Source organism: Pristiophorus japonicus, chromosome 11, assembly GCF_044704955.1.
Source record: "Pristiophorus japonicus isolate sPriJap1 chromosome 11, sPriJap1.hap1, whole genome shotgun sequence".
Taxonomy (NCBI): Eukaryota; Metazoa; Chordata; class Chondrichthyes; family Pristiophoridae; genus Pristiophorus; species Pristiophorus japonicus.
Window position 1 is genome coordinate 95349407 of NC_091987.1, and position 144179 is coordinate 95493585.

Consider the following 144179-nt stretch of genomic DNA (forward strand, 5'->3'; position numbering starts at 1 on the left):
CTCTTGGATAGACTTTTCTGCCCACTCAGGAATATCCTCCACCGTCAATAAGTACCATAGTTTAGATAGCAGGAAAGCTGCCACCACTGTCGCTCTTCCTTGCACTTTCAACTATCATTGTTCCCATCTTCACAAAATTTTTTACATTTTCATAATCTTCGGTTCCCAATTTAGTTGATCCACTTCATCCCTATCCTTCTTGCACCCCATAAGCACCCCTGGAACTTCTAAAACCTCCACCACCTTAAAAGGGCTTTCCTCCAACCACTCCTCCCTACTCCTTCCCACAACCAGGCCTTGGGACTTACTATCATTTACTCTGGCTCCTGAAACTCTACAATACTCCTCCACTACTCCCATAGCTTTCCTCACTGACTCCCCATCTCTCTATGTTGAGGTTGTGTCATGTGCATATTAGTGTATCACCGACACCTGCCCGGAACTGCAGGTTCCCCTTGTTCCTTTCGCATCATGTAACCTAATGGTTCTGCTACCAATGTGTACAACAACTGATCTCTGTATTGGAAAGTACTTGGATAAAAAAACATTACATTTAACACAGCTAAATGTGTTGGAATTAAAAAATCCTTATCCACTCAATGAAATTTTTCCCCAAACCAAATGCTTCCAAAACCATCAATAAAAACTCATGAGAGACTCTATCAAAGGCTTTCTCTTGATCCATCTTTAGCACATAAGCTTCCCTCCCACTTTCTTCCATGAGTTCTATCGCAAATCGGATTGAGACCACAGAGTCAGCAATGTCCCGACCTATGACTCCATAGGACTGAGAGGGCAAAACTATCTGTGGCATCACCTCCTTCATACGATTTGCCATAACCTTCGCCAAGATCTTATAATCCACATTTAATAATGTGATGGGCCTCCAATTCTTCAGATCCCTTCTATCCCCTTTATTTTTAAAAGCTAAGCTTATGATAACTCTCCCCATAGATGGAGGTCAAGCTTCCCCCAGTTTTAATCACCTTAAAAACCTTCAAGACCAATGGACTTAAAATCTCTAAAAATTCTTTATAAAATTCTGCACTTAGTCCATCAGACTTTCACCCCCCCGACCCCCCTTCATTCCACTTATTACTAATTTTATTTCCGCTAATCCTATTTCTTTGTCACATATGCTTCTCTCATCCTCTTTTAAACCCTCTTCAATAAAAACACTAACCTTCTCCATCGCAAATTTGGAAATGTCTTGTTATGTATGTAACTCTTGATAAAATTTACTAGCCGCCTCCATAATCTCCCCACTTTAATGATCTTTTCCCCAACCTTCAACTCTCCAATTAATGATAACCTTTGTCGCAACTTCTCTTGCTCTAGAAAATATCTAGTTCATCTTTCTCCCTCCAATGCATCTTTAGCCTTTGCGTGGAGAATGGCCCCCTTGCATTTTTCAGCTTGCAATAATTCCCACTCTTCCTTTAAAACCTTCCACTTAGTCGCTGCTCCCTTATCTCCTCCGTCAACTGCTTTACAGATGCCTGTAAACCTTCTGTTTATATTCTCTTCTTGACGCCGGTTAGCTGTTGCTCTTTCTTTCCCAAACGTACCGAAAAAACTTTGACCTCATATTTGAAATTGTCCCACCAAACTCTTTTTTCTTTCAGAAATAAAGGTTCCTTCTGAACATTTTTTATTATATTTTAAATCCCTTCTTTAAAAGCAATTTCTTTCAGGTACTGATTGTTTAAAATTCACACCCCTGACTCTTCTGTTCCTAATATTAAGAACCAAAGCCGAGTGGTCACTAAAAAATACTTTCTTATAATAAATCTCCATCACCTCAAAACTTAATCCTTCCCGTATTAACACAAAATCTATTTGGCTCTGTTTTAAAACATCACTCACACAACCTCTTCTGGAGAACTCCCTTTTTATGGGGTTCCAATCCCTCCATAAGTCTCTCAAATTTAAATTTGTCTTCATTTTTGCATTCATCTCTCCGGAGTTATCATCCTTAAAAGTCATCTGGGCTGAAATGTCCATCTGAGATAAAAAAAATACATTAAAATCCCCCACTTTACAAGGGTTTTCCGTCTTTGACACTTCTGTGAATAACCACCGAAAAAACTCACGACGCTTGCAATGGTCATTTGGTGCATAGATATTAAAGAGATCACAATTCAATTCATCCATTTGTACCTTTAGCTGTAAAAATCTCCCCTCGGTGTTCTTGTCCACCAATGCAACATTCTCTTTTATAGACAAACTCACCAAAACAGCCACCCCTCTACGATTATTATTTGCGCAACTTGCAAACACTTCTTCCTTCCAAACCTTCCAAACTCTTTCTAGGATATCCTCATCCCTAAAGATTTCTTGCAGACACAACAGGTCCATGCCTTTAAAACACTGAAACAACTGCTGCAATTTCTTCTCCCCTTCAGTCCGTTCACATTAACCGAGACCAATGTAATCATTGCCCCTATAAAAGAAGTGTGTCTGATAATCCCCCCATCATCATTTAATCTCTGGCCCTTCCCACCTCCCATGCTCCTTCCCAACTTTTGGGCAGCTGTTGCTTTCTCCTGCAGCCTCCGGCTCTTTTTCACCTCCTGTTTGAACTTTCTCTGCAGTTTCAGCGGCTTCCTTGCATTAAATGTAGGCCGTGGAACTGCTCCTTCTCCCTCCTTCTGCCCCTCACTATCCACATGATGCCCCCCCCCACCCCCCAATTACATATCTCCATCCTCCTCTGACTCCTCACTCTCGAGCTCTTCTGTAATCTCCCACTAAACCACAGCAGACATTGAGAGGGAGGAGAATGTCACTGCTTCTGGTCTCAGCACTTGCATCAGCGGTTTTCCGGGGGAGCTGAAGGGGGTAATGATTTTTTTTTTTATGTGAAATTCGGCACAGTGCCTGATTTCAATCCATTATCCTTCAATCATTTGCACTTGTTGACACATAGACCATTAAAATAAAATAAAAACCTGTCTCCCTCTTTAGCAATGCTGGATCTGGAACACAACAGCATTCCTAAACCCAGCACTGTTGAGGTGCTAATGAAGGAAAACACATGGGCTGACATATTTCCTTCATTTGAATTCACCAATATGAGCGGACATATTCAGCGCCTGCTGTCAATTCTAGTGGAAAATTCCAGAAGTGGCGGGGACCATGGTTCCTTGGTCAATTTTCTCTGCTTCGCTTCCCCGCCACTCCCCAACGATACCACCCGAAAACAGCTTGCCCAAAATCTTTTTTACCACATCGTCAAATTAATGAGATATTTACAAAAGCAAAATACTACGGATGCTGGAATCTGGAATAAAAACAGAAAATGCTGGAAATCTCAGCAGGTCAGGAAGCATCTGTGGAGAGAAAAACAGAGTTAATGTTTCGGGTCGACGACCCTTCATCAGAACTGGCGAATGTTCGGAAAGAACAGATTCTTAACCAGCACTGAAAGGAGGAGGGGAAGAAAGAACAAAAGGGAAGGTCTGTGATAGGGTGGAAGATAGGAGAGATTGGAGAAACAAAAGGGATGATGGCACAAATTTAAATGGTAATGCCAAGAGTTAGAAAAACATTAAATCAAGGTAGGGTGTGAATTGTGGGATAATGACCAATTGCCATTATAGACAAGGAGAAAAAAAAAAGAAGCAGGCTCTGGGGGGTAGGGTTTGGGTGGGGGGTGTAAGGGAGCCAAAATTGTTGAACTCAATGTTGAGTCCAGAAGGCTGTAAAGTGCCTAAACGAAAGATGAGGTGCTGTTCCTTGAGCTTGTGTTGAGCTTCGTTGGAACAGCGTAGGATTCCGAGGATGGAGAGGTCAGAGTGGGAATGGAATGGAGAATTAAAGTGACAGGCGACCGGAAGCTCAGGGTCACACTTGCAGACTGAATGGAGGTTTCTGCAAAGCGGTCACCCATTCTACGCTTGGTCTCCCCAATGTAGAGGAGAGCACATCATGAGCAGCGAATACAGTATACTAAATTAAAAGAAGTACAAGTAAATCGCTGTTTCACCTGGAAGGAGTATTTGGGGCCCTGGATAGTGGGGAGGAGGTAAAAAGGCAGGTATTGCATCTCCTATGCTTGCACGGATAGGTGCTGTGGGAAGGGGAGGGGTTGCTCTGGGTGACTGCGGAATGGACCAGGGTGTCGCAGAGCGAGCGGTTGATCCGTTGAACATGGGGGCTGGTGGGGTGAAAGGTGAAGACAAGGGGCACCCTATCATGGTTTTGAGAGGGAGGGGAAGGGGTGAGAGCAGAAGTGCGGGAAATAGAGTGGACACGGTCGAGGGCCATGTTAACCACGGCAGATAGGAATCCTGTTGAGGAAAAAGGAAGGCATGTCAGAGGCACTAGTGTGGAAGGTGGTGCCATCAGAGCAGATGTGACGGAGACGGAGAAACTGGGAGAATGGAATGTAGTCCTTACAGGATGTGGAGTGGGAGGAAGTGTAGTCCAGGTAGCTGTGGGAATCAGTGGGCTTACAGTGGTTACTGATCAAAAGCCTAGGGAATAGTCGGAGATGGTGAGGGAAGGGTGGAAATTAAAGGTGTTGCTATGGGAACCCACATAGGTCCTAGCTATTCTTGCCTTTTCATGGGATATGTGGAACTTTCTTTGTTCCAGTCCTACTCGAGTCCCCTCCCTCACCTCTTTTTCCGGTACATTGATGACTGTATCGGTGCCATTTCCTGCTCTCGCCCTGAACTTGAAAATTTAATTCACTTTGCATCCAATTTCCAATCGTTCATCTCCGACTCTTCCCTTCCCTTCCTCGACTTCTCCGTCTCCATCTCAGGAGATAGGAAGATACTGGTCAAAAAACTTTTTTCCTCAACAGAGGATTCCCCTCCGCTGTGGTTAACATGACCCTTTTGTTCTTTCTTCCCCTCCCCCTTTCAGTGCTGGTTAAGAATCTGTTCTTTCCGACACTCTCCAGTTCTGACAAATGGTCATCGACCCGAAACGTTAACTCTGTTTTTCTCTCCACAGACACTGCCTGACCCGCTGAGATTTCCAGCATTTTCTGTTTTTATTAATGAGATATTTAGCCACATTTTCCATATTTTATATATGAAAGAAAACATATCACTTATTCCAAGTTATTTTTAATGACATTAGGAAATATGAGACAATTTTCTGTCATTTTAATCTGGCAAACAATCGGACAATAACTGAATACGCAGCGTTGGTGCTATTTTGTGTCACACAACGGCTTGTCAACATATTTAAATTGGTGCAAACCCATTTACAACTGGAGTACAATATGCAGAAAATAGTGTCTCACAAGAGATGTGCGAGATTGGTTGACTTCTTGGGGCCCAATTTGGTCAAGGCCTCCGCCCAGCCAAGTGTCACCCAAAGTGCCGCTGAGGTACCGGACAGTACTTTTGGCGGGGTTTTCATCGGCGAGGTCCCTCGAAGGTCGGCGGGCGGCAAATCCACAACGTATACCACCAATCTGGGCGGGAGGTCTCATTCTCGGCGGCAGAGGTGCTTGCCGTCCAAGTGCCGTAGATGACGGAGTCGGGCTCACGGAGGGTCGAAGAGCTGAAAATAAAAATCAACAACAAAAAAAAAGAGACAACCTTCAGGGGACCCCATCCAGGTAAATACCTGTAAAGAAATAATTTTAAAACATTCCACTAACCTTTTTTACAGGATCTTCACACTAACCGTTGAGCACAGAGCAGCCTCCACGCAGTGGTCCACCGCCCGCACCAATCTGGCATCGCGGTGGGTGGGAGTCTACTCACGCTGACGTCAGCGGGCGGTTCCTGGCAGCTCTCCCCTCTCACCCGCTCCAGACCAAATCGAAAGTGGCACTGGGTGGTTCGACCAGAGGAATGTCGGCGGCAGTGGGCAGTAAGTTGATCAATTTCGGCCGCTTGGTGTTTTACATAAGACACCGGTTTACAAGAGTAAATAAATAAAAAGAAACCATAAATTCTGGGAACTGCCTAGAGTCCACACCCGAGACTATAACCTGCCTTTTCCCATTACAAATGCTGATGAGCCTGCTGTGAATTACTGCAGGAGTCTGACACTTTTTTCAGGGTGAGAAGTGATTAGGGATTTGAGTCACATTGTAATGCCAGATTTAAAGGTGCAGATTCTTTAGAATTTGTTTTGCTTGCACATCATAAATACTTGCTTACAGAGCAACCATTTGGATTATCAGATGTTGTGGCTAGAATGTCAGTGTATATTTATCCCAATTACATTTTTCACAAATACATTTTTTCAAGAGCTTCAAATGTGCATCGTCAGATTATAGCAAATTAACACGAGTCGGCAATCTGAGTCACAGGTCACTATTCTTGGGGAAAAGAAGAACTACCCAACACCCAACCTGGTTCTGCCCTTTTATAACTTGTAAGCCTGACCCCTAGTCCTCCCTATTCAGTTGAAATTCCCTGGATTCTGGAGAGGTCCCAGCGGATTGGAAAACCGCAAATGTAATGCCCCTATTTAAGAAAGGAGGGAGACAGAAAGCAGGAAACTATAGACCAGTTAACCTAACCATCATCATCATAGGCAGTCCCTCGGAATCGAGGCAGACTTGCTTCCACTCCTAAAGTGAGTTCTTTGGTGGTTGAATAGTCCAACACGAGAGCCACAGACCCTGTCACAGGTGGGACAGACATTTGTCGGGGGAAGGAGGGGGAAGGATTTACCACACGCTCCTTCCGCTGCCTGTGCCTGACCTCTTCACACTCGCAGCGTTGAGATTCAAAGAGCTCATGCCCTCCCGGATGCACTTTCTCCACCTAGGGCGGTCTTTGGCCAGGGACTCGCAGGTGTCAGTGGGGATGTCACACTTCACCAGGGAGGCTTTGAGTGTGTCCTTGTAACGTTTCCGCTGCCCACCTTTGGCTCGTTTGCCATGAAGGAGCTCCGTATAGGGAGTCTCGTGCCTGGCATGCGAACATCTGTCATTGGGAAAATGCTGGAGCACATTATTAAGAAAGTAGTAGCAGGACATTTAGAAAATCAAAATACAGTCAAGCAGAGTCAGCAAGGTTTTATGAAAGGCAAATCATGTTTGACAAATTTGCTGGAGTTCTTTGAGGATGCAATGAGCAAGGTGGATGAAGGGGAACTTGTAGATGTCGTGTATTTGGATTTCCAGAAGGCATTTGACAAGGTGCCACATAAAAAGTTGCTGCACAAGATAAGAGCTCACGGGTTGGGGGTAATATATTAGCATGGATAGAGGATTGGCTAACTAACAGAAAATGGAGAGTCGGGATAAATGGATCATTTTCAAGTTGGTAAACTGTAACTAGTGTGGTGCCACAGGGATCAGTGCTGGGGCTTCAACAATTTACAATCTATATTAATGACTTGGATGAAGGGACAGAGTGTAGTGTAGCCAAATTTGCTCATGATACAAAGATAGGTGAGAAAGCAAGTTGTGAGGAGGACGCCTAGAATCTGCAAAGGGATATAAATGTGCTGTAAATTTCGATGTTTCTATATAGATAGGCTAACATAATGGGCAAAAATTTGGCAGATGGAGTATAATGTGGGCAAATGTAAGGTTATCCATTTTGGTAGGAAAAATAAAAAAACAAATTATTATATAAATGGGGAGAGATTACAAAATGCTGCAGTACAGAGGGATCTGGGGGTCCTTGTATATCAAACACAAAAAGTTAGTATGCAGGTAGAGCAAGTAATCAGGAAGGCAAATGGAATGTTGGCCTTTATTGCAAAGGGGATAGAGTATGAAAGCAGAGAAGTCCTGCTACAACTGTACAGGGCATTGGTGAGATCAGACCTGGGGGCCAAAATTGGTGAAGGCCAAGGGCCGCCCAAAGGAGCGCCGATGACTGCCGAGATACCTGACGGTACTTTAAAGGGCGTGAGTTTCGGCAAAAAAGTCCTTTGAAAGGGTGCCCGGTGGCAAAAGAGGGACTTACGCCATCAATCTGGGAGGCAGCGGGCGGGAACTCTCAATCTCGGCGGCAAAGGCACTTGCCACCCAAATGCTGCCGAGGATAGAGTCGGCCCCAGGGAGTGTCGGACAGCTGGAAATAACAATCATCAAAAAAAAACATCAGAACACCTTCAGGGGACCCCATACAGATAAGTCGCTGTAAAGAAATTTTAAAAATGTTTACTAACCTTTATTGCACGTCTTCATGCCTACCATCTGGGATTGACCAACTCCTCGCAGCGGTCCTTCCCCATCCTGGCGCCGACTCCCGCCTGCACCAATCTGGCATATCGATGGGCGGGAGGTCACTTGCGCCACTTGGCCTTCCGCTGACGTCAGTGGGTGGTTCCCAGTGGTTCTTCCCTCCCGCCCACTCCAGACCAAATGGAAACTCGCACAGGGCAGAACCCGAGGAGGAATGTTGGCGGATCTCGGCGGCAGTGGGTGGTAAGGCCATCAATTTCAGCCCCTGGAGTACTGCATACAGTTTTTGTCTCCTTATTTAAGGAGGGATATACTTGCATTGGAGGCAGTTCACAAGGTTGATTTTTGAGACAAAGGGGTTGTCTTATGACGAAAAGTTGAGCAGGTTGGGCCTAAACTCATTGGCGTTTAGAAGAATGAAAGGTGATCTGATTAAAATGTATAAGATTCTGAAGGGGCTTGACAGAGTAGATGCAGACAGGATGTTTCCCCTTGTGGGGGAATCTAGAACTAGGGGGCATAGTTTCAGAATAAAGGGTCACCCATTTAAAACGGAGATGAGGAGGAATTCTCTACCCCAGAGAGCTGTAGAGGCTGGGTCATTGAATATATTTAAGGAGGAGATAACAACAGGTTTTTGAATGATAAGAGAGTCAAGGGTATGGGGAGCGGGCAGGGAAGTGGTCTTATTGGGTGATATGGCAGGCTTAGGGGGCCAGATGTCCAACTCCTGCTCCTATTTCTTATGTTCTTATGTTCAATTGAAACAATTGGTCCACATGAACACAATTTAGTTCCCTTATTATTTTATGTCTTGATCATTTTACCCTTAAGTCCATGATTCACTGAAGTATAGAGACCCAGATTGTTGAGCCTATCTGGGCTGCTGAGTTGATTTATAGAATCATAGAAAATTACGACACAGGAGACCATTCGGCCCATTGTGTCCGTGTCGGTGCACAAGATTTAAACTGGGAATTATTCTTGTGGCCTTCCTTTCAAAAACCTCAATGTCCCCCATCGTATAATGTCACCAAAACTGGGTGCAGTATTCTAATTGAGGCTTAACCAAGAACTTGTACAAGGTCAAAATGGTATGCTTTGTTTTATAGTGGATTATGCTTTGAATTCCCCAAGAATCCTGTTTGCTTTAGCTGTAGCTGCATGGCATTGGTCATGCACCTTTAAAGACTGATGAACAATAATGCTCTCTTTGACCACTGGCTTTATTTATTTTCCCTGTAGGGTATACGTATGTTTAGCATTTGATCTGCTCATGTGCATGGCATGTTATTTGTCCAAGTTAAACATCAATTGCCTAACATAGGCCCAAACCCTCAGCACATCTAGATCTGCTGGCAGTAATTGAGCATTCTCTACAGTCCTAACTCTCGCACATATCTTGGTATTATCCACAAACATGTGGATCAATCCCTCAGTATGTACAGCTAGATCATTGATGAAAATAATAAATAACAAAGGCCCTAGCACCGATCTCTGCGGGGATACCACTGGTAACTCCACGCAGACCCAGATCAATTGACAATCACTTTCTGCCTGTGGGCATTCAGCCAATTCTCAATTCACCACAGTGGATTGCCACAAGTCCCACAAGATTCTATCTTGTAGAGAAGCCTTTTGTGAGGTACCTTATCAAAATCTTTCTGAAACCCCTAGTAAACAACATCTATCGGGTTACCCTCATCCACTAACTCGGTGTCATATTAGACCCTGAGATGAGCTCCCGATTTTAATGGCTCCACCATTCAGCTGCCTAGGCCCCATGCTTTGGAATTCCCTCCCTGAACCACTTCACCTCACTACTTCTTTTTCCTCCTTTAAAAATGCTTCCCGAAACCTACTTCTTTGATTAAACTTTTGGTTATTTGTTCTAATATCTCCTTATGTGGCTTGGTGTCAAATTCTATTTGAAAATCGCGCCTTGGGATGTTTTACAATGTTAAAGGTACTATATAAATGAAAATTGTTGTTAGCCTGCTTGGAGTGTTGTGGAAGCAGCAATGCTGAATTATATTTATATATTCCACTTGCCAATGTCCAACAGAAACAGATACTTTTTGATATGTGAACAGCTGATGGAAAAATCGTCATTTTCTAACATAAAAAAAAATTAAAAGTGAATGTTTTCCGTATACTTCACAGCAGTTTGGTTATACTGCAGCTGGTGCAAAACCAAAGCGGTGTCAATCAACCCCCTTAGGGGGCCGCACGCTGCTTGTCAAAATTCAATGTACAGTCAGCTCAATGACTTTACACCCTCATCATACTGAAGGCTTTAAATTGCTGCGATATAATTCTTATGTTGCATCTGTGCAAACACCGCAATGTTACCAGTCCATTGAAATTCACCTTGCAAGTTATTCCAGAAAGCAATTCGCATTAAACAGAATTGAATTTAGGTGACTTTCTCTTCTGCGGGAGAATAAATATTTTCACTTTTAGCCTGCTCACTTCAAGGGAAATAAAAATCAGGAGAGATGTAAAATCGGTTGCCGATTCACTATCCCTCGTTTTACTCTGGCGCACAAAGTCAAGATCTATCCCAGTCTCTCTCTCTCTCTCTCTCTCTCGAGCACGGTAGCGCAGTGGTTATGTTACTGGACTAGTAATCCAAAGGCCTGGACTAATGATCCGGAGACTGCAAATCCCACCATAGCAGCTGGGAAATTTTAAATCAGTTAATTTAAATTAATCTGGAATAAAAAGCTAGTATCAGTAATGGCGACTACCATGAAACTACCGGATTGCTTAAAATCCCATTTGGTTCACTAATATCTGCCACCCTTACCCGGGTCTGGCCTATATGTGACTCCAGACCCACAGCAAAGTGGTTCACTCTTAACTGCTCTCAGAAATGGCCTAGCAAGCCATCAGTTGCATCAAAGGGCAATTAGGGACAGGCAATAAATACTTGCTTACAGTTACGCCCACATCCCGTGATGAATATTTTAAAAACGCAGAGAGATTGCTTGGAGCCAAGGATTGGTGATGCCCGGTATAAACAGCTGATTTTGTCTGAACCAATAGAACAAACAGCAAATTCTAATAAGGGCAACCCAAGAGGAGCAGCACTGGCTCAAACAAACTGTGGCAAATGAGGCAGGATCTCCTGCAAGATGCATTAGAAAAAAAAACATGTCTTGTCTGATTCAGATTAGAGTTTTTTATCCCCCTTAGTTCAATATTGTAGCTTGGAGACGTTTGTTAATTAAATCCTTAGACCAGTAAATGGACTGGCTCCTCGCTGAAATACTATTGATAAACAATGCAAGTCTGCCAGGCTGTATGTAGATTACTGTATCATGTCTTGCATTGTATACAACACTGTAAAGAATGTTTGATGAAAAGAAAAACAAGTGCTGGAAATTTTAAATAAAAACAGAATATTCTGGAGGCACACAGCAGATCCATCAGCAAAGAAAGATTTGCATTTATGTAGTGCCTTTCACGACCATCGGACGTCTCAAAGCGCTTTACAGCCAATAAAGCAATCAAAAAGAGCATGACAGGTTAATGTTGCAGGCTTAGTTCTTTTGCCAGAAGGGAACTTTGGACCTGGCTTGCTGCCACAAAGATCATGCCCCCAACATTCAATGGGTTCTTTTGATGTGCTGCAGTAACATTGGTGGAAATTTGGTAGAAATCACAGAGAAACAGTATAAATGGGCATTTTTAGTACTGTGCACAGTTTTAGGCTTCAAATGATAGGAATAATATTGAGACAATGGAGAGGGTACAGCACAGATTCACGAGGATGTTGCCTGATATGAGGTAATACAAATACCCTGTACAATGTAAAACTTGAAACAAAATGGGGCTGTTTCAGTAGAATGCAGGAGATTATAGGATGATTTGATAATGAGGTTTAAAATGATGAAGGAATAGGACAAGGTAGTTAGAAACAGATTGGTTCCAGTAGTTGAGGGGTCTAGAACTGGAGAATTATAGATATAAGATTAGAGATTTGGGACAGAGAGCAGGAGAGCTTTTTTAACACTGAAGTTGGTGAGGGAGTGGACTGCACGACTGGAGTTAATGATTGAAACAGAGACCATAGCCAATTTGAACTTGGAGCGGGACTGAAGCAGGTGGGGGCCAACGCAGGTGACAAACCATCATAACCTCAATAATGTGAGGCCCAGGAAGGGACAGCTGGCTGACAAGCAGGAGCACAATGTCGAGCGGCAGGAAGCTTTTGCCAGGGACAGAAGGAACTGTTCCTGACACTCAGGAATTTCATGGGGAGTGGATTTTGGGAGGGCTTAGTGATTGGCGGGGGAGTAGCCGGAGGCAGAGGAGACCTAAACTTGCATTGTGGGGCCCTCCTGCTCTTCCAGCCCTACAAAGGAGAGTAAAAAACACTTCAAAAACTTACCTCTTTGGACCTCTTCGGCCTCTGATTCCTCTTCCCACTAAGTTGGCCAGGTGGAGGGAAAGCCTCAACCGTTTCCCCACTTAAACCCATGGTTAAAATAGCAGTCGGGCCCTGACGAGGTCATCAGAGGCCAATCTGCATATTTAAATATGGGTCGAATAGCCGGTTCCTAGCAGGTGTCCTTATCGCCTGCTCAGACGAGCCTGTTAAAATTGTAGCCTGCAGGATCGGCCCGGGACATTGGATGGTGATTCCCACAGGAAATTTTAACTTCCCGGCTTCCACCAGGCAGGGTTAAAATTGCTCCTCCAAGTCAACATACAAGAGTAGGTGAGATAGGTGGTGGTGGGGATATGTGAACAGGACTACTGTTCATGCGGAGGATAAACACCAATAGGGACTGGTTGGATTGACCAGTCTGTCTCCATATTGTCATTTTTATGAATATCTTGCACGACTTGGACTTGGCACTGGGTAGGGTATAACTCCAATCCAGGGTGAAGTTTGGGTCAAATAGTGATCACAGTGTATTGGAGCCCTGAGCACTTCACATACTTGCTGCAGAATCCTTCAAATGTAATGAGGAATTGGGTGCTCACAGCTTCCCTTGTTAAGTACTGATTTATGTATGTTAATAGGCATGAACGTGCAGGATTCTCTCCTGGTGGGCGGAGTGCAATCTGTAGCCAAGCGCAACTTGCGATATAGTTTGGCTGTAGTCAGCTACCCTTCACACACTACAGCTGGGACCTGTCTCAGACAACTAGTACAGTATAACTGCAGCTCTAGTTGAATAAACACAATCTACTAAGCTTTAGAACGTACTGTGTAAAATTCCATTATACAAGAAAAAATGAAACTTCGTAAATATTGAGATCCTTTGATTTTTTTTTTAGTAAAATGTGCTGTATGTTATCGGAGATCTTTTGAAACAATATACTGAATGCAAAATCAGTTTAAATCAAGCACAGTTTTATATAAAAAAATTATTTATAAACAACATTAGCATTAAATAGTATATGACAGTTTCTCAGAGTGTTTGACCAGAATTTGATAATCTCTTCGATTTTTTTGTTAAATCTCTCACCTTCTAACTAAAGATTCACTAAAATACACAATTGCTTGAGAAGAATGCAGACAATTCGACATCAGTAAGAGAATACGTACCATATATATGAGTAAAGCATTAAATACAGGTGCAATATAACCCTTTGATGAATGGTTGTGTGGTATGTAAAATACTTCAGCATGAATGAAAAAGTTCACAATCGCCGAATGAAATGGTTCCACAAACAAAGCTCCTTCAGTGATGGTTTCCCTGCTCTTTTTAATGTTTGACTGTGCAAGATTATTGTACACCGGATGGTTCAACTTTGTGTTACTTTAAATTACACTGCCGCATGGCCAAATTCTTGGCCTTGGGACATAAAGATCCAAATTAGCTTAGCATTCTAAAATTAGGTTAAATACTTTCTACACTTTGTTCCTGAGAGACTTTGTGAAAAAATATAATTGAAAAAAAATATATAGTGTATTGAATGAGTAATTTCACAAACTTAGTGTGTGTGTCCCAGAGAGCTAAATTACATCTAAGTCTAGTTGTGGCTCAGTAGTGAAGTCAGCATTGGGGTTGCAGACTTCCAGCAGTACACAGTATCTTCTGTATAATATTAGGTTTGGGTAACTCAGGGCCACTCACTTCTATGGACCTATCCGGCCTTAATTGTAACGTTTGGTTCCGTTTTCTTAACATCTGTCCAATGCCCATCATCGGGAACTTGCCCCTGCTTTTAACCAGGTAAGGATTGCCCAGTTCACTGGATCTTGTATTATTGGAAACAGACGAAACATGGGATACCATCGGGGGTCTTATAAGATCCTTCTTTTCTTCATACACCGGCACGGTGTGAACGGGATGACTCGGGAGTTTCATGGGTCTTAAGCACTCGTGCTGCTGAACTGAAGCTGCAGTCTGTTCGTTGGATGCATAAGAGATAATCACAGCTGGTCCCATGCCTTTATGCTGAGGAATTAGTTCAATTCGATCTTGCCCCATACAAGGAGGATATCCACTGCTCACAATGGGATATATATCTTTTGTTCCTCGTTTTGAGCTCGCAATGTCCAGTGGCTGAGAGTCGTGCTGTTTGATAGACACAGGGGTCCTGGGGAGAGGGCGTTGCATTTCCAAGTACTCCAAGGAATGTGAATTGACACAGCCATTCTTGCTGGCTGTAGCTCCAGCAGTTGGGACAGGTACAACAGGAAGACAAGGTTCCAGCGTCAGTGCTGCAGAGAGGTAGTGAAAACAGAGTTTGACACTTCAGAGTTCCTGACAACAGTGACACTTTTAAATGACTTATTTCTCGCAATCATTTTGTAACCACAATAGAGTATACAATAGAATTTCAGATATTATGCAATGTCAAAATCTGTCTCACATTTCAAAAATGTGTGCATGGAAATGACACTATATGGCATTAAGAACATAAGAAATAGGAGCAGGAGTCGGCCATTCGGCCCCTCGAGCCAGCTCTGAAAAATTATTATAATGTATTATTATATGAATGTGTTATCTTTGTATTAAATTCCTTTGTCTGCTGTTTTAATTGAGACATTAACGTGTTTATTTAAACCCTTCATTAAAATAGCAGACAATAAAAAGGGTTACATATGAAAGGGTTATGTATTTGTATAATATTAATTGCACAATGTTATATCCAGGTTATATTTCATAGTCAGTATAGAATCATAAAATAGTACAACACAGAAGGAGGCTACTCAGCCTATCGAGTCTGTGCTGGCTCTTTCGAAGAGTAATGTTTCGGCGCATGCAAAAAATTGGCTATAGCGCTCTAGGAAGGAAGTGGAGCATTAAATCAAGCTTTCCACTTCCTTCTTGGAGCGCTAAAGGACTCGGGCGGGGAAGAAACTTCAGCAATGCTGCACACTGGACCGTGCAGCGTACAAATGGCCCTTCCCTTCCTTAAAAGGAAGGGTCATCGCTGCGGGCTCTACAAATAAAAACAGATCTACTTGGAACAACAAGAGAGCGGCAAACCTGCGCGATTAGCCTGGCACTCAAGCAGAGCGCCAGGCAGAACAATCGCAGGCAGGAACCCGAGAAATAAACAGCATCAATAAAGTTAAGTTTTTTTCTTAATTACCTCAGCCACCTCGCCTTTAATCATTGCCCCAGTAGCGGCCGGCCGCCCGATCAATGCAGGGGGCGAAAGTGAATTTCGGCCTCGGACACTAACGGGGTGATGCGCACAGTGATGACTTCACGATCTCCAGGCGCAGGAGATCGGGACACAATGCCGTAGCGCCACCGCTAAACTGTCGCCATTATGGTGGGAGTCGATGTCAGCGCTGCACCCGGTCGCAAAGGCATTTGCTCTCTATTAGCACCCCATGAGAGGTGCATATGCACCCATTTTCTAGCCCTATGCCTCTATTTGTGAAGTCCAGGATCCCATATGCATTATTAACTGCTTTGTTAACCTTGTCCTGTCACCTTCAAAGATTTGTGTACAAGCATCCCCCAGGTCTCTCTCTTCTTGCACTCCCTTTAAAATTGTACCATTTTGCATGTATTTTCTCTCCTCATTCTTCCTACCAAAATGTATCACCTCATTTTTTTGTGTTGAACTTCATCTGCCATATGTCTGCCCTTTCCACCAGCCTGTCTATGTCCTCTTGAAGTCGATTACGATCTTCCTCAGTGCTTATTACACTTCCATGTTTTGTGTCATCTGCAAATTTCAAAATTGTGCCCTGTACCCCCAAGTCCAAGTCATTAATGAATATCAAAAACAGCAGTGGTCCATGTATTGAACCTTGGGGAACTCCACTGTAGACTTCCCTCCAGTCCGAAAAACAGCCATTCACCACAACTGTTTTCTCTCCCTTAGCCAATTTCTATCCATGCAGCTCCTGCCCCTTTTATCCCATGGGCTTCAATTTTGCTAATGAGCTTAATATGTGGTACTTTATCAAATGCCTTTTGAAAGTCCATATAGACAACTGTACTGCCCTCATCCACCCTCTCTGTTACATCATCAAAAATTCTATCAAGTTAGTCAAACATGATTTTCCCTTAACAAATCTATGCTGGCTCTCCTTTATTAGTCCATGCTTGTCCAAGTGGCTGTTAATTTTCTCCCGGGTTATTGTTCCTAAAAGTTTCCCCACAACTGACGTTAAACTGACTGGGACTGGCCTGTAATTGCCAGGTTTATCCTTTTCCCCTTTTTTGAACAGGGCTGTAACATTTTCAATCCTCCAGTCCTTTGTCACCACCCCTGTATCTAAGGAGGATTGGAAGATTGTGGCCAGCACCTCTACAATTTCTACCCTTACTTCCCTCAGCAACCTAGGATGCATCCCATCCAGACTGGGTGACTTATCCACTTTAAGTACTGTTAGCCTTTCTAGTACCATCACTTTATCTATTTTTATCTCATCCAGTATCCCGGCAACCTCCTTGTTTACCATAGCTTTGGCAAAGTCCTCTTCCTTGGTAAACACAGGTGTAAAATACTCATTTCGTACCTCAGCAATGTTTTCTGCTTCCACAACTAGATCTCCACTTTGGTCCCTAATCAGCCCTGCTGCTCCTGTGACAACCCTCTTACTGTTAATATGCCCGTAGAAGATCTTTGGATTCCCCGTTATGTTAGCTGTCAATCTATTCTCATACTGTCTCTTTGACTCTCATTTATTTTTCCACTTGTCCTCTGTACTTTTTATATTCAGCCTGATTCCCCCTTGTATTGTCATACACCCTATTCACTAACTCATCGACTCATCATCCAGGGAGCTCTGGCTTTGGTTGCCCTCCCTTTCCCTCCTGTGGGAATGTACCTAGTAATTGTAAGTAGTTTGTTTAATTATTTGAAAGGATTTTATAATAATTTTCAAGCAAATTCTCCATCTTTGCAGAGGACAACTATGAAATAGAACACAGTAACAAACATACTGATTTCTGACTGTGAAATGATTTGTAAAATGTGGAATACCGAAGAACATAAGAAATAGGAGCAGGAATAGGCCATTTGACCCCTCAAGCCTGCTCCACCATTTAATAAGATCATGGCTGATCTGATCATGGACTCAGCTCCACTTCCCTGCCCGCAACCCATAATCCTTTATTCCCTTATTGCTCAAAATTCTGTCTATCTCTGCATTAAATATATTCAATGACCCAGCCTCCACAGCTCTCTGGGGCAGAGAATTCCATACATTTACAACCCTCAGAGAGAAGAAATTCCTCCTCATCTCAGTTTTAAATGGACGGCCCCTTATTCTGAGACTATGTCCCCTAATTTTAGTTTCCACTATGAGTAGAAATATCCTCTCTGCATCTACCTTGTCGCCACCCTCCCTCATTATCTTATACGTTTCGATAAGGTATACAGGACTTAAGTACAAGATCCTACAAATTCCCTGGGAGGACAGATGCACCAACTTTAGCGTCCTCGCCGCCGCCCTAAGCGAGACCCGGCGGGCAGGGGAAGGCCTGCTCAAGGAACAAGGTGGAGGTTACATCTTTTTCTGAAAAGGAAAACCAGACGCAGAACGCTGCCTTCACAGAGTCGGCATTGCCATCAAAAACGAGCTGGTCGACCGCCTCAAAGACTCCCCCTGCGGGGTTAACGAACTCCTCATGACTCTACGACTCATCCTATCCCGCAACCAATGCGCCACAATCATCAGTGCGTACGCCCCAACACGCGATGCAATGAATGAGACCAAAGAGGGTTTTTATTCCAACCTCGAAACATCCCTGTCCCGTGTCCCCACGGGCGACAAACTGATCCTCCTAGGTGACATCAACACCAGGGTCGGCTAAGACACAGCCCTCTGGGGAGGTGTGATTGGCAGAGAGGGGGTAGGGAAAGCCAACTCCAGCAGTACCCTACTCCTGATAAAATGTCTAGAACATGAACTTCTCATCACCAACACCCTATTCCACCTGAGGGACAAATACAAGGCATTGTGGCAACAGCCTCGCTCCAAACACTGACACCTGCTCGACTATGTCATTGACCGAGCCAGGGATCACAAAGATGTGCGCATCACCCGCGCCATGACAGGAGCTGATGACTGCTGGACGGACTACCGCCTAATCTGATCCACCATCGAAATTAACATAGCCCTAAAGTGGAGGGGGCAGCAGAAGCAGTGCCGCAAAAAAGTTAATGCCGGGACACTTAAAGACCCAGCTAAGAGAGCCCTATACAGCCAGCGCCTCACAGCTAACCTGGCGTGCCTTGATGATCCTGAAATGCTGAATGCCCACAGCGCTTGGTCTGCCCTCCAGGCCTCCATAACCAGTGCCTGCGAAGAGACACTTGGTCACTCAACCAGAAAACACCAGGACTGGTTTGATGAAAATGATCAGGAGATCCAAGAACTAATAGATCGCAAGTGCAGAGCATTTCTGAGCCTCAAGCAACAACCCAACTCGGGAGCAGCAAAGCAACATTACAGGTGGCTCAAGGCTGAGGTCCAACAAAAAACCTGGGACCTAAAGAATAGGTGGTGGATGGAGAAAGCACAGGAGATACAACAACTGGCCGACAGCCATGATGTTCGAGGATTCTTCATCGCAGTCAAGGCCACCTACAGTCTAAACTCCCAAGGCCCCACCCCACTGCTGGCCAAGAATGGGGAAACACTCATCAAGGACAACGAAGCAGTCAGGGCCCGCTGGAAGGAGCACTTCAAAGATCTCCTCAATCGAGACTCTGCCTTTGACTCGACTGTTCTCGACTCCATCCCGCAGCATGTGACCCGCCACCACCTCAGTGAAACTCCAACGTTGCACGAGGGAGAAAAAGCCATAAGACAGCTCAAGAATAGCAAGGCTGCGGGAGCGGATGGAATCCCTGCTGAGGCGCTAAAGTATGGCAGAGAGGCGCTGTTGGCGCGGATACATGACCTCATCTCTCTCATCTGGAGGGAGGGGAGCATGCCGGGAGATCTCAGAGATGCAGTGATCGTGACCATCTTTAAAAAAGGGGACGTCCGACTATGGCAATTACACGGGAATCTCCCTGCTATCAGCCACTGGGAAAGTTGTCGCTAGAGTCCTCCTCAACCGTCTCCTCCCTGTGGCCGAGGAGCTCCTCCTGGAATCACAGTGCAGATTTCGTCCCTACGGGGCACAATGGACATGATCTTTGCAGCACGACAGCTGCAGGAAAAATGGCAGCGCCAACCCTTATATATGGCCTTTTAAGACCTTAAAAAGGTCTTTGACACTGTCGACCACGAAGGTCTATGTAGCGTCCTCCTCAGTTTTGGATACCCCTAAAAGTTTATCACCATCCTTCGCCTGCTCCACGACGACATGCAGGCTGTGATCCTTACCAATGGATCCATTACAGACCCAATTCACGTCCAGACCGGGGTCAAACAGGGCTGCGTCATTGCTCCAACCCTCTTTCCAATCTTCCTCGCTGCCATGCTCCACCTCATAGTCAACAAGCTAAACTACAGAACCAGTGGGAAGCTGATCAACCTTCGCCACCTCCAGGCAAGGTCCAAGATCACCCCAACCTGTGTCGTCGAGCTAAAGTACGCGGACGACGCCTGCATCTGCGCACATTCTGAGGCTGAACTCCAGGATATAGTCAATGTATTTACTGAGGCTTACGAAAGCATGGGCCTTACGCTAAACATCCATAAGACAAAGGTCCCCCACCAGCCTGTCCTCGCCACACAGCATTGCCCCCCGGTCATCAAGATCCACGGCACAGCCCTCGACAACATGGACCATTTCGCATACCTCGGGAGCCTCTTATCAACAAAAGCAGACATTGATGAGGAGATTCAACACTGCCTCCAGTGCAGCCTTCGGCCGCCTGAGGAAAAGAATGTTCAAAGACTAGGCCCTCAAATCTACCACCAAACTTATGGTCTACAGGGCTGTAGTAATACCCGCCCTCCTGTATGGCTTAGAGGCATGGACCAGGTACAGTAGACACCTCAAGTCGCTGGAGATATATCACCAATGATGTCTCCGCAAGATCCTACAAATCCCCAAGGAGGATAGGCGCACCAACATCAGCGTCCTTGTCCAGGCTAACATCCCCAGCATTGAAGCACTGACCACAGTCGATCAGCTCCGCTGGGCAGGCCACATGGTTCACATTCCAGACACGAGACTCCCAAAGCAAGTGCTCTATGCGGAGCTCCTTCACGGCAAACGAGCCAAAGGTGGGCAGCGGAAACGTTACAAGGACACCCTCAAAGCCTCCCTGATAAAGTGCAACATCCCCACTGACACCTGGGAGTCCCTGGCCAAAGACCGGCCTAAGTGGAGAAAGTGCATCCGGGAGGGCGCTGAGCACCTCGAGTCTCAATGCCAAGAGCGTGCAGAAATCAAGCGCAGGCAGCGGAAAGAGCGTGCGGCAAACCTGACCCACCCACCTTTTCCCTCAGCGACTATCTGTCCCACCTGTGACAGAAACTGTGGTTCTCGTATTGGACTGTACAGCCACCAAAGAACTCATGTTAAGAGTGGCAGCAAGTCTTCCTTGATTCCGAAGGACTGCCTATGATGATGATGATGATGATAAAGTGATTGAATGCAACTGGGCAGGCTGATTACACCTTCTAGACAGAGGAAGGTCTGTCATCAATTCATCGCTGCAATTGTCCAGCAACTGATTTAAGGCAAAAAGTTTGTCTGCCGAGCTTAGAACAAACACGCAACAAAAAGTTTAAATTGACAATAAAAGCAATCTCCAAATTTTGGAAATCTGAAATAAAAACAGAAAAGGCTGGAACTACATATCAGGTCTGTTGGCATCTGTAAACGTAGGTTACCATTTTGGGAATAAAGCCTTCATCAGTTCTGCGGAAACATCAACACCAGACAGATTAACCTGATTTCTCTCTTTCCAGAGGCTGATGGACCTGCTTTGTATATCCCGCACTGTGTCCTTTCACTCGACAAAAATACTTCAACATTGTAAGAAAGGCGTTTAAATAACGTAGCCAAAATTGAAACATGAATCAACATTGATGTTCTGATGAAAGGTCATCGACCTGAAATACTACCCGTATCTCTCTCCACAGATGCTGCCTGACCTGCTGAGTGTTTCCAACATTTTCTGTCATTATCTCTGTATTAGACTTACCTCTCTCTGCCTTGGAAACCTTTCTCTCCTTCTGCACAGCTTTGCTGGGGTTTAAAGCAGCAACAAAACATGGGGACTGTTTGGAACCACCAAAACCTTTCTCTGCTTTTCTCATGAAAGGTTTCTGCATAAGCTCCACTCTTTTCTCCGGATCCTTGGCCTTCTTTTCCTGTGGAGACGAAAGTTGTAAATGAAGCAAGATTGTGCAAAGAAATTATACAATAATAAAAGGCACTGCCTTTTATTCCTCACCTCCTTAACCTTGAACGTTAATTCAAGGGCTCAGGACAGAGCAACGACCATGGGTTTCCGTGGATCAAAATAGATTTTATTTTGTCCGGGACTCAACAGTGGCAGTCCAGTGGTTGATGTTACCATGGTGATGTTATTCTGGGATATGACAGTATGGCAGCAGTGCTTCTAACTGACTGGGCATTGCTTCTTTCTCTGGAGGTATTCCTGAATTATTTTCCGGTTAACAAATTATGCATGAAAGGAATACCCAAGATTGCCCAGAGGATTGATAAGGGGCCAGAAATAGCAAAGAAACAGAAAAGAGGTAAAAAAAAGCAGAGGAAGAAACACAAATGTAGAACTATTATAGTGTAACATTAGATTTTAAACAATTATGAATACAAGTGAAATTACATCAAGTATGGAGGTAGGTTTATTTGATAATTGTGCATTTGAATGTAGCAAAATATACAGAAAAATGGAAAACACAAGAAAAAGGAATGTAATGTCCAGGGTCTGATTATGGTGCACGGATGATGAAGTAGAGGCTACAGTCTGTACCACATGCAGCATCAGAGGGGAAGCACTGCAGGGAAAGTGGTGGCCAAGGGTAAAAGGTCCACATATTTGGCAGCTCTCCTGAGATAACAGTGGGATAGAGGAGACAAATGCAAGAGTCTCCGACACAGAACAGGACTGATGCCAGTCCAGTTCCCAAGGGCACTGCAGGTACTTTTTAAAAATATAACTGTACATTTTTAATCATTGGAGCACTTCCATAAAGCTTTGATCTGCTACTACTGAAAAAGAGCTGCATCTCCATCAACACAAATCAAGTGTGAAAATAAAGCCAATTAGTGGTAAGTCGATATACATAGGAATCAAAGAATCATAGAAATTTACAGTACAGAAGGAGGCCATTCGGCCCATCGTGTTCTTGCTGGCCGACAAAGAGCTAGCCATCCTAATCCCACTTTCCAGCTATTGGTCCGTAGCCTTGTAGTGCATATCTAAGTACTTTTTAAATGCTATGAGGGTTTCTGCCTGTACCACCCTTTCAGGCAGTGAGTTCCAGACCCCACCACTCTCTGGGTGAAAGAAATTCTCCTCAAAACCCCTCTAAATTCTCTCCTACCAATTACTTTAAATTTATGCCCACTGGTTATTGACCCTCTGCTAAGGGAAAGAAGTCCTTCCTATCCACTCTATCTAGGCTCCTCATAATTTTATAGACCTCAATTAGGTCTCCCCTCAGCCTCCTTTGTTCCAAAGGAAACAACTCCAGCCTATCTAATCTTTCCTCATAGCTAAAATTCTCCAGTCCAATGGTGGAATCACTGTCCAATTATGTTATCACATAGTTTATAGGTAAATCAACAGAAATATTTACAAAATAGTTTTATTTAACTAACATTTGGGAGAATGGATTTGGGGATATAGTCTGAAATGCAAGAGCTTTCCAGACTTTTTCGATAATGAGCTGTTTTGGGTAGCGTTATTCATGACTACTTATTTCTGACTAATTATTCCCGACTAGTTATTCCCGACTACTTCCGGTTGTTCCACGCATTCCGTAAATTGCAACGACAGACTGAAGAAACACAAACTCATTCATAAGATCCGGCAGAGGCCCGTAACCTTATAATTAACTTGTATTTTTACCACAGAAACGGACAGGGTGGGAAGCACCCACCAGAAATAGGTGAGAGCGTGATTGTAAGGTTAAAATTAAAGGGTGGAAGATGTCTGTGTGTGAGTTTTTTTAACGTGGGTTTGTCGTTGCACACCGGCTACAACACGAGCTTAGCAGAGCAAGGTCTTGGTCCTGCGACACGGCCTTGGACAACGTGGACCATTTTCCATACCTCGGGAGCCTACTATCAGCAAGGGCAGACATCGATGACGAGGTCCAACACCGCCTCCAGTGTGCCAGTGCAGCCTTCGGTCGCCTGAGGAAGAGTGTGTTTGAAGACCAGGATCTCAAAGCTGGCACCAAGCTTATGGTCTACAGGGCAGTAGTGATACCCGCCCTCCTATATGACTCAGGAGACATGGACCATATACAATAGACACCTCAAACCGCTGGAGAAGTACTCCCACCAGCGCTGCCTCCGCAGGATCCTGCAAATCCCTTGGGAGGATAAACGCACTAACGTCCGTGTTCTCACTCAGGCCAACATCTCCAAGCATTGACCACATTTGACCAGCTCTGTTGGGCAGGCCACATCGTCCGCATGCCTGACACGAGACTCCCAAAGCAAGCGCTCTACTAGGAACTCCTATACGGCAAACGAGGTGGGCAGAAGAAATGTTTCAAGGACATCCTCAAAGTCTCCTTGATAAAGTGCAATATCCCCACTGACACCTGAGAATCCCTGGCCCAAGGCTGCCCTAAGTGGAGAAAGAGCATCCGGGAGGGCGCTGAGCACCTCGAGTCTCGTCGCTGAGAGCATGCAGAAACCAAATGCAGTCAGCGGAAGGAGCGTGCGGCAAACCAGACTCCCCACCCACCCTTTCCTTCATCCACTGTCTGCCCCACCTGTGACAGAGACTGTAATTCCTGTATTGGACTGTTCAGTCACCTGAGAACTCACTTTTAGAGTGGAAGCAAGTCTTCCTCGATTTCGAGGGACTGCCTATGAATGTTAAAACTATGCAGGATGATGTTATTTCATAGAATGATACAGTACAAAAGGTGACCATTGGCCCATCGTGTCTGTGCTGCATCTTTTGATAGAGCTATCCAATTAGTCCCATTCCCCTGCCCTTTTCCCACAGCCCTGTCAATTTTCTCCTCCAAATATTTATCCAATTCCCTTTTGAAAGCTATTATTGAATCTGCTTCCACCATCCTTTCAGCCAGCGCATATCATAGCAACTTGCGTCAAAAAAATTCTCCTCATCTCGGCTCTGGTTCTTTTGCCAATCACCTTAGTTCATGCTCTTTATGGCCACATAAACTGGACGTGCAAGGTTGCCATGCGCTGAGCTGTATACTGAAGTAAATTTAAAGAGTTCAATAAAAAGATTCACTAAGCAGCTTTCAACAGATTGTAATTATTTTTCTGCTGACACTTGGGGCTGAACTTTAATGGAGAGGGCAGGTTGCGGGGGGGGGGGGGGTGGGAGATGCTTGGAATCATCAGGAAACCTGGGAGAACGGGTTTCCTGCAGGCCCTGCTAAATTTGATGGTAGGGTGTGATGTGCATGAGAAACCTGTTTCCCACATGCAGCAAGCCAGATTGAGAGGCTGGCTGGCTCTGGGCAGGTAGGCCTGTGGCACTAGGCAGAAGAGAGGAGGGATCGGCAGAGGAGCGTGAGATGAGCCAGGAGTCAGAGGATCGGGGGGGGCGGGGACCAGCAGTTTGGGGGAGGGTTTTTTTGTGTGAAGATAGTGGGCCGGGATCAGCATGGGGTGGGGTGAAGAGTCGGGTGAGGATCGGTGGGGGAGTCTGAAGGGGGAGGGGAGAGATTGGAAGCCATGTGGCGGGGGGGGGGGGAATCGGAAGCCTCATGGGGGGGGGGGGGTCTCCAATTGCGCAGGGGGTGGAGTGGAGGTGTTAGGTAGGACCCTGGACCCATGAGGTAAATGTAACGGCATTTAGCTCCTGGATCCAGCAATTCTCGCCTTGCATTAACTGACGGACTTCGCGAGTCCTGCAAAATCCGACTAGCTAACGTTAAATTCAAAATGGAGGTTAAAGCAGAGGCTTCCAACCTCATTATAATATATATAGATGACTGGCCTCCTGGGAGCTGATTGGTTGCCTGCCCCCATTAATACTAGGAGTGGGTGGGTTGGAGGTCGGGATTCAGATTTTTAACACTTTGGCTTCTAACCCAACACAAAACACACCCATTGTTTTTAGGTTAAAATTCCCCCCTTAGATTTTGCTCTGATGCCCTACAGTCACATTACTGCCACATTGGGGTTCCTAACAGGAATCCTCATATACCTGAGGTTTTTGGGGAGAGAAAATGAGGACCAACAGAGGAATGCCACACAGGTCAGGCAGTACCAGAGGTATTCTGTACCCATCCACTGGTACCATCATGTATGGACAGAGGTGCACATACTTTTTTTTGATAGAAAAGTCGTGCATAGGCTCCCATTCCCAATGCAGCTGAGCCAATGGCCCAAATATGATATATGAAGGCCTGTAAACTTAAAATGTGATGGGTCTTCAAAAGCACTCAAATCTCAGTATTTTGTGATGCTGCATGAAAAAAGGCATTCCATGATTGTAATGTATGCACCTGTGATTATGCTCATGTTTGTAGAGCTGTTGCATTGTGAGTGGCTCAGTCAGTCACGTGATGTTCACAAGACTCAATAAAACCCCAGTCAGTTGTGTTTAGAGGATCCACCATGAGGCACGCGGTTGTGAGCCCAGTGGATGAACTGGTGATGTGTAGTGTGATTGTTAAACCTTTGTTAATAAATCAACTAGTTCTTAATAGCAATGTGTTGCTATGAATTCTTAAGCAAAGAACCTATGAAGCAAATACATCAGGTGGCCACACCTGCTGAGATTCCATCAAGCATATTTTCAGGCCCACTCGTACCTGCAATGGTAAACCGTCTTCACAGACCTTGGACTAGCGAGTCATATGCAGAACTGTGCCATCTGCTGTAGAGATGCCTGCAGCCAACATGCAGCATAGGACTGGCACTACCATTGACATCAATAGTCATCTGCAGCCTGTAGCCTGCCTCCACCGACTTCCAGGCATGCTGCATTGCTGAATTGTGGGGATAATGCCCCAGAATGGCAAAAAAAGCCAGCGTCCTCACAACCACGCCATCCAAACCATCTCCACTTCAGCAGCCATTAAACAGGGGGTTGCGCATTGCGCTACTTTGTTATGTCTGGTGGGGGGTTCGGGGTGGGGGAGAGATCATAATGAACTGCTCAGGGGTAATACCAGCATAAACTGAGGGCGTACAAGCTTGAGCTGGGTTGGAGGGGAGAGATAAGTAGTGTGATGAATTGACGGTGGATGAGAGAGAGGACTGCCATTTTAATCTGGGAGGGCTAGAGAAGGAGAGAGAGTTTAGGAACAGGTAGGGAGTTGGGTGGGGTATAGTGTCTCTGTGGACTGGGGCCAGACTGGTAGAATGTCTCTCTGAACTGGGGGTTAATGTGTTAATGAATGTTTCATTTTGAGGAAATACTGGTTTGGCTATCTATTGAAAATTCAAATATCATTTTGTTATTCCTTTTTTTAAAGATTGAAAATCTATCAATTGTAAAATATAAAATTGACTAGAATGCATCATTTCTAATGTAAAAATTCAACATTTTCCTTGGACCTCCTTCAACTTTTGCAGCTCCCCTTCACGGTTTAATTTACTTTTTTTCCCCCTCTGTACAAGTGAAGGAATGTTAGACACACCCAGAGCTTAGGTTACAAACCCAAGTAACTACTTGTTTTGAAATGTCATAGGCTTGTAATCAGAGCCATTCTTGATTTGTCAGCTTTTTGGGGCCTATGTCAGCTTTTCTTTTAAAGCTGTGGGCCAGCTTGTACGAGTTATCTAGATCGGCACGTGTGTTAGCAATTACATCAGTCTCAGTACAACACCCAGTTGGGCCTGATTGTACGATGGGATTTAGCAAGTGGGAAAGGCCTGGGTTGCTTTCAGAGCCTCCAGACAATCCAGCTGGTGAGATGAAACAGTCCGTTCATCAGGAGGTTTGTCTCAAGGAATTGAACATGAAAATTTAAAGCATAGAAACATGAAACTAAAGCACAGCTGCTCTTTATAGGAATCTCATAAACATTTGAGACGACTTTGAGCAAAAGAAAGAGTTGACTCTTCAGGCCAAATCCTTAAAAACAGAAATTATCTGGACTAAAGAGCACATGGCAGCTGCAAACATTTGTCAAACTGCTTCAGGCAAACTTGATGGTGACTGGACAATGGGGTCAGTCTATTCAGCGAAGCAAGTAAAAGACAGCTTTCTGGTAGTGCCCAGGACCCTATGTAAGCCGATCATGGGCACAGTTAACATCACAACAGATGGAGTCATCTGTACTGCAAAAACAATAAGATATGAATTGTTTTCAAAAATAACAAATAAACATTAATTATGTGATGTGCAAGAGATGTTAAACAGAGGCCCTGTCTGCTCTCTCTGGTGGACGTAAAAAATCCCATGGCACTATTTTGAAGAAGAGCAGTGGAGTTATCCCCAGTGTCCCGCCCAATATTTATCCCTCAACCAACATAACAAAAACAGATTATCATTTCATTATCACATTTCTATTTGTGGGAGCTTGCTGTGTGCAAATTGGCTGCGGTGTATCCCACTTACACCAGTGACAACACTTTAAAAAGTACTTAAATAGCTGTAAAGCACTTTGAGACATCCGGAGGTTGTGAAAGGCGTTATAGAAATGCAAGTCTTTCTTTTTTCTTTATGCCCCGATAATTGCAGCTATACATTTATGCCCTGTTCTTGCTTAATTCCTGTCCGCTGCAATTTTGGTCGATGCCTCCACAATGGGCAACCCAAGTGCCAGAAGGGAACTAGGGTTGCTAACCCTCCAGGGTTGTTCTGGTGTCTCCGTGAACTAAAGGTTAATCTCCAGGACACTACGCCCGAGCAGCCCAGGAGAAAAATCAAAGGAGCATTAAAAATAGTGTGTTTTTTTTTCCATTTTCTTTGAACACTTTCATTTATTGGTTAATAAAAAAATTGGAGATGAGAGAAAAAGGCTGCTTGACTGAAGAATCATCCAATTGGGTAATGAAGAGTCCGTTTGCATTCTAATTGGCCCTGCAACAATGGACATGCTGGGTGACCAATGGCAGGGGCATGGGGGCAGGCCAGTTGGAGGTCATGTGATGAAACCTCCAGGAATATGTCCAGGCAGAGTTGCAAACTCTGGGGAGAGCCTATCTGTAATATACTACACAGGACCCCGACACAATTGTGAGGTACCAGTGGTCACAGAGTAATACTGGACATGCTCTGCTCATTAGTACCTGATACTAGGCAGCCTAACCAGTGGTTCCTAAAATAGGTCTTCCAAATGAAGCCAAAAATAATCAATTCTGATCAAACTGTTGGGGCACAAGTGCATTTTGAAACCTTGTGTTCTGAAAAATGCGTGAATTTTAGAAAGCAGAGTCTTAGACATGCAGCATTAGAACATAAGAAATAGGAGCAGGAGTAGGCCACCTAGCTCCTCGAGCCTGCTCTGTCATTTAATATGACGACTGATCTGATCATGGGCTCAGCTCCACTTCCCTGCTCGTCCCCATAACCCTTTGTTTCCTTATTGCTCAAAAATCTGACTATCTCCACCTTAAATATATTCAATGACCCAGCCTCCACAGCTCTCTGGGGCAGAGAATTCCATAAACCCGCAGAGAAGAAATTCCTCCACATCTCAGTTTTAAATGGGCAGCCCCTTATTTTGAGACTATGTCCCCTAGTTTTAGTTTCCCCTATGAGTGGAAATATCCTCTCTGCATCCACCTTGGCGTGCCCCAATAAAATCAGTCCTATTAAGTCACACTGGAGATTTGTACATTAGTTCTGATCAACAACAACATATTATATTTATATAGCGCCTTTAATCTAGTGAAATGTCAAGACATTTCACAGGAATAGTATGAGATACAAAATTTGACACTGAGATGCATAAGAAATTAGTGCAGATGACCAAAAGTTTGGTCAAAAGGTATGTTTTAAAGAGCGTCTTAAAGGAGGAAAGAGAGGTAGAGAGGCGGAGAGGTTTAGGCAGGGAGTTCCAGAGCTTGGGGCCGAGGCAACAGAAAGCACGGCCACCAATGGTTGAGCGATTATAATCAGGGATGCTCAAGAGGGCAGAATTAGAGGAGTGCAGACATCTTGGGGGGGTTGAGGGGCTGAAGGAGATTACACACATAGGGAGGGGCGAGGCCAGGGAGGGATTTGAAAATACGGATGAGAATTTTGAAATTGAGACATTACTTAACCGGAAGCCAATGTTGGTCAGCGAGCACAGGGGTGATGGGTGAGTGGGACTTGGTGCGAGTTAGGATACGGGCAGCCAAGTTTTGAGCCACCGCTAGTTTACGTAGGGTAGATTGTGGGAGACTAGCCAGGAGTGCGTTGGAATAGTCAAGTCCAGAGGTAACAAAAGCACGGATGAGGGTTTCAGCAGTGGATGAGCTGAGGCAAGAGTGCAAACGGGCGATGTTACGGAGGTGGAAATAGGCAGTCTTAGTTATGCTGCGGATATGTGGCCGAAAGCTCACTTCAGTGTCAAATATGACACCGAGATTGCGAACAGTCTAGTTCAGCCTCAGACAGGAGTTGGGAAGAGGGATGGATTCAGTAGCGAGTGAACTCTTTCCTCCTTTAAGACACTCCTTAAAACATATCTTTTTGACCAAGCTTTTGATTACCTGGGCTAATTTCTACTTATGCAGCTCAGTGTTAAATTTTTTAAATCACATAATACTCATGCAAAGTGCCTTGGCATGTATCACGACGTTAAAGGTGCGATATATTGTGTTTGTAGCATTGAGTCGCTTCAGGTGGAAACCCAACCCAGTCAGCCCTGGATGCTAAAGGCCGTCCTTTTCTCTGGCTCCGTGCGGGCTGAGTATTCAATGTTCCGAATCTACCCTGCATCATTTCAGAGCACTGGCAGCCTCAACAGACCCACTTCAAGTAGAAGAGGTTTTCCAATATAAAATAAAGCATTAAGCTTCCCAAAACTGAAAACAGAAACAGATTTCTGCTGTTCAGAGAGGATTAGCCCAGAATAACACCTTTAGTCAGAAGTAACAATCTCATTGACATTAGTAATAGAATGTAATATAAATCAGATAAAACTGTAGACACTGTACCTCCTGTATTTCCTTAAGCCTGTATTTATCAAACTGATGCAGCAGATTCTTATAGCAAATACCATCTACAAAGTCCGGTTTCTACAAAAGAGGAAAAACAGAGTTAATATGAGAACACTGGGGGGGCGATTTCCTCTGTGTGCTTGGTGTAGTGACATGGTAAACACGTTTGGAAAGAAAGCACAGACAGTTTTTCTAACATAGAGGAAATCTTTCTCAGCTATCTGTTAGCTTCAAAATTTACAAAACAACGGTGATCTTCCTGGGTCTGTGTCAAGGTGCACAGATCGCCTGGGCACAGACCCAGAAAAATATCCACATACATTCTTACAAATGGTTGTAAATTATTTTTTTATTGAATTAATATTGCTTTCAAAAGGGTTCTTGTTTTAAAATACTCCGTGTTTAAGGTCAACAAAGTAATTGTGTGCTATTAAATAGTAAACATTGTAATGAGATAATGTGTAGCGCCTTCAGTTCGCCAGACAAACATCCCAATCGCAAATGAAGTATTTAAACCAAGAATCATACATGACGTCATCGTCAACAAAGAAAGGAACCATGGCAACTAAGCACACTACTACAACAAAGGTGTTGCAGCACTTCCTACACTGCAGGAAGGAGAAACAGGAGAGACTGAAACAAACGCGAAACAGCAAGGTGTGGAAAAAAGCTCAGGTTCAGAAACAAGTCGGCATTTGTTCATATCAGGTCATTACAGAAGATGGCCGTGAGTATCGCAGAAATAGGACACATCTGAAAAAGAGCGCTGAGACATTCATCGAAACTCCAGCGATCTCAGTGACACCCACAGATGATCCGTTGCCAACTAACACGTGAAACAGCACTTCAACGACGACGCATGAAAACAGGGATATGTTGCCTGATATTTCCCCTCAGAGCACTGATAAAGGAACTAAAGCGATCAGTGCATAGAACACCACTGAAATCATCAGTTTGAGGCGAAACAAACAACAAAATACCTGGAGCACTATGTACAGAAATAAGAAATCATGGACACTGGACACTTGGATAAAGAATTAATAAGACAAGAGTTTTATTGTTGTTTGTTAAACTTATAGTTGTATTCATAAGAAGTTAACTACCCGTTTATATTGAAGCTAACTTGAATTCATTTTTGTTTCTTATGAAAGGAAAGGTGTAACGAGATCATGTATAATGCCCTCTAGCTAGGAAATAGCGATATACTGTACAGCGCCCTCTAGCTCGGAGGTATCGATATACTGTATGGCGCCCTCTAGCTAGGAGGTCTAGGGAGCAGTATGGATAAAGTCTGTTATGGAATGCCATCTTAAAGCTCCACATGGCTGTCTGAGATCTCCCAAATAAATAGAGTTAAGTTGAACTAAGGGTGTTCAAAGAGTATTCAAGAGACTATAAAATACAAACGGCAGTCTCAGTATCCCGTGAGTCCTGAGAGAGCAATTGGGGGAGACAGAGAGATTAAAAAAAACAGAAACTGAGGGAGGGAGAGAGATACTGAAACTGAGGGAGAGAGAGAGAGAAATGCAAACTGGAGGGAGAAAGAGAGAGAAAAATAGATACTGGGGGAGGGAGGGAGAGATCAAAAAAATGTTGCAAAGAACTTAGAATGATTTCAACAGTTTTCTTTATTCTGTCCTTCTGTTGATGGGCAGAAAAGTGACAAAAAGAATTCAATCCGGAAAAGTGGGAGGTAATGCATTTGGGGAGGTGCAACAAGGCAAGGGAATACACAATAATTGTGAGGATACGGAGAGGTGTGGAGGAACGGAGGGATCTTGGAGTGTATGTCCTCAGATCCTTAAAGGTAGCAGGACAGGTTGATAAGGTAGTTAAAAAGACATACGGACTGTTTTCCTTTATTAGCCGAAGCATAGAATATGAGTGCAGGGAAGTTATGCTAGAACTATATACAACACTTGTTAGGCCACAGCTTGAGTATTGCGTACAATTCTGGTCACCACTTTACAGGAAGGATGTGATTGCACTAGAAAGGGTGCAGAGGAGATTTACGAGGATGTTGCCGGGACTGGAAAGATTGGATAGGCGGGGGTTGTTTTCCTTGGATCAGGAGGCTGAGGGGAGATTTAATTGAGGTGTATAAAATTATGAGGAGCCTAGATAGAGTGGATAGGAAGGACCTATTTTCCTTAGCAGAGGGATCAATAATCAACGGGCATAGATTTAAAGTAGTCGGTAGAAGGATCAGAGGGGAGAGGAGGAAAAATGTTTTCATACAGAGGGCGGTGGGAGTCTTGAACTCACTGCCTGAAAGGGTGGTAGAGGCAGAAACCCTCATCACATTTAAAAAGTAGTTGGATGTGTGCTTAAAGAGCCGTAATCTACAGGGAGCTAGTGCTGGAAGGTGGGATTAGGCTGGGTAGCTCTTTTTCGACCGGCACAGACATGATGGGCCAAATGGCCTCTTTCTGTGTCGTAATTTTTCTCTGATTTTGTTTCGTTTAAACAGTGATTGCCAACAGTAGAGGAACTGGATTGGAGGAGTCACTGAACTCAGTGGTATGAGGAGTGATGCAATTATTTACAGAGTTAATATGAGCACCTCTGCAATCTTTTGTAATGTCAGGCTTAGTGTGTCAGTGGTTCTTCCCAGCTAGTTCTCTCAAAGGTGTGGTCACCACTTGTTCTTTGAACAAGGATTTATAGAGCTCCAGTGTTGAGAATCCGGAAGCCTCAGGACCGAGGTCGCTCCAGATTCTGTGTATTTCCGGACTTCGGAACATCTTTCCGACGTCCTGAGCCCGGAAACGCCTGGGCCAAGGTAGGTAGGTAGAGGAGGGGTGGGGGTCGAGCGGCAGCTGGGGCAAGGTCAGCCCGAGGCGGGGGAGAGGTCGGCCCGAAGCGGGGGAGAGGTCGGCCCGAGGCGGGGGGAGAGGTCGGCCCGAGGCGGGGGGAGAGGTCGGCCCGAGGCGAGGGCGAGGTCGGCCCGAGGCAGGGGAGAGGTCAGCCCGAGGCAGGGGAGAGGTCGGCGGCGGCCCGAGGTGGGGGTCTGGATTCCGGAACATTTTCCGGATTCCGGACGACCCCGCCATGCATTGTTCCGGTGTCCAGATTCCGGAACAGTGCAGATTCCAGAATTCCGGATTCTCGATGCTGTACCTGTATAAAAAGAAAAGACTTGCCTTTATATAGCACCTTTCACGACCACCGGACGTCCCAAAGCACATTACAGCCAATGAAGTACTTTGTTGGAAGTGTAGTCACTGTTGTAATGTGGGAAACGCGGCAGTGAATATGGGCACAGGAAGCTCCCATAAACAGCAATGTGACAATGACCAGAAAATCTGTTTATGATGTTGATTGAGTGCTAAATATTGGCCAGGACACCGGGATAACTCCCCTGCTCTTCTTTGAAATAGTGCCATGGGATCTTTACGTCCACCGGAGAAAGCAGACGGGGCCTCGGTTTAACTTCTCATCCGAAAGACATAGACTTATATCACAGTCTCATGGTCACTAACGTCACTTTACCTTACCTAACAGTTCACTAATATAACATCAAAGTATAGTGCATTGCAAAACTATTATGAGGAAAAACATGGCTATGAAAAGAAGCAACTCCGAATCAGTCTGAAAACAGACTGAACATATTGACATTAATAACTGGAAGTGGATAAGCACAAGCAGGTTTCCACAGATGACTCCGTTGAAGTACGATGCTTGACTCAACAAATGAAACACTAACAGGGCTCCGCAGAGGATCCAACAAACTGATATTATTTTAACATAAACTTTACCGGAGGGGAAGATATAAAAATCACATGGCGACTGGTAAGTGGGTAACATTTATAGTATTGACCCCCAAAGTTTTCTTTTTTGTTAAGTGAATTTAATGAAAAATCCAATAGAAATGTCACACACTAGAATGATTATCTGAGTAAATACAAAGTATTGGATTCGCTGGCCAAGAGCCAATGGAATGTAAATACCCTTCCAGCAGAAATAGAAATTACATTCAAAATAAAGAACTTGCAAATCATCTACAAAATACATCTGCTCTTCATTTATGTATTCTTCTATTTTCTCTCTGCCATTTTCTACTGGTTTTCTTCTCCTCTCTTACTCCACAGGCACTCAGCACCTTTTAGTACCACACATTAGTCTCTCTCCAGATACTTGAGCGCAAAAATCTAGGCTGACACTCAAGTGCATTACAGAGGGAGTGCTGCACTGCCAGAGGCAATGCTCCCGGTAAGCTGGAGGTCCCATGCATGCTGTTTGCCGGTTTCCCAGTGGCATGCACGGAAATTTGAATGGGTCACGCACATAAAAAAAACATTAGAGGGAACATTGGTCAGAAGTGCCGTCTTTTGGATGAGACGGCTGCCCTATTAGGTGGGCATAAAAGATCCCATGGCATTATTTTGGAGAAGAGCATGTGACGTTCCTCCAATGTCCTGGCCAATATTTATCCCTCAGCCAATATCTCTGAAACAGATAATTTTGTCATTATCATGTTGCTGTTTGTGGGAGCTTGCTGTGCGTAATTTGGCTGCTGCATTTCCTACATTACAACAATAACTACGCTTCAAAAAGTACCTGATTAGCTGTAAAGCACTTTGGGATGTTCTGAGGACATGAAAGGCGCTATATAAATGCAAGTATTTCTTTCTATCGTCCGCTTGAGCCTAGAGAACAAGTATTGCTGAGGTATCATAACCCAACTTTATCTACCCAGCATCTGACCACTTGCACTTCCAGAAGGGGTCAATGATCAAGACCAGGAACTCTGGCTGTTTTTCCCTTCATCAATGCTGGATTTCTACGGCTAACTGCAATGCCCCATCTGAAATCGGCTGACTCAGCACAGACTGAAGTTCAAAATTGGGACTTTTGTGGTCTCTATGATTCAGCTACTTATTGCCTTAACTAGCTACACTAGTTCTTACACTACAATAATTGACAGATATTTCTCGCTAGTTTACATTTCTTAGCTCAAACATTCTTTCTAAAAACATCACTGCTCAGACCATTACTTACCGCAATGCTTTTAAAATAATGGTCCAATTTCCTGTTTAGCAGAAAGTAGATGGAAAGAGTGTGAGAGGCTCGGTTTGACAGCACCGTGTTTACCACCTCAGTATGTTTATATCCCAGCTTCTCAGTCATGTGAAGCAGCACACTCCGATTCAAGTCCTCTGGATGAAGCCTGGATAAGTAAAAATCATCGGGCGTTTACCAACTATCTTTGCAACATATCAGAAGGGGAGAGTAAACACATTTTAGAACTAATTGCTGAATGCTTTTGACTAACATTTGCAGCAATGGTAAACAATGTCATTAATGATCAACATTTTAGATAGACATCTATGGCTAAGAATTAATCATTGCCACAACATATCATTCCTACAGGGTAACATGTTAGCAGCAGGCTGTGCCAACAATGTGTTCCTATGTTATCTAATTGTCATATAATTGAATGGTCTACTCATTGCAGTAGGATTGAGAAGATTGGAATCTGATCTTTAGAATTTGATTTCTACCTCAATATTTTCGGCTCTCTGAAACCAATTTCAGATTTAAATGATTTTACTTTTCTATTTGAACTGTTTCAGCTTATTAAAAATTTATTAGTGGATCTCCCATGGCATTGCTCACAGGCCACAAGCTGAAGCCACGGTTGTGATATGTAACTGCTCACCTGGCCTGTGCTTTTAAGGCCACTGCTGTAAATAGGCGAATCCAGGAATTGCAGCTACTTATAAACTGCTGAGGTGAGAGGGGCAGTTGTAACTCTAGATATCAGGCTCCATGCCAAGGCTGATTTTGTTTCCCTTTGTTTGAAGATTGTTTTGCATCTGTAATGAAATGTGATGGACGGATATACGGCCAAACAGCAGACTTTATCGGGCAAATTCTACAAGTCAGCATTCACAACAGAGAATTTTGCTTGAGGGAAGAACAGATCAGATAGCTGGGCACAAAATATTATCAGAGCCACAAATTGAGCATGCTGATCTCCGTTCTCGAGTGCTAACTTGTAAATGTACACACGTATTAGTTCATCTCCAATGGCATTGGGCACAAGGAGTCAAGCCCTCGGGTGGTCTTCAGGTTTCTGACTGGAGGATATTGAACCATGGTACGCACACAACATGCAGACCCTATTTTAACATCATACATTCTGTTCCTTACTTTTATACTCTACTTTGATTTTATTTTATTTTGTACCGCAACTTAGTGCACTTTGGAAAGCAGAGCAGATGGTTGGGGAGTTTCTCTGCCGCACAGGTGTGCGACTGGAAGATGCAAATCTGAAGCACTACAGCACCACCACTGCTGAGAGGGTGTAATTGTAAGGCAACGGTTAAATGTTTTATATTGGCCCAGAACTTGCAGTCCTGATGACGGCAAACTGGTAATGTTCACCGCCATTTTGCCTTGGAAACATATCGCAACATCAGGATTTAGCGCATGCGCAGCCTAACACGGAAATCCTGAAGTTGCGATCTGTCGTTCACTGCTCCTCCACCGGCTGTGCTGTCCATCGGAGCTGGTCGAGCGTGGTCAATGCCTCAATGCTGGGGATGTTGGCCTGAGCGAGAACACTGACGTTGGGCCTATTTTGTCAATGAATTTGCAAGATTTTGCGGAGGCAGCATTGGTAGTACTTCTCCAGTGCTTTGACTGTCTACTCTACATAGTCCATGTCTCTGAAGCATATAGGAGGGCTGTAGGAAAATCGCTGTTAGAAACCCCTTAAAAAGTTATATCTATTCAAATGAGGCGTAACTGGGTTTTTAATGGTGATCTGAGTAATAACTAGTGATAACGGTTCTGGCCCTGAAAAACTAATTTTAGATTGGTGCAGCATCAAATTTCTCCATTAAGTAAAACATTTTTTTTAATTCATTTTTAAATGTTAATGATATTTCAGCTTCTACCTCAACCCAATGTATGTAAAAAATCTTTATTTTGCTCTCTGTAAATTTCTTTAAGTGATTTATCATTAGTACTTTCTATTTTCTGGAACTCAGTCTGTGTGAATTCTGCATTGTGATTGGTTGCTTAGACTGCTTGTTTACGTCACTGCAGCATGCACTATGGGATTCCCACTAAACTACGTTGATTTCAGCCGGACTTCGGAAAAGCCGAACTTCTCGTCACAAAGATTGCGGGATCTTTGTGGGAAGCTTACTGCAGGGCCAGTGGAGAATGTCTATGATTCACCGCTGGCCGCAAATTACTGACCATTAATTTTAGCTTTTAAGCGAGTTTCAATATTAGTTTCAATTCTAGCGAAATGTTCAACAGGAATGCTGCCAGACAGAGACTTTAGCTGATAAATCTTTAGCTACAAGCTTTCTTTGTCCCCGCCTCAGACATTTCAGCTGTCCTCCTGGGGATTAACTCCTCCAAGGACACCACGGTTGAGAGTGGGCGGTGATTTCTGTTAAAACTGGAGTTATGGCATTAGGTAATACTTTGAAACATGCAGATTCTCACGTAGCCAAAGTCCAAGAAAGGTATAAAAAGAGCGGTGTTAGAATAGATACTTCAGAATTCCAAAAGGTTTGGCCAGCCAATCTCCTCTAGCTCGAAACCTGTGATGCGTTGAATTCTGCGGTACCATGTATCATAAGTGTGACCCTGCGTACGTGTAATTATCATTGTCTGTGTGTAATTGTTGGTAATAATAGTTATCATTGTACACTTAATTCCTATGAAAGACACTAAATGCCTTTGAACCCTATTTATCTTGTGGAATACCATATAAATGTATAAGTAAAAACACCCATTCCCTAACAATAATTACCACGTGACAAGTTTACACCAGCAGTTTTCATTATAAATGTGGACATAGAGGTTTATGATGGAAAAGTTGACACAAAAATGTGACAAAAACATGATGACGGGGCGAAGATTTTGTAAACAGAAAGTATGCATAGACAGACCGAAGGGATCTCAGTTCAAAAAACATCAATGCGGAGCACCCAAATACAAATAATATGGAAAAGAATGAAGCAGGAATAAACTGAATCATTTTCATTTGAGAAGGTCTTCAACATTGACCCTTATATTTCACACCTTTCTCCCCGATACCCCAGTATATTTGTTGTTACTCTCTCCCTGAATTCCCAACTGAGTGTGTAGATTTCTGCCCTTCGTGCTCATGAGCTGGACACTAGGTGATGTAAGGCAGTGGGGAGGTTTGATTCAGCTCCTCTCCGCTGTTTGTTTCCCTTCCCCAGGAATTCCAGTAGAAACCTGAATCTGACTGTGTTAACAGTACAAGTTGAAAACCTGAACCCGTGCCATTCCACAAGACAAGTGGGTTAGGGCGGCAAAGTATTGAACAACCAGACTGTTAATGAGTGAATTAATTGCATAAGAACATAAGAAACAGGAACAGAGGTAGGCCTTTTGGCCACTCAAGCCTGCTCTGCCATTCAATAAGCTCATGGCTGATCTGATCTAGGCCTCAACTCCACTTCCCTGCCCGCTCCCCATAACCTTTAACTCCCTTATCGCTAAAGAATCTGTATATCTCCACCTTAAATATATTCAATGACCCAGCCTCCACTGCTCTCTGGGGAAGAGAATTTCAAAGATTCACGACCCTCAGAGAAGAAATTCCTCCTCATTTCCGTTTTAAATGGGCGACCCCTTATTCTGAATTATTGGGCTTGTCGACAGACATTCTCAATACTAAAGCAAATCCTGGGAAAGAAACAGCGTGTTACACAGTTTGCTACCTGGGTATGACAATTTTGCATCAAAAAAATCCAGAGGCTGCAAACATTCTACCAGATCTGATCAATAGCAAATTACTTTGCCACAAGAAACCACTTGTCCTCCTCATTAGTAAAAAAATGTATATTAAAGTTAATATATCTATAATAACTGGGATTTAGATTATAACATGTATGCCACAATGCTCTGTTTCATCAGGTCAGAATTTATTCTTGGCTCTTCATTCTTGTATCACATTGTAACATGCATTAATCCAATTGTTTTAAATTGGTTAATATCTCTGATAGACACCGTCAGATGAACACATTAAACATGCATCCAACAACAAGAACAGCTTGTATTTATATAGCGCCTTTAAAATAGTAAGACGTCCCATGGTGCTTCACAAAAATATTATCAAATAAAATGTGACACCGAGCCATGTAAAGGGAATATTAGGGCAGATGACCAAAAGCTTGGCCAATGAGATAGGTTTTAAGGAGGGTCCTCAAGGAGAAAAAAAAAGAGGTTGAAAGGGAGCTTAGGGCCCTGGCAGCTGATGGCACGGCTGCCAATGGTGCAGCAATTAAAATCGAGGATGCTCAGGAGGCACGAATTGAAGGAGCACAGATATTTCGGAAGGTTAAAGATTACAGAGATAGGGATTGGCGAGGCCATGGAGAGATTTGAATACAAGGAGGAGAATGTCAAACTCGAGGCATTGCTTAACAGGGAGGCAATGTAGGTCAACGAGCACAGGGGTGATGTGTGAACGGGGCTTGGTGACAGTTAGGACACGGGCATCATAGTTTTGGATGACTTCAAGTTTACGGAGGGTAGAACGTGGGAGGCTGGCCAGGAGTGCATTGGAATAGTCACGTCCACAAGTAAGAAAGGCATGGATGAGGGTTTCAGGAGCAGCTGAGCTGAGGCAGGGGCAGAGTCGGGCGATGTTACGGAGGTGGATATAAGCGCTCTTAGTGATGGCGTGGATATGTGATCGGAAGCTCATCTCGGGTCAAATATGGCACTGAGTTTGCGAACAGTCTGGTTCAGCCTCAGACAGTTGCCAGGGAGAGGGACGGAGTTTATGGCTAGGAAACGGAGTTTGTAGCAGGGACTGAAAACATTGGGATCCGTCTTCCCAATATACACTATCATTGCCAACAGCAATTTATAACGTTTGATCTTGCAGAATATGTTGATAGACATCACTGTATGGGTATGAAATAATAAAACAATCTGATTTTTGAAAGTGCTGGTAGGAGCTGGTAATATTATTTTTATGGCATAATCGTTTTTTGTTTGATAAATAATGCTATAAAATTCTTGTGACAGCATCTTCCTTTATAACAACTGATTGATCACCTTTAAATCTGGCTGATGCAGGTTACCAGCAAGTAGAAAATAATCTAGCTCTGTCCTGAGCTATCCTAATCATTTTGCACAAGGTTGGTAGGATTCTGCAGTTCCTTTTGCTAAGTTGACTGAGGTTATGTTTCCTTCCCTGATGGCAATCTGATGTCACTACTGGTCATCATCATAATCTGACAGCGGTAAATCTGGATTGGTTCTCAATAACAATTGAAATTTGTCTATATATTTTATTCCATGGTTACAGTATTTTTATGCTCCCCACTCCCTTTCTAATACTTTTTCGCACTATGCAACATTCCCGGAGTGCGATAACAATGACCTGCTCCCAGATCTCTGCCAAAATCTGCCCTTGAGTCAACGTGCAAGTGTGGCTCAGAATGCAATTTTCCCTGTGGCTCTGTCTCCTGCCACACGTGTATTGGACGTCTAATACATTGTTCCATCATGTAGTCTGCTGTTAATCCTCTCTGATCCTAATTTGAAGTGAATACTCCCACCTCCAGAGCGACTTGATTTGAATTCTCGGATCCAACTCCCACACACCTTCTGTGCTGTAATACCTACAGCACCAAGGTTGGGCTTGTTATTCAATTACAAATCGGTGTCCGTCTTGAATTCTTCTATTTGTTTATAATTAAAAATATGTTAAGCACAAACAGATGCTTCATTTAGATTACAGCCTCTGACAGCAGCGCTGCAATATAAATGAGATAACACCAGTGTCTCCAGATGCCACAGATCTTCTTGTGGATCTTTTGACAACACCAGTGTCTCCAGATGCCACAGATCTTCTTGTGGGTCTTTTACTGTTGGCTTTACAGATCATCTACTGACAATGAGGAAGTCTATGGGCAGCTAGTTATGGATGAGTACCCGACGTGGAAGAACTGAATATTGTGTTATAGCCTGTCCTCTCAATTGGGTGTCAAATCTGGCACAGTGGTAGCACTCTCGCCTCTAAGTCAGAAGGTTGTGGGGATAAGTCCCGCTCCAGAGACTTGAGCACAAAATCTCAGCTGACACTCCAGTGCAGTGCTGAGGGAGCGCTACACTGTCAGAGATGGCATCCTTCGGATGAGATATTAAATTGAGGCACTGTCTGCTCTTTCAGGTGGACATAAAAGATCCATGGCACTAATTTGAAGAGGAGAAGGGGAGTTCTCCCCGGTTTCCTGGATAATATTTATCCATCGACCAAAACCACTAAAGGAGATTATCTGGTCATCGTCACATTGCTGTTTGTGGCACCTTGCTATTTGCAAATTGGCTGCTGTGTCTCCTACATTCAAACAGTGACTACACTTACACAAGTACTTCATTGGCTGTAATGCACTTTGGGGCATCCTGATGTCGTGAAAGGGGCTATAGAAATGCAAGCCTTTTTTCATTTTTAATAAAAGAGGGCAGATTTGGAGCACTAGTGGGCTCAATACATTGCAGAATCACTTCCAGTGGATGGAGTTCTACATCATAAACACACTTTGAGGCACAAACACATGACTCCCAACCAACAATGTACAGTTAGTGATGTGAAATAGTAGTTTTCCATAACTGTTTATATTTAAATCTTACAGCAGGCTATAGAGCAGTTCAATAAAGTCACTGGTGCCTCTGACTCCAGTGAACTACCTCAGTTCCCTACTAAAGCCCATAGATATCAAGAAAAATTGAGGCTCCGATTTTAATTTTGTGACGTGCTGGGAGCGGGCGGGGTGGGAGGTTACGATAGTGCATGAAAAACCCAGAATTAAGGTCAGTGGCTTTCTAACTCAGCATCTCATTATCAGTTCAGCTTCATGGCAGCTGTCCGGGAATCTTACACACACCTGAATAAACACTTTTTTGTGGTTGCACGCCAGCTGCACATTGATGGAGTGGAAGCCTTTGCGGTTGACGAATGCTCCTGGTTGTTCTGGGAGTTCCCGGATTGCCATTTGTGTGCAGTCAATGGTGCCCTGCACCTGTGGGAAGCCAGCCAGAGCCGCAAAGCCCAGCACTCACGCATTCTGACTGGCATCAGAGCAGGCAAAGTTGACATAGTTGCCGGCCCTGGCAAACAACCCATCAATGATCTGTCTTATGCATTTGTGGGCTCCGACTGAGAGCTCCTGGATATTTTTGCAGCAGAGCCCTGGAAGGACCTGGAGGCAAAAATAATTGAGGTCGGTGGCAACTTTGACAGACACTGGTAATATGTGGACACCAGATCAAGCAGTCAGCAGGTCTTCTTCTAGGTGGCTGCAGATGTCTTCCACAACCTGATGTGACATCCTGGGCCTCCTGAGATACTGGCATTCAGACATGTCAAGGAAACTGAGCCTCTGCCTGTAGACCCTTGTTTCATGGGTAGTGCCTCCTACGAGCTGCACCTCCCTGCATGATCCCCTCTCTCTGCTGGTGTGCAGCTACAGCTCCGTGACCACCAGGCTGCAGGTGTTATTGCTGGTCACCTTGGTCCTCATCTGAGGTTCAATGTAATCGGCACCTATCCTGATGTGATGGAGCAAACCTCCAAAGTGTAGAAAGTAACCTCTCATCAAAAGTACTGTGAACAAACCTTTGCCCAGTAGCAGGTAAAAAAGCAGCGGTGAGTAGAGTATTTATTGATATATTTCCCCGAGATTGATTCAGCCCCTCAATTGCTGTGGTGAACTCATCTTACTATAGCTGCCGAGTTTCAGGAAGCCCAGGAAACCCATGGACCCGATGCTAAAGTCAAAAGAATGTGTCAATATCGCTCTAATTGAATAATTAACAAAAATTAATTGGCAATCCATCCCTCCCGAGGGGGTTGCACAGACGCAGCCTAAAGCACGCCAGTGAAATGTGGAAGTCGGTGGGTTAGAGTTGGCCTTCCGACGCGCTATTTCCCCGGTTTTAACCCCACACTCACGCCAAACCCACACGTTCCTGCAGATTAAAATTCAGCTCTTACTTTCTTATACTACATATTTTTTTTTAAATGTATCTCCTTTTAAAGTCATTATAAAACGGTTTGACCGAGAGCCTGAAGTCTTGTCCTTCAATAACATTATTTGTTCTCATATAACTCAACCTCGTTGTTCAACTAAATAAATACACATGCTGGTTAGAGTACGAGTGTGAAAATTCACCACTGCATTAGCCCACCTTCTATCCAAATACCTATCTTGGGAGAATGGCAGAAGCACTCCACCAACATTTTGTGAAACCTGGTGTATTAATAAGAACTCCTCGTTAAGTCATGTTGCTCAGTTGAAGTATGCTTCACCTCATTATAACAGTCCAGCTTTCTGCCAGTGATAACCATGTGAAATGCTGGAGGGGATAACACCCCAACATATGAATGAAATGGAACATGTAGATATTGGGCACTCTGGTCCCATGGGGAACCAGTGGATGTGGTATATTTGGACTTCCAGAAGGCATTTGACAAGGTGCCACACAAAAGGTTACTGCACAAGATAAAAGTTCACGGGGTTGGGGGTAATATATTAGTTAGCCTAGCCTCTATCCACGCTAACAGAAAACAGAGAGTCGGATAAATGGTTCATTCCCTGGTTGGCAACCAGTAACTTGTGGGGTGCCGCAGGGATCAGAGCTGGGACCCCAACTATTTACAATCTATATTAACGACTAGAAAGAAGGGACTGAGTGTAACGTAGCCAAGTTTGCTGATGATACAAAGATGGGAGGAAAAGCAATGTGTGAGGAGGACCCACAAATCTGCAAAAGGACATAGACAGGCGAAGTGAGGGCAAAAATTTGGCAGATGGAGTATAATGTTGGAAAGTGTGAGGTCATGCACTTTGGCAGAAAAAAATCAAAGAGCAAGTTATTATTTAAATGGAGAAAGATTGCCAAGTGCTGCAGTATAGCGGGACCTGGGGGGTACTTATGCATGAAACACAAAAGGATAGTATGCAGGTACAGCAAGTGATCAGGAAGGCCAATGGAATCTTGGCATTTATTGCAAAGGGGATGGAGTATAAAAACAGGGAAGTCTTGCTACAGCTATACAGGTTATTGGTGAGGCCACACCTGGAATACTGCGTGCAGTTTTGGTTTCCATATTTACAAAAGGATATAGTTGATTTGGAGGCAGTTCAGAGAAGGTTCACTAGGTTGATTCTGGAAATGAGGGGGTTGACTTATGAGGAAAGGTTGAATAGGTTGTGCCTCTACTCATTGAAATTCAGAATAATGAGAAGTGATCTTATCGAAATGTATGAAATTATGAGGGGCTTGACAAGGTGGATGCAGAGAAGATGTTTCCACTGATGGAGGAAACTAGAACTAGAGGGCATGATCTTAGAATAAGGGGCTGCCCATTTAAAACAGAAATGAGGAGAAATTTCTTCTCTAAGGGTTGTAAATCTGTGGAATTCGCTGCCTCAGAGAGCTGTGGAAGCTGGGACATTGAATAAATTTAAGACAGAAATAGACAGTTTCTTAAACGATAAGGGGATAAGGAGTTATGGGTAACAGGCAGGGAAGTAGAGCTGAGTCCATGATCGGATCAGCCATGATCTTATTGAATGGCGGAGCAGGCCCGAGGGGCCGTATGGCCTACTCCTGCTTCTATTTCTTATGTTCTTCTTGCTATACTTGTATCAAAGCAGTGGCAGTAGAGGCAGTCCCAACTCTGTGACATTGCTGCGATACAACAATGACAGCACTTTTGCAGCATGGGTACCTCACCTCATGCAAAGTACTGCCATAACTGTCTGCTTTCAATACGGAAGGCCACTATTTGTTCTGACTATGGAGGGCAGGGCATCGCAACTTGTCGCACTCTCTCTTTGTGCAACACAAATCCATCAACAGACACAATGAAGGACACCACACTCACTGTATCGACACTAACCTTTTGATGTAGTGATTGCTAGAAACCAAACCAACTCAGCTCTCTTAAACGCTACTGATCCAATGGAAAACCATTACAACTGTGATTAAATGGCTCATTGCACCTTACCGGTTTGGGTAAACACCGCTGCATGTAGGCGTCCCCGGGTGGTTGTCGTTCAGCCAGAGGTCAGCCAGTACCTGCTGGATGTTGGGCCGTTTAATAGGGTCAGGCTCAAGTAAGGACCGCAGAAAGTTAACAGCGGCTAGAAAAATAATGAAAATGATAGTTTAGCAATTATTGATCTCAGTGCAATATAAAACCATATTTCTCTCTATGCAGGTTTTAAAAGTGCTGAAGTATTATATATTGTATAGTTTACACACAAAAACATCACCGAAGCCTATATTTGACATCTTTAAATGATTGCTCTCAATCTGTGACAGGACTTCATTTCAAACTGCTGCCTCATTTTGTTTTCAGTGGAGTTTTAATGTAGCCACCTGGTTTACATTAATTTAATGTTAACAGAAGCTTGTTCCAAACCCAGCCTATGATTAAACAGAGTGTAGCAGCTTACAATATACAAATTAAACTTCAGTTAAGGCTATAAAAATATATCTATTGGTTACACTTCTATTTCTGCAATGTATTAACAGATAAGGTCATCAATTTTCATCTGAAAATACACATAAGAAGCAAAAAATAATAGCTAATATTAGCAGTTTAAGGTATACAAAGGAAATATCCCACAGTTCATTTGTCAGATTTGAACTTTATTAACCCGGAGTTTAAAAATATGTTCATATTTTCCAGCTTACAATATTGTCAAACATGGTTTTCAGTAGATTTTGAAAGCCAAGTTTTAGTGTTTGAGAGTAAAATGCCCTCTTTTCCTGCCATTTTTTCTTTCCTGCTTTCCCTTGCCATTCACTAAATGCTGCTGTGAGGTAAGACAGGTGAATTCTCTTCCCAAGCCTCCATCAATGCTGTCACAAGCCGGTCATTGGGAAGTTTATGCCTGTGGATAGCTCCTCTGTCCCTGTGAGAAAGAACCCAGTTTTTTCAGGTAGCTTCCCACAGCACCGCTGCTCAGGTCAGAGGGTCAAAGCTATATTATATAACCTGTGGTAATTGTGTTTCATGTGCAAATACACCATGCCACCACTCCATCCTTATTATAGTAAAAAAAACTTAAGGAAAGATGGCACAGAAGCATATTCCTTATTTTAATCAAAAAGAAATGAAGTGATTCCCGATTCAACAGAAAATAAAAGGATTTGGCCATCTGACAGCAAAGAAAGACTTGCATTTATATAGCGCCTTTCACAACCTCAAGGCATCCCATAGTGCTTTACAGCTAATTAAGTACTTTTTCAAGTGTAGTCACTGTTGTAATGTAAGAAACGTGGCAGCCAATTTGCACAGAGCAAGCTGCCACAAACAGCAAAATCATAATGCCCAGATAAACTGTTTTTTAATTATGTTAGTTGAGGGATAAATATTAGCCAAGACACCAGGGTTACCATCCCTGCTCTTCTTTGAAAGAGTGCCAAAGGATCTTTTACATACACCTGAGAGTGTAGACATGACCTGTTTAATATCTCATCTGAAAGGCGACATCTTCAACAGTTCAGTGCTCCCTTAGCACTGCACTGAAGTGCCAGCCTGGATTATGTCCTCAAGTCTCTGGAGTGAGACTTGGAACACACAACCTTCTGAATCAAAGGCGAGAGTGCTACCCACTGAGCCACAGCTGACACAAGGAAGAGAAGTAAAACATGATCAGTAAGAGTACTGAAAGAGCCCTAAATGGTAGAATGAGCAAACAGACTTCAATGACCTTGTCCTGGTCCGACATTTTTCTGTTGTAACCATAACTTGATTTTCAACTTGCTATTTTAAAATGCGTGGCTCATTTTAATTGCTTGTGACTTCAGTTTCAACAGCAGTGAAAGTAAAGTCTTTCCACGCAAACCAATTTATACATCATTATTTTAAAAACCTTATGCCAGAGCACAATTTTTAAGGCTTTCTTAATGTTGCACATGAGCACACACAGATCAGGCATACAAATAAATAAAAATTAAAAGTGAAGTTAAAATTCTAAATTAAGTTGGAGTCTTTATATTAAGAAAAGCATATCTAAGCTTGATTCATCCCGTGAAACAGCCTTATATCCTAACAATTGAGCCTGATCTCACAAGCTATTTGCTAACATTGCGGCTGGATGTACTAAAACTGTAAATGCATTCTTTGAAAATCCATTTGCAATTTTGCTATATACAGTGCACAGGAAATTTCTTTCCAATCTTTATAAATATTACAACCCCCTCTTCACTGCAATCCCACCATATAGCAAAGACCATAAGCTAAAATATTTTTTACTGTTGTATTTGCTAAGTTTATGTTTTCAACCAAAGTTCCTAGTGAGCTCCCTTGATGGCTCAGTGAGAAAATTCATTATTTGCTATGGTATATTGACCAGTATAGACCACAAGGGATCCCGATTCGATCTGGGATTTGAGCTGCGATAACTGATTAGTGTTAGGGAGTGTGATTAGTGAGTGCGACTATTGGCCATGTCACCCTTTGCTAGAGATGGGAAAGATCCATCAGGGATTCCACAACCTAATCATCATCCAGTGACCCTTGTTGAAAAGTGCTTGTGTGGTTAAGCATAAGATTGATGCTCTGCTTCTCCACAAACTAACAACTTATTCACACTCAATCCACTAAATAATAAAAAAGGAGTTAGATGTAGTCCTTACTACTAGGGGGATCAAGAGGTATGGCAAGAAAGCAGGAATGAGATACTGAACTCATTGAATGGTGGTGCAGGCTCGAAGGGCCGAATGGCCTACATCTGCACCTATTTTCTATGTTTCTATGTTTCTCAATGGGATGGATAATGTGGTCCACTACATGCACTTGCACCCCAGTGAACTCACCTCACATGAAGTCAGTTTGATGGCACTCCCATGGGTGTTATTCATGGCTCAGCAGGTAGCACTCTTGTTTTTGAGTCAAAAGGTTGTGGGTTCAAGTCCCACTCCAGAGAGTTGAGCATAAAATCTAGGCTGACAGTGCAGTACTGAGGGAGTGCTGCACTGACGGAGGTGCCGTCTTTCAGATGAGACGTTAAACCAAGGCCTTATCGACCATTTCAGGTGGACGTAAAAAAAATCACATGGCACGATTTTGAAGAATAACAAGGAAGTTCTTCCCGGTGTCCTGGCTATTATTTATCCCTCAATGAATATCATTGAAACAAATTATCTGGTCATTATCAGATTGCAGTTTGTGGGAACTTGCTGTGCGCAAAATTGTCTGCTGCATTTCCTACATTACTACAATAGCTATACCTCAAATGTACTTAATTAGTTGTAAAGCACTTTGGGACATCCTACGGTTGTGAAAGGCGCTATATAAATGCAAGTTACTTCTTTCTTTCATTCATCATCCATGGTACAGAGGGCAGTGGGGATCCTGTTCCAAGTCTCTGACATAGCTGTTCTGGGAATGTGCAGGCCAGCATGAGTTGTGAGAGAGCAGCCCAGAGACAACGCGCATTCTGACATTTCCTCTTGCCTGACTTCAGGGAAATGTCAATCTTCTGTTCAGCAACACCCACCCTTCCACAGCAATGTCAGGAACTCAATGTTGTGCAGACTGAATCTGCACCTCACCACTGCTCTGATGCAAAACACATGCTGCTACTCCAATGTGCTGTGTCATCACAATGCTCCAAACCATAATTAAAATATGGTTTCACTAGTACATTAAAAAAAAATTTGGTTTATTTTTATTTAGCAACATTAAAAATATCACCAACACCACACCACTTAAGAGAACTACTTTGTTAAAGGGGAAGGTCATTGTACAAGGAAATACTTTCAACATGCTTTTCTCTTTGTAGCCCCATCTCTGCTAACTTCCTGCCTCCACTCTATCCTCCTTTAACTTGGAGATTAGGGAAGGCAAAGAGCAATCTGGGCTATGATAACAAAAAGTTATCTTGAAGGAACATTGCTCTCAGCCAATGTTTCTTCCCCACTGAGATGTTGAAGAGGGGGTTACTTTTATTAGTGCAATACCCTGTGTTTAGCTGCATGCTCACAAACATAAAATTCATGTATTGGGGAATAGCTAAATTCAATTGGGATGCCAACACGAGAGTCTACTACTGCAGAGAAAGAAACCAGTTACTGTAAAGCAATCGCCATCTTAGTAAAATTACAGCCACAGCTTAAGTAACATATTAAAAATATATAAGCTTTTAACGTTTGCTATGATGACCTGTATTTCATTCCTCTTTCACAGTTAAATTTCTAAATCATAACAAAGTTCCTAAAAGATAATATGAAACAAAATTCATAACATATGTCATACATTATGGCCTTTTAAAAATCAAGTGTTTTGACAAGGATTATTACTCCACGTTGCTTTATTTAACATAATGAGAAACTAAAGTGACATAGGTTTGAAATAGATTCCCGATACAGTGGGATCATATTTTTTGTAGTCAGGCTTGACATGGCTCCAGTATGTTCTGCAATGTACCAGTTGTTGAAACTGATAACAGCTGACATATCTCACCTATCAGCATTGAAGCACTGACCACACTCGACCAGCTTCGTTGGGCAGGCCACATCGTCCGCATGCCCAACACGAGACTCCCAAAGCAAGCGCTCTACTCGGAACACCTACACGGCAAGCGAGCCCCAGGTGGGCAGAGGAAATGTTTCAAGGATACCCTCAGAGCTTCCTTGATAAAGTGCAATATCCCCACCGACACCTGGGAGTCCCTGGCCCAGGACCACCTTAAGTGGAGGAAGAGCATCCGGGAGGGTGCTGAGCACCTCAAGTCTCATCGCCGAGAGCATGTAGAAACCAAGCGCAGGCAGCAGAAGGAGCGTGCGGCAAACCAGACTTCCCCACCCACCCTTTCCTTCAGCCACTGTATGTCCCACCTGTGACAGAGACTGTAATTCCCGTATTGGACTGTACAGTCACCCGAGAACTCACTTTTAAAATGGAAGCAAGTCATCCTTGACATCGAGGGACTACTTATGATGATGATGACCATAAAATAAGGCCTATTAGTTGCAATGAATTTTATAGTACTGCATGAAATTTTGTTGTGCTATTTCAACATTAAATTTGGAATTGGTCTTGCATCGCTATGGCATGGGGCACTAAGTTTGAAACAATTAGTGTCACAAAGTAGTAGAACTCTGGTTGGCATACAAATATTCCCACATTAGGAAATAGACTTCTCTGATCACTATGTGTTAGTGAAATTGTGTATGCAAAATGAAAAGATGTCTTATGTTCACCATTGCCAGCAAAATTGTAAAAAAAACACATTTACAATTTTTGGTAGAAAAAACAAATATGGGAAATCTTTGCGAGCAGGGGAAATCTCTCCTTATGGCGACCTCACAAGTTTAGTCAGGCCACCTGAAAGAGATGATGCCAGTTCTACACATAAATGACCTCCTCCTGTGCTGTAATTACCAAGATTCAATGTTAAGATAAGCAAAGGCTCTTCTCATAACCACGCACCTTCTAGCAGCCAATTCAACAGCAGCATTGGATTATAGTGAGCTGCACAACCCCACGAGACAACAAATGTTTTGAAATGGATATTAAAAAGGGGAAATACTAAATCAGAATGGATATTTTTCTAACGTCAAGAAACGTTTAGAACATTTTTTTTTGCCATCATTGAAAAATATTACTTCCCATCGCTAGGGTGGGGGTTGAAGCAGTGGATTGGCAATACATCTCCTCGTCACCTGTGGCCCTCAGGTGAGTAGGGCTGGCTTTACAGCCATGATGCTGCAGCCAAAATTATAGGAAAAGGCAGGAGAATAAGGCAATGTATTCAAAAACACAAACCAAAGTAAAATAGGTGTGCAGAACTGGTTTATGATCGCACTGTGAAAGTGGCTCTCAAGTACGTTACTGCTCAGATTGTGGACCTTACTAAAATGTTAGTGACTATCCTCGATTAAAGCATGCACAAAGTAGAACTGAACATTGATAGAGAATGAAATCCTCTGCAACATGCAAAACCACAGTGGTCCTGGTATTTGCCTGGGTTGTGTTTCTTTCCAACACTGCCTCCAGTGTGCCAGCGCAGCCTTCGGTCACCTGAGGAAGCGAGTGTTTGAAGACCAGGACCTCAAATCTGGCACCAACCTTATGGTCTACAGGGCAGTAGTGATACCCGCCCTCCTATATGGCTCAGAGATGTGGACCATATAGAGTAGACACCTCAAAGCGCTGGAGAAATACCACCAGCTCTGACTCCGCAAGATCCTGCAAATCCACTGGGAGGACAGATGCACCAACATTAGTGTTCTCGATCAGGTCAACATCCCCAGCATTGAAGCATTGACCACACTCGACCAGCTCCGTTGTGTGGGCCCATTGTTCACATGCCCGACACGAGACTCCCTAAGCAAGTGCTCTACTCGGAACTCCTACACAGTAAGCGAGCTCCAAGTGGGCAGAGGAAACGCTTCAAGGGGCACCCTCAAAGCCTCCTTGATAAAGTGCAACAACCCCACCAACACCTGGGAATCCCTGGCCCAAGACCACCCTATGTGGGCGTAGAGCACCTCCAGTCTCGTCGCCGAGAACACGCAGAAAACAAGTGCAGACAGCGGAAGGAGCGTGCGGCAAACCAGACTCCCCACCCACCCTTTCCTCCAACCACTGTCTGTTCCATCTGTGACAGAGGCTGCATTTCCCATATTGGACTGTACAGTCACCTGAGAACTCACTTTTAGAGTGGAAGCAAATCTTCATAGATTTCAAGGGACTGTCTATGATGATGATGTTTCTTTTCTGTGTTTACTTGTGTCTGGATTCAATCGAACTTGGAAACAGTGCTCTTACATGGCCCCAAGATGTGATTAAAATTATTCTGAATTGTTGGGTGCTTGATATGGGAGTTCCGTGGGCTGAAAATCACATAATGTATGGCAATGAGCATCAACTTTTGATCCACTACATTTATCTCCCTCAGGAAATATGCTCCAAGCAGGCAAAAAGGCGGCCAGCTTACCTATTCTTCATTGGTCCATTTATTGATTCATATCAGCCTGCTGCATAATTGGCACCATAATTGCTACTATGGTTAGCTCCTGATTAATCTCAAAAGCTGTGCCATTAAACATGCACAGTATAATCATGACTCAATAAATGAGTTAGGCCATTTCCTATTAAATGTACCACGTTAGCTCCCCTAATGCTTCAACGAGTATATTTAGTGAGTAGCTGAGCCACTCAGACCAGGAAGGTCCCAAGTTCATCCCCAGTCTATGCTTAGGTATCTGACCTTATGCCAAGCAACAGTTGAGAGTTCCACAGTTGGCCTCAGCCCTTCTGCATTAGGGAGAAGAAAGTCAGCCAGGGTACCTGTTCACTATCAAGACCCCCTTCTGAAAGTATGTGGGTGTGGACATCAGGTGAGGTTGGCATTGAGCTGGGTTGAAATCTGCCCCCATGGATAAATAGACTGTCAACACTCAGGGCTTAATGGGCACTAATCGCTGGAGAAATACCACCAACGATGTCTCCGCAAATCCCTTGGGAGGACAGACGCACCAACGTTAGTGTCCTCAATCAGGCCAACATCCCCAGCATCGAAGCACTGACCACACTCGACCAGTTCTGTTGGGCAGGCCACATTGTTCGCATGCCCGACACAAGACTCCCAAAGCAAGCGCTCTACTTGGAACTCCTACATGGCAAGCGTGCCCCAGGTAGGCAGAGAAAACGTTTCAAGCACACCTTCAAAGCCTCCTTGATAAAATTCAACATCCCCACCGACACCTGGGAGTCCCTGGCCAAAGACCGCCCTAAGCGGAGGAAGAGCTTCCGGGAGGGCACTGAGCATTTAGAAAACAAGCACAGGCAGCGGAAGGAGCGTGTGGCAAACCAGACTTCCCACCCTCCCTTTCCTACAATGGCTGTCTGTCCCACCTGTGACAGTGACTGTAATTCCCATATTGGGCTGTACAGTCACCTAAGAACTCACTTTTAGTGTGGAAGCAAGTCTTCCTCGATTTTGAGGGATTGCCTATGATAATGATGAATGGGCACTGAAACAGATATTGGTGCTTGTGAGATCATATCCCAGCAAGTAGCTACTGCCTTCGAGAGAGGAGGGAAGAGGACGGGAGAAAATCATTGCAAAAAAAAATGTTATGTCGTCATTATTCCAGAAGATACTTTTATTTTTGTTAGATTTGCCCCAAGCATCTCCCTAGCTCTCTTCGCTCCACATCGGTTGAAGAGCATTATTGGCAGGGGCCTGGCAGCAGATTGACTGCTCACCCTCTCTGCCTGGGAAATTGTTCCCAAAAGCATCTGCATTAAACACTGCACATGAAATGTTTAGAATTAAAGTCTGGAAAATACAAACACTATCGTTAGATAACGCACATGGAAGCGAATGCAGGCACTTTTGAAATAACATACTGCACACACACTGAGATCAAGGACGTAAGTTATTCGAATACAGTGAATGTAAATGAAACGAAAGTTTGTCATCTGATTTCACGTCGTGGTTGCCCTTTAAAAGTGCTGAGGCGACCTGGTCCCATGGTAACGTGCATCAAACAGCTGCATGGATCTGCTGTCATTTAATAAAATCAGTGGGGGCCCAAATTGCCCTTTTTTTTAAAAAAAGAGAGTCATTGAGGCAGTAACGGTTCGGTAAGCACCTACCGCTCAGTCGGTGCCGTCATTTGAGAAATTACCCTCCTTTATTTTTGTGGCGGTACACGCTACCGCCCCGCCCGTGTTCCCGCCTATTCGGGCACGTGGTGACCCCATACCGACCAGCGGCGACCCCTTTTCCGCCCCGCGTGGGAAATCGGCCCGCAGGAACGGATTAGCCGCCGCTCGGTGCCCCGACAGCGGGAAGCTGCTAGTGGCTGGGCGGCGAATCCATCCTTAAAGGAGAGGACGCACTGCTGCGGCCACCAAGTCGGCCTGACAATGGCGGTCACAGGTTCAGCTGGGCCGCCAACTGTCAGCCCAGCAAACCCTCTTGGGTACTGAGCCACTGACCCGGCCAAAACTCTCCCTGGTGGCCCAGTTGGCCCAACGAAACTTTGTGCAGAGCTCACAGCGTCACTCCCCTTTAACTGAAGGGGAAGGATGTTGTGACTAATCAGTGCGACACGGTATGTCCTTGTCGCACTGACGTCATAAGCATCGCCGCGCTAACTGCCCGCCTTTCGTCCCTCTCCCAACTGACCTCAGCCGCCCAAAACAACGCCCTGACAGAATTTTTTTTTTTTAAGTCCCCAATTTCGCTCTACTCTCCGCCTCATCGATCTGTTATTACCTGATGAGAGATGGGTGGGTAGGGGATTAAGATCTTTATCCACCATTTTCTGATGCAAAGCTCTCAGGCTGAACGGCTCCACTGTGAACGGTAAGGTGCCAGTCAGCATTGCATAGGCATTCACGCCACTAAAAAAATAAAAATAAAGTATTAGCAGGTGCGCCATCATAAAATGGGTGGAAGTATTATTCCCGTTACACCCCCCACCCTCCCTTTCCCCCATCGATACTGCAACTGCTGACTCACATTAGTTACAAATCTGCAACCGAACTACAACAGCTAGTCACATGAACACAGTTAGTTATTCCGACATTAGCTCAAAATAAAAAATCCCTCATCTTTTGACCTTGAAATTGGTTTGGGGTTTCTTAATGGAATATTTTGATCATTAGGAATACCATGCAAATTTAACTGGGCTATCTTTAACTGTTGTCACTGTGAAAAACATGATTTGGGAAATATCATGCACCAGAAAAGTAACTGCAAACTGGATTAAAAAAATCACAAATGCAGTGATATTGTGATGTGCAAAATAAAATGAATAAAAAAAAAACACTTTAAAAGGTCAGTCAACATAAGGATATGTATTTTTCAAGAGCAAGATAAGACAATAAAGTTGAAGATGTTCGCTTTCATTGAATGTGCATTTTTAAAATCCAGTTTAGACACCAGTAACGCACTTACATTGACCATATATCCACTTTGGGACCGTATTTCTTGCGTGCTAAAAGCTCTGGTGCTGCGTAGGCTGGACTCCCACACTGAGTGCTGAAAGGATCAGAATAACCCAAAATACCAGCACAGTTACTCAGTCCGAAATCTGGTGAATCCAAAGGAAGGAATATCAAGATGAAGGCGGAGTTGTACAATCGTTCTCAGTCTCACAATACTGTGATTTATGCTGGGAGAATTTTCCTTTCATAAATAACATTTAAACAGTCTTTCACAAATGCGCAGATCAAATGCAAAATATTTCCTTTTCTCAGTCTTGTCAGTTGCCACCCTTTGATCTTAATGTCCAGCACTATACGCTCCCTGCTACAATTAAGAGAATACAATTTCCACGTTCAACAACATTTCTGTTTCAATCTATTCTTGTTTTGATGTAATTGCTCCTGAAATTTGAATTATCCAATAATTTGAATTAAGCAATTGAATTGAAATGCAATTATCTAATAATTCCAAATTTTAAATACTTTGAATTAACAGCAGTAGGCTCTATTGCTAAAATTTAACATTTCTATTTCTTAATATTTCTTTCAGAATTGATTGAACACATGCATTTATATAACTCCTTAATGTCAGTCCGCTTTCCAGAATGAATGACATTTGAAGTGCAGTGAATATCGTTATGTAGATAAAAATTGTCTCCATAACCAACAGTTTACCTTTCATGTTTAGTGTACCATTCTACATTTTGTTCTAATCTCAGAATTCTGATCATTCTCCCGAAGTAGATTTCTTATTTCACGGTTTACTCTTTAACAACTCTCAAATTAAGAAATTCAGAAAATGCCAAAATACACAGCAGAGTGATCAGAATTTGAACGAGAATAGACAGGTCAACATTTTGGGTGTGAACGTCTTCTCAAGACCAAGATCCCATCCAAAACATTAATGCATCTTTTCACCTTCAAATACTGACTGACCTGCCTTGCCTTTCCAGCATTTTCTGTCCATATTTCACACATCTAGTATCTGAGGTTTTGCTTCCCAACTCCACCCAATTGTCACTTTCTAAATTAAGAAGAACATAAGAATTAGGAACAGGAGTAGGCCATATGGCCCCTCCAGCCTGCAATGAGATCATGGCAAATCATCGACCTCAACTCCACTTTCCCGCCCGATCTCCATATCCTTTGATTTCCCTAGAGTCCAAATTTCAACTTCTGCCTCCTCCCTCTCCCAGAACAACGGTCTAATTTTGGTTTAACGCCTCCGAAACATTTTAATTTCACAGCACAATATACCCTTCCAACGTTCTCTTTAAGTGAACCAACTACCCAGACAAATTGCAAAGTATCTATTCCCTCCCAGCTCTGAACACATACCACCTGAGCATACCTATTAATTTCATATTGTTCTTTTCATCAAGTAAAAGGTTTTCAATCTTCAAATCTCTGCAAAATAAAAATGAAACTCAAGAATTCATTCAGAAAACCTTCTGTTGTTATGTCACATAGGATCAACTTTGAACAGAGAGAGCAAGGAATTATTGAAAAAAATTATCCCGCTTTTGGAAGAAGAGAGTTGGTGTCAAAGTGATGATGTTATTCTAAAAATATGTAATTACTTAATGTCAGTACTGTTACAAAATCTCAATGAAGCTGTTGAACACTGGGTGTTTACTGCCTGTTAAATGTGCAGTGTTCCTCTGGGAAATAGTCAGAATTATTTTGGTAAATTAGGCATTGCTGGTTACAAAGAAAATGAAAAATGTCTTCATTCTATTCCTCTGAAGTATTATTTTACAGCAACACATAAATCGTCATTAGCATAACTAAGACAGTGTATTTTCACCTCCGTAACATCGCCCTTCTCCGCCCTTGCCTCAGCTCATCCGTTACTGAAGTCCTCATGCATGCCTTTGCTACCTCTAGACTTGAGTATTCCAACACATTCTACCCTACGTAAACTAGAGGTGATCCAAATCTCAGCTGCCTGTGTCCTAACATACCAAGTCCCACTCACCCATTATCCCTGTGCTCGCTGACCTACATTAGCTTCCTGTTAAGCAACACCTCAATTTCAAAATTCTCATCCTTATTTTCAAATCCCTCCATGGCCTCACCCCTCCCTATCTCTGTAATCTCCTTCAGCCCTATAACGCCCATCCCCGAGATGTCTGCGCTCCATTAATTCTGCCCTCTTGAGCATCCCTGATTATAATCGTTCAACCATTGGTGGTTGTGCCTTCTGTTGCCTTGGCCCCAAGCTCTGGAACTCCCTGCCTAAACCTCTCCACCCCTCTACCTCTCTTTCCTCCTTCAAGATGCTCCTTAAAACCTACCTCTTTGACCAAGCTTTTGGTCACCTGTGCCAAATTTTATTAATGCTGCTCGATGTCAAATTTATTTATCTCATAATACTCCTGTGAAGTGCCTTTGGATGTTTCAGAATGTTAAAGGCACTATATGAATACAAGTTGTTTTTGTTATTGATGCACTTCCAATAGCTTAGTGTACTGCGTGAAGGTCCAGATATTCTGTACCAGATCAAGGGTTAAAATTCCCGTATGCGCTGTTTATAGCGTATTGGTTATTGTGCTTGCTTCAAATCCCTGTGTGCACTATTTAACTCAGAAGCTAATCAATTAGTTACAAAAAGAGTGCACACAGGGAATTGATGCGAATGCATGAACCAATTAGTGCATTTCTTCTTACGGGTAAACTGCAAACTCTCTGGTGTGGCAGCACCACAGCTTCAGAGGCTGCACAGCGATGGACAGTTTGTGACTGTAATAAATAGCTGTTCTAGTGTCACTTCCAAGCTCTGATCATAATCCCAGAATAATTTAAAATGTAGTCATTTCAAGTCTCAATATAAACTGGATTCTGGGAACTAGCTTGACATTGTTTTGTCCCGTGTGTGAGTATCAGCGATGTAGAAAAGTATTGCAGTGTTATGGATTTTTACTGGCCAAAGTGAGGTGAACAATCTGTGAAAAGTACAATAAAAATAGTCACTTGGTAGGTTGTATTTATCCTTCAGTATAGTGTTTGTTATAATGATGGTTTGTTCAGTAACTATATGTAATTTTTCCTCACGTTCATTTTAAAGGATGAGTTTCAATTGTCCAAATCCCTGATTTTTCTAATCTTATTATGTATATCCTGAGTATATTCATCTAAGCTAGTATAGGCACTATAAATTGCCTCAATGTGAAGGTGGTGGTGGGGGTGAGGTTGGGGGGGGGTGGGGAATCAACCAGGTTGCCCACTCCTGGTTGCAATCCAGTAACTCTTGCTGAAAAGTGCATCCATATGAATGTTGAATGAACACAGGATCCAGATTGGCTGTGATGCTCACCTCGCTTTAGGTTAAAAGAGCAGATTTAGGTTTGCAAAGTTCTGAAGCTTATTACAGCCATACTTCTCCACTTTTGTCTGTTGCTGAGTTAGCCCCAGGAGATCCAGCTGTTTATCTAACCATCTTCTCCCTACTGCACCTCATAGTTATATCCCGCATGCCCTTTACTACCTATCCCAAAGTTAAATAGTATAGCAACACTCTACCCTCACATATGAAGAATGGCGACTGGGTGAGGTACTGGAGCACTCCCGGCAGCCAGAATGTGTCATTGTCTTCAGTGAAGAAGAAGAAACACAAAGGAAGAGAAGTTATTTTTAGGAACATCTGCTTTATAGTCTAGATAATCAGAATTGGTTAGGTTCCGTAACATGTTTGAAATGACCACAAACTCTCGAACCAGGGGATGTTTGCTCAAACTTTGAAAAAGGAAAGATGTACAGCGAGTTTAGACTGAACTTCTGAACAGCTGCTTAAGGAGGCAGTGGAGCCAGATAAGTGTGGGAAGATTTAAGGGAAAATTCGATAGATATTTGAAGGAGGGAACTTTTGAGAAGTATTAGTTTTGGGGATCAGCCAGATAGACTGTATTTTCCATTCCTATATTATTATTTTATAGTTAAAATTTGACGCGACTATTAATAGACATATTATTGCATTGAGAGTATTTGTTTTTAGAACTAGTCAGATGGACCAAAATGCAATTTTCTGGTCCTGTACATTCTGTGTGATTCTATGATTTCAAAGCAATAAATATTATTTTTTTCCTAGGCTATGAACAGATGTCTAAACTAAATGCTGTAAAATGCTCGAGAAACATCAAATGAAGATATTTATATCTTTGTAGCATCAATTTAGTAGCAAGTCCTTCTTGAAATAATTCACAGACAATACACACTACATTTCTAAAAATATCAAAACAATTGCACCACATCGCTTAGAAATAGCAAACACATTGAACGCTTGCTAGAATAAATTTGATTAATCATGCCAGAAAATCATGAAAAAAGTTCGATTTACAATGTTTTACATTGAGAATGAGGATATTCCTAAATGTAAATCATTCATTCAAAAGACAAAATTGTTTAAATATATAAAAAGTAAAGATACATGTTACGACTTCTGCCACGTTATTTTAGTGGCATATTGCACAAACAATTATTTACCAAATCATTTCAGAAAACATATCAGAAAAAGCCATTCAGTCCATTGAAGTTCATCCCTCTCATAGATTAACTTTCCCATCACAACAGCAACATCACACCATCACCATGTATTTTAGATAACCTGAATGTTTTTGTTTCCATTACCTTGTTTGGCAGGTTATTCCAAATGATTACTTTTTGAGTAAAGATGCTTATCATGCTATGTATTCAAAATTTCTTTTATAACATCTCCATTTATATTCTACTTTATTTAAACAACTATAACAGAGATGACAGAAAATATATTTAAAGCACTTCCATCATCCCTCTGGCAGTTTCAAGGTATTTGTGCTGATATACTTGCAAGTAGTGGCATGTCTTTTTGATGTTAAATACAGAACCCCGAGGCAAATGTACATTCATGGTAGGCATCATGATGGTTTCAATGCTCTATAGTGATGCCATCTCGTTGGGCTGTTTTATAAGGTCATAATTAGTTGTTGAGACCAAATAGAAGATCATAGAGCTATTAAAATAACAGTTTTGCACCACACACACACACACCTACCTACCTGTGGACCACCCCTGCCCGGTGTAGATGCTCCACTGCTAGAGTGAGTTGCCTGATGTATCGGCGTGCCTCCGCTTCTTCCAATATCTTTCGGTCATACATTTTGTGCATTAAGTTGCCTCCTGTGCACAGCTCCATTACCAAGTAGTAGCTGTTCTCTGTTTCTAGTATGTCCAAAAGCTGTGTAATATTCGGATGCCTGATCATTTGGTGAATCTGTCCTTCTCTTCGCAGGTTCTTCGTTACATAGGAGTCTTTTCTGGCTTTCTTCTTATCAATGACTTTCACAGCCACCTAACAGTTTTACAGAAGTTATGATTAATGCTCAGCATTGCTAGCACTCCAGCCTGTGTACATAGCCAACTGACAAGTTAATTCCATTAGGAAAGATAATAACAAAAGAATGCCATGTTGTAACTTGGATTTTATGTGTGTATGAAACATTCATACTATGTCCACTTGAACTGTAGAAAACACCCAGCAGTACAATTACAGAGTCTGGAGAATGCACTTTGAATTATATATTGTAGTACTAAGTGAGTATTGGTGATTACAGATCTGTGACTGATGGTAACAATTTTGTAATAAATTAAAAGTATCACGCAAGAAGTTTATTGTACAATATTAAAGCGTTATTGGCTTACGATGATGTTTTTCTTTAGTATATCAGGCCCAACATGTTGAATCATTCTGGAACAACAGTGAATGCATCCATTTCTCAAAACACGTTTTACAGATTCTGGGACTGTTGAATGTGGCCTTAACAAGTTTCTAATGTCACTGGTGGCCATTTTGTATTTCATCCAAACTCACCCAGTTCTGGAGGACCTTCGATTTAATAGAAGGAAGTTATGGTTCTGACTAACTAAAGATTTTCATAGTTCTGTGCTCATTAAAGAAGTGAATGGGGCTAAAATTCCAGTCGGAGGCTTCCGTCGGACGAACGCCTCCAGCCTGAAATATTTTTGCGAAGTACCTGGTGGTCCCGGAGACGCCTGCGATTGTAGTCGGAGGCCTTCATTCCATGCGCAGCATACGGGGAGAGGACTTCCCCGTACGTACGGAAATGCTGGAGTCACGTGGGCCTGGACCACCAATCACTCTGCAGTATTCTCATTGATAATAATGGGAACTCAGTTTTTACAAGCTCCCATTAGTATCAATGAGAATAAATCTAAAAACAAGAAACACAACATAATAAATAAATAAAACACCTCACATATTTAAAATTAATTGAAATTAAAGTTAATTAAATGTTTTCGAAAAAAAATTATATTTTTAATGTGTTTTTATTTTAAACCGTATTAACTTACCTTAATGGACAGGGTTTTTAACATATAAAAATTAAATTTAAAAACATATTTTATGTTTTAAAACTCTTACGCTTGTAAAAGTAGGCTATGCACCTGCTTTTACCAGGTGTAAGAGTTTGAAGGACATTCGCTGGGCATGAGTTGGGCAAATAGCCCAATCTCTTTTGCGCTAATGTCCTTCTCCCGGGATGCGGAGGATCTGTCAAGACAAATCTTGACACATCGGAAAAGCCGGTTTTCAGCACATGCACATTGCACCCCGAAAACTGGATTTTGCAAGGCCTGGCCGGGTCCGTGCGCAATTCGTACGGACCCAGTGATACATGAATTTTACCCCGATGTTGTGTACTACTATCAGTTGGCTTGGATATGATCATGTTGCAATTTCAAAACAAGTTAGAATTTGATTGCAAGAAGGCACATTTAACATGAGTTGATTGACAACTGTGCAAGGGGTCACCACTGGATATAGTATTTCAGTGGCCATAGCCTGTTGAAGGTGAACAGTTACAAAAACATTACTAACATGTTTCATTCCAGTCTCGGAAAAGCAACTCCTACAATGTCGATGCTGCATTCATAGATCCCATGAGGGGTCTGGAGAGAATAGATAGAAAGAAACCGTTCCCATTAGCAGAAAGGTCGAGAACCAGAGGACACAGATTTAAGGTGATTGGCAAAAGAACCAAAGGCGACAGAAGAAAAATCTTTTTTATGCAGTGAGTGGTTAGCATTTGGAATGCACTGCCCGAAAGGGTGGTGGAGACAGACTCAATCTTGGCTTTCAAGAGGGAGTTGGATAAGTTCCTGAAAAAAAACATTTTGCAGGTCTACAGGGAAAAGGTGGGGGAGTGGAACTAGCTGAAGTGCTCTTGCAGAGAGCTGGCATGGGCTCAACAGGCCAAATGGCCCCCTTCTGTGCTGTAATCATTCTATGATTCTAGGGATCATTGTAGTGGGAAAAGTGAGACTGTCACTTTAATGCTTTTTGTGATGTAAATTCATGCCCACATCTACTGCGATCAGAACATCCAAAATGATATTTTAATCTCATTTGCGGTACAGCAGTAGATTTGAAAGCAATTCTGTCCATTTGCAGTTTTGCCTCCTGTTAACAAAGCTTCCTTCTTTAAACTACAAAGTGATTTTATCAGGAGGAAGAAGCAGAAAGTATCAGCCAAAAAAATGTTTGTAGCTAACCCAATTGCTTTTATCTGTTTCACGCTTTCCCTTTTCTCCCCCTATTGCAATCAAAGTAGTCATGGAGCATTTGCCACCAGCATCATTCTTCTCTGTTCTAGAAAAATAGTCATTAGGTGTCAGCCTTGGCAAACGAATAAAGGAACATAGGAATGAGAATAAATCATTAAGCTCCTTGATCCTGTTCTGCCATTCTATTAAGAGCTTGGCTGATCTGTACCTCACCTCCATTTGCCCGCTTTTGTTCCATATCCCTCAACACCCTTACCTAACAAAACTCTTAGTCTTGACAATTCTACATAAGAACATAAGAATTAGGAACAGGAGTAGGCCATCTAACCCCTCGAGCCTGCTCCGCCATTCAACAAAATCATGGCTGATCTGGCCGTGGACTCAGCTCCACTTACCCGCCCGCTCCCCGTAACCCTTAATTCCCTTATTGGTTAAAAATCTATCGATCTGTGATTTGAATACATTCAATGAGCTAGCCTCAACTGCTTCTTTAGGCAGAGAATTCCACAGATTCACAACCCTCTGGGAGAAGAAATTCCTTCTCAACTTTGTTTTAAATTGTCTCCCCCGTATTTTGAGGCTGTGCCCCCTAGTTCTAGTCTCTCCGACCAATGGAAACAACCTCTCTGCCTCTATCTTGTCTATCCCTTTCATTATTTTAAATGTTTCTATAAGATCACCCCTCATCCTTCTGAACTCCAACAAGTAAAGACCCAGTCTACTCAATCTATCATCATAAGGTAACCCCCTCATCTCCGGAATCAGCCTAGTGAATCATCTCTGTACCCCCTCCAAAGCTTGTATATCCTTCCTTAAGAAAGGTGACCAAAACTGCACGCAGTACTCCAGGTGCGGCCTCACCAATATCCTATACAGTTGCAGCAGGACCTCCCTGCTTTTGTACTCCATCCCTCTCGCAATGAAGGCCAACATTCCATTCGCCTTCCTGATGACCTGCTGCACCTGCAAACTAACTTTTTGGGCTTCATGCACAAGGACCCCCAGGTCCCTCTGCACCGCAGCTGTTGTAATTTCTCCCCATTCAAATAATATTCCCTTTTACTGTTTTTTTTTCCAAGGTGGATGACCTCACATTTTCCGACATTGTATTCCATCTGCCAAACCTTAGCCCATTCCCTTAACCTATCTAAATCTCTTTGCAGCCTCTCTGTGTCCTCTACACAACCCGCTTTCCCACTAATCTTAGTGCCACCTGCAAATTTTGTTACACTACACTCTGTCCCCTCTTCCAGATCATCTATGTATATTGTAAACAGTTGTGGTCCCAGCACCGATCCCTGTGGCACGCCAATAACCACCAATTTCCAACCCGAAAAGGACCCATTTATCCCGACTCTCTGCTTTCTGTTAGCTAGCCAATTCTCGATCCATGCTAATACATTTCCTCTGACTCCGCGTACCTTTATCTTCTGCAGTAACCTTTTGTGTGGCACCTTATCGAATGCCTTTTGGAAATCTAAATACACCACATCCATCGGTACACTTCTATCCACCATGCTCATTATAACCTCAAAGAATTCCAATAAATTAGTTAAACATGATTTCCTCTTCATGAATCCATGTTGCGTCTGCTACATTGCACTATTCTTATTTAGATGTCCCGCTATTTCTTCCTTAATGATAGCTTCAAGCATTTCCCCCACTACAGATGTTAAACTAACCGGCCTATAGTTACCTGCCTTTTGTCTTCCCCCTTTTTTAAACAGAGGCGTTACATTAGCTGCTTTCCAATCCGCTGGTACCTCCCCAGAGTCCAGAGAATTTTGGTAGATTATAACGAATGCATCTGCTATAACTTCCGCCATCTCTCTTAATACCCTAGGATGCATTTCATCAGGACCAGGGGACTTGTCTACCTTGAGTCCCATTAGCCTGTCCAGCACTACCCCCCTAGTGATAGTGATTATCTCAAGGTCCTCCCTTCCCACATTCCCGTGACCAGCAATTTTTGGCATGGTTTTTGTGTCTTCCACTGTGAAGACCGAAGCAAAATAATTGTTCAAGGTCTCAGTCATTTCCACATTTCCCATTATTAAATCCCGCTTCTCATCTTCTAAGGGACCAACATTTACTTTAGTCACTCTTTTCGTTTTATATATCGGTAAAAGCTTTTACTATCTGTTTTTATGTTTTGCGCAAGTTTACTTTCGTAATCTATCTTTCCTTTCTTTATTGCTTTCTTAGTCATTCTTTGCTGTCGTTTAAAATTTTCCCAATCTGCTAGTTTCCCACTAACCTTGGCCACCTTATACGCATTGGTTTTTAATTTGATACTCTCCTTTATTTCCTTGGTTATCCACGGCTGGTTATCCCTTCTCTTACCCTTCTTTTTCACTGCAATATATTTTTGTTGAGCACTGTGAAAGAGCTCCTTAAAAGTCCTCCACTGTTCCTCAATTGTGCCACCGTTTAGTCTGTGTTTCCAGTCTACTTTAGCAACTCTGCCCTCATCCCACTGTAGTCCCCTTTGTTTAAGCATAGTACGCTCGTTTGAGACACTACTTCCTCACCCTCAATCTGTATTATAAATTCAACCATACTGTGATCACTCATTCCTAGAGGATCTTTTACGAGGAGATCGTTTATTATTCCTGTCTCATTACACAGGACCAGATCTAAGATAGCTTGCTGCCTTGTAGGTTCTGTAACATACTATTCTAAGAAACAATCCCGTATGCATTCTATGAATTCCTCCTCAAGGCTACCCCGTGCGATTTGGTTTGACCAATCGATATGTAGGTTAAAATCCCCCATGATTACTGCCGTTCCTTTTTCACATGCCTCCATTATTCCCTTGATTATTGTCCGCCCCACTGTGAAGTTATTATTTGGGGGCCTATAAACTACGCCCACCAGTGACCTTTTCCCCTTACTATTTCTAATCTCCACCCACAATGATTCAACATTTTGTTCATTAGAGCCAATATCGTCTCTCGCAACTGCCCTGATATCATCCTTTATTAACAGAGTTATCCCACCTCCTTTCCCTTCTTGTCTATCTTTCCGAATTGTCAGATACCCCTGTATGTTTAATTCCCAGTCTTGGCCACCCTGCAACCATGTTTCTGTAATGGCCACCAAATCATACCCATTTGTAATGATTTGTGCCGTCAACTCATTTACTTTATTTTGTATGCTGCGTGCGTTTAGGTAGAGTGTTTTAATACTAATTTTTAAACCATGATTTTTAGTTTTGACCCCTCCTGCATCCCTTTTATATTCATACATATTGTCCCTTCCTATCACCTTGTGGTTTACACTTACCCCATTGCTACTCTGCTCTGTTGCCTCCTGCCTTTTGCATTCTTTCTTGCGGTCCTGTTCATCTGAGCTCTCACCCACTCTAACTAGCTCAGAGGCCTCTCTTGGGTTCCGAATACTCCTCGAATTGAGGCACCGAGCTTTTATGCTTGCCTTTTTATTACACTTTGATCCTTTAGAATTTTGCTGTACAGTGGCCCTTTTTGTTTTTTGCCTTGGGTTTCTCTGCCCTCCACTTTTACTCATCTCCTTTCTGTCTTTTGCTTTTGTCTCCATTTTATTTCCCTCTGTCTCCCTGCATTGGTTCCCATCCCCCTGCCATATTAGTTTAACTCCTCCTCAACAGCACTAGCAAACACTCCCCCTAGGACATTGGTTCCGGTCCTGCCCAGGTGCAGACCGTCCGGTTTGTACTGGTCCCACCTCCCCCAGAACCGGTTCCAATGCCCCAGGAATTTGAATCCCTCCCTGTTGCACCACTGCTCAAGCCACGTATTCATCTGAGCTATCCTGCGATTCCTACTCCGACTAGCACGAGGCACTGGTAGCAATCCCGAGATTACTACTTTTGAGGTCCTACTTTTTAATTTAGCTCCTAGCTCCTTAAATTCATCTCTTTGGACCTCATCCGGTTTTTTATCTATATCGCTGGTACCAATGTGCACCACGACAACTGGCTGTTGACCCTCCCTTTTCAGAATGTCCTGCACCCGCTCCGAGACATCCTTGACCCTTGCACCAGGGAGGCAACATACTATCCTGGAGTCTCGGTTGCGGCCGCAGAAACGCCTGTCTTGTCCCCTTACAATTGAATCCCCTATCACTATCGCTCTCCCACTCTTTTTCCTGCCCTCCTGTGCACCAGAGCCAGCCATGGTGCCATGAACTTGGCTGCTGCTGCCCTCCCCTGATGAGTCATCCCCCTCAACAGTACTCAAAGCAGTGTATCTGTTTTGCAGGGGGATGACCGCAGGGGACCCCTGCACTACCTTCCTTGCTCTTCCTGCTGGTCTTCCATTCCCTAGCTGGCTGTGGACCCTTCACCTGCGGTAAGACCAACTCGTTACACGTGCTACTCACGTCATTCTCAGCATCGTGGATGCTCCAGAGTAAATCCACCCTCAGCTCCAATTCCGCAATGCAGACCGTCAGGAGCTGGAGGCAGATACGCTTCCTGCACACGTAGTCATCAGGGACACCGGAGGCGTCCCTGATTTCCCACATAGTACAGGAGGAGCATAATACTTGTCCGAGCTCGCCTGCCATGACTTAACCCTTAGATTAACTTAAATTGGCAACAACAGTGCTAAAAGTTACTCACTGATATAGAAGAGAAAAAAGAAAAACTACTTACCAGTCACCATCCAATCACTTACCCCCTTGGCTGTGACATCACCTTTCTATTTCTTTCTACTTCTTTTTGCCTTCTCCCTGTAGCTGCACAAGCTTGGCCTTTTGTAGGCCTCTCTGACTCACGGACTCCCGACTCAGCGACGCACATCCCGACCTCGCGGCCTTTCTAATTGACCAGCATCCACAGCCATTTCAGGGAAGAGAGTTCCAGATTTCCACTGCTCTTTGTGTGAAAAAAATCTAGCTAATTTCACTCCTAATTGGCCTAGATCTAATTTTAAGATTACACGCCCCCTTGTTTTAATTTCCTCCACCACATGAAATCGTTTCTTTGTATCTACTTTATCAAATCTCTTTGTCATCTTAAATATCTTGATTAGATCACCTCTCAAACTTCGAAATTTGAGGGGATACAAACTAAACTTCTGCAACCTGTCCTAACAATTTAGTATACCATCTATTTCCAAGGACAGCACAAGCTGGTTCTAGGTTTCTGCAAATGTTATTCTGAAATATAAAGTACTTGAGACCTGAAGAATGGCTCCCTTCCTTCTTCACTCCCTCTGTCAGAGTGCCTGGTTTCCATGCAGCCCCATTATGTGGTAGCTTGGTTAAGACCAGAACTCCGCATGTGGCCCAGACTCCTCCATCACCATCCCTGAGTATGTCCAGTCCCACCGGAAGGACAGACCCACCCAAGATGGTGGCACAGTGGTATACAGTCGTGAGGGAGTGGCCCTGGGAGTCCTCAACATTGACTCAGAACCCCATGAAGTCTCATGGCTTCAAGTCAAGCATGGGCAAGGAAACCTCCTGCTGATTACCACCTACCGCCCTCCCTCCACTGATGAATCAATACCCCTCCATGTTGAACACCACTTGGAAGAAGCACTGAGGGTAGCAAAGGCACAGAATTTACTCTGGGTGGGGGACTTCAATGTCCATCAACAAGACTTACTCGGTAGCACCACTACTGACCGAGTTGGCTGAGTCCTGCTGCCAGACTGGGCCTGCAGCAGGTGGTGAGAGAACCAACACGCGGGAAAACCTACTTGACCACGTCCTCACCAATCTACCTGTCGCAGATGCATCTGTCCATGACAGCATTGGTCATTGCGGAGACGAAGTCCTGTCTTCGTGCTGAAGACACACTCCATCGTGTTGTGTTGCACTACCACCATGCTAAATGGGATAGATTCAGAACCGATCTAGCAACTCAAAACTGGGCATCCATGAGGCTCTGTGGGCCGTCAACAGCAGCAGAATTGCATTCCACCACAATCTGTAACCTCATGGCCCAACATCTCCCTCAATCTACCATTACCATCAAGCCAGGTGACCAACCCTGGTTCACCAAGGAGTGCAGAAGAGCATGCAGGAGCAGCACCAGGCATACCTAAAAATGAGGTGCCAACCTGGGGAAGCTGCAACACAGGACTACATGCATGCTAAGCAGCATGCGATAAACAAAGCTAAATGATCCCACAATCAACGGATCATATCTGCAGTCCTGCCACATCCTGTCGTGAATGGTGGTGGACCATTAAACAACTAATGGGGGGAGGAGGAGGGTCCATAAATATCCCATCCCCAATGATGATGGAAACCAGCATGCAAGTGCAAAAGACAAGACTGAAGCCTTTGCAACCATCTTCAGCCAGAAGTGGCGAGTGGATGATCCATATTGGCCTCCTCCTGAGGTCCCCACCATCACAGAAGCCAGTCTTCAGCCAATTCGATTCACTCCATGTGATATCAAGAAGCGGCTGAGTGCACTGGATACAGCAAAGGTTATGGGCTTCGACAACATCCCAGCTGTTGTGCTGAAGACTTGTGCTCCAGAAGGTTACAGATTGTGGTGGAATACAATTCTGCTGCTGCTGACGGCCCACAGAGCCTCATGGATGCCCAGTTTTGAGCTGCTAGATCTGTTCTGAATCTATCCTATTTAGCATGGTGGTAGTGCCACACAACACGATGGAGTGTGTCTTCAGCGCGAAGACAGGACTTCGTCTCCGCAATGACCAATGCTGTCATGGACAGATGCATCTGCGACAGGTAGATTGGTGAGGACGAGGTCAAGTAGGTTTTTCCCGCGTGTTAATTCTCTCACCACCTGCTGCAGACCCAGTCTGGCAGCTATGTCCTTCAGGACTCAGCCACCTCGGTCAGTAGTGGTGCTACCGAGCCACTCTTGTTGATGGACATTGAAGTCCCGCACCCAGAGTATATTCTGTGCCTCTAGCCAAGCTACAGTACTGGCATCTACCGGACATCATGGAAAACTGCCCAGCTATATTCTGTCCAAAAAAAGCAGGACAAATCCAATCCGGCCATTTACCAACTCATCAGTCTACTGTCAATCATCAGCAAAGTGATGGAAAGTGTCATCGACAATGCTATCAAGCGACACTTACTCACCAATTACTTGCTCACCGATGCTCAGTTTGGGTTCCGCAGGAACCACTCAGCTCCAGACTTCATTACAGCCTTGGTCCAAACATGTACAAAAGAGCTGAATTCCAGAGGTGAGGTGAGAGTGACTTCCCTTGACATCAAGGCAGCATTTGACCAAGTGTGACTTCAAGGAGCCTTGTAAAATTGAAGTCAATGGAAATCACGGGGAAAATGCTCCACTGGCTGGAAGTATACCAAGCACAAAGGAAGATGGTTATAGTTGTTGGGAGGCCAATCATCCCAGCCCAGGACTTCGCTGCAGGAGTTCCTCAGGACAGTATCCGAGGCCCAACTATCTTCAGCTGCTTCATCAATGACCTTCCCTCTATCATAAGGTCAGAACTGGGGTTGTTCGCTGATGACTGTTCCATTCGCAACTCTTCAGAAAATGAAGCAATCCATGCCCACATGCAGCAAGACCTGGATGACATTCAGGCTTGGGCTAATAGTGGCAAGTAACATTCGCACCTCACAAGTGCCAGGCAATGACCATCTCAAACATGCCAGAGTCTAACCATCTCCGCTTGATATTCAACAGCATCGCCAAATCCACTACCATCAGCATCCTGGGGGTGACCATTGACCAGAAACTTAACTGGACCAGCCACATAAATAATGTGGCTACAAGAGCAGGTAAGAGGCTGGGTATTCTGTGACAAGTGTCTCACCTCCTGACTCCCCAAAGCCTTTCCACCATCTACAAGGCACAAGTCAAGAGTGTGATGGAGTACTCCATGAGTGTAACTCCAACAACACTGAAGAAGCTCCACACCATCCAGGACAAAGCATCCCACATGATCGGCACCCCATCCACCACCTTGAACAGTCACTCCCTCCACCACCGGCGTACCGTGGCTGCAGTGTGTACCATCTACAAGATGCACTGCAGCAGCTCTTCATGGCTTCTTCGGCAGCACCACCCAAATCCACGATCTCTACCACCTAGAAGGACCAGAGCAGTGGGCCCATGGGAACACCATCACTTCCAAGTTCCCCTCCAAGTCACACACCATCCTGACTGGGAAGTATATCGCCGTTCCTTCGTCGTCGCTGGGTCAAAATCCTGGAAATCCCTCCCTAATAGGACTGTGGGAATACCTTCACCACAAGGACTGCAGCAGTTCAAGAAGACGGCTCACCATCACCTTCTCAAGGGCAATAAATGCTGGCTTCGCCAGCGACGCCCATATCCCGGAACGAATAAATTTAAAAAACATTTTAAATGTGGGAAACCACAAGCAGAAACTTTCAAATCAGTATTCCATCGTGTCTATTCCAATGTCCTCCTGGCCGGCCTCCCACCTTGCACCTTTCGTAAACTGGAGCTCATCCAAAACCGGTATCCTAACTCACATCAAGTCCCGGTCACCCATCACCCCGTGTTCACTGACTCGCCCCTTCCTATCTCTATAACCACCTCTAGCCTTACAATCCGCTGAGATCTCAGCAGTCCTCCAATTCTGGCCTCTTGCACATCTCCGATTTTAATTGCTCCACCATTGGAGTTCTCTCCCTAGGTGCACTGGCCAATATTTGTCCATTAATCAACATCACAAAACAGAGTATCTGGTCAGCATCACGCTGCTGTTTGTGGGAGCTTACTGTGCACAAAATGGCTGCTGCGTTTCCTATATTACAACAGTGATTACACTTCAAAAGTACTTCATTGGCAGCAATTTGGTCCTGAGGTCGTGAAAGTGCTATATAAATGCAAGTCTTTTTATTTTTAAAATTCTCCGCCTCTCTATCTCTCTCTCCTCCTTTAAGACACTACTTAAAACCTGCCCCTTTGACCAAACCTTTTGGTCACCTGTCCTAATAACTCTTTACGTGGCTCAGTATCAAATTGTTTAATAACGCTCCTGTGAAGTGCCCTGGGATGTTTTACTGCATTAAAGCAAGTTGTTGTCACTGCTTGGGAACAGGTTTTTTTCTAGGTAGATGCTAAGAGTACAATGTCCTCTTTAGACTGTGACAAAGGCTGCTGTACCGTTTTCTATTTTAATGGGAAAATGTCTGTCTGCTTTTTCCCCTATATAATCAACCACAGCCAGTGCTATCATCTTCCATCAGAAGAGTGAGATTAGATCATTTTGCATCCTTGTGATCTTGCACTATGGAGAATGCAGGTCCTGGGCTGATACTTCAGAAGGCATGCTCATATGATGCAGGAGTCCCTCCCCAAGTTGGTTTGCCTCTTCCTTTCCACCAACAACCTGACGAAAAAGATTGGTGAAGCTCACCAGGGGAATCAGGGCAATGTTAGCTGAGTTGAAGTTGTTAGCTTGGTTGAGGAAGTGTTTGGACTTTGGGCAGATTGCATATTTGGAACTGAACACTGTTATTACAAATCATGCCAGTCTAGACTTGGACTAAAAATATACAGAACTATATATACCCCAAACTGAGGGACACCATCAATTGGCAAAGAAATAATTTGATTTGTAAAAAGAATGTGTGCACAATGAGAAAATTGGTGATTTCTTTTGATTTAACCTAACAAACAAAACTAATAAAGGAAAAAGGCTACACTAAGCATGCACTGTGTGCAAATGTACTAAAAAAGACAGCCTTTGAGTAGAGTTCAGAGAAGGCTGTGTGAGGATATGACTATCTAAAAATTCTAGACACAGTAACAATGGCCCTTTCAATTCAATCAGTTTCACCCAATCTATTAGTACTTTAACCATCTACTGGTGCTAATTAAGATAGTGGAAATGAGTTGAGCATGGCAGCTAAAATAATTACTGAACTCCAACATTGACAGCCAAGGTATTGATCCTCAATTGTCATTCCAACTCAATTTTCTGCATCAGTGATGTTCTTCCTTTTTCTGCCTGGTTTTCCTCCCTGTTCTATTGAAGGTGGGGACATTCTGAAGGTCAGTACCACAAGTGACATTTTCCCTCCAGTATCTTGGCCAGTTGTGAGCCTGGTCAGTGATTGCTTGTGGCCAAGCTATTTGATTGTCAGGCACAATCCTGAGCCTCTCTTCTCCTCATACCCAAACATGCACATTTTTCAGCAGAGGCCACTGAATATCAATCAGGGGCAAGAACCATGGCTAATTATTTTCCTCTCCTGAGCCATGGAGGCTGACATCAATTGTAGCGAGCTCACTGTATTTAGGCTTTGATGAGCTTACTCAGCAGGAAGCAGGATCAAAGCTGAAACTTTCTTGCAATGAAGGCTAAATATTACATTGATGCCCCAATGGGCAAGGTTTGATGGCTTTGAGCCATGATGATGGGTGAAGGACTTGGGAGTCAGGAAGTGGCCTCTCCCAGACTAAAAGAAAGCAGCTAATTAGATTATCTCAGCACATTCTGCTGGCAAATACAGAGAAGATGACTAAATTCATGGCCCAGACCTTCGTGAGGACAGCAGGGAGCGGAAGAAATTGAGATAAGAAAAGCTGAATACTGGAAATCTGAAATAATGGAAGTACACAGCAGGACTATCGTAAAAGCAAAGGGATGGGCTAACACACTTCTGACCAAGGGTGTCCATCACAGGTTAACACACCCCTGACCGAGGGTGTCCATCACAGGTTAACACATCACTGACCGAGGGTGTCCATCACAGGTTAACACATCACTGACCGAGGGTGTCCATCACAGGGTAACACACCACTGACCGAGAGTGCCCATCACAGGTTAACACATCACTGACCGAGGGTGTCCATCACAGGTTAACACACCTCTGACCGAGGGTGTCCATCACAGGTTAACACACCTCTGACCGAGGGTGTCCATCACAGGTTAACACATCACTGACCGAGAGTGCCCATCACAGGTTAACACATCACTGACCGAGGGTGTCCATCACAGGTTAACACCACCCCTGACCGAGAGTGCCCATCACAGGTTAACACATCACTGACCGAGGGTGCCCATCACAGGTTAACACACCCCTGACCGAGGGTGCCCATCACAGGTTAACACATCACTGACCGAGGGTGTCCATCACAGGGTAATACACCACTGACCGAGAGTGCCCATCACAGGTTAACACACCTCTGACCGAGGGTGGCCATCACAGGGTAACACACCACTGACCGAGAGTGCCCATCACAGGTTAACACACCTCTGACCGAGGGTGTCCATCACAGGTTAACACACCTCTGACCGAGGGTGTCCATCACAGGTTAACACATCACTGACCGAGAGTGCCCATCACAGGTTAACACACCTCTGACCGAGGGTGTCCATCACAGGTTAACACACCCCTGACCGAGGGTGTCCATCACAGGTTAACACATCACTGACCGAGGGTGTCCATCACAGGTTAACACATCACTGACCGAGGGTGTCCATCACAGGGTAACACACCACTGACCGAGAGTGCCCATCACAGGTTAACACATCACTGACCGAGGGTGTCCATCACAGGTTAACACACCTCTGACCGAGGGTGTCCATCACAGGTTAACACATCACTGACCGAGAGTGCCCATCACAGGTTAACACACCTCTGACCGAGGGTGTCCATCACAGGTTAACACACCTCTGACCGAGGGTGTCCATCACAGGTTAACACATCACTGACCGAGGGTGTCCATCACAGGTTAACACACCTCTGACCGAGGGTGCCCATCACAGGTTAACACCACCCCTGACCGAGAGTGCCCATCACAGGTTAACACATCACTGACCGAGGGTGCCCATCACAGGTTAACACACCCCTGACCGAGGGTGCCCATCACAGGTTAACACATCACTGACCGAGGGTGCCCATCACAGGTTAACACACCCCTGACCGAGGGTGCCCATCACAGGTTAACACATCACTGACCGAGGGTGTCCATCACAGGTTAACCCATCTTCCTCCAGATGCTGACAGATCCGTTCTGTATTTCCAGCATGTTTTGAGGAAGTATGGGAAGAGGAATTTCTCTCACGTACTATAATCGTTCCGCCAGTAAACTATAATTCTATAAATTCTAGGTATCGGTATGGATCTTAGTTATTGGCGTGATTCACACATTAGGAAAACGTTAATCATTCAACCAATTGCCGAACAGGGATCCACGTAAACGTAAAACTCAAATTTGAACCGAGAAAGGAAATTACCTTTTCACCAGTCAGAACGTGCAATCCTTCTCTGACTTTGGCGAAAGATCCCTCGCCTAACTTCCTCCCAATCAGGTAGCTTCCCACCCGCTTGGTGTGGTGAAAGTTCCGGATCGATTCTCGAGAAACGTGAGCGACTGAAAGTGGGAGGTAAATCTCCGAGCTGGAAATGTGGAGATCTCCCGGCGTGGGATCTTCCAAGCTCTCCCCGGCGGCTGCCGGCATCCTGGGGCCGGGGTGGGGGATGTCTGGTCTGCCTCTTCCAGCCGGCAAGGAGCCGCGATCAGAAGGGATAAGCCAAGTTCAGCGCCGACAGACAAGATAAACAACACCGCCGATTTCTAACACTGACTAACAGTAATCCAGCAATAGACAAAACCATGCAGGCAGCAAAGCGAATTGAAGGATCTCGCCCTAGGGAAGTTGCCAGCTACTTTCCACTTAATGACCAAAAAAAGTTAGTCAGTCAAACAAATTCCCCTTTTTCCCCCCCACACGTCCCTGCAATGTTTACATCTGAGGCGGTTAGCAGCTCATGTCAAATGTAGATCTTCATTCCGACACCACTACAGTACTTCCTGTTAGCGGGGCAGTCACGGGGGTCGTTCCGAAGTGGGTAGGCAGAATAATGGGTCAACTTTGGCATATTTCTCTTCCGATAGCCCCCTCCCAGCAATTTGCCGCTCAGTTCGCTCCCAGCAATTATTATTTGCTGGTCCCGTCTCAGGAAGATAACTCTAGTTAAGTTTTTTTTCCCCTCTCAGCTTGATTCCATGATTCCCATCTGATCCTTCGGGAACAGATGCGACGCGGCGTGGCGGAACATCTTGTACATTTCTGGTCAGTTTCAGTGACTGGAGCGCTCTCTCTCATACACACACAGCGCTGCAGGGAGAGAGAGAGAGAGAGAGAGAAAGGGGACCTGCTGATTTAATCTTTTAAACTTCTCGGATTTCTGGAAGGCGGGAGCGATGCTGGCCTCTTCCTCTTGTAAACGAGAAGAGAAATGATTCGTCTCTCTGAAGTTGTGAAGGCGTAGTCACATTTGAGAGGAGACAGAAAGAGGGAGGGATGGGGGAGAGAGAAACACCCCCGACCCCTCCCTCTTTCTGTCTCCTCTCAAATGCGATTACGCCTTCCTTCCTGCCATGACCCACCTATTATTAATTGTTACCTTTCCATCAGCCTAGTCTTTAATCTGCTTCCTTTTGAAATCTCTGCTTTTTCATCCAGCGAACTTCTTTCTACCTGATTTCTACTTTTTCATTGAAGTAGAAAATGCCCTCCAAACATTAAACGTTTAAAACTCCTTTATTCCCCTTCTTATTTCAACATCCTTTGCTCTTTTTTCTCTCCCCCTTCTCTTCCAAAACAGCGGCAACAATCCCCTCCCCCTCCCCCGTTTCTCCTTTTTGCTGCTGAATCTCTTTCCAATTTTCTTGGGGACAGGAAGGGAATCGTTAACAATTTTTAACCTGTCTTCCGGCATTTAAATGCATTTCATCCTGTGTATCTCCAGTCTGCTCGCTAACGTACTGTCCTCTAATGTGTCTGTCCATTTACCCGTAGTTTGTCCCACGGAGTTTTGTTACTCTCTCTTTCTCCTGTTTTTATGTTTTGTTCTTTCTCGCCCTCATCTCTATTTTCTCTCTCCTGGTTTGCCGTTGCTCGCTCTATTGTGCTCCCTTTTCTCTTGTGTTATTTCTTGTCCGGTCACTCGATTTCCCTCCTTTCCTGCCCTTCACCTCGTTGGCTTTTTCTCCTGTGTTTTTACCTCTCCCCTCACCTTGTTACATATTTGCCCTCTTTGCTTTAAGCTGCCTACACGCACACTTGCTCCCCCTCTATTTTACTTTGCCCACTTTATTTCTTCCATCTGCCCCCTTTTTCTGAAAATTCACCCTCGTCGCTTTCTTTTACATTCTTCTCTGTCTGCCGCCGGCACTCAATCCCTGCTGTTTTGTCGCTTGCCGAGGGATCTCTTATGAGCAGGTCACGCTGATGCCGGGCCTTTCCTGCGTCTCGTTTGATTAAACATTTGTCCCCGGGTAAAGCGACACTTAATTTGCTAATAGCTGTATAAGTGCTTCTTTCACATTTCCTAAATGTAATGTTATTAACAGACCTCATCGCTACATTATGCTTTTGTGGACATGCACAAAAAATACGTCTTCGTTATGACCCTGTGTCCGTGTCATGTAATATTGGGTAAAATACAAAGCTTTCGCTATCACGGGATATTGTTTTAAATCTTACTAGTTGAGATATTTCCAGCTCTTTTTAAATAAAACTTACCATCTTTTTCTCTGTTAGTATAACTCTTTGTAACTTTTTGTTAGTGTTTTGCTGATTCTAGAATGATATGCTAATTTGGGTATATTGCCAGGCTACTGAAAGTCACACTCCCTAATATATTGTGTGAAATGGCCTGAAATCATCAAAGGCCAGAAATGGGGATGGCGGGGAGGTGTATTGAAATTACATTTCTTTCAAGAGAAAACAATAAAAGAGTCAGCTTGGCTCAACTGTTAACACCCTCAGTTCTGAGTCAGCATTTTGCAGGTATGAGAGGCACCTCAAAGCACTGGAGAAGTACCACCAACGCTGCCTCCGCAGAATTCTGCAAATCCATTGGCAGGATAGGCGTACCAATGTCAGTGTTCTCTCTGAGGCCAACATCCCCAGCATCGAGGCATTGACCACGCTCGACCAGCTCCGATGGACGGGCCACATTGTCCGCATGCCCGATACTAGACTTCTGAAACAAGCACTCTACTCTGAGCTCCGTCATGGCAAGCGAGTCCCAGGAGGGCAGAGAAAACGCTTCAAGGACACCGTCAAAGCCTCCTTGAAAAAATGTAACATCCCCACCGACTCTTGGGAATGTCTGGCCCAAGACCGCTCAAAGTGGAGGAGAAGCATCCGAGAAGGCGCCGAACACTTCGAGTCCCTTCGTCGGGAACACGCAGAAGCCAAGTACAAACAGTGGAAGGAGCGCATGACAAACCAACTACCCCACCCACCCGTCCCTCCAACCATCGTCTGCCCTACCTGTGACAGAGACTGCAGATCCCGCATTGGTCTCATCAGTGACTTGAGAACTCATATTATGTGGAAGCAAGTCATCCTCGACTCCGGGGGACTGCCAAAGAGAATGAGTGAGGGGAGTGCTGCATTGTTGAAGGAGTCATCATTGAGATTAAACCAAGGCTCACTCTGTTCAGGTGAATGTTTAAGGTCTCAGGGCACCATTTGAAGAAAAACAAGGAATTCTCCCGGTGTCCTAGCCAACCTTCCTCTCTCAACTAAGACCACTAAAAGCAGATGAACAGCTCATCCCATTGCTGTTGGGGAGATCTTGCTGTGTGCGAAAATAGATGTGTTTGCCGACATAACAATTAATTCATAATAATTGTATGTGAAGCAGTTTGAAATGTTTCTGTCTTTTTTTAAATTCTGAAAACAATAGCGTATTATGTAACACATTTTCAAGTATCCAGAACACAGGTTGGGAAGTCATGGTTTATACAAATATTAAAACCTTATGTACCAGCAGTGGCATTGAACAGAAACCACTTGTCTATATTGATGATGTGTTTCAGATGCACAGTCGCTGTGCCTGAGGGCTGATGTTCAGTGATGTCTCTTGTAGGAAGCAGTGCAGCTGCTGGAATTAATCAGCTGTAATTTTCAGTCAGGCATCTCCTTTTGTGAACTCCATTCATCTTTGGTCTGTATTGAGGCTCACAGCACTGCTGCAAATTTACAGTCTTCCAAACTCCGGAGTGTTTAGAAGCATATGTGTGTGGAGGACACACAAAATATGCAAAAGGACATAGACAGGCTAAGTGAGTGGGCAAAAATTTGGCAGATGGAGTATAATGTTGGAAAGTGTGAGGTCATGCACTTTGACAGAAAAAAATCAAAGAGCAAGTTATTATTTAAATGGAGAAAGATTGCCGAGTGCCGCAGTACAGTGGGACCTGGGGGTACTTGTTCATGAAACGCAAAAGGATAGTATGCAGGTACAGCAAGTGATCAGGAAGACCAATGGTATCTTGGCCTTTATTGCAAAGGGGATAGAGTATAAAAGCAGGGAAGTCTTGCTACAGCTATATAGGGTATTGGTGAGGCCACACCTGGAATACTGTGTGAAGTTTTGGTTTCCATATTTAAGAAAGGATATGCTTGCTTTGGAGACAGTTCAGAGAAGGTTCACTAGGTTGATTCCGGGGATGAGGGGGTTGACTTATGAGGAAAGGTTGAGTAGGTTGGGCCTCTACTCATTGGAATTCAGAAGAATGAGAGGTGATCTTATTGAAACATATGAGGGGGCGTGACAAGGTGGATGCAGAGGGGATGTTTCCACTGATGGGGGAGACTAGAACTAGAGGGCATGGTCTTAGAATAAGGGGCCGTCCATTTAAAACAAAGATGAGGAGAAATTTCTTCTCTCAGAGGGTTGTAAATCTGTGGAATTCGCTGCCTCAGAGAGTTGTGGAAACTGAGACATTGAATAAATTTAAGACAGACATCGACAGTTTCTTAAACGATAAGGGGTTATGGGGAGCAAGCGGGGAAGTGGAGCTGAGTCCATGATCAAATCAGCCATGATCTTATTGAATGGAGGAGCAGGCTCGAGGGGCCGTATGGCTTACTCCTGTTCCTATTTCTTATGTTATATATAGAAAAATAACTTAATTCTCAATGCATAATTTAGTAGGCTTCTTCTCAACATCGCATAAGTATAAAACTATATTTATTCTACATGTGCAGGTATTGCCAAAATTTATAACTTGATGCTAAAATGCCATGTGTATAGGATGGTTTCGTTCTGAGCACCTTAAAAATAAATTGTTTCAAAAAACACATTTTTAAAAGCTAGTTTGTAGAGCACATTAAACTGTATAATGTGGTTACAATAACTTCCATGTAGAAGAAAGAAGCAGCTATTTTCTAGTTTTTGTATTTGAAATTCATACATGTAGGTGGCAATGAAAATATTACCCAATTTGTCTTGAAGCCAGTAATTATGTCCACAAGTTTCCAAAACAGAAAATAATCTTGAGCAATCTGGACTCTTTCAGCTGTACTCATGCCAATATTCTATTCTGTGTTAAATATATTGCCATCGTCTATAGCTTGACTGCTAACATGCCATGTGTATAAGCAGGATGGTTTCATTCTGAGCACCTTAAAAATAAACTGTTTCAAAAAGACACATAGATTGTTGGGCATGCTACTTACAATGTCACTTCTGTGTTAAGGTCCATGAAATTTGTCCTCTACACGGCAGTGGGATTATATGCAGCAAAATCTGTTTGGGTTTTTTGCGGTCAAGAAGAGCTGATATGTCTTCTGGCACAAAGCCACACAATGCCTGTTTATTGATATTGTTCTTTAAAGTAGCTCCACATTCTCGAGCAGCATTATGATTTATATCAAGAAACGCATTTTTCAAAAGATGAAATATCATTACTACAATTTTTATTTTTTCAGCCTCCTACTCAACAGTACCTTCTACAGGCAAGCATGTCTCCTTGACCTGGCGCAGTAAATAGGTAGGCTCCACTACTTCCCTTGCATCCAGTTCTGTCCATTAACTTGTTGTTGTGCCCAATAGTTGCTTGGCTGAGATGAACAATTTGCTATGCTGCAGTTGATCAGTTGTTTGAAAATGACAGGAGTAAAAATTCTGGTTGACAGAAATGGATCTACTGGTGTAAAGTGGACAAGCAGAGTCTTGAATTTGAGATACAAATGAAGTCACCAGGTATTTGCTCCAATAATGTACCAACAGAAATGTTGGATCTGGTTGTCCATCCTTGCTCTCACTCTGAAGTCACAAGAGGCTCTGCAGATATTTAAACCAAACAGACCAAAGTGCAAAATCTCAGCATTTATGATGTGCACCAGCTATGTGCTCAGCATTTCTATTGAAACTAGAAGCTAAAAAACGACTTCTATTCAGGCGTGGATAGAAACATAGAAACATACAAAATAGGTGCAGGAGTAGGCCATTTGGCCCTTCGAGCCTGCACCACCATTCAATAAGATCATGGCTGATCATTCCCTCAATACCCCTTTCCTGTTTTCTCTCCATACCCCTTGATTCCCTTAGCTGTAAGGGTCATATCTAACTCCCTCTTGAATATATCCAATGAACTGGCATCAACAACCCTCTGCGGCAGGGAATTCCACAGGTTAACAACTCTCTGAGTGAAGAAGTTTCTCCTCATCTCAGTCCTAAATGGCCTACCCCTTATCCTAAGACTATGTCCCCTGGTTCTGGACTTCCCCAACATCGGGAACATTCTACCTGCATCTAACCTGTCCCGTCCCGTCAGAATCTTATATGTTTCTATGAGATGCCCCCCTCATCCTTATAAACTCCAATGTATAAAGGCCCAGTTGATCCAGTCTCTCATCATATGTCAGTCCTGCCATCCCGGGAATCAGTCTGGTGAACCTTCGCTGCACTCCCTCAATAGCAAGAACGTCCTTCCTCAGATTAGGAGACCAAAATTGAACACAATATTCCAGGTGAGGCCTCACCAAGACCCTGTACAGCTGCAGTAAGACCTCCCTGCTCCTATACTCAAATCCCCTAGCTATAAAGGCCAACATACCATTTGCCTTCTTCACTGCCTGCTGTACCTTTATGCCAACTTTCAATGACTGATGAACCATGACACCCAGGTCTCGTTGCACCTCCCCCTTTCCTAATCTGCCGCCATTCAAATAATATTTTGCCTTTGTGTTTTTGCCCCCAAAGTGGATAACCTCACATTTATCCACATTAAACTGCATCTGCAATGCGTTTGCCCACTCACCTAACCAGTCAAAGTCATCCTGCAGCCTCCTAGCATCCCCCTCACAGCTCACACCACCACCCAGTTTAGTGTCATCTGCAAACTTGGAGATATTACACTCGATTCCTTTACCCAAATCATTGATGTATATTATAAAGAGCTGGGGTCCCAGCACTGAGCCCTGCGGCACTCCACTAGTCACTGCCTGCCATTCTGAAAAGGACCCGTTTATCCCGACTCTCTGCTTCCTTTTCTGCCAACCAGTTCTCTATCCACGTTAGCATATTACCCCCAATACCATGTGGTTTGATTTTGCACACCAATCTCTTGTGTGGGACCTTGTCAAAAGCCTTTTGAAAGTCCAAATACACCACATCCACTGGTTCTCCCTTGTCCACTCTACTAGTTACATCCTCAAAAAATTCCAGAAGATTTGTCAAGTATGATTTCCCCTTCATAAATCCATGCTGACTTGGACCGATCCTGTCACTGCTTTCCAAATACGCTGCTATTTCATCCTTAATAATTGATTCAACATTTTCTCACTACTGATGTCAGGCTAACCAGTCTATAATTACCCACTTTCTCTCTCCCTCCTTTTTTAAAAAGTGGTGTTACATTAGCTACCCTCCAGTCCATAGGAACTGATCCAGAGTCGATACACTGTTGGAAAATGATCACCAATGCATCCACTATTTCTAGGGCCACTTCCATAAGTACTCTGGGATGCAAACTATCAGGCCCGGGGATTTAGCGGCCTTCAATCCCATCAATTTCCCTAACACAATTTCCCGCCTAATAAGGATATCCTTCAGTTCCTCCTTCTCACTAGACCCTCGGTCCCCTAGTATTTCCGGAAGGTTATTCGTGTCTTCCTTCATGAAGACAGAACCAAAGTATTTGTTCAATTGGTTTGCCATTTCTTTGTTCCCCATTATAAATTCACCTGAATCCGACTGCAAGGGAACTACTTTTGTCTTCACTAGTCTTTTTCTCTTCACATATCTATAGAAGCTTTTGCAGTCAGTTTTTATGTTCCCGGCAAGCTTCTTCTCGTACTCTATTTTCCCCCTCTTAATTAAACCCTTTGTCTTCCTCTGCTGAATTCTAAATTTCTCCCAGTCCTCAGGTTTGTTGCTTTTTCTAGTCAATTTATATGCCTCTTCCTTAGATTTAACACTATCCTTAATTTCCCTTGTTAGCCATGGTTGAGCCACCTTCCACGTTTTATTTTTACTGCAGACAGGGATGTACAATTGCTGAAATTCATCATGTGAACTTTAAATGTTTGCCATTCCCTATCGACCATCAACCCTTTAAGTATCATTTGCCAGACTATTCTAGCCAATTCACGCCTCAAACCATCGAAGTTATCTTTCCTTAAGTTCAGGACCCTAGTTTCTGAATTAACTGTGTCACTCTCCATCTTAATAAAGAATTCTACCATGCTATGGTCACACTTCCCCAAGGGGCCTCGCACAACAAGATTGCTAATTAGCCTTTTCTCATTACACATCACCCAGTCTAGGATGGCCAGCTCCCTAGTTGGTTCCTCGACATAGAAAACCATGCTAATACACTCCAGGAAATCCTCCTCCACCGCATTGCTACCAGTTTGGTTAGCCCAATCAATATGTAGATTAAAGTCACCCATGATAACTGCTGTACCTTTATTGCATGCATCCCTAATTTCTTGTTTGATGCTGCCCCCAACCTTACTACTACTGTTTGGTGGTCTGTACACAACTCCCACTAGCATTTTCTGCCTCTTGGTATTCCGTAGCTCCACCCATACCGATTCCACATCATCTACGCTAATGTCCTTTCTTACTATTGCATTAATTTCCTCTTTAACCAGAAATGCCATCCCGCCTCCTTTTACTTTTTGTCTATCCTTCCTAAATGTTGAATGCCCTGGATGTTGAGTTCCCAGCCTTGGTCACCTGGAGCAATGTCTCCGTGATGCCAATTACATCATTCCCGTTAACTGCTATCTGCACAGTTAATTCGTCCACCTTATTCCGAATACTCCTCGCATTGAGGCACAGAGCCTTCAGGCTTGTCTTTCTAACACTCTTTGCCCCTTTAGATTTTTGGTGTAATGTGGCCCTTTTTGCTTTTTGCCTTAGTTTTCTGTGTCCTACACTTTTACTTTTCTTCTTTCTATCTTTTGCTTCTGCCCTCATTCTACTTCCCTCTATCTCCCTGCATAGGTTCCCATCCCCCTGCCATATTAGTTTAACTCCTCCCCAACAGCACTAGCAAACACTCCCCATAGGACATTGGTTCCGGTCCTGCCCAGGTGCAGACTGTCCGGTTTGTACTGGTCTCACCTCCCCCAGAACTGGTTCCAATGTCTGCACCACTTGTCAAGCCACGTATTCATTTGAGCTATCCTGCGATTCCAACTCTGACCAGCATTTAGCACTGGTAGCAATCCTGAGATTACTACTTTTGAGGTCCTACTTTTTAATTTAGCTCCTAGCTCCCTATATTCGTCTTGGAGGACCGCATCCCATTTTTTGCCTATATCATTGGTACCTATATGCACCACGACAACTTGCTGTTCACCCTCCATTTTCAGAATGTCCTGCACCCGCTCCGAGACATCCTTGACCCTTGCACCAAGGAGGCAACATACCATCCTGGACTCTCGGTTGCGGCCGCAGAAACGTCTGTCTATTCCCCTTACAATTGAATCCCCTATCACTAGCTCTCCCACTCATTTTCCTGCCCTCCTGTGCAGCAGAGCCACCCACGGTGCCATGAACTTGGCTGCTGCTGCCCTCCCCTGATGAATCATCCCCCTCAACAGTATCCAAAGCGGTGTATCTGTTTTGCAGGGGGATGACTGCAGGGGACACCTGCACTACCTTCCTTGCACTGCTCTTCCTGTTGGTCTTCCATTCCCTATCTGGCTGTGTACCTTTTACCTTCGGTAAGACCAACTCACTAACCGTGCTATTCACGTCATTCTCAGCATCGTGGATGCTCCAGAGTGAATCCACCCGCAGCTCCAGTGCCACAATGCAGTCCATCAGGAGCTGGAGGCGGATGCATTTCCCACACACGTAGTCGTCAGGGACACTGGAAGAGTCCCTGACTTCCCACATAGTACAGGAGGAGCATAACACGTGTCCGAGCTGTCCTGCCATGACTTAACCCTTAGATAAACTTAAATTGGCAACAACAATGCTAAAGGTTACTTACTGATAAAAGAAAAAGAAAAACTACTTACCAATCACCAGCCAATCACTTACCCCCTTGGCTGTGACATCACCTTTCGATTTCTTTCTACTTTTTTGCCCACTCACCCTGCTGCAACTGCACCGGCTCGCCTTTATAGGCCTCCGCCGATCCCCGGACTCCCCGCTGCTCGCACTTCCGCCTCTGACAACTGCTGTGCCTTTATAGGCCTCCATCGATCCCCGGACTCCCCGCTGCTCGCACTCCCGCCTCTGACGACTGCTGTGCCTTTATAGGCCTCCGCCGATCCCCGGACTCCCCGCTGCTCGCACTCCCGCCTCTGACAACTGCTGTGCCTTTATAGGCCTCCATCGATCCCCGGACTCCCCGCTGCTCGCACTCCCACCTCTCAGACTCTGCTGTGCCTTTATAGGCCTCCATCGATCCCCGGACTCCCCGCTGCTCGCACTCCCGCCTCCGACAACTGCTGTGTCTTTATAGGCCTCCATCGATCCCCGGACTCCCCGCTGCTCGCACTCCCGCCTCCGACAACTGCTGTGCCTTTATAGGCCTCCGCCGATCCCCGGACTCCCCGCTGCTCACACTCCCACCTCTCAGACTCTGCTGTGCCTTTATAGGCCTCCATCGATCCCCGGACTCCCCGCTGCTCGCACTCCCACCTCTCAGACTCTGCTGTGCCTTTATAGGCCTCCGCCGATCCCCGGACTCCCCGCTGCTCACACTCCCACCTCTCAGACTCTGCTGTGCCTTTATAGGCCTCCATCGATCCCCGGACTCCCCGCTGCTCACACTCCCACCTCTCAGACTCTGCTGTGCCTTTATAGGCCTCCATCGATCCCCGGACTCCCCGCTGCTCGCACTCCCGCCTCCGACAACTGCTGTGCCTTTATAGGCCTCCGCCGATCCCCGGACTCCCCGCTGCTCACACTCCCACCTCTCAGACTCTGCTGTGCCTTTATAGGCCTCCGCCGATCCCCGGCCTCCCCGCTGATGCAAGAGATTTCTTCAGACTTGATTCTTACAAATTGTTGAATTGCAATTGATTTCATAGTTTTGGGGATTGCATTCCGTGCTTGCTTCTTTGCTTGATTTGCTAGACCAAACCAAGTCAGATAGGACCATAGATGCATGCTTGCACCTTGCCTTACTAAATACCCATCTCTACAGGCCCAGGCACAGCTACCTGGTTTGTCTGAGGAGAACTGAATTTGGTTTCGTAGGGAGGTAGCTATGTAGAGCTATGCCATCAATTGCAAGCAGACCTGCAAACAACCTCAATCATAACGACAGCATTGTCAGTAACAGTTAAGATCAGCATCATTCTATACCTTCGGTATTTTTCAAGGGACATCTGCAATCTAAGCCAATTTGCAGTACACAAATATATCAAACAGATCACTGATGCATTGTTCAGCAGGGCCAACTTTAAAAAAAAAAATTTCTCCAACTAAACATGAATAGCAGCATGATAGGGCTGCCTTATTTCATCACATTGCTGGATTCCCCAAAATGCAGCATTGACGGTATTCATGTGAACATCTAGCCCCCTACACACAATTCTTCTGACTACATGAACTAAAAGAAAGAGGGGTTCTGTTCCATTAATGTTCAGTTGGTCAGTGATTATCAACACCAGATCATGCAGTTCAATGTCACAATACTTTCAATCAAAGTCAATCATCTGTGTCACCATTATTTGAAGGCAAACAAGACTGGCTTCTCAGAGACCAAAGATTACCATCTTCAGACATGATAAATCACCCGCTTACATCAGCCATGGAAACAAGTTGAGTGCAGATAAAATGAGGCACATACCAAGATCATTATAGAGCATACCATAGAGACATTGAGGCAAAGTTTGAAATGCCTCAGAAGATTGAGTGCACCTTACAATACATTCCCAACAGGGTTGCCAAGATCATCATTCTTTAGTGCATGTTGTGTAACTTTGCTCCGCAAAAAAACTTGATCATAGAAGAGTTGGGAAACAACCTCAATCAAGAGGCAGAACAGGGTGCAGATAGTAATCAAGAAAAAGTTCCTGCAGAACCACCAATGTAGCCAGGAATAATATGACTTCAAACTTTTAATCTGTGACTTTCTGGAAATCATTCCCCAGTTGAGATAGTAAGCATGTTAGCTGGTTGCAGCATTTCAGGGAGATTCCGGTACTGCAGTTTCCTCTGGTACATTCATGCAGTGGCTGGCTGGACCTGCCCATTCTCTGGCACATCTACTGTCATTTGTATGGTAGTTGATGGGTGAGGCAGGGTTGCATATTCCATGCCTGGTGTTACTTTCAGAGACAGCTGCCTCAATAAAAGCCTATTCCAGCTATGCCCTTGCTGTTGGGTACTCCTTCAGCATGTAGTGTGGGAGAAAATCTGGTCAGCAATGAGGTTAGTGGAGCGAATGGTCTCTCAAACTCATGTTGGGCAAGATATTCTGTTGTAGATTGGAGGCTTTGTAGTAGCAGTTGGAGCATTTACAAAGACATTCTCCAACTGGCCCTAGGACCTCTGCTACTGGAGGCTGTGCTGCAGATGCCCCTGGTGGTGTTGTGTGCTTCACAGTGGACTGCAAGGCCAAGAAACCTTCTTGCACCACTTCACAGATCCAACTAGCGGATTGCTCACCACTTATAACCAGATCTTTACATAGATTCAAATGACTGCAATAGGCAATCCTGCTCTTTTATAAGCAGTCTCTGTGACGTTCACATCCCTAGGATGTGCAGCTGAGGAAGGATGCAAGCTGGCCCTCCAGATAGCAGATTCCTGAATCCCTACTTGCTCGTTCTCATTCATGCTCAGTACTTCACCCAATGCATCCTCCTCAAATGCACAATCTGAATCACTCAGGGTGGATGTATCTATGTTGATGCTTGAGACAGCTGGAATGAGTAGTGCAGTATGTTGTGCTGTACTGGCTTCCTTGGCAGCTGTGGGAGCTATGCCTGTTTCTGATAGCTCACCCAGAGAAATAGAAAAGGAAAACACAACATTAGTATGGTGCTTGCAAGACACTCTTCCATATAGTATTAGGCAGTCCCTCGTATCGAGGATGACTTGCATCCACACCAAAAAGGGATGAGTTCACAGGTGTTTCAATGAGGGACCTGACAATCTAGGTCCCAAACTACATACTAAAGGGTGGAAGATGCCTGTGCATGGATTATTTTAACCTGGGGTGGCTGTTGCACACCAGCCACCACACGGGCTCTATATAATACTCACATGGCAATACTGTCTGGCATACTGTTGTGCTTGAGTGACAGTAAATGAGTGAGTGAGCAATTAGGAAGTGAAAGACATAATAAGCGAAGCTCAGTACTAGCCCCTAGCTGAAGGGAAGGTCTTCAGCTACAATCTGCTCCTCTTTCTGAATGCATGTGCAGCTGAGCTGTCCAGCGTGGCCTCCTCAGATATTAGATTAACAGGCCCTCCTCCAGGGCAGCTTTGCTTCCACCTGCTGTGAGCCAACAGAAAAGCATTGATAAGATGCTGAAGGCTTAAAGAGTACATATGGTGCTTTGTACCATATAGAATATAATAGATTGCAACCAGCAGATCGGAGGCAATTAGTCACGTCCACCTGAGAGCATTATATTCCTCTCCCTGTACATGTTCCTGCAAACCAGTTTTCTTTAATGTACCTTTTCTTAACTATTGCAGTGTGTAATGACCTTTTTATTCCAGTACAAGAAAATAAACCTTTTTGACAGGCTCAAAAGAGCAATATACACTAAAAATGACTGATGATGAAAATAATAGATGGAAACTTAATGTGTCTGTATGACATTCCTCTGCTATTTTAATGCGGGTAATAACTGGTTTAATTTTAAATGGTTAACATCACTCAGTAATGAATGGAAGAGCCATTCAAATACAGTAACCATTCATTCACTATTATTTCCAACAGTAATTTGTAGCCTCATATGTTTAAAGGTTTTAATAACAGAAACTGTTTGAAGCACACAACAAGTTGATCAGCATTTAAAAGAGTAAACGTCGGTTAATGTTTTGGGTGTGACCCTGCATCAAAAGATCACAAAGATAAGTACAAAGTCGATGAAAGAGATCTAGGAGTCTTAGTAGACTAGATGCTCAACAGGTCCAACCAAAGCAGAGCTGCAATCAACAAAGCCAATAGAATGTGGAACTGTGTAGCCAAAACAGTAGAGTATGGGGCTGAATTTGCGGCCCCTATGGTCGCGTATGAGGCGCGCATGCGCCTGTAGGGGCCCCGCAAGTTCCGGGTTTAGGCATACACTGCGCATGCACCAAAACCCAGAACTTGCAATCTGACAAGAATCCTCTTAACAGATAGTATGAATCTGACAGAAAAGGGCCTTTACAGGCGGAGAGTTGGACTATTTTCCCAACCTCTGCCCAGCCAATGCCCTTGAAATTCCTGTTTTTACCAGCGTAAGAGTTTAAAAAAATAGAAAAATGCATTTTTTCACATTTATATATCAAAAATCCTGTCCATTAAGGTGTAAATGTATGAATAGAGATCACCCTACTTTCATTGGTTGGGACAGCCCACGTGATCTCAGGGACGCGTACGAAGCACTTGCGCTCCTGGGATATGTGGGCCACACAGGCCTACGCCTAAAGGCCCAGAAGCACGGGTAGCCGAACCTCTGGGACGATCAGGTAAGTTCGTAGATTTTTTGCAGGTCAACTATATCCGCCCGCAGGAAGCCTCCAACCGCAAATTCTACCCCATAAAGTTAGAGGAAACCTTGGTCAAACCATTCGGCGCTCTGGTCAGAGGTATATTAGATAATTAAAGAAATGGAAAAGTAAATCCAAAATATCAGCTTAAATTAAATTGTAAGATTAGGACAAGTAAGTGGTCACAGGTTCAAGCCAGTAAAAGATCAATTTAGAATCGATGGGCTCAATTTTTCCCAGAGCTTTTTTTTGCTGTATTTGAAGAATTACTCCCGTTTTTTTGGGGTCCAAGTATGCCAAAAAAAAATTCTAAGTTTCCCCGTTGTATTTCTTCATTTTGGCGTGGCCTAACATGTCCTTTAGTTTTGTGGGTGGAGCCTTGATCTGCGCCAAAAAGAGCAGGTTGCCATGGTAACCAGGGACACAATGCGAGCTGAGGCTGCAAAGTGAAACATACAGTCAGCTCCCAACACATTAAAACATATTGGATCAACTTAAAAACATATTAAAATATATTGCAGCAACTTACCTCCAATTATTAAAGCCGATCCAGCTTCCCTGCTCCTAGCCCTGGCCAAAGGGCTTGCCGGTCTGCTACCCCGCCCGATCCTGGCCCCGATGCATTGCCGGTCCGCTCCCCCGCCCCATCCCAGGCCGAATGACCTCCTGCCTCCCGATCTCCGCACCTAACTACGCCCGAAAGCCTTCCCCCCGACCCTCTCTCTCCCCCCACACTCCCACCGCGTTCCCCCCACCCCCACCACACACCCCCATCTCTCTCTCTCCCTCTCTCTTACCTTTCCTGCTGCTGCTGCACTTACCTGCACCGATTTCTTTAACTCTCCAGAAGGTTTTTCTGCAGAGGCCACATAAGCTGGCCAAACTTGCCTAAATGGCCAGAATTGGCGCGGGTGGCAGGTTACGCCCCCTTTGGCTGAAAAAAAAGCATACCTAAAAAAAAATCGTATCTAACTGAGTTATGCTGGTGCAAATTGATTGGGGACACTGTGTTTTTTTTTAACCTAGGCCAAAAAAAGCAGCCTGCTCCAAAAAAACACGCAAATTACTGGGGAAAATTGAGCCTGATATGAGGAAATTTATCTTCACATGGGTATCATCGTAGACAGTCCCTCGGAATTGAGGAATACTTGCTTCCACTCTTAGCATGAGTTCTTAGGTGGCTGTACAGTCCAATATGAGAGCCACAGTCTCTGTCACAGGTGGGACAGATAGTCGTTGAGGGAAAGGGTGGGCAGTGAGCCTGGTTTGCTGCACACTCCTTCTGCTGCCTGCGCTTGATTTCTGCATGCTCTCAGCGGCGATACTCAAGGACTCAGCGTCCTCCCGGATGCACTTCCTCCACTTAGGGCGGTCTTTGGCCAGGCACTCCCAGGTGTCAGTGGGAATGTTGCACTTTATCAGGGAGGCTTTGAGGTTGCCCTTGTAACGTTTCCTCTACCCGCCTTTGGCTCGTTTGCCATGGATGAGTTCTGAGTAGAATGCTTGCTTTGTGAGTCTTGTGTCTGGCATGCAAACTATGTGGCCTGCCCAGCGGAGCTGATCAAGTGTGGTCAGTGCTTCAATGCTGGGGATGTTGGCCTGGATGAGGACGCTAAGGTTTATGCGTCTGTCCTCCCAGGGGATTTGCAGGATCTTGCAGAGGCATCGCTGGTGGTATTTCTCCAGCGACTTGAGGTGTCAACTGTACATGGTCCACATCTCTGAGCCATACAGGAGGGTGGATATTATAGTAGTATAGTGGTTATGTTACTGGACTAGTAATCCAGAGCCCTGGACTAATAATTCAGAGACATGAGCTTAAATCCCATCATGGCCGCTATGGAATTTAAATTCAATTAACTAAATCGGGAATAAAAAGCTAGTATCAGTAATGGTGAACCATGAAACTACTGGATTGTTGTAAAAACCCATCTGTTTCACTAAAGTCCTTTAGGGAAGGAAATATGTCATCCTGGTCTGGCCTATACGTGACTCCAGACCCACAAGCAATGTGGTTGACTCTTAACTGCCCTCTGAGATGGCCTCACAAGTCACTCGGTTGTATTCAAGGCGACGAGTCACCATCACTTTCTCGAGAGCAATTACAGATGGGCAATAAATGCTGGCCTTCACAACCCATGAATGAATTAAAAAAAAAGAGTGTGATCAACACGTGGACTAGTTTTTAAGAGAGTGTAGAGGTGAAAATGCTGGAACAATCTAAGAAAAAATGGATGCTGTAATGGGTATGCTAAGCCCTTTCTGGAAGAATGCATTTAGATGGGTGAAATAGTCTTCCTCATCTGTAACTATCTTTTGATCTTATGAGGGGAGCCATTTGGCCCATCTAGCACAGAAACCTGCAATCACAGCATCTAACTGCCTCTTAAATGACTCCAAAGTTTTTGCTTCCACTATCCTACCTGGAACGATGACACTGGTTATTAATAACTCCACATTTGGTTCCTGACATCAGGCCTGAACTTGCCTTTTCCCAATTTATACCCTTGACATAGTTTAACTTGAAATAGTTTTCAAGATTATCTCTCTGGATATCACCAAATGTCTTATATACTCTATAAAGTCCCCTCTCATACATCCCCTTTCAAGGCTCAAAAGTCCACATTTTTATAACCAGTTCTTCTGACGATAGGGACTCACCTTACGGCCTTTCTCTTCACGGCGTCTAAAATTTGGATGGTTGCCTTATGCCTTGATAGCCAGAACCAAATGCAGTACTAAAGGTGTTGTGTCCTTACACTCTACTGTAAATCAACACGAGGCACATACTGGAAACAAGGTCACTCTGTGACCTGTACCTTTATTCACAGGACCAAAAAGCGATGACCCTGCGTGGGACCTCCCTTTATGTACCTGGATGACCAGGTGAGGAGTGTCTCCCATAAGTTCACCCCCTGTGGTCAAGGTGTGCATTACTTAGGTGTATACAGTGTACAGTGTTGTTACATGAAGGTTACAGTTACATAAAGGTTACAGACATGACATCACGTCCCCCCCAATGTCTTTGAGTCAAAGATTGAGTCTTTCAGGTGGTCGACGGTCTCTTGTGGAGCGCCGCAGTTGGGGCTCTGGTTGTTGAGCCTTGGCATGCGTCTTTGTCACCTATGGTGATTCCGGCTCGGCCGGGCTGGCCGCAGGGACTGTGCATGCTGCTGAAGATTCTTGTTGCTCATTCACTGGCAGTGGTGTGGGCAGCATCTCATGATTTTCCTCAGGTTCCTCAGTGTCCATGCTGAACCTTTTTTTTACTTGGTCCAGATGCTTGCGGCATATCTGTCCATTGTTAAGTCTGACCACTATGAACCTATTCCCCTCTTTACCAATTACAGTACCCTCAAGCCACTTGGGCCCCAAAGCGTGATTAAGAACAAATACAGGGTCATCGATTTCTATACATCTCCCCTTTGAGTTACGGTCATGGCACTCATTCTGGGACTGACGCTTGCCCTAAACAATGTCTGACAGGAATGGGTGGATGAGGGACAACCGAGTTTTAAGTGTGCGTTTCATGAGTAGTTCCGCTGGCGGGACTCCTGTGAGCGAATGCGGTCGGGACCTGTAGGCCAGCAGGAGACACGATAGGCGACATTGAAGGGAGGGTCCTTGAATCCAGAGCATGCCTTGTTTTATGATTTGGACCGCACATTCCGCCTGGCCATTGGAAGCCGGCTTGAACGGTGCTGTCCTGACATGTTTGATGCCATTACCTGACATGAACTCCCGGAATTCATAGCTAGTGAAGCATGGGCCGTTGTCGCAAACCAGGATGTCTGGCAAGCCGTGGGTCGCAAAGACCGCACGCAGACTCTCCACTGTGGTGGATGTCATGCACGAATTCAATATGATGCACTCGATCCATTTCGAGTATGCATCAACAACAATGAGGAACATTGTCCCCATGAATGGGCCCGAGTAGTCTACGTGAATACGTGACCATGGTTTGGTGGGCCAGGGCCACGGAATGGGTGGGGCCTCCCTGGGGGCATTGCCCAGCTGGGCATATGTCGTGCACCTGTGAACACAGTGTTCCAGGTCTTCATCAATTCCCGGCCACCATACATGTGACCGGGCAATGGCCTTCATTAGCACAATGCCTGGGTGCTTGCTGTGGAGTTCCCTGATGAATGCTTCCCTTCCCTTCTGGGGCATGACTACCTGGCTGCCCTATAATAGGTAGTCGGCTTGGATGGAGAATTCATCCATACGTCTGTGAAACGGTCTGACCTCTTCAGGGCATGCTCCATGTGCGGGCATCCAATCCCCAGTCAGGACACGTTTCTTAATCAAGGATAGGAGTGATCTCTGTTTGTCCATGTTTTGATCTGGTGGGCTGTGATGGGGGAGCCTGTGCTGTCGAAAGCATCGACTGCCATGACCATCTCAGCGCTTTGCTCCGCTGACCACTCAGTGGTGGCCAGTGGAAGCCTGCTGAGCGCGTCAGCGCAATTTTCAGTGCCTGGCCGGTGCCGTATGGTGTAGTCATACGCAGCCAGTGTGAGAGCCCATCGTTGTATGCGAGCTGACGCATTGGCATTGACAGCTTTGCTGTCAGACAGCATGGGTGTTAACGGCTTGTGGTCCGTTTCTAACTCTAACCTTCTGCCAAAAAGGTATTGGTGCATCTTTTTCACCCCGTAGACACATGCGAGTGTTTCCTTTACAACCATCCCATACCCCCTTTCTGCTTGGGAGAGCGACTTGGAAGCATAAGCCACAGGTTGGAGTTGGCCCTCATCATTACTCTGCTGCAACACATACCCAACCCCATAGGATGATGCATCGCATGTCAAAACCAATTTCTTACAGGGGTTGTATTGGGTCAACAGCTTGTTAGAACAAAGCAGGTTCCCTGCCCGATTGAAAGCCCGTTCCTGACAGTCCCCCCAAAACCAATCGCAACCCTTCCGCAGGAGCACATGTAGTGGCTCCAACAATGTGCTTAAGTTCGGCAGAAAGTTCCCGAAATAGTTCAAGAGTCCCAGAAATGAACGCAACTCCGATGTGTTGCCGGGCCTGGGAGCGCGACGGATCACCTCCGTTTTGGATTCGGTAGGCCGGATCCTGTCTGCGGCAACCCTCCTGCCCAAAAACTCGACCTCTGAGGCCAAAAACACATACTTGGACTTCTTTAGTCGCAGGCCTACCCAGTCCAGTCAGCGTAGCACCTCCTCCAGGTTGTGGAGGTGTTCCTCGATGTCTTGACCTGTGATAAGGATGTCGTCCTGAAATACGATTGTTCCAGGGATGGATTTGAGCAGGCTTTCCATGTTCCTTTGAAAGATAGCGGCTGCTGAACGAATGCCAAACGGACACCTGTTGTAGACAAACAGCCCCTTGTGCGTGGTGATGGTGATCAGCAGCTTGGATTCTTCGGCCAGTTCCTGGGTCATGTAGGCTGAAGTGAGGTCGAACTTGGTGAACAGCTTGCCGCCTGCCAGCGTGACAAAAAGATCCTCCGCTCTTGGAAGCGGGTATTGGTCCTGAAGGGACACTTAGTTGATGGTGGCCTTGTAGTCGCCACAGAACCTGACCGAGCCATCCGTTTTTAGGACAGGGATGATGGGGCTTACCCAGTCGCTGAATTCAACGGGCAAAATTATGCCCTCTCTTAGCAACCTGTCCAACTCACTCTCAATTTTCTCCCGCATCACATACGGCACAGCTCTGGCTTTATGGTGCACTGGTCTGGCGTCCGGGGTGATGCGTATCCTTACTTTGGTATCTTTGAAAGTCCCTACACGAGGTTGAAATAGTGACTCAAATTTCTGTAGGACCTGTGAGCATGAACTTCGCTCCACAGATGAAATGGCGTGCACATCCCCCCATTTACAGTTCATCTCGGCTAGCCAGCTCATCCCCAAAAGCGCGGGACCATTTCGCGGGACAATCCAAAGTGGCAGCCGGTTCTCTGATCCATTATGTGTGACCACCAACATTGCACTGCCTAGCACTGGGATGATCTCTTTGGTGTACGTCCGTAATTGCGTGTCAATGCGTTCTAGTTTGGGTCTGCTAGCTCTGAGTGGCCATAGTTTCTCGAATTGTTGGACAATCATAAGTGACTGGCTGGCTCCTGTGTCCAGCTCCATGCGTACCGGGATGCCGTTTAACGGTACTCTCATCATCATCGGTGGCGTCTTTGTGTATGAGCTGTGGATATTTGCCACCTGAACCCACTGAACTTCAGCGTCCATTGCTGTGTCCCAAGCATAACCCTGTCTTGCAGACCCCTCTTGTGGTTCATCTGCTGTGGGATTCCTGCACATTCTGGCTAAATGTCCACTGAAGTTACAATCTCTGCAGATAAATTGTTGAAACCTGCAGGTTTTCGCAGCATGTCTACCCCCGCACCTCCAGCAGGAGCTGAGATTGTTGTAAACAAAAGAGCTGTTACCAGGCATTCCTCTCTGATTGTCTCTTTGATTACTCGTGAGCACTCTGTTAGTGGATGTCAATGGCTCCATTCCAGGATGTATTGTCCCTTGTGATGGTGTAAATGTCCGTTCAACCTGCCATTGTCTGTGTTGAGGACCCACCTAGAGTCTGTTACTGCCTGGTTGGTGTCGAATTGCCCTTGCCTGCCTGCGGGGTTCTGATTCGCGTTTACCATGTTAACTCCCTGCTCCATCGCCACGTTGGGAGCAGGGTTGGGCGCGTATATGATCTTAGTTTCCTCCTCCCCCATCATGAAGGTTTGAGCCATCAACGCCGCTGCTTCCAAGGTCAAGTCCTTGGTCTCAATTAGCTTCCTAAAAATCCCAGCATGACCAATGCCCTCAATGAGGAAATCCCTTAACATCTCGCCCCTGCAGGCGTCTGTGAACTTACAGAGGCTGGCCAAGCGCCGAAGGTCCGCAACAAAGTCCAGTTTGCTCTGCCCTTCCCGACGTCGGTGCGTATAGAATCGGTGTCGGGCCATGTGTATACTGCTCACCGGTTTGAGGTGCTCACCGATCAGTTTGCTGAGCCCCTCAAAGGTCTTGTCCGCCGGCTTCTCGGGTGCGAGCAGGTCTTTCATCAGCGCGTATGTCTTAGGTCCACAGCTGGTCAGTAGATGCGCCCTTCGCTTGTCAGCCGCTGCCGCTCCCAGCCAGTCCTTCGTGACAAAGCTCTGCTGGAGCCTCTCAATGAAATCGTCCCAGTCCTCACCAACATAGTACCGTTCCTCTGTGCTACCAGTGGCCATTCTCGTGAGCCATTGATTCCCGTTTCTCGTCGCCAAATATTGTGTCCTTACACTCTACTGTAAATCAACATGAGGCACATCCTGGAGACAAGGTCACTCTGTGACCTGTACCTTTATTCACAGGACCAAGAAGTGATGACCCTGTGTGGGACCTCCCTTTATGTACCTGGATGACCAGGTGAGGAGTGTCTCCCACAAGTTCACCCCCTGTGGTCAAGTTGTGCATTACTAAGGTGTATACAGTGTACAGTGTTATATGAAGGTTACAGTTACATGAAGGTTACATACATGACAAAAGTTATGGCCTGACCAGAACCCTGCACAATTCCAAGATGATGATTTCAGTTTTAAATTCTATTGATTTGGTAATACAGCTCAACACTCTGCTTGCTTTGTTAACCGCTACTCTGTAATGATTGGACATGGTTAGTGTTCTATCACTTTCAGATATCTTTCCGCCTCTCCCCAGGCTAGTTCGACATCATAGATTGTGTTCCAATGTTTACTTCCAGTGTGTAAAATCTTACACTTACCTGTATGAATTTCATCTGCCCCCTTGTAAATTTTATTTAGAACTCAGTTTTGAGGTTTCTTTTGATAATTCGTTCACATTTATCTTACCCGGGGCTGTTTAAAAATAGAAAAGATTGTTTATTTAAAGTCATTAAGTCAGCATACTCGCATTCAAAGTAATCCCCCACCTGCCTCTGGACTGACATGAGCTCGGGCTCAACTTTCGGCCTGAGTTGCTCCTTTTTTTTGGAGCAACTAATTTAGAATGGAGCATCTTAGAAATTGCAATTCTCGGCATTTAGTTTACTCCAATTCTAGTGAGTTAGAATAGTTTCATTTTAGAATAGTTTTTTTCCAAAAGGGGGCGTGTCCAACCACTTACGCCTGTTTTGCAAGTTTAGGCAGCGAAAACTTACTCCAAACTAACTTAGAATGGAGTAAGTGTAGATTTTTGTACACTCAGAAAAACCTTGCCTACACTTTATAAATTAGGTGCAGGGAACGAGAGATGGGTGGGGGGAAGGGAAGTTAGAGTGAAGTTAGGGAATTTTACATGCATTTAACACTTCACTTCTACAAATAAAGAGCCATCATGAATAATAAATGATAAATAAATCAAATAAAAAATTAATTAATTTTCCTATCTGTCTGAAGTAGCAGCAGCAGGCTCCAAGCTGCGGAGACGAGTTCGGCCATTCAGCCAGGGGATAGGGGAGGCATGCCAAGCACCGGGAGAGAGAGCCAGCCAGCCAGCAAGTTTAAAAGTTTAATTTGTACTTCAAGTATGGGTGCTGCATTATCAACATCACTGATTATGCAATGGTTCTCCATCAATTCACTGCATAGGAGAGAATGGATTAGAGCTCACCGCACCAGGAACGTCATAGCCCGTAGGCTGATGGGCAAGAGGCCTTACCCACGTCGGCAATATCGAGCCAGGCACTCGTACCTGGACATGAGAGAGGCTGATTGTGTCAAAAGGCTGCGTTTCCACAGAGAAGTTGTCATTGAGACCTGTGATATGCTGAGAGCAGATTTACAGCCGAGAAGCAGAATGCCGACTGCCTTGTCTGTTGAAGTGAAGGTTACAGCTGCACTTTCCTTCTATGTCTTGTGATCATTTCAAGCTACAACTGGAGATGTGTGCGCCATCTCTCAGCGTGCAATATATGCCTGCGTTTACCAGGTCACGGATATATGCACGGAGGAATTACTTCATCAAGTTCCCAATGATCGGCCAAGCAATGCATGACAGGGCTGTGGGCTTCTCCAGGATTGCTGGCTTCCCAAAGGTACAGGGCTGCATTGATTGTACCCACATCGCCTTGCGAGCACCTGTGGAGGATTCCGAGCAGTACAGGAACAGAAAAGGTTTCCACTCCATCAATGTGCAGCTTGTGTGTGATGTCAAGCAGCGCATCATATCAGTCGATGCGAGATACCCTGGCAGCACCCACGATGCATTCATCCTACGCGACAGCGTTATATCTGACATGTTTCAGCAGCAGCCAGAAGGACAGAGCTGGCTACTGGGAGACAAAGGGTACGGCCTCGCCACCTGGCTCATGATGCCCCTATGCATAACACGGACAGAAGCTGACCATCAGTACAACATGTCGCACATTGCGACATGCAGCATCATAGAGAGGACCATTGGTATCTTGAAACAGCGTTTCCGATGTCTGGACCATTCCAGAGGCCACTTGCAATACTCTCCTAAGATTGTCGGCCAGTTCACTATTGTGTGCTGCATGCTGCATAACTTAGCCATCATGAGGCAGCAAGAGCTGGTAGTGGAACCAGAAGACCCAATTGAGGGGAGAGTGCCTGTTGATAGTAATTTGGAAGAGCAGGATGAGGATGATGACGACGATCAGGAAAGCATGAAAGTGCCTGATGCCGGAGCACGAGGTCATAAGAACATAAAAACATAAGAATTAGGAACAGGAGTAGGCCATCTAGCCCCTCGAGCCTGCTCCGCCATTCAACAAGATCATGGCTGATCTAGCCGTGGACTCAGCTCCACTTACCCGCCCGCTCCCCATAACCCTTAATTCCCTTATTAGTTATCTATCTGTGATTTGAATACATTCAATGAGCTAGCCTCAACTGCTTCCTTGGGCAGAGAATTCCACAGATTCACAACCCTCTGGGAGAAGAAATTCCTTCTCAACTCGGTTTTAAATTGTCTCCCCCGTATTTTGAGGCTGTGCTCCCTAGTTCTAGTCTCCCTGACCAGTGGAAACAACCTCTCTGCCTCCATCTTGTCTATCCCTTTCATTATTTTAAATGTTTCTATAAGATCACCCCTCATCCTTCTGAACTCCAACGAGTAAAGACCCAGTCTACTCAATCTATCATCGTAAGGTAACCCCCTCATCTCCGGAATCAGCCTAGTTAATCGTCTGTGTACCCCCTCCAAGGCTAGTATATCCTTCCTTAAGTAATGTGACCAAAACGGCACGCAGTACTCCAGGTGCGGCCTCACCAGTACCCTGTACAGTTGCAGCAGGACCTCCCTGCTTTTGTACTCCATCCCTCTCGCAATGAAGGCCAACATTCCATTCACCTTCCTGATTACCTGCTGCACCTGCAAATTAATTTTTTGGGATTCATGCACAAGGACCCCCAGGTCCCTCTGCACCGCAGCATGTTGTAATTTCTCCCCATTCAAATAATATTCCCTTTTACTGTTTTTTTTCCAAGGTGGATGACCTCACATTTTCCGACATTGTATTCCATCTGCCAAACCTTAGTCCATTCGCTTAACCTATCTAAATCTCTTTGCAGCCTCTCTCTGTCCTCTACACAACCCGCTTTCCCACTAATCTTTGTGTCATCTGCAAATTTTGTCACACTACACTCTGTCCCCTCTTCCAGGTCATCTGTGTATATTGTAAACAGTTGTGGTCCCAGCACCGATCCCAGTGGCACACCACTAACCATCGATTTCCAACCCGAAAAGGACCCATTTATCCCGACTCTCTGCTTTCTGTTAGCCAGCCAATTCTCGATCCATGCTAATACATTTCCTCTGACTCCGCGTACCTTTATGAAGAAGTGAACATTCACTGAGAAGTGGATGAGAGATGGTTGCAGCCTTTCGTTCTTGTTCTTGATGTAACTAGTAACTTTTTTCAAATTTAAATTATTTTGTAAGTTTTGTAACTTTACAACTTATAAGTGATCTTATAGTGTAAATACTCTCACATTTTGTAACTTATTTAATTTTGCACCTAAAAAGTGATCTTGAAGTTTCAGTGACCTTAAGAGTGTAAGATTTTTCACATTGAAATTGTTTTGGAACTTTTGTAACATTATAAGTTTATAAGTGATCTTAAAGCTTTTAAGTGATCTCAAGAGTCATATTAAAAAGTAAAGTTTGATGCAAATATTTTATTACACTAACGTGAACTTTTCAATAAAATATTTTTTCATTAAAACTGAATCATGTTCCATTAACACAACACAACATCGGAACAAATCCAAAAAATAAACATGTCCACGCGCAACAGTTGTCGCAGAGTCCTCAGGCATCAGTAATTGAAGCATTCATGGTTGAGCTGCTGGCACAGGGTTCGAACAATCGTTAAAGGAGCACAATGGATCACCCACCTCCGTATTAGCATGGATCGAGAATTGGCTGGCTAACAGAAAGCAGAGAGTCGGGATAAATGGGTCCTTTTCGGGTTGGAAATCGGTGGTTAGTGGTGTGCCACTGGGATCGGTGCTGGGACCACAACTGTTTACAATATACATAGATGACCTGGAGGAGGGGACAGAGTGTAGTGTAACAAAATTTGCAGATGACACAAAGATTAGTGGGGAAGCGGGTTGTGTAGAGGACAGAGAGAGGCTGCAAAGAGATTTAGATAGGTTAAGCGAATGGACTAAGGTTTGGCAGATGGAATACAATGTCGGAAAATGTGAGGTCATCCACCTTGGAAAAAAAACAGTAAAAGGGAATATTATTTGAATGGGGAGAAATTACAACATGCTGCGGTGCAGAGGAACCTGGGGGTCCTTGTGCATGAATCCCAAAAAGTTAGTTTGCAGGTGCAGCAGATAATCAGGAAGGCGAATGGAATGTTGGCCTTCATTGCGAGAGGAATGGAGAACAAAAGCAGGGAGGTCCTGCTGCAACTGTATAGGGTATTGGTGAGGCCGCACCTGGAGTACTGCGTGCAGTTTTAGTCACCTCACTTAAGGAAGGATATACTAGCTTTGGAGGGGGTACAGAGACGATTAACTAGGCTGATTCCGGAGATGAGGGGGTTACCTTATGATGATAGATTGAGTAGACTGGGTCTTTACTCGTTGGAGTTCAGAAGGATGAGGGGTGATCTTATAGAAACATTTAAAATAATGAAAAGGATAGACAAGATAGAGGTAGAGAGGTTGTTTCCACTGGTCGGGGAGACTAGAACTAGGGGGCACAGCCTCAAAATATGGGGGAGCCAATTTAAAACCGAGTTGAGAAGGAATTTCTTCTCCCAGAGGATTGTGAATCTGTGGAATTCTCTGCCCAGGGAAGCAGTTGAGGCTAGCTGATTGAATGTATTCAAGTCACAGATAGATAGATTTTTAACCAATAAAGGAATTAAGTGTTACGGGGAGCGGGCGGGTAAGTGGAGCTGAGTCCACGGCCAGATCAGCCATGATCTTTGTTGAATGGCGGAGCAGGCTCGAGGGGCTAGATGGCCTACTCCTGTTCCTAATTCTTATGTTCTTATGTGATATTTGATTGGTCAGGCTGTGTGCCCTTATTGCAACAGCTACTTCCATGAGGGCCTGTGCCGCCACTTGCACTCCCTCGGACATTCCCTCCCTCATTTCCCATGTCATTGCTGCTATTTCTCCCGTTCGTACCGTGACCTCTTCACCCACTGCACTGACGCTGTCGATGAGTGATCGGGTAAGCTCATTGCTCTCCACACCCAGTGCCACAACCTGAGCCGCATCTGTTGCAAGCTGCATCTCAGGAGAGCGGGTTTCCAATCTGCTTCTCCTCTGCCTGGGTCTGCCTCATGGCACCACTCCAGCAGGAGGCGCAGACTGGGACGGTGGGACCCTGGGTGTTCGAAACGGCACCACTCCAGTGGGAGCCGCGGGCTGGGATGGTGGGGCAGTGGGTGTAAACTGCTGCATTACACCAGCAGCACCACTGGGACCCGCAATGTCGGAATCTGTGAAACCATGAAAGGTGGAACCAGAACCTACGCAAGGGTTTGAAACACTGATATCTGTTGATGTGGGCTCATAAATATTAAGTTCTAAGGTCTCCTCTGAAGACATTTCTGTCAATGCCTGCAGCCACCCTTGGTCTGGATCGTCTGCATCTAGTTCTTCTGGATCTTCAGGATTGGCATCATCTTCTGCAAAATATATCAGAACAGTCAAATGTTTAGCAGCACAGGAGGGAGCAGGATGGGTGGCATGAGAACTCTCACACATAGCAGGCCAGGCAGCAGGTTGATTTGAAGAGCCACGATGCATTTTCAGGACTTACCCTCTCCCTCGCGTGTGGGCCCAGCTTGTGCTGTACTGATTGCTATTCTCCAGGTACGATTCATCAAAGCAGCGGCTATCTGTTTCAAGGGTGTCAGTGGATGCAGATTTGGCCCGTCTCCTCCTGTTCGAGTTCTTTCCCTTTTGTTGTGGGTCAATTTCTTCTGCAAAAATTAAAATATAACTTTTTACAGAGTGCGTCTTTCTGCAGGGTGGGACATATACAGATGGTCACATTTACAATTAAGATTCTATTGAAAAATGAAAATATTACTTACACTAACTACTTGACCAAGGTTGTGCCATTTCTTTTAACACTGGTTTCCAGATCTCCTGGTATGCACCACTGCGCAGTAATCTTCTGCAACTAGATTCCAGCGTTTCTTCATTTCTTTGGGTGGCACTTTTATGCGACCTCTGTTGCTGGTATCCAGCTCCTACCATCTCTGCTCAATCACATTAACTAATGTCTCCACTTCCTCATGCAAGAAATTCTTTGTTCTTGGTGGACGTTGTTCCATTGCTGTATTTAATTGACACTCTGATTTTTCAAAACACACAGTCCTTATTTTGCATGCACCTATGCAGCACTTGTTCTGGAAGTTTAGCTGCAACAAATAGCTCTCACTGATTTCTTCCACAGTGCTGCTAAAAGCACTCCTTCAGACACAAAAAATCAGTCACAAGCCTTTCCACAGCTCTACAAAAGCAAACAGCACTATTCTTTATGTACCTTTAAAAATGGCCGAGTGCCAATGTTTGTGTGCCACTGCACATGCGCGCATGATCCAGCGCGCATGCGCAGCTTTGCCGGCACTAAATATGATGCTGTGAGCTAGCCCCGCCCGCCCTGCCGGCAGTTCTTCGGCGCGACGCCTTGGCCCTGCCCCCAGCAGCTCCAGCTGCACCGCGCCGACCTGGAAAGGGCTCAAAAAATATCAGAGAATACGGAGGTCGGTTATAGGTGCACTTTTTGTTCTAAGAAATAGGCGTGCCTCTCGGAGGTGCGCTGTTCTAAGGGAAAGCCAAAACTTGGGCCCGAGATTTGGGACATCGAGGAATCCAATAGTGAAACAATTTTCTATTGTGAATGTAGAATGCTGGTTGGGATTATGGTAGGTCTTGTAAAAGGTTTCAGAATACAATTTAGCATAATTTATTCAGGGATAGATGCTCAAGGAAAGGAACCCTATAACCTTTTATTGAAGTCCTTACAACTACATTTATTTTCATATTCAAAATATCTGCAACCTCCAGAAGAAATTATTTTTTGATTTGAAAGACATAATAATAGTGGGCTCTGAAATGTTGAAACATTGCCCCAAATAAAGGGGCTGAAAATGCAGGGCCCTTGCGGCACCCTTCCGTTATACTTTAGACCTAGATACGATGGATCTCATAAGGGCCTTGTAAGGGAAGAAGCTTCACCAGCCCTAGTCAAGCCCAGTTGCATAAGAGGGATGGAGGGGTGGGGACACTCAATGTTGAGCATTTCCACATCACCGGCCTCTCATCACTAGCCTGCTCATCACTGAGTGAGACCAGGATTACCAGGTGTTTCCGTGGAAGAAGTGAGCCTCACCTGGAGGTCCAGGCCCGCATTGCGGTCTAGATCCCAGACCAGGAGACAGGTTCTCGCCAAATTGTTTGGCCCGCTTAGGGGCCTAAGATGGCAAGAATAATTTCTTTCATGATGGGGAATAAACCACAGCCCCCACGCCCCCCCCCTTCAAAGTGATACACTATGCCAGGATTCCTGGTGAGTGCCCGCACATCATATTTTAAATTAAGGAACTCCCCCACCCCCCCACAGCCCCACCACCATCCCAACCCCACCAACCTTAACAAAACCAGTGCCAAAGGCTGCAGGAAGCCCAATCAATAGAAACATCGGTGTTAAGAAAAATAATGGAATCCCTCCTAAAGGAGAAAATAGACGACATCTAGAAACCAAAAATATAATAATGAATAGTCAGCATGGACTTCAAAAAACAAAGTTTGTTTGACCAACCACATTGATTATTATAAAGAGGCAACAGAGAGAGCAGACAATGGTAATGCAGTAGATATAATTTATCTGTATTTTCAAAAGGCCTTTGATAAGATATCCCATAATAGATTGATGAACAAGATCAGAAAAGGGGACAAGTAGCAGAATGGATTGCTAGCTGGCTTCAAGCTAGAAAGCAGAGGGTAGGGATAAAGTGTATCTATTCAGAGTGGCAAAAGATGGATAGTGGCGTTCCACAAGGATCAATGCTGGGACCACTGCTGTTCACAATTTACATTAACGATTTAGATTTTGGAATCAAAAACACAATTTCTAAATTTGCGGATAAGACCAAATTGGGGCGATAATCAATACTGAGGAGGACTGCAACAAATTACAGGAGGACATTAATAAACTTGCAGAATGGGGATATAATTGGCAAATGAAGTTCAACACAGATAAATGTGAGGTATTACATTTTGGTCGGAAGAATAGTGAGGTCACTTATTATTTGGAGGGTGCGGGTCTAGGTGGTGTTGGGGAACAAAGGGATCTCAGGAATAAAATATACAAATCGCTAAAAGTTGCGACAAAGGTTAGCAAGGCCGTAAAAAAGCAAACCAAGCACGAGGGTTTATTTCTAGAGGTATAGAATTGAAAAGTAGGTTATGCAAAACCTGTATCAAACCTTGGTTAGACCACACTTAAGCCGCAATTTTACTTAGCGAGGCGGGCTAAGTGCGGCTGAGGTAGATGGCAGACTGCGACGCCGCTCCTGCTTCCATGGAACTCTGTTGATCTAATTTTACCTTGATGGGGATTATTAAGCCCGCCCTACGAGGTGCCCGGCCAATTGAAAGGAAGCAGGTCTGACGACATCATTTGATGTCGCGTCATCAGCCAGTTTTCTTAAAGGGATCATGACCAACCGTTTTTTGACAGTTGTTCTGCCAGTGTTCGACAGCATTGAGGCACTGCAGACACAGGCAAACACAGCACCCAGGCTCTCCCATGACTCCCTCCAGAAGCTTATGGAGGGAGTCACAGCACACAGGGAAGTTCTCTTCCCTTCCAATGGGCAGAAGAGACCTCCACAGGGCTCCAATGCAGCCTGGTTGCACATTGCACAGGAGGGCACAAGTAGGGATATCGTCAGGAGGACCTGGCTGCAGTGGTGCAAACCTTTCAATGATCTCAGTAGATCATGAAACGTTGCTGCAAAACCACATTTAACCTCACCCTGCTGTGCCACTCATCACATCCCCATCACTCTGCCTTCCCTACCCTACTCCTGCACATCCTTACTCACACCAACTTACCTTGCACCTCCACCCATCCCTCTCTCTCTCTATCTACATTATCACATCCCCATCTCACTAGCCACCCCTCACACTCACTCTCATCCTAGTCCAATCATATCAACTAGCAACAGACAAGGGTAGGAACTTGGGTCTTTTAGCCAATGTTCATGTAGAGTTTCTGCTAATGTGTTGTCAAACATTGAAATCTTTATTTTGAACACTTTGTGTTCTTGGACAGGTTTGTGTGCACCTTTGGAAGTTGCTTAGTGAGTTGTAGTGAATGGTGAGACATAAGGGTACCCCCGCAATGGTGATGAGTGTGAAAGGAATGGCTTGGGCATTGTAAGGATGCTTTATGGAGCTGGCGCATCATGTGACAGCCAGGGTACACAGCTTGAAATGAAGTAAATATGGCCATGGTGAGGCCATCCCTGGCCTCCCGGGCAGCAGTGTGGTCGGGTGCTGTTGCCCTGTGTCCTGCGCAGCATCAGGTGATTGCAGAGAAGGTTGGTGTTGTTGGGACTAATCGTGGTGGGATTCTGAGGATGAAGTTGAGATTTTTTCAAGGGCACTGATGCTGCTGGAGTAGATGGCAGGTGAGGTTGAGATGACAGAAGCGATCTGTCAATGGTGAGAAGAGGTTGCTCCAAGGAGGTGACAGTGGATAGAGAATTCACTGCAAACACTTCCAAATGGCATACAGCTCAAAAGTTTCTTCCAAATCCTGAAGGCTTCGGTTTCTGACATTGGAAAGTGAACAGCTGTCAAATGGTTGCTTTTATAGCATTTCTGCAGCTGTCAACTAGCCAAAGCAATGGAGAGTCACTGAGAACCTGACGTGAAACCCGAGGGATGGCAAACTCATTGAAAACTTGGTAAAATTGTAAGTGCCTGGGTAAAATCCTTTCAAATACCTTAAATTAACTCTTAAGCATATTAATTGACTGGCTCACCGCATGGTGTCGGGTCTGTGATCCGTAGGCAGGCCCGACAGTTGAGAAATTGACACAAAGCGGGTTCAAAGCGGGCTTCTGCACCGTTGTTAATCACGGCAATTTTGACAGCGGGCCCGCCTCCAAACCCGCATTCGCAAGGCTGGAAAGATTCCAGCCTTAGAGTACAGCATACAGATCTGGTCACCATATTATAAATAGGATAACGAGGCACTGGAGAGAGTGCAGACAAGATTTGCAAGGATGATACCAGAAATGCAAGGATATACATGTCAGGAAAGGATGAACAAGCTGGGTTTCTTTTCTCTTGAAAAATGAATGCTGAGGGGTGACCTAATAGAGGTCTTTAAAATTATGAAAGGTTTTGAAAGAGTGGGTACAGAGAGAATGTTTCATTTGTGGGGAAGAGCATAATGCGAGCCATTAATATAAAATAGTCACCAAGAAATCTAATAGCGAATTCAGAAGAAGCTCCTTTACTCAAAGCAGAGCAGGCTCGAGGGGTCGTATGGCCTATGAAAAGTCAAAGTGGAGGGCAGAGAAACCCAAGGCAAAAAGCAAAAAGGGCCACATTACATTAAAATCCTAAAGGAGCAAAGGGTGTTAAAAAGACAAGCCTGAACGCTCTGTGCCTCAATGCGAGGAGTATTCAGAATAAGGTGGACAAATTAACTGCGCAGATAGCAATTAACGGATATGATGTAATTGGCATCACGGAGACATGGCTCCAGGGTGACCAAGGCTGGGAACTCAATATCCAGGGGTATTCAACATTCAGGAAGGATAGACAGAAAGGAAAAGGAGGTGGGGTGGCATTGCTGGTTAAAGAGGAAATTAATGCAATAGTAAGGAAGGACATTAGCTTGGATGATGTGGAGCTACGGAATACCAAAGGGCAGAAGATGCTAGTGGGAGTTGTGTACAGAGCACCAAATAGTAGTAATGAGGATGGGGACAGCTTCAAACAAGAAATTAGGGATGCATGCAATAAAGGTACAGCAGTTATCATGGGCGACTTTAATCTACATATTGATTGGGCTAACCAAACTGGGAGCAATGCGGTGAAGGAGGATTTCCTGGAATATATTAGGGATGGTTTTCTAGACCAATATGTCAAGGAACCAACTAGAGGGCTGGCCATCAGTGACTAGGTGATGTGTAATGAGAAAGGACTAATTAACAATCTTGTTGTGCGAGGCCCCTTGGGGAAGAGTGACCATAATATGGTAGAATTTTTTGTTAAGATGGAGAGTGACACAGTTAATTCAGAGACTAGGGTCCTGAATTTGGGGAAAGGTAACTTCGATGGTACGAGACATGACTTGGCTAGAAAAGACTGGTGAGTGAGACTTAAAGGGTTGACAGTGGATAGGCAGTGGCAAACATTTAAAGATCACTCGGATGAACTTCAAAAATTGTACATCCCTGTCTGGAGTAAAAATAAAACGGGGAAGGTAGCTCAACCGTGGCTAACGAGGGAAATTAAGGATAGTTAAATCCAAGGAAGAGGCATATAAATTGGCCAGAAAAGGCAAAAAACCTGAGGACTGGGAGAATTTTGTAATTAAGCAGAGAGGGACAAAGGGTTTAATTAGGAGGGAGAAAATAGAGTATGAGAGTAAGCTTGCTGGGAACATAAAAACTGACTGCAAAAGCTTCTATAGATATGTGAAGAGAAAAAGATTAGTGAAAACAAATGTAGGTCCCTTGCAGTCAAATTCAGGTGCATTTATAATGAAGAATAAAGAAATGGCGGACCAGTTAAACAATACTTTGGTTCTGTTTTCACGAAGGAAGACGCAAATAACCTTCCGGAATTACTAGGGGACCGAGGGTCTAGTGAGAAGGAATAACTGAAGGATATCCTTATAAAGCGGGAAATTGTGTTAAGGAAATTGATGGGATTGAAGGCCGATAAATCCCCGGGGCCTGATAGTCTGCATCCCAGAGAACTTAAGGAAGTGGCCATAGAAATAGTGGATGCATTGGTGATCATTTTCCATCAGTCTGTTGACTGTGGATCAGTTCCTATAGAAACATACAAACATAGAAAATAGGTGCAGGAGTAGGCCATTCGGCCCTTTGATCCTGCACCGCCATTCAATAAGATCATGGCTGATCATTCCCTCAGTACCCCTTTCCTGCTTTCTCTCCATACCCCTTGATCCCTTTAGCTGCAAGGGCCATATCTAGCTCCCTCTTGAATATATCCAATGAACTGGCATCAACTCTCTGCGGCAGGCAATTCCATAGGTTAACAACTCTCTGAGTGAAGAAGTTGCTCCTCATCTCAGTCCTAAATGGCCTACCCCTTATCCTAAGACTATATCCCCTGTTTCTGGACTTCCCCAACATTGGGAACATTCTTCCCGCATCTAACCTGTCCAGTCCCATCAGAATCTTATACGTTTCTATGAGATCCCCTCTCATCCTTCTAAACTCCAGTGAATAAAGGCCGAGTTGATCCAATCTCTCCTCATATGACAGTCCAGCCATTCCTGGAATCAGTTTGGTGAACCTTCGCTGCGCTCCCTCAATAGCAAGAACATCCTTCCTCAGATTAGGAGACCAAAACTGTACACAATATTCCAGGTGAGGCCTCACTAAGGCCCTGTACAACTGCAGTAAGACCTCCTTGCTTCTATACTCAAATCCCATAGCTATGAAGGCCAAGATACCATTTGCCTTCTACACCGCCTGCTGTACCTGCATGCCAACTTTCAATGACTGATGAACCATGACACCCAGGTCTCGTTGCACCTCCCCCTTTCCTAATCTGCCGCCATTCAAATAATATTTTGCCTTTGTGTTTTTGCCCCCAAAGTGGATAACCTCACATTTATCCACATTAAACTGCATCTGCAATGCGTTTGCCCACTCACCTAACCAGTCAAAGTCATCCTGCAGCCTCCTAGCATCCCCTCACAGCTCACACCACCACCCAGTTTAGTGTCATCTGCAAACTTGGAGATATTACACTCGATTCCTTTACCCAAATCATTGATGTATATTATAAAGAGCTGGGGTCCCAGCACTGAGCCCTGCGGCACTCCACTAGTCACTGCCTGCCATTCTGAAAAGGACCCGTTTATCCCGACTCTCTGCTTCCTTTTCTGCCAACCAGTTCTCTATCCACGTTAGCATATTACCCCCAATACCATGTGCTTTGATTTTGCACACCAATCTCTTGTGTGGGACCTTGTCAAAAGCCTTTTGAAAGTCCAAATACACCACATCCACTGGTTCTCCCTTGTCCACTCTACTAGTTACATCCTCAAAAAATTCCAGAAGATTTGTCAAGTATGATTTCCCCTTCATAAATCCATGCTGACTTGGACCGATCCTGTCACTGCTTTCCAAATACGCTGCTATTTCATCCTTAATAATTGATTCAACATTTTCTCACTACTGATGTCAGGCTAACCAGTCTATAATTACCCGTTTTCTCTCTCCCTCCTTTTTAAAAAAGTGGTGTTATATTAGCTACCCTCCAGTCCATAGGAACTGATCCAAAGTCGATAGACTGTTGGAAAATGATCACCAATGCATCCACTATTTCTAGGGCCACTTCCTTAAGTACTCTGGGATGCAGACTATCAGGCCCCGGGGGTTTATCGGCCTTCAATCCCATCAATTTCCCTAACACAATTTCCCGCCTAATAAGGATATCCTTCAGTACCTCCTTCTCACACGACCTACTGTCCTCTAGTACAATCGGAAGGTTATTTGTGTCTACCTTTGTGAAGACAGAACTGAAGTATTTGTTCAATTGGTCTGCCATTTCTTTATTCCCCATTATAAATTCACCTGAATCCAACTGCAAGGGACCTATGTTTGTCGTCACTAATCTTTTTCTCTTCACATATTTATAGAAGCTTTTGCAGTCAGTTTTTATGTTCCCTGCAAGCTTCCTCTTGTACTCTATTTCCCCCCTCTTAATTAAACACTTAGTCTTCCTCTGTTGAATCCTAAATTTCTCCCAGTCCTCAGGTTTGTTGCTTTTTCTAGCCAAATTATATGCCTCTTCCTCGGCTTTAACACTATCCTTAATTTCCCTTGTTAGCCATGGTTGAGCCACCTTCCCCGTTTTATTTTTACTCCAGACAGGGATGTACAATTGCTGAAGTTCATCCATGTGATCTTTAAATGTTTGCTATTGGTTATCCACCATCAACCCATTAAGTATCCTTTGCCAGTCTATTCTAGCCAATTCACGCCTCATACCATCGAAGTTACCTTTCCTTAAGTTCAGGACCCTAGTTTCCGAATTAACTGTGTCACTCTCCATCTTAATAAAGAATTCTACCATATTATGGTCACTCTTCCCCAAGGGGCCTCGCACAACAAGATTGCTAATTAGTCCCTTCTCATTACACATCACCCAGTCTAGGATGGCCAGCTCTCTAGTTGGTTCCTCGAGATATTGGTCTAGAAAACCATCCCTAATACACTCCAGGAAATCCTCCTCCACCGCATTGCTACCAGTTTGGTTCGCCCAATCAATATGTAAATTTAAATCGCCCATGATAACTGCTGTATCTTTATTGCACACATCCCTTATTTCTTGTTTGATGCTGTCTCCAACCTCACTACTACTGTTTGGTGGTTTGTACACAACTCCCACTAGCGTTTTCTGCCCTTTTGAATTCTGCAGCTCCACCCATACCAATTCTACATCATCCAGGCTAGTGTCCCTCCTTACGATTGCATTAATTTCCTCTTTAACCAGCAACGCCACCCCGCCTTCTTTTCCTTTCTGTCTATCCTTCCGAAATGCTGAATACCCTTGGATGTTGAGTTCCCAGCCTTGGTCATCCTGGAGCCATGTCTCCGTGATGCCAATGACATCATACCCGTTAACTGCTATCTGAGCAGTTAATTCATCCACCTTATTCCGAATACTCCTCACATTGAGGCACAAAGCCTTCAGGCTTGTCTTTCTAACACACTTTGCCCCTTTAGAATTTTGGTGTAATGTGGCCCTTTTTGTTTTTTGCCTTGGGTTTCTCTGCCCTCCACTTTTACTATTCTCCTTTCTATCTTTTGCTTCTGACTCCATTTTGTTTCCCTCTGTCTCCCTGCATAGCTTCCCATCCCCCATCCATATTAGTTTAAATCCTCCCCAACAGCACTCGCAAACACTCCCCCTCGGACATTGGTTCCGGTCCTGTCCAGGTGCAGACCCTCCGGTTTGTACTGGTCCCACCTCCCCCAGAATCAGTTCCAATGCCCCAGGAATTTGAACCCCTCCCTTCTGCACCACTGCTCAAGCCATGTATTCATCTGAGCTATCCTGCGATTGCTACTCTGACTGGCACGTGGCACTGGTAGCAATCCTGAGATTACTACCTTTGTGGTCCTACTTTTTAGTTTAACTCCTAACTCCTTAAATTCACCTCGTAGGACCTCATCCCGTTTTTTACCTATATTGTTGGTACCTATATGTACCACGACAACTGGCTGTTCACCCTCCCTTTTCAGAATGTCCTGCACCCGCTCCGGACTGGAGGGTAGCTAATATAACACCACTTTTTTAGAAAGGAGGGAGAGAGAAAATGGGTAATTATAGACCGGTTAGCCTGACATCAGCAGTGGGGAAAATGTTGGAATCAATTATTAAAGATGAAATAGCAGCGCATTTGGAAAGCAGTGACAGGATCGGTCCAAGTCAGCATGGATTTATGAAAGGGAAATTTTGCTTGACAAATCTTCTGGAATTTTTTGAGGATGTAACTAGTAGAGTGAACAAGGGAGAACCAGTGGATGTGGTGTATTTGGTCCTACACAAGAGATTGGTGTGAAAAATCAAAGCACATTGTATTTGGGGAATGTACTGACGTGGTTAGAGAACTGGTTGGCAGACAGGAAGCAGAGAGTCGGGATAAATGGGTCCTTTTCAGAATGGCAGGCAGTGACTAGTGGAGTACCACAGGACTCAGTTCTGGGACCCCAGCTCTTTACAATATACATTAATGATTTAGATGATGTAATATCTCCAAGTTTGCAGACGACATTAAGCTGGGTGGCAGTGTGAGCTGTGGGGAGGACGCTAAAAGGCTGCAGGTTGACTTAGACAGGTTAGGTGAGTGGGCAAATGCATGGCAGATGCAGGATAATGTGGATAACTGTGAGGTTATTCACTTTGAGGGCAAAAACACGAAGTCAGAATATTATCTGAATGGCAGATTAGGAAAGGGGGAGGTGCAACGAGACCTGGGTGTCATGGTTCATCAGTCATTGAAAGTTGGCATGCAGGTACAGCAGGCGGTGAAGAAGGCAAATGGTATGGGGCTTCATAGCTATGAGATTTGAGTATAGGAGCAGGGAGGTCTTACTGCAGTTGTACAGGGCCTTGGTGAGGCCCCACTTGGAATATTGTGTTCAGTTTTGGTCTTCTAATCTGAGGAAGGATGTTCTTGCTATTGAGGGAGTGCAGTGAAGGTTCACCAGACTGATTCCTGGGATGGTGAGACTGACATATGAGGAAAGACTGGATCAACTGGGCCTTTATACACTGGAGTTTAGAAGGATGAGAGGGAATCCCATAGAAACGTACAAGATTCTGACGGGACTAGACGGACAGGTTAGATGCGGGAAGAATATTCCCGATGATAGGGAAGTCCAGAACCAGGGGATATAGTCTTAGGATAAGGGGTAGGCCATTTAGGACTGAGATGAGGAGAAATTTCTTCACTCAGAGAATTGTTAACCTATGGAATTCCCTACCGCAGAGAGTTGTTGATGTCAGTTCATTGGATATATTCAAGAGGGAGTTAGATATGACCCTTGCGGCTAAAGGGATCAAGGGGTATGGAGAGAAAGCAGAAAAGGGGTACTGAGGGAATGATCAGCCATGATCTTATTGAATGGTGGTGCAGGCTCGAAGGGCCGAATGGCCTACTCCTGCACCTATTTTCTATGTTTCTATGTTTCTATGTTTCTTGCTCCTATTTCTTATGTTCTAAGAGTGGTGAGAATATGGGACTCGCTATCACAGCGAGTAGTTGAGGCAAGTAGCATTTAAGGGGAGGCTGGGCAAGCATATGAGGGAGAAGGGAAAAGAGGGTTATGCTGATAGATTTAGATGAGGAAAGATGGGAGGAGACTCGAGTGGAGCATAAATGCCGGTCTGGTTGGGTCAAATGGCCTGTTTATGTGCCGTATAACCTATGTAAAGTTGTGAAAAATTGTACAGGTGAGGATACAAATGTAAAGGCAGTCCAGAACTCCAAATCAGATCTGGCTTTGGTCAGCAGAAGGAAGGACAAGATTTGAAAATATCATCACATTGCTAACAGGAGTGAATAATAGACCAGAGTTTTGAGTTCCAGGGCAGCAATACAGTGGCCACTGCTGGTTAATTGATAATATAGCAGGAACAGAAAAAGAAAACATCTAAGGAGCACAAAAGGAATGGTAGAGATAACTTGCAGAATAAATTACCAAGACAGAGAAACTAAAAAATCCATAGGTGTCATGTGTTCTTTGCTTAAGAATTCATAGCAACAAATTGCTATTAAGAAATAGTTGGTTTATTAACTAAGGTTTAACAATCACACTGCCAAAAACAACAATCACATTACCAGTTCATCCACTAGGCTTACAACTGCATACCTTATCATGGAAACCGAGACCCAACTGACTGGGGTTTTATTCAGTCTTGTGAACATCACATGACTGGCTGAGCCACTCACAATTCAACAGCTCTGCAACTATTTTTGTAAGAACTTTTAAATCAAGTACCTCCTTTATTTCAATGGCACTGGAACCCATAATCCAAATTAACGTGGGAACTTTAACTAGTCAAATTAAATTAAAATCCTGTTCCCGGGCATGATGGTGCACTCCAGTCTCTCCGGTGCCTACCTGTCGCGGAAGGCCGTGAGCGTACCGGTGGACACCCCGTGCTCCATCTCCAGGGACACCTGGCTCGGATCTAACCGCGGAAGAGAGGCAGGCAGTCAGGCTGAACGACTTCCTCGACCACCTGTTGCCTGGACCGGTTAATGGACACCTTTGCCAGGCCCAGGAGCAGTCCAATGAGGAGGCCTTCCGACCTGCCTGATCCTCTCCGCACAGGTTGCCCAAAGATCAGGAGCGTGGGTCTGAAGTGCAACCAGAATTTGAGGAGCAGCACCTTCAAATATTGGAACAGGGTCTGCAATCTGACACAATCCATATAAACATGGAACACGGACTCTTCGAGACTGCAGAAATTAAAGGCGGCCTGGGAGTCTGTGAATCAACTTAAAAACCTATTGCACGGGACTGCCCCATGCTACACTCTCCAGGCCAAGTCTGCTATAAATAAAGGGTGGACTCCCATGTAGAGAGCACTCCAATGGGGACCCCTCAACTCCTCCAGATGGCAAGATGGTGCACCATGGCGTGTCCAGACGGCAGACGAGGATGGAAAAGTGGAGAGTGTGCAAGAGCAGCCCATACAGGAATACCCTCTGCACAGAAGTGAAAGGCACGGAGGGGATTTCCCGGAGGAAGCTCAAGTTGTGATTCACCAGCACCCGAGGGAGGTTGCAGGGCTTGGCGCCGATGAGGAATTCCATCCGGACAGAGGTCAGTTCGGACGAGATCGCAACAGCTCTACAATTATTTTGATTGTAGTAAATCAAGTGCCCCCTGATTAAAGGGGGGGGGGGGACACACCAAACATTTTCAAACAAGTGCCCCCTTGTTTTTTTTTGAGGGCTCTGAAACACAAATTATACAAGTGTCCCCTGGCTAAAAGGGGGGGCTGAAAACCGGCAAATTAAACAATTTAAACTTTAAACAATAATAATCAAATTAAAACTTAGTTGCTGGGGGTGATGATGCACTCCAGTCCCTCCGGCGCCCACCTCTCCAGGGACACGCTAGCTCAGATGTAACCGCGGAAGAGAGGCGGGCAGTCGGGTTGAACGACTAAATGGACTAGATGGACTAAAATGCAGTCAGTGATCTCACACCTGCTGCTTGTATGGTGACAGGCCGACTGACTTCTTTCTGTGCTGTATCATTCGATGATTCTATGATATCACAGTTGAATTACACTGCATAGTTTATGTCAAAACTAAATCATTGAATCATAGAAATTCACAGCACAGTAGGAGGCCATTTCGGCCCATCGTGTCTACGCCGGCCGACCAAGAGCTATCCAGCTTAATCCTGCCTTCCAGCTCTTGGTCCGTAACCTTGTAGGTTATGGCACTTCAAGTGCACATCCAAGTATTTTTTAAATGTGGTGAGGGTTTCTGCCTCTACCACCCTTTCAGGCATTGTGTTCCAGACCCTCACCACCCTATGTATGAAGAAATTTCCCCTCATATCTCCTCTAAACCTCCCCCCAATTATTTTAAATCTACGCCTCCTGGTTGTTGACCCCTCTGCCAGAGGAAACAGGTCTTTCCTATCCACGCTATCCAGGCCCCTCATAATTTTATACACCTCAATCAGGTCTCTCTTCCGTCTCCTCTGTTCCAAAGAAAACAGACCCAGCATCTCCAATCTTTCCTCATAGCCAAAATTCTCCAGTCCATGCAACATTCTTGTAAATCTCCTCTGCACCCTTTCCAGTGCAATCACATCTTCCCTGTAATGTGGTGACCAGAACTGCACACAGTACTCCAGCTGCGGCCTAACTAGTGTTTTATACAGTTCAAGCATAGCTGCCTTTTTTTTTCAAAAATATACTTTATTCATATAAAATTTTCACAATACACTGGAAAATAGCTCAGTATCTTGCGGTCAGCAATTCCATACAATTCATTTGGATGCTGACAGCAGTTCCATACAATGCACTAGTGTGCATTTCATTTCAAGTTACAGTTTAGTACAATCTGTAAATCATGTTACATGTAGTACTGTGCAAATAAGGGTATTACATGGAGCAGATGAGAACAGGTTTACATTACATTCCAAGATACATTTCAATACCGATCACGACTCACATTACATGTAGCACTATGCAGATGAAGGCAGTACACGGAATGGATGGGGATACATTTATATTTTTTCACAAGTTACTAAACAGTGCAGAGACTTTTATTATACATGGCACAACACAGGTGTTTTTCAGTACATGGTGCTCTATCGATACAAGCAGATTAACAAGTACAGCCCGAGGTGGGTTGATTTCATCCCCTGGGTTTACAGTGAGGGAAGGGCCTTTGTTATATATGTAAATTTGTATTTACTCTGACCAACCACCAGAGGGCTCATCCCCTGGAGCCTCAAGGGATCCCATAATTCCTTGGGAGCACAGGTATTTAAGGAGGCTTCACAGGTTGGAGAGGCACTCTGGAGACCTGCAATAAAAGACTAAAGTCACACTTTACTTTGAGCTCACAGTGTTCAGTCTGACTCTTGCTCCATACACAACAACTGGCGACGAGATACAGATAGCGAACTCAAAGATGCAGAGAACAGTGGGCATCCTGGAGAAATTCTCAGAGGGAGATGATTGGGAAACTTTTGTGGAGCGACTCGACCAATACTTCGTGACCAATGAGCTAGATGGAAGAGAGTGCTGCCAAACAAAGGGCGATCCCCCTCACCGTCTGTGGGGCACCAACTTATGGCCTCATGAAGAATCTGCTCACTCCAGCGAAACCCACGGAGAAATCGTACGACGATTTGTGCACACTGGTCCGAGAGCATTTGAACCCGAAGGAAAGCGTTTTGATGGCGAGGTACTGGTTCTACACCTACAAAAGGTGTAGGCCAGGAAGTGGCGAGTTATGTCGCCGAGCTAAGACACCTTGCAGGACATTGAGAATTTGAAGGACATTTGGAGCACATGCTCAGAGACTTTTTCGTACTTGGCATTGGCCATGAAGTTATAATTCGCAAACTTTTGACTGTAGAGACGCCAGCCTTGAGTAAGGCCATTGCGATAACCCAGGCGTTCATTGCCACCAGTGACAATATGAAGCAAATCTTTCAGCACATAAGTACTGCTACAAGTACTGCAAACAAAGTGATTATGTTTTCGAATTCTAACGTACAGGGAAGATCATACATACCTGCAGCTACACGTCCGCAGATGTCTCAGAGTTCACCATCAAGGGTGATGAATGCAAGGCCATTAACACCTTGTTGGCGCTGCGGGAGTGATCTTCATTTCCATTCATACCGATTCAAAGAGTACGTTTGCAAGGTCTGTGGGCAATGGGCCACCTCGAACGAGTGTGCAGGCGAGCTGCAAAGCCTGTTAAACCTGCAGAGGAAGACAGATCCACGGAGGATCACGATGAACCAGAGCCTCAGATCGAAGAGGCAGAGGTACATGGGGTGCACACATTCACCATGAATTGTCCCCCAATAATTCTGAATGTTGAACTAAATGGACTCCCGGTGTCACTGGAGCTGGACATGAGTGCAAGCCAGTCCATCATGGGCAAAAAGACTTTCGAAAGGTTGTGGTGCAACAAAGCCTCAAAGTCAGTCTTAACTCCAGTTCGCACGAGACTAAGAACTTACATGCAAGAACTGATTCCTGTAATCGGCGGTGCTACCATAAAGGTCTCTTACGATGGAGCGGTGCACAAGCTACCACTCTGGGTGGTACCGGGCGATGGTCCCACACTGCTCGGCAGGAGCTGGCTGGGAAAGATACGTTGGAACTGGGACGACGTCCGAGCGCTTCGTGTGCTCAGGTCTTAAACAAATTTCCTTCGCTGTTCAAACCAGGCATCGGGAAATTCCAAGGAGCAAAAGTGCAGATCCACCTAATTCCGGGGGCGCGACCCATCCATCACAAGGCGAGAGCAGTACCGTACATGATGAGAGAAAGGGTAGAGATCGAGCTAGACCGGCTGCAAAGAGAGGGCATCATTTCTCCGATTGAGTTCAACAAGTGGGCCAGTCATATTGTCCCAGTCCTCAAGGGAGACGGCACCGTCAGAATCTGTGGCGATTACAAAGTAACTATCAATTGTTTCTCCCTGCAGGACCAATACCCACTACTAAAGACCAACGACCTCTTTGCGACGCTGGCTGGAGGAAAGATGTTCAAGAAGCTGGATCTGACTTCAGCCTACATGACGCAGGAACTGGAGGAATCATCGAAGGCCCTCACCTGCATCAACATGCACAAAGGTCTTTTTGTTTATAACGGATGCCCTTTTGGAATTCGATCGGCAGCAGCGATATTCCAGAGAAACATGGAAAGCTTACTGAAGTCGGTCCCGCACACTGTGGGCTTCCAGGACAACATCTTGGTCACAGGTCGGAACAGAGTCGAGCATCTGCAGAACCTGGAGGAGGTTCTTATTGAACGCAACCGCGTGGGGCTCAGGTTAAAACGCGCGAAGTGCGTTTTCCTGGCACCTGAAGTGGAATTCCTGGGAAGGAGGATTGCGGCGGACGGCATCAGGCCCACCAACGTGAAGACGGAGGCAATCGAGAATGCACTGAGGCCACAGAACGTGACGGAGCTGCGGTCGTTTCTGGGACTCCTGAACTACTTTGGTAACTTCCTACCGGGTCTCAGCACATTGTTAGAACCACTACCTATCTTACTACGAAAAGGGGACGAATGGGTTTGGGACAAAAGCCAAGAAAATGCCTTTGTAAAAGCGAGAAAATTGTTATGCTCAAACATATTGCTTGTGTTGTATGATCCAGATAAGCGTTTGGTACTAGCATGTGATGCGTCGTCATATGGCGTCGGGTGTGTATTGCAACAAGCTAATGATTTCGGGAAACTGCATCCAGGAGTTTGTCTAAGGCTGAGAGTGCCTACAGCAAGATTGAGAAAGAAGCATTAGCGTGTGTCTGTGGGGTAAAGAAAATGCATCAATACCTGTTTGGGCTAAAATTCGAATTGGAAACTGACCATAAGCCACTTATATCCCTGTTCTCTGAGAGTAAAGGGATAAATACCAATGCATTGGCCCACATCCAGAGATGGGTGCTCACGTTGTCCACATACAACTACGCCATCCGCCACAGGCCAGGCACAGAAAACTGTGCCGATGCTCTCAGTAAGCTGCCATTGCCCACCACGGGGGTGGAAATGGCGCAGCCCGCAGATCTAGCCATGGTTATGGAAGCATTTGAGAGTGAGCAATCACCCGTCACTGCCCGGCAGATAAAAATCTGGACAAGCCAGGATCCCTTATTATCTCTAGTCAAAAGCTATGTGCTTCACGGGAGCTGGTCCAGTGTCCCAGTGGAAATGCAGGAAGAGATAAAGCCGTTCCAGTGGCGCAAAGATGAAATTCTATACAGGCAGACTGCCTTCTGTGGGGCAATCGAGTACTGGTCCCCAAGAAGAGCAGAGACACCTTCATCAATGACCTCCACAGTACCCACCCAGGCATCGTAATAATGAAAGCGATAGCCAGATCCCACGTGTGGTGGCCCGGTATCGATGCGGACTTAGAGTCCTGCGTTCACAGATGTAATACATGCTCGCAGTTAAGTAATGTACCCAGGGAGGCGCCGCTAAGTTTATAGTCTTGGCCCTCCAAACCGTGGTCTAGGGTACATGTCGACTATGCAGGCCTGTTCTTAGGAAAAATGTTCCTTGTGGTTGTAGACGCGTACTCCAAGTAGATTGAATGTGAGATAATGTCGGCTAGCACGTCCGCTGCCACTACTGAAAGCCTGCAGGCCATGTTTGCCACACACGGCCTAGCCGCTGTCCTGGTGAGCGACAACAGGCCATGTTTTACCAGTGCTGCGTTCAAAGAATTCATGACCCATAGCGGGATCAAACATGTCACATCTGCCCCATTTAAACCAGCGTCCAATGGTCAGGCAGAGAGAGCAGTGCAAACCATCAAGCAAGGCTTGAAGAGGGTAACTGAAGGCTCACTGCCTATCCCGAGTCCTGCTTAGCTACCGCACGAGACCCCACTCACTCACTGGGATCCCACCTGCTGAACTGCTCATGAAAAGGCCTCTTAAGACAAGGCTCACGTTAGTTCACCCTGATCTACATGAACAGGTAGAGAGCAGGCGGCTACAACAAAGTGCATACCAGGATAGCGCAAATGTGTCACGCGAGATTGAAATCAATCATCCTGTATTTGTATTAAATTATGGAAAAGGTCCCAACTGGCTTCCAGGCACTGTGGAGGCTAAAGAAGGGAGCAGGGTGTTTCGGGTCAAACTTTCAAATGGACTCATTCACCGGAAACACTTGAACCAAATCAAACTCAGAGTCACGGACTATCCTGAGCAACCCACCTTGGACCCTACCTTTTTTGATCTCCCAACATACACACCAGTGGCAACCGCAGCAGCCCAGCGGGGCCCAACATACCAGGCAGCCCAACAAGGCCAACTGCACAGCAGTCCAGCGAGGGCCCAATAAATGATTCAAAAACACCAGCTTTCACACCACGATGATCAATCAGGGTAAGAAGGGCCCCAGATCGACTCACATTGTAAATATTTACACTATTGACTTTGGGGGGGAGGGGCAGCAGGGAAGGGGGGAGTGTTGTTATGTATGTAAACTTGTACTCTGTACAGCCACCAGGGAGCTCATCACCTGGAGTCCCAAGGGATCCCATAATCCCTTGGGAGCACAGTTATTTAAGGAGGCTTCACAGGTCGGAGAGGCACTCTGGAGACCTGCAATAAAACACTAAGGTCACACTTTACCTTGCGCTCACAGTGTTCAGTCTGACTGTTTCTCCATGCACAACAGCCTTAAACTGTGGCTCTTCCCCATCGTGCCTTTGCGGCGACTGCACCAATCTTTAGTGCATCCCTCAGCACATACTCTTGGTCCTTGGATTGTGCCAGTCTGCAACACTCGGCCGTGGACATCTCCTTGCTCTGGAAGACCAGCAAGTTTCAGGAAGACCAAGGTGCATCTTTCACTGAGTTGATGGCTCTCCAGCAGCAGATGATGTCTGGTGCGGTGTGCAGAAGCAAAAGATAGAAAGAAGAAAAGTAAAAGTGTAGGGCAGAGAAACCCAAGGCAAAAAGCAAAAAGGGCCACATTACAGCAAAATTCTAAAGGGGCAAAGTGTGTTAGAAAGACAAGCCTGAAGGCTCTGTGCCTCAATGCGAGGAGTATTCGGAATAAGGTGGATGAATTAACTGCGCAGATAGCAGTTAACGGGTATGATGTCATTGGCATCACGGAGACATGGCTCCAGGATGACCAAGGCTGGGAACTCAACATCCAGGGGTATTCAACATTTAGGAAGGATAGACAGAAAGGAAAAGGAGGCGGGGTGGCATTGTTGGTTAAAGAGGAAATTAATGCAATATTAAGGAAGGACATTAGCTTGGATGATGTGGAATCTGTATGGGTGGAGCTACGGAATACCAAAGGGCAGAAAACGCTAGTGAGAGTTGTGTACAGACCACCAAACAGTAGTAGTGAGGTTGGGGACAGCATCAAACAACAAATAAGGGATGCGTGCAATAAAGGTACAACAGTTATCATGGGTGACTTTAATCTACATATTGATTGGGCTAACCAAACTGGTAGCAATGCGGTGGAGGAGGATTTCCTGGAGTATATTAGAAATGGTTTTCTCGACCAATATGTCGAGGAACCAATTAGAGAGCTGGCCATCTTCGACTGGGTGATGTGTAATGAGAAGGGACTAATTAACAATCTTGTTGTGCGAGGCTCCTTGGGGAAGAGTGACCATAATATGGTAGAATTCTTTATTAAGATGGAAAGTGACACATTTAATTCAGAAACTAGGGTCCTGAACTTAAGGAAAGGTAACTTCGCTAGTATGAGTCGTGAATTGGCTAGAATAGACTGGCAAATGATAGTTAAAGGGTTGACGGTGGATAGGCAATGGCAAACATTTAAAGATCACATGGATGAACTTCAGCAATTGTACATCCCTGTCTGGAGTAAAAATAAAACGGGGAAGATGGCTCAACCGTGGCTAACAAGGGAAATTAAGGATAGTGTTAAATCCAAGGAAGAGGCATATAAATTGGCCTGAGAAAGCAGCAAACCTGAGGACTGGGACAAATTTGGAATTCAGCAGAGGACAAAGGGTTTAATTAAGAGGTGGAAAATAGAGTACGAGAGGAATCTTGCCGGGAATATAAAAACTGACTGCAAAAGCTTCTATAGATATGTAAAGAGAAAAAGATTAGTGAAGACAAACGTAGATCCCTTGCAGTCGGATTCAGGTGAATTTATAATGGGGAACAAAGAAATGGCAGACCAATTGAACAAATACTTTGGTTCTGTCTTCACGTAGGAAGACACAAATAATCTTCCGGAAGTACTAGGGGACCAAGGGTCTAGTGAGAAGGAGGAACTGAAGGATATCCTTATTAGGCGGGAAATCGATTGGATTGAAGGCCGATAAATCCCTGGGGCCTGATACTCTGCATCCCAGAGTACTTAAGGAAGTGGCCCTAGAAATAGTGGATGCATTGATGATCATTTTCCAACTGTCTATCGACTCTGGAAAAGTTCTGATGGAATGGAGGATAGCTAATGTAACATCACTTTTTAAAAAGGGAGGGAGAGAGAAAACGGATAATTATAAACCGGTTAGCCTGACATCAGTAGTGGGGAAAATGTTGTAATTAGTTATTAAGGATTTGGAAAGCAGTGTAGGATCGGTCCAAGTCAGGATGGATTTATGAAAGGGAAATCATGCTTGACAATTCTTCTGGAATTTTTTGAGGATGTAACTAGTAGAGTGGACAAGGGAGAACCAGTGGATATGGTGTATTTGGACTTTCAAAAGACTTTTGGCAAGGTCCCACACAAGAGATTGGTGTGCAAAATTAAAGCACATGGTATTGGGGGTAATGTACTGACGTGGATAGAGAACTGGTTGGCAGACAGGAAGCAGAGAGTCGGGATAAACGGGTCCTTTTCAGAATGGCAAACAATGACTAGTGGAGTGCCGCAGGGCTCAGTGCTGGGACCCCAGCTCTTTATAATATACATTAATGATTTAGATGAAGGAATTGAGTGTAATATCTCCAAGTTTGCAGATGACACTAAACTGGGTGGCGGTGTGAGCTGTGAGGAGGACGCTAAGAGGCTGCAGGGTGACTTGGACAGGTTAGGTGAGTGGGCAAATGCAAGGCAGATGCAGTATAATGTGGATAAATGTGAGGTTATCCACTTTGGGGGCAAAAACATGAAGGCAGAATATTATCTGAATGGCAGCAGATTAGGAAAAAGTGAGGTGCAACGAGACCTGGGTGTCATGGTTCATCAGTCATTGAAGGTTGGCATGCAGGTACAGCAGGCGGTAAAGAAGGCAAATGGTATGTTGGCCTTCATAGCAAGGGGATTTGAGTATAGAAGCAGGAAGGCCTTACTGCAGTTGTACAGGGCCTTGGTGAGGCCCTGTTCAGTTTTGGTCTCCTAATCTGAGGAAGGGCGTTCTTGCTATTGAGGAGTGCAACGAAGGTTCACCAGACTGATTCCCGGGATGGCTGGTCTGATATATGAGGAGAGACTGGATCAACTGGGCCTTTATACACTGGAGTTTCGAAGGATGAGAGGGGATCTCATAGCAACATATAAGATTCTGACGGGACTGGACAGGTTAGATGCGGGAAGAAGGTTCCCGATGTTGGGGAAGTCCAAAACCAGGGACACAGTCTTATGATAAGTGGTAGGCCATTTAGGACTGAGATGAGGAGAAACTTCTTCACTCAGAGAGTTGTTAACCTGTGGAATTCCCTGCCGCAGAGAGTTGTTGATGCAAGTTCATTGGATATATTCAAGAGGGAGTTAGATATGGCCCTTATGGCTAAAGGGATCAAGGGGTATGGAGAGAAAGCAGTACAGGGGTATGGAGGGAATGATCAGCCATGATTTTGTTGAATGGTGATGCAGGCTCGAAGGGCTGACGGCCTACTACTGCACCTATTTTCTATGTTTCTATGTGCCAACTGCTGCTTTATGGCCTTGTGGTCAAAGGTGTTTTTCTTGAAAAACTTTTCCACGAAGGACAGGTGCTGAGGCATGGTCCAACTGGTTTGAACGTTCCGCGGTATCCTGGCCAGACCCATCCTTTGCAACACTGGGGACTGATAGAATCTTAGCATGTACTGACACTTGGTGTTTGCATGCAAAGGGTCTATGCACAGCTTGATGCAGTCGCACACAATGGTCGCCATCAGGATGAGGGCCATGTTTGGAATGTCCTTTCCCCTCTTGTCCAGAGATTTGTACATCCTGTCTCTGCGGACACAGTCCATTTTCGATCTCCAGACGAAATGGAAGATGGCTCGGGTGACTGCCACAGCACAGGAGCGGGGTATGGGCCAGACTTGCGCCACGTACGACACCGAGAGCACCTCACTCCTGATGACCAGGTTCTTTCCTGCAATGGAGTGGGAGCGCAACTTCCACCATCCCAGTTTCTGTTTGGCTTTAGCGATATGCTCCTTCCAGTTTTTGGTGCACGCCCCATCCGCTCCGAACCATATTCCTAACAGGTAATCTGACTTCACGGTGAAGGGAATAAAGGATCGGTCGGCCCAGCTGCCAAAGAACATGGCCTCACTTTTGCTGCGATTTACCTTCACCCCCGAGGCCAGTTCAAACTGGTTGCAGATTGTGAGCAATCGGTGGACCAACTGCGGATCCGAGCAAAAGACGGCGACGTCGTCCATTTACAGGGAGGTCTTGACCTGAGCGCCTCCGCTTCAAGCATAACCTCCTTGCTCTTGTATTCCATGCCTCAAATAATAAAGGCAAATATTCCATGTGCCTTCTTAACCACCTTATCTACCTGGCCTGCTAGCTTCAGGGATCTGTGGACCTGTATTCCAAGGTCCCTTTGTTCCTCCACACTTTTCAGTGTCCTACCATTTAATGTGTATTCCCTTGCTTTGTTAGACCTCCCTAAATGCATTACCTCACACTTATCCGGATTGAATTCCATTTGCCACTGTTTTGCCCACCTGACCAGTGCATTGATATCTTCCTGCAGTCTGCAACTTCTTCATTATCAACAACACAGCCTATTTTAGTGTCATCTGCAAACTTCTTTATCATACCCCCAACATTCAAGTCCAAGTCATTGATATATACCACAAAAAACAAGGGACCCAGCTGTTAGCCCTGCGGAACCCCACCGGACAGGACCCAGTACTGAGCCCTGCGGAACCCCACCAGATACAGCCTTCCAGTAACAAAAACACCCATCAGCCATTACCCTTTGCTTCCTGCCTCTGAGACAACTTTGGATCCAATTTGCCACTTTGCCTTGGATCCCATGGGCTTTTACTTTCGTGACCAAGCTGCCATGTAGAACCTTATCAAAAGCCTTGCTAAAATCCATATACACTACATCATACCCACTGCCCTCATTGGCCCTCCTGGTTACCTCCTCAAAAAATGTAATCAAGTTAGTCAGACATGACCTTCCCTTAACAAATCCATGCTGACTGTCCTTAATTAATCCATGTCTTTCCAAATGAAGATTTATGCTGCCCCTCAGGATTTTTTCCAATAATTTTCCCATCACTAAGGTTAGGCTGACTGGCCTGTAATTACTCGGTCTATCCCTTTCTCCCTTTTTAAACAAAGGTATAACATTAGCAGTCCTCTAGTCCTCTGGCACCACACCGGCAGCCAGAAATGATTGGGAAATGATGGTCAGAGCCTCTGCTATTTCCTCTTTTGCTTCTCTTAACAGCTTGGGATACATTTCATCTGGGCCTGGGAGTTTATCCACTTTCAAAGCTGCTAAGCCCCTTAATACTTTCTCTCACTATGTTTAGCTCGTCTAATATTTCACATTCCTTCTCCCTCATTGCAAAGTCTGCATTGCCCCTCTCATTTGTGAAAACAGATGCAAAGTATTCATTAAGAACCAATCCCACGTCATCCATCTCCACACACAGATTTCCTTTATGGTCTCTAATAGGCCCCACTCTTTCTCTAGTTATCTTCTTGCTTTAAATGTATTTATAAAACATCTTTGGGTTTTCCCTGATTTTACTTTAAAGTGTCAAAGCAAACTTTGCAGTGCATGTGGCCTACAATCCTCTTTTCTTAACATAAGATCAACTCTTCATTGAAACATTGGTATCCAGCGATCCTTTCCAAGTTTTGTGATTCTTTACCTTACAGTGTACATGCAAATGCAAATATCTGTTAAAACACAATTTGGTTTATGTTAAATGATACCCTGATTACATTCGTTACTTGACCTCGATGAACTCCGAATTCTACAAGTTAAAACATTTCCTGAACCACTAACAGTCTGGTGTATGACCCACCTAAACAAAATGACCTGTGGCTACAGTGAAGTTAATAAACTTCGAGTGAACATTGGCCAGCTGCTGTCGGGTTCTTTTTACAAGCTGAGGTCAATGTGACTCCTTCTTGCCAATTCTGGATGTAATAAGAGACATAAATTGAAAATGTTGCTCAAACTAATAAAATATCAGGCTAAAGCCTGCCACAGATTAAGTTCTGGGTTGCAGACATCTAAATGTTTGTGGATTTGTCTTTGTTTTGTGGATTGTATAAAAAAGTAACAGTACTGCAGCCCTGATTGCACCTCAGCTGTCAACAGCTTCAGGCAATGGCAACATTTTTCACAAACCTGCTTTGATTATTTACAGGCAACGAATTGCAAAGCCAGTCACTGCACTGCACTGTGTCGCTAATCACAGTACAGCCAATCCATATCTGCTATTGTGACACAACAGTGCAACAAGGTCAGACAGGATATTTATCTTTTATTTAGCAAATCTTCTTTTTCAATTCTCTTCCTCCTTTTTTTGAGGTTATTTTTACATTTCCCCTCCCACTTGCACTGTGCACCATTTGTCTTGCTCAGAGGCTGAACGGGCAACCTGTTCTCTGGTTCTCCGCTGTGTAATTGGTTGCTAGAGTTGTGTGTCGATTGATTTGCTGCTTTCCTGTGGGGGAATGCTTCGACCCTTGTGCACTCGCTGATTTTCCCAGATGGCCTAGTAGAATCCTTGTGAGGAGAATGGCAGACATCGATCTCTGCGCTACTACTTTGTGATGCTAGTGTATCTGTTCACAACACTCACCAAAATATCACATGACTGCCTCCCATCGTATTTAATGAACCTGACCCAATAGTGCAATTCAAGTGATCTAGTTTGCAGTAAAACAGCAATTTAAATTAATTTAGAAATTAATTTCTGAAACTAATCAATCATCTCAAACTCCATTCCGTAGCTATTGACTCCATCCCTCTTCCTAACATTTGTCTGAACCACACAGTTCGCAACCTTGGTGTCATATTTGACTCTGAAATGTGCATCCGACCACATATCCGCAGCATAACTAGGTCTGCCCATTTCCACCTCCGTAACATCGCCCATCTCCCTCCTGGTCTCAGCTCAACCGCTGCTGAAACCCTTGTCCATGCCTTTGTTACCTCGAGATTTGACTATTCCATCATCATCATAGGCACTCCCTTGGAATCGAGGAAGACTTGCTTCCACTCTAAAAATGAGTCCTTAGGTGGCTGTACAGTCCAATAGGAGAACCACAGTCCCTGTCACAGGCGGGACAGATAGTCGTTGAGGAGAAAGGGTGGGTGGGATAGGTTTGCCGCACACTCTTTCCGCTGCCTGCGCTTGATTTCTGCATACTCTCGGCGATGAGACTATTCCAACGCACTCCTGGCTGGCCTCCCACGTTCGACCCTACGTAAACTTGAGTTCATCCAAAGCTCGGCTGCCCGTGTCTTAACTCGCACCAAGTCCCGTTCACCCATCACCACTGTGCTCATTGACCTACACTGGCTCCCGGTGAAGCAATGTCACAATTTAAAAACTTTCATCCTTGTTGTCAAATTCCTCCATGGTCTCGCTCCTCCCTATATCTATTATCTCCTCCAGCCTTACAACCACCTCTGCTCTCCTCTAATTCTGCCCTCTTGAATATCCCTGATTTTAATCGCACAGATATTGGCGGCCATGCCTTCAGCTGCCAAGGCCCTCAGCTCTAAACCTCTCCACCTCTCTACCTCTCTTTCTTCCTTTAAGACGCTCTTTTAAACCTACCTCTTTGACCAAGCTTCTGGTCATTTGCCCTAATTTCTCCATATTTAGCTCGGTGTTACATTTTTTTGTCTTATAATACTCCTGTGAAGCGCCTTGGGGCATTTTACTATGTTAAAGGTGCTATATAAATACAAGTTGTTGTTGTTGTTTACTGCACAAAGGGAGGCCATTCGGCCCATCGTGTCTTAGCCGGTCTGTACAGCCCAGGAATCAAAGTCAGGGCCTTCCTAATATGTAAGACTCAATATCACTCTGTGCTGTGTAGTCACTGGCTGAACATTCAGGGACTGTCTTCATGAAGATCATTTTAAATTTTTTGCAAGTCAGCCCATGTGGATTGCAAATATATTTTTCCCAAATACTTTGGTTTTTTTTTTAATCGCTGACTATAATGTGGGCAATGTGGTTTGACAGGCATATTTTCAGCATGGCATTCCTACACCCCAAACAGTTGCTCAGTGTGAACCTTTTACAGTATGTTTAGATCCGATATCAAGAACAAAGAAACAGCCACATCCAACTTCAAATAAGGAGAACCCCTTTCAAAGCCCCCTTTTAACAGTTGCTGTAAAGATACATTTCATACAATGTAATTCTAGATGACTTTCAATTCGTTTTTTTTCCAAAACTTACATGCAGGACTGAACAGGATTATATAGAAGCAGAATTCCACAAATGCCTTGCTTTACAGTATATGAAACCCAAACTGTTGTAAAAGTCAAAATTGATGGTATCTGAGGAATCACCTTTGCCCTATGGGCAGTGCCAGGAGTAACTCAAATCATTTTACTATATCAGTTACAACACAAAGCTTTAAACTCACCAAGAATAAAAAGGAGAGATGGGGGAGGTGTTTGTGCGCTCTTCACATTAACTTCGCACAGAATAATTGAACCAGCACTGGGCTTACACTGAAAATGCTCCCACTGCCTATAACGTGGATTTTCTTATCTGCTGTGCCAGTTGTACAAGGACAGAGAGGTTGCACGGGGATCAGAAAATTGAGCAAGCAGACTTTAGGCATGTTTTGCGCCCAATTCATTCTTGCCTTGATTTTCTGTCTAGCTGTATTTTGTAGGCTACAGTTTTTGCCCACATTTTGTACCATCGGAAGAAATGTTGACCCTAACTGCCCAGCGGAAGTGAGTGAGTGGGCAAATAATATTGCCCCAGTTACTTACGCACCAGAAAGCAGCTAGGAACTCACTATTCTGAATTTTAACCTATGCCTCAGCAGGCGGCAAGGACAGCCACGCGGGGTCCTTCTTTACATATGCATGTCGGTTCCCGATGCTGTAGAAAAGAAAGAAAAACAGACGAGAAATGGGCTAACGTTTTAATTGCTAAGCACCTAGCAACCTATATGGCCATTAATATGAGCACAGACCTGTGTAAAGCCCAGAAACGGAGATGGAAAACATTCTTACTGTTATATATGCAGACTATAGTTATACTCTCTGTGTAGTCACTGTATAGTTGCATAAGATGGAGACTTGTTACCTGATGTACTATCAATAAGGTTTACACTTGTGTATATGCTATGCTGGCACCACTAGAGGGTGCAACTGGTGGAGACGGGGGGGTTCGTGCCCCTGTGGCAGAGGCTGTCCACCAGAGGGCACTGTGGTGGAAGACCTGAGGGGCATCTGCATAGGTGTGCAGGGCCCAGTATAAAAGACTGCCCACCATGTTTGTGCCTCACTCTGGAATTACAAATAAAGGACCAAGGTCACTATAGTTTGAGTACAACACATTGCCTCGTGGAGTCATTCATAAGTGCATTACAGACATAACACTTACCTTAGTCATAGAATTTTACAGTACAGAAAGGCCATTTGGCCCTTTGTGTCCATGCTAGTCCCATCTCACCCCTCCCCCTTTTCCTCAGAGCCTTTTAAATTGTTCTTCAAATATTTTTCCATTTCCTTTTTAAAACATGTTATGGATTCTGCTTCCATCACTGTTTCTGGTAAGAGGTTCCATTTTCTAATAATTCTCTGTATAAACAAAATTTCTTCTAACCTCATCCTTCATTCTGTTGGTGATGATCGGAAATTCATGCCTCCTAGTTACTGTCTGATTGACTAGTGGAAATAGTTTTTGCCTATTTATCTATCAAAACCCCACAGTCTTGAAAGCCTCTATCTGATCTTCTCTTAACTTTCTTTGTTCTAATGAAAAAATTATTTCCTCATAACTAAAGCCACTCATCCCCGGTATCATCTTATTAAATCTCTTCTGCACTTTCTCTATGGCCTTGACATCCTTTTAATACTGCCCGCAACAATATCATCCCACACAGGCCTCTCCTCTCTCAGTGGCCTCAGGCTTATCTTCTGCTCTGTTTCCAGTGCATTAATCTTTGAGCTGGTCTTTGGGTTTTGATGTTTTCTGTATCTCTGCACATGCACGATCTGTGCCCAATATATTTTTTTTACCCCTCGAACACAGTCATGGCTTACTTGCCTTCTACTTTATTGCCCCTTAATGTGCTTTCTTTGCTCCTCAGTAATGCGCAAATAAGTTGTTGTGATTTCTCTTGGGCTTCCATGTATACGAACTGCTGCTAAAGTGCAACCTGCCCCTTAAAAAAAGCACAGCAAGTTCAAAAGGTAGAAATGCCCCAAATAAGAGAGAAGGTCAGAGGATGGGACACATGCAGAACAGAGAGGAAGGAAACAAATGGAAGGGCAGATTTATAGAAAGAACCAGATAAAAATTAAGTCTCAGAGACAAACCAATGCAATAACACAGACACAACAAGAGAAACGATCTCCGAATCATATAGAGAAGACAGAAAACAACAGTGAGGGAGAAAGTTGAAGTTTAACAGGAATACAATGATGTAAACAGAAAGAATTAAAGATTGGGAGACAAACAAAGAGACAATTACGTGAAGTGAAAAGACACAATCCTTGCTTTTCTTTTGGCCCATGGAAAATGCTACTTACCTCAAAATTAAATAATGTAAACAGAACTGCAGGACAATATTGGCCTAGGATTTATATATAAAATTGTGCTGGAGAACAAAGATATATTAATAGATCCTGTAATTTTTCATTTGGCATTCTATATGAGCTGTTTGAGTGAAACTGGCCTGATTATACTCAAGCTCCATGGGTATAATTATTGCTATTTTTCAAATGTGCAAACACTTTAGTTCCTGACTACATATAGCACACTAGTTCCATTTACACTTGGAACTCTACTCAGGGTAGACCCAGTAAAGATGCCAAAATCTACCATGTAAATCTAATGAACCAACCAAATAAAAGTATTGGAAACTGGTTCTAAAATTCATCCCAGCAGTCATTGGATTTAAGAGCAATTTTATGCCAGAATAAACATTGTATACACAAGGATATATTTTCCAATCACCACTGCTGGCAGCAGTGTTGCAGATTGGGCAATGGGGGGTTTGAAAGTTAGATGAAGAACCTAATTGTAATGAGAAAGAAGTTCTCTGGACTGAGGAAGCGTGCCAAAGTAGGGTTGACTGAAAAGAAAGAAACGCCTGTACTCTCACACACCAGGCATTGAACCCACAGCATGGTGCCACATCAGCAATACAGCTTGGAAATCACTGGCTTCACTCGTCACATTTGAACCATGCAGGCATACAATATGGTTAGTGCATTCGTGCAGGTGTCATCATCGTCCCAGTCCCGCCTCCTTCTGTGATGCCAGATTTCAAAGGTGGCAGGTGCAGGAACAGTCCTTCCTGGAGGGACACAAATAGGGCGGAGACTCAAACGTAACCAGTCCCACTCCAAGCTCTGCTGCTGTGCACCCCATTTGCACCCCAATGATCACAGGTTTTCAGGCCCAGATAGCTTAACATTTCAGGTGAGATCCTCCATGTTCTGATGGAGGCTCAAACATTACTCCCTCTTTCTGATTCAGACACTGACTGACTTGCTATATATTTCCAGCATGTTCTGTCTTTTCAAATTTACAGTATTTGTGCTTTTTAGATCCTCATGGAACCCAAGGACTGGAGTGGAATGCACAATATAGCAGTCACACGCTGATTGCCCAATAGCTTCTACAAGGTACATCATGAAATGGAGGCAAAATGAGATGTTGTGTCAATTGATCCCTATTAAGAATGCAAACCAGGTATGAAGAATACAGCTGACCTGTACAATAGGATACGGGAGCTGACAACCTTCTCATAAATGCATGCAAAAGATAGTAGAAAAGGGAAGAAAAGTAAGGGGAAAACAATTGTAGTTGTTCACCATACAATTCCATTCATTGTAACCAGCTTATCACCAGCATAGATTCTTAAACCCTCATGTGTCTATATGATGTGAATTTCCTTATGCAATGGGGACATGGTGGTTAAAGTTTCTGTAAAGCAATTTTAGCAACAAAACAAATGAAAAGTGGGATTGCACCACGTTTTACAGAAAATGCTGGAAATGTCTAGCAAATCAGTTACCTTTTCACAAAATTACTGCAAACAAGAATTTCAGTCCTCACGGTGTCTAGCATCATCAGAATAGTAGTTAGTCAGTGTTGGATGCTTTTCCATAAACAATTTCTTTAGTCAGGTTGACAAATGTCTGCAAAATTGTATTCCTATCCTGGCCACAAACTGATCTCCTAATATATCATATCTGGTGGGTCTACCATCAACCCGTCGCAAATCTAGAAGGCCATTTTGGAACGGTCTCTGAAGCCCTTCAGCGATCTCCCCTCAGCCTTGATGACCGATGGCAAAATGCTTGGAAGAACTGTGACTTACAGAATGGAGTCTTTAAGGAGGACCCCACAGTACAACCTGAAGGATCAAACCTTCCTTGCAAACAGTGGAGAACAATCAACTGCCTCAGAACTGGTCATGGTAGATGCTCCAACCTTCTCCATAGATGGAAGATTAAAGCATCCCCATCATGGAGCTCCTAATCAGACCCTGGAGCACATCATTGAGCATTGCCCTCAGAGGAAATTTGCAGGCAGCCTAGAAGATAGCCACGCTGTAACACCAGAAGCTTATGCCTGGATATCTGACCTAGATATCAATAGTTAATTTGTTTCTTGCTATGACCATATGAAAGAAGGTGGGTCTAGCATCAAAAGGGTCACCATTTACAAAGCCTTTTTGTCTCTGCCTCAGAACGAGTCTTTGGCTTGGCTGGGGGGGATTGTTATTTATATGATACTGATGGGCTGCAAGGCAAGTACAATATTGATGTCTCCAAGGATGTTAATAATGTATGTCACTGATGCAATTATAATTAGACAGATGGTTCCTCGCAGGTCAAGGCCTTGCTGTGGGTCCGTGTGGTGGCTGGTGTGCCATGGCCACCTCACGTTAAAAAGATCCACACACAGGCATCTTCCACCCTTCAACGTGTAGTTTGGGATTTGGAGTATTAGGTCCTTCATTGAAACACCTGTGAACTCATCTCTTTTTGGCGTGGAAGCAAGTCATCCTCGATACGAGGGATCGCCTAAGAAGAAGAGAAATATAATAAGACATACAGGAAATACACTGAGTTCTTTGAGACCTTACAACTGGCTCCCTTCCTGACTACTGCTCAAGTCCATGGAGTACACCTGTTCTAATAGAATGTTACTTATTTTACTCCTTGCTTAAACACAGATTAAAAGGATCGCTCATGCTCTTCATGCCAGGATCATCATCACTCTTCAGTTGCACATTGCAGTTGCACATTGGAGCCTTGTACAAAATAGTAAGCAATAAGCAATGCCCAGGTTCCTTATTTGAGCTACTATATATAGGATTCACCTAGTCAAATTTAGGAAGTTACCTACTATCTATAATGGAGTCCCTTTAGAATCAAATTAAGTATGCCAAAAGGAAAAACATCAAAGGATTATTTGAGCCTTTTAACATGGATTATATGAAGGGAATAAAAAAAGTTTATGCAACACTCATTTCTGTCACTAAATAGGGTAATAAAAATAGCAATAGCATTGATGGTAATGGTCATGTATTATACTTTTAGTATGTAAAGAATATACAGGCACAAAATTAAGCTGTGGGTGTCTCTCAGTTGCCTTTTCTCATTACCATATTTTGGGTTTTAAAAACAGTATCTTTGGGCCCATTTTAACTCCATGCTAGGGGTGGGCGGAGTTAAGGGATGCAAAGCTGTTGGGAGTGCTGATAGCTGCGTCACTTTTTTCTACTACCATTTTGTTATTCCTAATAAGTGCAGCTACTTCGCCTTCCCTTTTTCCTTCTATCTTTTAAAAATATATTATACCCTACAATGTTTAATTCCCAGTCCTGATTTTTATGTAGCCATGTCTCAGTAATCCCTACTATGTCTGGGTCCTTGCAACGCACGAGTGCTTCCAGCCTCTCTGTTTTGTTATGGATACTGTATACATTGCTGTACAGACAGTTTAACTCATTTTTAATAGGATTTCCTCTCACTTCATGTTGAACCATCTTTTTGGATTCCTGTTCAATAACTATTTATTCCCTTGACATCAATGTCCTGCCTTACTTTATTCTTTCCTATGCTCTTTTCCTGTTTGGTATATATTCAGGCTGGTTACATTTCTTGTAGATCCCGCCCCCCATCTTACTAGTTTAAAGCCATAGCCACCTCCCTATTTATCTTTACTGCTGGGACACGAGTTCCATCCCAGTTCAGGTGGAGCCGGTCCCATCAGTACAGATCCTTCCTGTCGCAGAACTGGTGCCAGTGTCCCATGAAAGGAACCCCTCTTTCCCATACCAGCCTGTTAGTCACGTGTTAATTCTCTGGAACAGTTTGCTTCTGTTGGGTACTGTTGGGGAGGATGACTCATCAGGGGAGGGCAGCAGCAGCCAAGTTCATGGCACCGTGGGTAGGTCTGCTGCACAGGAGGGCAGGAAAAAGAGTGGGAGAGCTATAATGATAGGGGATTCAATTGTAAGGGGAATAGATAGACTTTTTTGCGGCCGCAACCGAGACTCCAGGATGGTATGTTGCCTCCCTGGTGCAAGGGTCAAGGATGTCTCGGAGCGGGTGCAGGGCATTCTGAAAAGGGAGGGTGAACAGCCAGTTGTCATGGTGCATATTGGTACCAACGATATAGGTAAAAAAACGGGATGAGGTCCTACAAGACGAATTGAGGGAGCTAGGAGCTAAATTAAAAAGTAGGACCTCAAAAGTAGTAATCTCAGGATTGCTACCAGTGCCACGTGCTAGTCAGAGTAGGAATCGCAGGATAGCTCAGATGAATACATGGCTTGAGGAGTGGTGCAGAAGGGAGGGATTCAAATTCCTGGGACATTAGAACCGGTTCTGGGGGAGGTGGGACCAGTACAAACCGAACGGTCTGCACCTGTTCAGGACCGGAACCAATGTCCTTGGGTGAGTGTTTGCTAGTGCTGTTGGGGAGGAGTTAAACTAGTATGGCAGGGGGATGGGAACCTATGCAGGGAGACAGAGGGAAGTAGAATGGGGGCAGAAGCAAAAGATAGAAAGAAGAAAAGTAAAAGTGTAGGACAGAGAAACCCAAGGCAAAAAGCAAAAAGGGCCACATTACAGCAAAATTCTAAAGGGGCAAAGTGTGTTAGAAAGACAATCCAGAAGGCTCTGTGCCTCAATGCGAGGAGTATTTGAAATAAGGTGGACGAATTAACTGTGCAGATAGCAGTTAATGGGTATGATGTAATTGGCATCACGGAGACATGAATCCAGGGTGACCAAGGCTGGGAACTCAACATCCAGGGGTATTCAACATTCAGGAAGGATAGACAGAAAGGAAAAGGAGGCAGGGTGGCATTGCTGGTCAAAGAGGAAATTAATGCAATAGTAAGAAAGGACATTAGCTTGGATGATGTGGAATCGGTATGGGTGGAGCTACGGAATACTAAAGGGCAGAAAACGCTAGTAGGAGTTATGTACAGACCATCAAACAATAGTAGTGAGGTTGGGGACAGCATCAAACAAGAAATTAGGGATGCATGCAATAAAGGTACAGCAGTTATCATGGGTGACTTTAATTTACATATTGATTGGGCTAACCAAACTGGTAGCAATGTGGTGGAGGAGGATTTTCTGGAGTGTGTTAGGGATGGTTTTCTAGACCAATATGTCGAGGAACCAACTAGGGAACTGGCCATCCTAGACTGGGTGATGTGTAATGAGAAAGGACTAATTAGCAATCTTATTGTATGAGGCCCCTTGGGGAAGAGTGACCATAACATGGTAGAATTCTTTATTAAGATGGAGAGTGACACTCAATTCAGAAACTAGGGTCCTGAACTTAAGGAAAGGTAACTTCGATGGTTTGAGGCGTGAATTGGCTAGAATAGACTGGCAAATGATATTTAAAGGGTTGATGGTGAATAGGCAATGGCAAACATTTAAAGTTCACATGGATGAACTTCAACAATTGTACATCCCTGTCTGGAGCAAAAATAAAACAGGGAAGGTGGCTCAACTGTGGCTAACAAGGGAAATTAAGGATAGTGTTAAATCCAAGGAAGAGGCATATAAATTGGCCAGAAAAAGCAGCAAACCTGAGGACTGGGACAAATTTAGAATTCAGCAGAGGAGGACAAAGGGTTTAATTAAGAGGGGGAAAATAAAATACGAGAAGAAGCTTGCCGGGAACATAAAAACTGACTGTAAAAGCTTCTATAGATATGTGAAGAGAAAAAGATTAGTGAAGGCAAACGTAGGTCCCTTGCAGTCGGATTCAGGTGAATTTATAATGGGGATCAAAGAAATGGCAGACCAATTGAACAAATACTTTGGTTCTGTCTTCATGAAGGAAGGCACAAATAATCTTCTGGATGTACTAGGGGACCGAGGGTCTAGTGAGAAGGAGGAACAGAAGGATATCCTTATTAGGCAGGAAATTGTGTTCGGGAAATTGATGGGCTTGAAGGCGGATAAATCCCTGGGGCCTGATAGTCTGCATCCCAGAGTACTTAAGGAAGTGGCCCTAGAAATAGTGGATGCGTTGGTGATCATTTTCCAACAGTGTATCGACTCTGGATCAGTTCCTATGGACTGGAGGGTAGCTAATGTAACACCACTTTTTAAAAAGGGAGGGAGAAAGAGAAAGCGGGTAACTATAGACCGGTTAACCTGACATCAGTGGTGGGAAAAATGTTGGAATCAATTATTAAGGATGAAATAGCAGCACATTTGGAAAGCAGTGACAGGATCGGTCCATGTCAGCATGGATTTATGGAGGGGAAATCATGCTTGACAAATCTTCTGGAATTTTTTGAGGATGTAACTAGTAGAGTGGACAAGGGAGAACCAGTGGATGTGGTGTATTTGGACTTTCAAAAGGCTTTTGACAAGGTCCCACACAAGAGATTGGTGTGCAAAAGCAAAGCACATGGTATTGGGGGTAATGTACTGACGTGGATAGAGAACTGGTTGGCAGACAGGAAGCAGAGAGTCGGGATAAACGGGTCCTTTTCAGAATGGCAGGCAGTGACTAGTGGAGTGCTGCAGGGCTCAGTGCTGGGATCCCAGCTCTTCACAATATACATCAATGATTTAGATGAAGGAATTGAGTGTAATATCTTCAAGTTTGCAGATGACACTAAGCTGGGTGGCGGTATGAGCTGTGAGGGAGACGCTAAGAGGTTGCAGGGTGACTTGGACAGGTTAGGTGAGTGGGCAAATGCATGGCTGATGCAGTATAATGTGAATAAATGTGAGGTTATCCACTTTGGGGGCAAAAACGCGAAGACAGAATATTATCTGAATGGCGGCAGATTAGGTAAAGGGGAGCTCCAGCGAGACCTGGGTGTCATGGTTCATCAGTCATTGAAAGTTGGCATGCAGGTACAGCAGGCGGTGAAGAAGGCAAATGGTATGCTGGACTTCATAGCTAGGGGATTTGAGTATAGGAGCAGGGAGGTTTTACTGCAGTTGTACAGGGTCTTGGTGAGGCCTCACCTGGAATATTGTGTTCAGTTTTGGTCCCCTAATCTGAGGAAAGACGTTCTTGCTATTGAGGGAGTGCAGCGAAGGTTCACCAAACTGATTCCTGGGATGGCTGGACTGACATATGATGAGAGACTGGATAAACTGGGCCTTTATACATTGGAGTTTAGAAGGGTGAGAGGGGATCTCATAGAAACATATAAAATTCTGACGGGATGGGACAGGTTTGATGCGGGTAGAATGTTCCTGATGTTGGGGAAGTCCAGAAATAGGGGACACAGTCTTAAGATAAGGATTAGGCCATTTAGGACTGAGATGAGGAGCAACTTCTTCACTCAGAGAGTTGTTAACCTGTGAAGTTCCCTGCCGCAGAGAGTTGTTGATGCCAGTTCATTGGATATATTCAAGAGGGAGTTAGATATGGCCCTTACGGCTAAGGGGATCAAGGGGTATGGAGAGAAAGCAGGAAAGGTGTACTGAGGGAATGATCAGCCATGATCTTAATGAATGGTGGTGCAGGCTCGAAGGGCTGAATGGCCTACTCCTGCACCTATTTTCTATGTTTCTATGTTTCTCTGTTCTATACAATTTGCACGTGGCTCAGGCAATAATCCAGAGATTATTACCCTTGAGATCCTGCTTTTTAATTTAGAGCCTAACTCCTGATACTCTTTCAGCAGGACCTCCTCCCTGTTCCAACTTATGTCGTTTGTTCCAACATGGACCACAACAACTGGATTTACCCCCTCCCTTTCCAAGATCCTCTCCAGCCATCATGAGATATCCCTTATCCTGGCACCGGGTAGGCAACAAATTCTTTGGGATTCTTGTTCTTGGCAGCAAAGTAAGCTATCTATCCCTCATTATAGAGACCCCTATCACTACCATATTTCTATTCTGCTCTTTCCCCTCTTGGGTAGCCTTTTGAGCCACGGTGCCTTGGTCTGCATTGTAGCTGTCCTCCCTAATCTTTCTCCTTGTCCTCACTGATAGCAAGTACATCGTACCTGTTGGACAGGACCAGTGTCAGCGGGACTTTCTTCTCAACCGCTCCTAAATCCCTGCTCCCTAACAGTCACATCCTCCCTTTCCTGAACCTGTGCTTTCCTCTGGGGTGTGACTGTATTCTGGATAATACTGTCCAGAAATTCTTCCCCCTCCCTTATGTGTTGGAGTGTCTCCAGCTCAATGACTCTGAGCCAGATTAGAGATGGAGAAATCTCCTGCAGACGCAATTGCTCGGGACAGTTTCGCTGTCCAAACTCCCACATACTGCAGTCCACACAGCCTGCTCTGCCACATCTTAGTCCAGCCTTATTTTATTTAATTAGTTAGTCTTTATTTAATGATTATTTAGTTATATTAATTAGATTAACTTAGTTAAGCTATAAATTCAATACAGTACTTTATAATTTCCCGCACCTACTTTAAACCATTGTCCGAGGTTAAAGAGAAAAAAAGCTTAATACTCACCAACCAATCACCTACCTGCTGTCCTGTGCCATTACTCCTTGGGCTAGACTTTCCACTAGGTGGCTAAGGCACCAAAAAATGGGCCTTATTCCAGTGATGTGTGATGTATCGCCCATGCTGATTGCCGGCATAAGGCCCATTTTTTTTTGCGATTTTCCACTCGGCCTTACCCCTGCGATGTCAAATGGGCGATCTGATTTCTCAGCAATCTCACAATCGCCCAAAAAAAGAGGAAATGAAACGGAAGTCCAAAAAATAAATTTCCCCAGCAACGATATTGTGCGCATGTGTGGGGTGTTTTTTTGGATCAATTTTTTTTGCTGCCTTTGGAAAGTTCATGGGTCATCGCACATGCTCAGAAGGAAAGGGAGGGTCGGTGAGAGCGGGAGAGAGAGGCGAGAGGAGTTCATCGGTAGATTGTTATCAGTTATCATTACAGACGTTTCAGCAATGGCCATGTCGAATCAAAATCCAAATTAAAGTGAAAGAAGAAGGGCCAAAGCCTTCAGTGAGGAGGCTAATGAGGCACTAGTCCATGTTGTATCAACAAGGTGGGAGAACTTGACACTGGGTGGCCTTGGGAAACCTCCACCCCGTGCTTACAGGCGGATCTGGCAGGAGATTGCCGATGTGGTGACATCGGCATCCCATGAGGTGCGGATATCGGACCAGTGCTGCAAGAGGTGGAACAGCCTCCTGGCAGTTGCCAGAGTAAGTTTGATTCTACTATGTATTTAAAACATATATAAAACTCATGTTTATAAATTATTATGTATTATTTATTCTTGTTTATTAATTGCAAACAAATTCCTCAATTTTAATTATTTAGAATGTGAAGTTTAAAAACTACATTAAATGAAAAAAAATTACATTACCTAATACTAAGTTGCATGTTATAGTATTAAAAATTATTCATATGCAGCCACCATAGTAAGCTGCATTGTAATATTTAAAAATATTAATATTTTTAAAAATTGTAATATTTAAAAGCTATTTAAAAGTCCTATTTAAAATTATACGTATATATGTATGGTATAAGAACATAAGAACATAAGAATTAGGAACAGGAGTAGGCCATTTAGCCCCTCGAGCCTACTCCGCCATTCAACAAGATCATGGCTGATCTGGCCGTGGACTCAGCTCCACTTACCCGCCCGCTCCCCGTAACCTTTAATTCCCTTATTGGTTAAAAATCTATCTATCTGTGACTTGAATACATTCAATGAGCTAGCCTCAACTGCTTCCTTGGGCAGAGAATTCCACAGATTCACAACCCTCTGGGAGAAGAAATTCTTTCTCAACTCGGTTTTAAATTGTCTCCCCCGTATTTTGAGGCTGTGCCCCCTAGTTCTAGTCTCCCGACCAGTGGAAACAACCTCTCTGCCTCTATCTTGTCTATCCCTTTCATTATTTTAAATGTTTCTATAAGATCACCCCTCATCCTTCTGAACTCCAACGAGTAAAGACCCAGTCTACTCAATCTATCATCATAAGGTAACCCCCTCATCTCTTTTTGGGATTCATGCACAAGGACCCCCAGGTCCCTCTGCACCGCAGCATGTTGTAATTTCTCCCCATTCAAATAATATTCCCTTTTACTGTTTTTTTTCCCAAGGTGAATGACCTCACACTTTCCGACATTGTATTCCTTCTGCCAAACCTTAACCCATTCACTTAACCTATCTAAATCTCTTTGCAGCCTCTCTGTGTCCTCTATACAGCCCGCTTTCCCACTAATCTTTGTGTCATCTGAAAATTTTGTTACACTACACTCTGTCCCCTCTTCCAGGTCATCTATGTATATTGTAAACAGTTGTGGTCCCAGCACCGATCCCTGTGGCATACCACGAACCACCGATTTCCAACCCGAAAAGGACCCATTTATCCTGACTCTCTGCTTTCTGTTAGCCAGCCAATTCTCAATCCATGCTAATACATTTCCTCTGACTCCACGTACCTTTATCTTCTGCAGTAACCTTTTGTGTGGCACCTTATCGAATGCCTTTTCAAAATCTAAATACACCACATCCATCGGTACACCTCTATCCACCATGCTCGTTATATCCTCAAATTGTATACTTACTGTGTATAATTAGAATATTAAAATGTATTCATATGCAATACGAGGTTACGTAATAATGGAACATTTAAATCAGTCTTCAATGTTTATTGTCAGGAAAGGTAGCTTATGCCATGCAATGTTAAATTAGCATTTACAGAAAAAGTTTAAACCGCGCGGAGCATAGGAGGACGGGTGGCGGCCCCATGGCAGTGCACATTCTCAATCCATACGAGGAGTTTGCGGTGGCATTAGTGAGTTCTGAAAGCCGTGCGGTCACGACTCGTGGCGTGGCCGAGCCCACCGTTGAGCCTGGTGACTAATGCGGAATGTGCAAAGTATCAAACATTACTAATAACATATGCAAAATATCGTAGTTACGCATTTGTTATGCAATTATAATTCATTAGTTCAGATGTAGTCTGATCTACGAGTGAGGTCGTGTTAACGCTGATGAAGTCTTGTGCATTTGTGGTTTTACAAAGTATTGCAATGTTTTGCATTACATTGAAATTATTGATATTGAAATATATTGATATGTATTGTTATGAGTTGTTTAGAAATTTCATTCATCTTTCTCAGGTGAAGTGTCTGTTGAGCACTGCTCGGTGCCACTCACAGACCCCTCTTCTAACAGCTCACAGGAGGGTGAGACAGCGGAGGACGAGCAGGAGGAGGAGGAGGAGGATGATTTTTTTTGTGGGGAGGGAACAACCTGTGACCATCTCGGTTGAGATGAAAGAAGTACCGGGACCAAGTGGTGTGCAGGTGGCGTCGCCAAGGCACGTCATATTGCAAACGCCGACCCCACGGAGGTCTGGTCTGCGTGGCGAGCAATCGCCTACCTTGGAGGGCCAGGCAGAGAGCTTGATTTCCCTGTGCAGGGAGACGGTCGCGATTGGTCGCGACCTTATCTAGGGGTTCGCAGGATTCTCTGCGAACTGAAGCCCGTTTCCAGCATCCTGGAGCGAGTTCTGCAGGAATTTCTCGAACTGGTCTTCTGAGCAGTCACAGACTGCAAGGGAGACCTTGGAGGCTATTAGGCAGCAGACAGCTGCAACCAATGCCTTATGGCATGCGTTGCTGGCTGGACACGGCACTGCACCCCAAGGTGTCATGTCTGCTCGCAGCGAGACCCCTAGCACGCAAGCAAGTACAGAGGACACAGTTCCCC

The 144179-nt window shown here is 44.5% G+C and overlaps 1 protein-coding gene across 1 annotated transcript; it reads right to left on the reverse strand.

Annotated features, from left to right (window-relative positions):
- Window positions 1-13521: 13521 nt before the first annotated feature.
- hunk (hormonally up-regulated Neu-associated kinase) lies at window positions 13522-75879 on the reverse strand. The gene is made up of 10 exons (XM_070893015.1): window positions 75457-75879; window positions 60769-61061; window positions 57087-57142; window positions 55707-55842; window positions 55023-55150; window positions 45782-45917; window positions 35758-35926; window positions 30754-30834; window positions 21668-21836; window positions 13522-14804 (listed from the first exon to the last, which is right to left on the reverse strand). Exons 1-10 carry the CDS (start codon window positions 75679-75681, stop codon window positions 14134-14136), a joined length of 2064 nt encoding a protein of 687 aa, XP_070749116.1. The 5' UTR covers window positions 75682-75879; the 3' UTR covers window positions 13522-14133.
- Window positions 75880-144179: the final 68300 nt, after the last annotated feature.

What these genes read in the sequence shown, in the direction of transcription:
- hunk (XM_070893015.1), bottom strand. Translation starts at nt 75,681, where the DNA reads ATGCCGGCAGCCGCCGGGGAGAGCTTGGAAGATCCCACGCCGGGAGAT. An exon ending in GAACAATATGAAATTAATAG is followed by an intron (nt 55,843 to 57,086) that starts GTATGCTCAGGT and finishes TGGATTCACCAG; the next exon opens with ATTTCGGACTGAGTAACTGT. An exon ending in GGCTTAAGGAAATACAGGAG is followed by an intron (nt 21,837 to 30,753) that starts GTACAGTGTCTA and finishes TCGTCTCCACAG; the next exon opens with GAAAAGAAGGCCAAGGATCC.